At 42.1% G+C, this 144,179-nt stretch overlaps 1 protein-coding gene across 1 annotated transcript; it reads right to left on the reverse strand.

Annotated features, from left to right (window-relative positions):
• Window positions 1–2,547: 2,547 nt before the first annotated feature.
• CLIP1 (CAP-Gly domain containing linker protein 1) lies at window positions 2,548–119,566 on the reverse strand. Its single transcript, XM_070386248.1, is given in 26 exon segments — window positions 2,548–4,266; window positions 5,056–5,180; window positions 7,467–7,516; window positions 8,016–8,166; window positions 8,246–8,363; window positions 14,772–14,824; window positions 29,843–29,963; window positions 35,146–35,252; window positions 37,333–37,449; window positions 38,526–40,793; window positions 43,289–43,504; window positions 43,612–43,777; window positions 45,624–45,780; window positions 46,709–46,792; window positions 47,989–48,046; window positions 50,207–50,323; window positions 52,306–52,790; window positions 52,793–53,249; window positions 62,019–62,079; window positions 64,095–64,198; window positions 65,049–65,246; window positions 68,948–69,170; window positions 70,396–70,520; window positions 81,696–82,267; window positions 86,513–86,707; window positions 119,372–119,566. Coding segments are annotated over 25 exon segments (6,444 nt in total). The 5' UTR covers window positions 86,598–86,707; window positions 119,372–119,566; the 3' UTR covers window positions 2,548–4,040.
• Between the last annotated feature and the right edge of the window lie 24,613 nt (window positions 119,567–144,179).

Here is a 144,179-nt window from a genome sequence, read left to right on the forward strand (position 1 = left end):
TAAAATTCAACATTCAGAAAACTAAGATCATGGCATCTGGTCCCATCACTTCATGGCAAATAGATGGGAAAACAGTGGAAACAGTGACAGACTTTATTTTGGGGGGCTCTAAAACCCATCACTTCATAGGAAGTAGATTGGGAAACAGTGGAAACAGTGTCAGACTTTATTTTTCTGGGCTCCAAAATCACTATAGATGGTGATTGCAGCCATGAAATTAAAAGACGCTTACTCCTTGGAAGGAAAGTTATGACCAACCTAGATAGCATATTCAAAAGCAGAGACATTACTTTGCCAACAAAGGTCCGTCTAGTCAAGGCTATGGTTTTTCCAGTGGTCATGTATGGATGTGAGAGTTGGACTGTGAAGAAGGCTGAGTGCCGAAGAATTGATGCTTTTGAACTGTGGTGTTGGAGAAGACTCTTGAGAGTCCCTTGGACTGCAAGGAGATCCAACCAGTCCATTCTGAAGATCAGCCCTGGGATTTCTTTGGAAGAAGAAAGACACGACTGAGCGACTGATCTGATCTGATCTGAAAATCACTGCAGATGGTGATTGCAGCCATGAAATTAAAAGACACTTGCTCCTTGGAAGAAAAGTTATGAACAACCTAGACAGCATATTAAAAAGCAGAGACATTACCAACAAAGATCTGTCTAGTCAAAGATATTGCTTTTTCAGTAGTCATATATGGTTGTGAGAGTTAGACTATAAAGAAAGCTGAGCGCTGAAGAATTGATGCTTTTGAACTGTGGTGTTGGAGAAGACTCTTGAGAGTCCCTTGGACTGCAAGGAAATCCAGCCAATCCATCCTAAAGGAAATCAGTCCTGAATATATTCATTGGAAGGACTGATGCTGAAGCTGAAACTCCAATATTTTGGCCACCTGATGTGAAGAATTGACTCATTTGAAAAGACCCTGATGCTGGGAAAGATTGAAGGCTGGAGGAGAAGGGGACAACAGAGGATGAGATGGTTGGATGTCATCAGTGACTCAACGGACGTGAGTTTGAGTAAACTCTGGGAGTTGGTAATGGACAGGGAGGCTTGGTGTGCTGTAGTCCATGGGGTCACAGAGTCGGACAAAAGTGAGCGACTGAACTGAATGAGGCTTGAAGTTTTGGTCTTGCCTGGTTCCCTTCAATCCTCTATACACTGTTATGAAGAAAGGATGCACTAAGCAATTACCTTGGTGGTGCTAATGCTAAAGCATCCACTTGCTAATACAGGAGACTTAAGAGGTTTCAGTCCCTGGGTGGGGAAGATCCCCTGGAGAAGGGAATAGCAGCTATATACCCAGTCCATCCTAAAGGAAATCAGTCCTGAATAGTCACTGGAAGGACTGGAAGGATGCTGAAACTGAAACTCCCAATACTTTGGCCACCTGATGCAAAGAACTGACTCATTTGAAAAGACCTGATGCTGGGAATGATTGAAGGTAGGAGGAAAAGGGGACGACAGAGGATGAGATGGTTGGATGGCATCACCAACTCAATGGACATGAGTTTGAGTAAGCTTCGGGAGTTGGTGATGGACAGGGAAGCCTGGTGTACTGCTGTCCATGGGGTCACAAAGAGTTGGACACGACTGAGCGACTGATCTGCAATATGCTTGCCTAGAGAATCCCATGGACAAAGGCACCTGGTGGGCTACATTCCAGGCGTCACAAAGCGTCAACCACCACTGAGCGACTAACACTTTCACTTTTTTTTTTCACATATGAATAAGCAGAGTGGAATTTGGAGGTAATAATCAGTTCAACATATTTACATACTTCCACTCTCAACTTGACTCTATCAAAAATACTTGACTCTATCAAAAATTTTCAGACTCACAATGCATCATCAGGATCCAACCAGGGATGGAACCTGTGCCACCTGAATTGAAAGCACTGGGCCTCAACCACTGGGCAACCAGTGAAGTCCCAAACATATTTAATTTTAAAATAATTTGTTCAGTGTTAGAAACTTTTCTTTTTAAAATGTTATTTTTTATTGAGATATAATTGACATTTAACATTCATTTTGGGTGTACAACATGATTTGTTATGTGTGTGTAATATATATATAGAGAGAGAGAGAGAGAGAGAAATGATCTCAATAAGTGTAGATTAATAATTTGAGTCTTTTCATTAGTTCTGTCAATGCTAAGTCAAGGACTACTGTCAGGACACTTTTTTGGTCATGTTCAACTGGTACCTCTGCTTTGGAAATATCTACCTGCGGGGGGATCAGAGCTCATAAAACCAGACTGCTTGGTTCAGTCATCATTTTGGTAAATATCACAGCAGCTTTCACAGAGTTTCTTTCCAAACTTCATTCTTTAGTAGGTAGTTGGTACTGCACAGTGCCACTTACATTTCTGTGAGTAATACAGTGAGACAATGCAATGGATAACCACCTTGGGTATTTATTTTATGCTGAGTGGGTCACAGAATGCTTTGAGATCATTTCTTAAAAGCAGTTTCTCAACAGACTGCAGTAGAAATTGCTATTTGGACCTCTGGTGCTTGCTCATTTAAAGAAAAACCATTAGGACAAATAAACCTGAGAATAATACCAGTCTACTACACTGGCAAAAAAGAATAACCATTTATTAAAGTAGTTACAGAACACTTGTTTGCTTGGATTTTAATACTGCTTTACATTTTGTGTTTGTGAAACAGTTCCTATTATGATATGTTTGTTTATAATCCCAAATTTCAACTGATTACATATTTATTTTTCACTTGTCAAACACATAGTTGATAATCTGGAGGGGAAAATACATCAAAGGCATATGTACAATTATAGAAGTTTTTATTATACATGTCTCCTGGAAGATACATTTATTTATTACTTTTTACATATTCTAAAAGACATTCAAATAAAGATAAATAGATTCAAACTGGTTACTAAACTTGTGGTTGAGGTCCTTCATTTTATTTTTTGTGATAAGAAAATCCAAAACTATTAATGTTGAATTTCTCATAGTACATTCATCTAAAAACACAGTAAAAAAAAAAAAGTTGTAAAGATTGTAGATTGGTTCATTTAGGTGTTTTAGAGTGGCTTATTATCTAATTAACCGACTGCTGGGGATATTTGTTGGAGAAGAAAAACAAAACCTGGAGAAAATTCTCCCACTTATTCCTGATAAAGAAAGAAAATGAAAACAGAGAACACACAGCTGCGAAGCCACGTGATGCTGATCCTGGCCTAGTGCGTCACGTCCTGATGAACATTTTAAGTGTTTCCTTTTTCATTAAGATAAAAATCTGAAAAGAAAGACATACTGTATAGGTTTTTTCCCCAAAATATAGATTTTACAAAAATATATACATATAATATATAGAAGCTGAAATTATGCAAAACGGATAAACAAAACACCACAGTAGAGTACAGTGGGTGCAGCATCGAGATTATAATAAAACGTCCCCACAGCAGTTTGGGGGCTTCCCCCTCCCTTTACCTGTTTCATGATTTTATAATCACACCTAAAAGTATCATCAAGCCTGAAATAAAGGCACTACTGACATTGGGTAGTGCAAAGAACTCAGCTATTTCTTTGACTAAAAATAAACGAGTAGATGAAAATGCAAAGTGGCATACTTTTTTTTCAACTCATTCCAGTGTCAAAGCTTAACCCAAACATCTAAATATACAAATGCAGCCTGGAAATATTTTAGTGCAAATATGAAGAGGAACGGCATAATTTAAAGTTAACTTAAATAAGGTACTGAAAGGCTAGGAGTTGTTCTGTGAGGTCTCCCTCATAGGGACGATTCGTGTAATGGCATCTGGTGCAATGGAATACTTTTTAAAAATCAAGAAGACAAAAATCAGAGGTGAAAACCCCCCCTTATTTATTATTCTAACTTATAAACTTATACGGGGAGACTAAAAGGGTGATTTTGTGGAAGATCAAAATATTTTCTTAGATCTGTTGATGGGGGTCAAAAATAACGTGAGTTCTCCTGAAGTCTGCACGCATAATGCTGGTGGTCAGTTGCCTACACGCTAGTGCATCTGAGAGAGCCCAGTTCTGGGTGGAAGGCTTCATCAGAAGGTCTCGTCGTCATTGCAGTTGGTAGCCCAGTGCCCAAACATCTCACAGATGTCACAGTAGGGGCGTTCCTCGCTCCGACTGCCGTGGTGTGTGGAGTGGGGCGGGTCCTCGGACATCTGGGCCTGGGTGGGACAATCCTCTGTGTCGTGGAGATCGAAGCAGTCACATATGTCACAGAAGAGGCGGGGTTTCTTCTTGGACTGTTTCTCCTGGTCATCACTGCAAATGTTATCAATGTGTATGATCAGAAACTCATCTCCCTCAGAAGAAATTCAAGAGACAGTACCATTTGTAAGGAATAAAACACAAGCAAGGATTCTGCGAAACCTCAAGTACAAGTACTAGGGTACGCATTTAAAATCTTCAGATCAAACCATTTCTACTCTTGCCAGATTTGTGGAAGTCAGTTTATGGCCAAATAATCACAAAGCAATTGTTTCTCCAGTCCGGAGAACCTAACTTTTAAAAAAAATATTGAAGTACAGTTGATTTATAATGTTTCATCAATTTTCTACTGCATAGCAAAGTGACTCAGTTATATGTATATTTTCCCTTCTTTTTTAGTTTTGGATTATATTTGATTTACAGTGTTGTGAAACCTTCTGCTGTACAGCAAAGTGAACCAGCCATACACATACATAAAGCCCCCTTTTTATAGATTCTTTTCCCATATAGTTCACCACAGAGTACTGAGTAGAGTTCCCTGTGCTATAACAGTAGATCATTATTAGTTATCTATTTTATATACAGTAGTGTGTATATGGCAATCCCAGTCTCCCAATTTATCCCTCCTCCCCTTACTCCTTGGTGACCATAAGTCAGGACTGTTTTCTATATCTGTGACTCTATTTCTGTTTTGCAAATAAGTTCATTTGTATCACTTTTTTTTTTTTAGATTCCACATAGAAGCCATATTTGTCCTTTTCTGTCTGGAGAACCTAACTTTAAAAACACACACGTATTTAGATGGAACTAAGGTTCCACTCAGCATCGCTGAACTTGAAATACCTGTCGTAGTTGTTCAGGTCGTCCCCGTTCCCATTCAGGGCTGCTTCTGACATCATCTCCACCTTCATCTTGAGGTCCTGATTCTTCCTCTGAAGGTCCACTATTACTGAATTGAGGAAGTCAATCTAATTTGTTTGGGAGAAAAACGTGTAAAATGCCTGAAATATGTACCCTGGAGCATAAAGAAGTCAGCAATTATACTCAGGCTGTGGATGCAGAGTGTGCTGAAGTCACAGGGGCCAGCAATGGCCGTGACTCAACCCTTTTTAAACATGTTTATACACACACACACACAATTGTACAAAAAGCACAACTAGTTACTTGTTCAGCTAAACTGTAGAACCAATCCAGGACTTTCACGTTCTGTAGATTTGAATAAGCTTATGTAAATTCTCCTCAGACCACAATTTAACATTCACTTATTATGGTGGGATGGTAAGTGGGTCTTCAGAGAAAAAGGAAGGAGCTTTTTTGGAGTTTTTCTGTTTGGGGCCACACCCCATGGCATGTGGGATCTTAGTTCCCTGACCAGGGATTGAACTCATGCCTCCTGCAATGGAAGAGAGGAGTCTTAACCACTGGACTGCCCGGGAAGCCCCAAAAGAAGGATTTTAAAGAGAAGACTTAAGCTCCCTTTCAACTGATGCAGGCACACACCGAGAGGGCAGCGTTCAGGGGACCGGGGCCCAGACTCGGAGCAGTGGGGTAAGGAGGTGACTGACCACCAGGAGGAAACACTCCTGTTCGACGTTTCAAAGCAAGGGCACTTTAATTTAAAAATGGTTTCTCCTCTCTTCTACAAATAATGAAAAGGTCTCATTTCTCTAAATGTCCATCAGGAAAAAAAAATCCTACTTTACAATTTAAAAAAATATTGTGTGTGTGTGTGTGTGTGTGTGTACACTCATACATACATATTGGGTTGGCCAAAAAGTTCATTTGGGGCTTTTCTGTAAGATGAAAAATCTGAACAAACTTTTTGGCCCGTCCAGTATTTATTTTTCAAAGAAATATTTGGCCTTTTTCTCCCACTGGGGCAGTTACAAAACAAAGCTAGAAATCACTAGCTTTGTTATTCTCTGCAGAATATCCCTTCTGACATTGAAGGCAGACCCACTGACTCTTATCTCACTTCTCAAACTGTATTTTATAAGACTATATCCTGTGGGGAGCTACGTATCATATCAGGAAGGGAAAAAAAAGCCATAAAATGGGAAGTACAGTGGGAAGCCACACATATACACACACTCACATACATGCTCACAAATTAGGAAACATAAAACAAACCATTTGCTGATGGGAAGAAAAGTGTTGGCAGTGGCAGATGAAACAAACGGAAGCAGAAAGGAAGAGGGGGGAGAGAAAACATTGTTAATTTTGTGCTCATTAGACATATAAACTAAGCAGAGACAATGCTAGCCAGGGTTAAAGTCAGGCTGTTGGTTGAATTCTTACATGCCTTTCAAAGGAGATGTCATAACAAACAAATCACCAAGTCACTGAGTTCTCTTTTATTTAAAAGTGAAAGATGGCTTTTGTACCTTTGAATTTTGAATGGGATAAATATGTCCAAAATATTAATTAAAACTGAAAATACATGTTTATTACTTCTGGGTATCAGTTCAGATCAGTCGCTCAGTAGTGCCCAACTCTTTGCGACCCATGGACTACAGTACGCCAGGCCTCCCTGTCCATCACCAACTCCCGGAGTTTACTCAAACTCATGTCCATTGAGTCGGTGATGCCATCCATTTCCAAAAATAGAATAGTTTACCTCCATGTAATCCCACTTTTACAACTAAAGCTATTTTGATAATTTTGGCTTTAGGAGACAGTTTTCAAGAACTGTCTTTTTAAGGTAAAGATGAGGAAGGAACCTTTAACAGAGTAATTCTACTTCTAGGAATTAATCCTAAAGAAACATTATTATAGCTGTAATATGATAGATGTGCAAGACCGTACACTATAGCATTGTTTATAATGCACCTAAAAGATCAGAAACGTCCCAAAAGTCATGTCAACCAATAAGGACTGATTAAATTATGGTATATATATCTCTCTCTCCATATAATGGAATACTATACATGTGTAAAAAATAAGAGATCAGTTTCTATGCCATTTGTGTAACAAAAGAGGGGAAAGACTGTGTTAGTCTTGGTTTGTATACACATTTTTTAAAAATCTCCGAAAAAATTTAAAAAGACAGTAATAACCCTGATTATCTGTTTAGGGGGTTGGAAACTAAGCAGGAGAGGGATGGTGTTTGGAGGGAGAGTTTTTTTTTAAACAGTGTATATATTTTTAATACTGTTCAATGTTCAGACCATATGAATACATTATCTAGTCAAAACATTAAATGATTAAAAAAAAAAAAGAAAACAAGTAAGCAAAGCAAAAGGAAGGCATATTACCTGACTCTCCTGGGCTCTTTCATCCTCTTCTGCCTGAGTATCAGTATTACCTTATGTAAAAAAAAAAAAAAAAAAACAGTGGAGGGGGGATATTTTAAAAAATTGCCATTCCATCTTGTTTCCTTGTTCTTACAACGAAAGGGCCAGTGGGAGAAACTCATTCTGGTGTGGAATCCCCACAGGCGCCTCTGAGCACATCTGGAGTTCCAGTCCCGTATCTGGCCCCCTAAGGCACGGCGGCGCTCCCCTGGGCTGGCCCACTGCTGGTGGGTGGCCTATCATGTTCTCCTCCCGGCAGTGCACTTTCAGAACCCACGGTCGCCCCCGACATGGCAGCGTTATATAAATTTCTGCAGCTCAGGACCGCGGGAAGGTCCGGAAGTGCGGAGAGGCAGCCACTCCCCCTTTGAGTGGGGTCTCCCTGGATGAAAGCGCGGGAGAGCCCAGGCCAGGGGGGGCCCCCCTCGGAGGGCGGCGCAGGTGCCTCCTTCCAAGGGCAGCTCTACCCCGGGAAGAGCTCCTCTCCGGAGGCGGCGGTGGTCACGTTACCTGAGGAGCTGCTGAGCTGCCTCTTGTTTTCTTTGAGTTGAAGCTCCAAGTTCTTTACCTTGAGCTCAAGCTTCACCTTATCAGACTCTAGAGACTGAACAACTGAATGCAAGGACTTGGCGGACGCGTTCTCTCCCCTGAGCGCCGTGACCTGAAATACATGGGCTGGCTTAGGCTCGGGTTCCGGGCACGGACAGGCGCGGGAAGGCTCCCTGAGGAGGGTACCCTACCTCATTTCTCAGTTTTTCCAGCTCGGCATCCTTTTCTGTGAGTAAGGCACTAGTGATACTGATGGATTTCTGCAAGGAAGCTTTTTCTTCATCTGCGTCTTTTATTAACTTGGATTCTCTAAAAGACCAAAGAGTTCAAAAAAAATTCCAGAAATCAACCGAGAGGGTGGTCAGTGTACAAGGATGGGAGAAAAACACTCAATTAACTTTAGCTTAATGTAAGGGGAGAAAGTATCACAGGGAAGTTTTACAGGGGGTTTAAGGCTATTATGCTGGCGAAATTTTACTTGAAGTTTTACTTACTGTGAGGGGAGAAAAAGTTTACCTATGCAGAGATATACCAGAATCTGCATATCATTGTATCCGTTTGAATTTAAAGAAACAAGTTAATAACTTCGGAAGACGAATTAAAAAAACAAGACTGTTGCACCCCGCAAAGAATTATTAAAAACAAAAAAAATCTAACCCCCCTCCCAGATGAATTCTGCTATTTCTTACCAGGCAATAACAACAATTAAAATACACACATGCAAAGCGATTATACAGACATCATGCAGAGCAGTTTTATGCTGGAAGTATCGATTGGTTCTCACTAATTTCAGTAACTTTGAGCAAGTTCCCAGAGTGTGTTTTGGAGATCTTATGGGCCAAAACAGTAGTAGAGATTATGACCACTATTCAAACTGAAGGATCATTACTTTTCATCCATAAAGACTCTGAAGACGACTTTTGCTTGCTCATAGAAATGAAAGGTAAATTACAAAAAAAGGCTAGGACAGAAACGTGAAGATGGATTTCCAGCTGCAGAATGGAAGCTGGGGGGACACCTGGAGGGAGCAGGTCAGTGCTCGGGGAGTCTGTTCTCAGGCCGACCCAGCATCTGGTTGTCAGCACAGGGAGGGGCACCAGGCTTTCCAGGAGAGGAAGATGTTTCTTGGAGTCAGGGGAGTGAGAAAAGAAAGGGAGAGATGAAAGGAAGACAGGGAAGGAGGGACACAACAGAGACGACCCCAAAGGGCAGGAAGCTACTGTGTGATTATAAACATGTGTGCTTTTATTTACATTTTTGTGGTGAAAATTCAAAAGTGCCAGCGTCACGAAAGCCAAGGGAAGACTGAGAGGGTGTCACAGGTTGGAGGAGACTAAGGAGATGTGACAAGTAAAGGTGATGGGGTGTCCTAGACGGGCCCTGGGAGAGGAAAAAGGACATGGTGTGGAAAAACTGGGGGAGTCTTAACAACGTCTAGAGTTTGGCTAAGAGGTCTGGACCAGTGTTACTCTCTCGGTTTGGATCAAAGGACCAGGGGTGCTAAGATGGGCATGTGAGGGGAAGACGAGAGAAGGGAACGCAGGACTCTCTGTACTGTATTTGCGGCTCCTGGAAACCTCAAATTTTGAAATGTTTTTTTTTTTTTTTTTTTTTTTTTAATTACATGCAGTGTGAAACAGAGGAAAAAAGACCCCGTATCACAAAAATATTGGGGGAAAAACATTACTGGGGGAAAATTTCCTAGCTAGCCCTCGGGTCTTACAACCTAAGGCACTGCCTTCACGTGGATAATCATCATTGAGAGTTCACGGTGCAAAGAGAAAAATCGCTCCCGGTTCTGTTGGGAGGAGCTGGGTGAACATGGAGCGCGTAGTGGTTTGGTCTGTCTTAGAACTGACAGGAGGGATCAGAAACTGAGGCCCAGGTTAGAAATGGCAGAATGTATGTCTGGTTAGTGAGACCCAAGATATCCGGCACACGAATTACAGAATTCTCATGGTTTATGGTAAATTGAAGTTCTATACAAAGATGGAAAATATAAGTGTTGTATTTATCTCAGTGTGTGGCTTACACTTATACCCCAGAATAAGTAGTAAGAAAAGAATCTGAGACTTACAGAAAATGTCTTGAATTCAACACCCAAGTGTTATACGAACACTTGGTGATGTTAAATTACTAACTGCATGACACCTCACTAGGAAAGAGGATCGTGCTTACGTGAAACAAAAAACAAAAGAACCCCAAAGATTTAAATGAAAGAAATGTATAGGCATCTTTTTCTATCTGGAAAGTAAGTATCTATTTTTATCTGAAGATTCAATAAATCTTCTGCTCCTTATGTTTCTATTAAAGGATATTTGGTAGTTCATTCTATTGTAAAATCTATTTCAATTTCTTGCTATATACAGCACATTAGGTAAAGTTAATAAGGCCATTAAAAGTAAGAGCTTGTATTTCCATGATTTGGCCATTTTTACTTTCTGCTTCTTTGTAAAATAATAAAGGAATTATTTCAAAGCAAACAATTTCAAGAGATTCACTTGTAAATTCAACTCAAATTTGAACAATGTGATTTTAAATATTTTTACTGAGAAATACCAGGGTTGGGGTATTAGCAGATTTAGATTCTTCTAAATCTTTGTGTTAGGGAGGATAAGGACGCCATCAGCTGGCAGAAGAAAAAGGCACAGGTGTCTTTGCTTATCTCCACATACAAATGGCCTCTAAGTGAGGCTGCCTTCTAAGAAGACAGCAAACCGTTATTTCTTGGACAAAACTCATCAAAAGGTGGGTGGTTAAGAAAGGGATCTGACTTGTGATTTGTATACCAAATTCTGAAGGGACAAATAGACCTTGGCAGCTCCTCTTGGTGACAGGTCTTCACTGTCAGCATCTCAGGCAATTCCTGAGCCCAAACCAAGATGATGCAAACCAAGATGGTCTAAACTAGTTCTGCCAATATTACTGACACCTGAGTCACACATCACATTGACAAGAGGGCCTGTGTTACTTTAAGGCCACTCTGGCTCAAGTGACTTGGCCTTACTAAAAATATCAAGGAGGGAAGATAAACAACATGAAAGAAGGGCTTCAGGGGCCAGAAATCTTTCCCCCAAGAGAACGTATAACCCAGATTCTTTCCTTACCACTTACATAAGAAATAAATTCCGGTAATGAAGGAAATACCTTAAAGTGTTACGGGCAAGCTTTAAAAACGCAAGATAACAAGAACCAAATATTAGGAACATGAAGAGAACTGCAAATACAGCAAGGAGAACTAAATTTGCACTGAAGTTCTGTGCTGTATATAGAGAGATAAAAAAGATATGTGCGTGTGTGTGTATGTGTGTGTGTGTACTGCTGAGGATATTTTTCAAAACAAAAGCAAGACACAGAGGGACAAAGGCAGCCAAAAAATATATATGACAACTTGGTTTACTAAAAAATATATGAAATTTATTTATTATAACGTGGATAGACTTTCTTTAGTCTTACCATTAAAGACACACAGATAGAGCAAAGGAAGCAAGTGTAGGAAAGGGAAAAGAGAGGGGGTGAGATGAGCATTGGTAAGTAGCGCAAGCTCGAGACAGTCAGACACTTAGCAACCCACAGTGAGCTGAGCGAGCTGGAGGGGCAGTGACCTCTTCAGAACTGGCAGGCGGGCCGCCCGCCAGTCTTCCTTCCTGACGGAAATCTTGCGGGGGTCGCCCGCAGAATTAATCCCGACTCTATAGTCCGCATCTAAGATTTTGGCTCTGGGCTCCCTTCTCTGACATCAAAAAGCCTCCAGAAGGGAGGGAAGCCAAACTGGTTCCCGAATCTGCCACAGGCTTTCTGGCCAGAGGAACGTGTTTCTCTCCTTCTGTTAGGTAAAGCAAGTTGAGGTTAGCTCTGCTTCATCTACTGGAGGCCTTGGAAACTGCTTTGAAAGAGGTCTGCCTAACTCGGAGTCTGGTTTTCCAAAGAAACGATTACATTTTCAGGCTAAGAGAAAAAATTTCACTGCATGTTGCCTGCGATTCAACATTAGATAGCAAAAAGCCCATAGTTTTTTGGGTTAATAAGTCTTAACTTATTAAGTATGTCTTAATAAGTACTTTGTTTCACCCCATGTCAGGAGTAAGTACTGCACTTCAAAATAATGAACAATATAGTCTGAATGAAGCAATTATATTCTTTCTTGGCTATGTATGTTGACTAAGATCTCAGTTCTTGCTTGAACAACCGCATTTCAAATATCTTTTGTGATTTTTAAGTACTTTCCAGATTTTTTTTCCAGGTTTTTTTTTTTTTTTTTGATGTGGACCATATTTAAAGTCTTTATTGAGCTTTCTACAATATTGCTTTTTTTTTTTTTTGAATGTTTTGGTTTTTTGACCACAAGGCATATGAGTGGGATCTTAGCTCTCCAACAAGGGACAGAACGCCCACCCTCTACACTGGAAGACGAAGATCTAACCACAGGACTGCCAGAGAAGTCACTCCAGACTTTTAAATTAAGGAAGTATCCAAATTTTTTTTAGTACTCTATGCTACATGTACTTAACTGTTACACACTTAGATCTACATACAAATCCTTTACAAAACTGACTTTCAGAATGCATTCATGGTCCCCCCAAATTAGCTAAAATATATTTGCATCCCGACTTCTCAAATAGACCTAATTTTCCATAAGGGTTAATTAACAATTTGAACCCCTCCTCCACCAAAGCTCTAAATATAAGAAACCATGTTTAAAATTTTTTCACTCCCAGAAAAAATTATCTTTATCTGCATTTTTCAATTAAAAGAATAATTTTCAAGAGAGATTCTCTTAAACATACCCAGGACCTAACACGGGAGCAGAATGAAATAAGGAGAGAGGGACAGACAAGTATCCAAATTTGTTCTATCTTCTAAAGCCGGGAAAAAAAAGTCCCATGTCTAATCACACTTGGAGAGGCATGTGATTTAGTCAAAGTCACAAGGAAAAGAGTAACAAAGCCTCTCATCTTTCTTTTTAAAAAATATTAAAAAGTAAAAATAAACAAACATTAAATGTACAGTGAGAAAAGACCCCGTGTAAAAAGATTTGAAGTCCTGGGTCTTGTGCCTGCATCTGAGTTCTTAGCCAAGTTGCCCAAGTTTGGGGGTTTGGATTTCATCATTTTTAAGTGCAAGCCCCAATATACATTTCAATGGTTTGTTTAGAGGTATGAGAAATCTGTGAATTACAAGTGCTACATAAATGCAAAGGGATTAATTCCATCAGTACTCTCATCTGCTGATTTTTATACATTCCCTTACCAGAATGCCTCAGGAGTAAGTGCTATTACGTTTTCACATACCCTTGATAACTGCATATACAGGGTTCTTTTTAAAGAAACAAAGCCTTTTTCATATAAAATTAAATATCCCAAGGCCCCCATGGGCAGAGCCGTGCTTGTACCCAGGCCCCAGGGGGAGTCATAGCAGGCCAGTCACCACAGCTCACGAGGGGCACTTGGTGGACACCTGGCTGGACCAGGGGTGTGGCGGTCGTGGAACACACATGCCATCTGATGTGAAACTTTCAAGAAGGAAGAGTTTAAGGGTGTCTTAAAAAAAAAAGGAGGAAGGCACCCCTGGACTGAGGCCAAATTTCCTTTAGAATGTAGCTTATGGAACCCGAATATCTTTGTGGGCTAAATAAGGCCCTAGGTCCTGCAGCAACTGCCATGCTGGCAGGAGGAAGACTGTCAGTGTAAACACCTGTGTCAGCGGTCAGTAAGGGAAGCTTCCTCTGCCCTGACAATCGAGAATAAGGTGCTCTGCAAGACTGTGAAGGAATTTTTCTTCCCTATTTTATTTTCTTATGTTTTTTAAATTGAGGTATACAGGAATTCTTTTCAAAAAACTTATTTCTCTATTTTTGGCCGTGCTGCACAAGCACCACGTGGAATTCGAACTCGTGCCCCCTGCAGCGGAAGCGAGGAGTTGTAATCACTGGACTGTCAGGGAAGCCCCAGGAATTCTTGATTGTACTATTTCTAAAGGTTTATTTTTCTTTTCACATTTAATAAGACAGAAAAGCACATCACTTTTGTGATGTACTCTACAGCAAACCGCTGTACAGGCTGTGGGTCTTAGCAACAATGCACGCTAAACCTGCTTGGCATGCAGAGTAAAGCAGAGAGTTTCTCTAAACACAAACTGCACATTGTAAAAGAGCAGACAGAGACCATCAGAAAGCATAAGCATCAGGCTGATTATTCCTGGGGGACCATTTATCCTTACTCAAAAGTCCTGGCAACTTCCATTTGAATAGCATTTGATTATCATCAAAGAATAACAAATAACAAAGCTCTTTTTCAGAAAATAAATAGAAATGTTTAAAATGGTGCTTCCCATTATTGTGAAAAAATTAAACTTTTTATGTAACTGAAATCAGTACTTATATGCAGATCAATTACTCTAGGTAAAACGGCAGTATTTTTAGTTACTGAAACTAGGAGGTACAGCAGTATGTAATATGAGACAATCTGACTTTAGGATACTTCTGAATAAATGCAACTGAACATGACTTAAAATCAAAAATCTTCTGTTAGTAATTCATACTGAAACTTTCCAAATTTGTCAATTATAAGTACCAAACTAACACGATGCAATTTTCTGAGTATAAGAAGGTCGTATGTTTTCTACAAGTCACTTCACACAGCATGTTCCAACATTTTCCTTATTAAACATGCACGCGCACACACACACAAAATAATATACACAAAAAGAAAAGCCTACCTCTTTTTCATTTCTAACAACTGATTATTGAGCACCGATCTCTCTTCTTCCAGCTGGAAAAAAACACACACAGAAAAAAAAGTTCAGTTCATAACAAGCCCTCAGAGAGGCTGATTTCTCATCCTGCAGGTCACATTCCCACGCTCCAGTGAAGCTAAAGCAACTGGCTTTCCTGAGAGGCAGTGAGAAAAGACCAAGTGTACATCACCATATGGACTGAACCCGTCCCCCTTGCATTCGAAGGGTGGAGTCTCAACCACTGGGCCACCAGGGAAGTCCCACAGTTACTAATTTACAAATCACGTATGACCTCTTCCTCAGGCACCTGAGAGCTGAAGTATTAAACAACACCATGTACATGCCATATCTTAAACATTCAATAAATGTTTCCTTCACTTGTTAGATGCATGAGGGGAAGCTTCACTATTAGCATTCTGGTTCCTTTCCTGAAATAACAGAAGGCAAATGTCACCAACTTGGGTAGGGCTAAGAATCGGTAATTTATTCTACAAGGGCGTCATCTTAGGCCTCTTATATTCCACTCATTTCTTTCTCACCTATAAAATAAAGTTACAAAAGAATTTCCAGTGGCCCATTAGTTCTAACGTTTTGTTCTTCTATGAAGGATGAAAAAACAAAAGATTCAGCTAGTCAATCTTGTGAGGGAAGACACACCTCTACTCCCAAACTATACCACAGAGTTTAGCCAAATACAGTCACACTGTTAATAACACAAAAAGGTGAACAAACTCTTACAGTTAAAAAAATCATTTCTTTTTTGGCTGTACTGGGTCTTGTGGCCATGGGCTTACTTGCCCCACAGCATGTGGAATCTTCCCAGATCAGGGATTAAACCCAGGTCCCCTGCATTGCAGGGCAGATTCTTTACCACTGGGTCACCAGGGAAGTCCTTTTTTTTTGTTTGTTTTTTAATCAAAGGATAACAGCAAAGACTCTGTAATGGTTTTCATTTATTTAAGAATTTATGGATTCTAGAATTTAAGATTCTAGGTTCCTAGAATTTAAGCTGCTACTCACAGTAAGTAGTTGTGGTCTTATTTCTGATTACGTGTCAGTTATGTATGTGCTTTGCTATAAAGGTCTTTATACTTTAAAAATTCTTCAATAGAAACATATATGTTTTGAACATGAGTCTATCAAGAAATCTACAGAGGTTAACATACAGGTTTTTTTCCCACTATAGACGTTCCTTTCCTAGTCCATTAAGATAAATCCTTCTGCTGCATGAGTAATTCACTTCACGGAAATATTTAGAAATTTTTAAAGAGTAAAAGGAAGGAAAAAGAGTGGGAGGCAAACTTTAAAAAATGAAATGAGAGAGGGAGAAGAACATCTGGAGAGTGGGATATGGAGATAAGAGGGGCTCTCATTCTCTCTGCATCCTTGTATGTGGTTTGTATTTATTTTTAAAACAAGGAAGACTGTTTTATAGTTATAAAAACTGAAACACAAGAAAAAAATTAACAAATTAACAAAGCTGCACCAATCAGCTTGCAGGATTTTAGTTCCCCAGCCAGGGACTGAACAAAAAAAATTAACAAAAAATTAACAAATACATAAGTGACATGGCAGGTAATTCACAGCAGAGAAAATACAAGCAATCAATAAACACTTGGAAAATCATTCAACACTGCAAAGAACAGCATGCAGAGATTCTCCCTGTTTCTTGGAGGATGAAGTTCTTGTGCCTGAATTTCCATGAAACAGAAATTTAGGGTACTTATTGTACTGCCTGTTATTTATTTTTTGGCTGCGCTGGGTCATCGTTGCCATGTGGGCTTTCTCTAGTTGTGGCAGGTTGGCTGGCATTACTAAACTCAATGGCCATGAATTTGAGCAAACTCCAGGAGATAGTGAAGGCAGTGCTGGAGAAGACTCTTGAGAGTCCCTTGGACAGCAAGGAGATTAAACCAGTCAATCCTAAAGAAAATCACAATGGTTCTTATCGCAGTTCTTTGTCGTGGTATGTGGGTTTCTCACTGCAGTGGCTTCTCTAGGTTCAGAGGACGGGCTCTAGGGCTCGTGGGCTCAGTAGTTGTGGTGTACAGGCTTAGTTGCTCCTCGGCATGTGAGATCATCCCAGACCAGGGATCAAACCCCTGTTCCCTGTATTGGAGGGGGGGATTCTTAACCACTGGACCACGAGGGAAGTTCTGTACCAATTCTTCATCAGAAATGGTGGGTATTTTTTATTTTTTTCCTTCTTCTGGTCCAGGATCGAATCCAGGATAACAAGTTTCATTTAGTAATCATATTCCTTTAGTCCAGCTGGTTCCTCATTCTTTCCTTGTCTTTTGTGACCCTGACTTTTGTTTTTTGGCTGCACCAATCAGCTTGCAGGATTTTAGTTCCCCAACCAGGGACTGAACCGGGTTGATAACACAAATGAACTTCTTTGCCAACCCAAAAGAGAGGCAAAACTATAGCACCATAGAAGAGAGAAATGGTGTTTAGGAATTGGGAAGTGACTGACTATAAAAAGAATATGAAAGAACTTCTTGGGGAGAAGAAAATCTTGATTGTAAGGGTATATTATATGACTGTATATATATGTCAAACTCACTGAACCATGTATCTATGAAAGGTGAATTTGTATATTTTATCTTAATAAATATAACTTTGGGTGGGGGGAGGCAAACCTAGACAGTACATTAAAAATCAGAGACATTACTTTGCCGACAAAGGTCCATATAGTCAAAGCTATGGTTTTTCCAGCAGTCATGTATGGATGTGAGAGTTGGACCATAAAGAAGGCTGAGCCTGAAGAATTGATGCTTTCGAACTGTGGTGCTGGAGAAGACTCTTGAGAGTCCCTTGGACTGCAAGATCAAATCAGTCAATCCTAAAGGAAATCAACCCTGAATATTCATCAGTGGGAATGATGCTGAAGCTCCAATACTTTGGCCACCTGATGCAAAGAGCCGACTCACTGGAAAAGACCCTGATGCTGGGAAAGACTGAGGGCAGGAGGAGAAGGGGGCAACAGAGGATGAGATGATTGGATGGCATCACTGACTCAATGGCCATGAATTTGAGCAAACTCCAGGAGATAGAGGACAGGGAAGCCCGGTGTGCCATGGGGTCACAAAGAGGAGACGACTTAGCGACTGAACAAGAACAGGCAAATTTGAGTAATATATACAATATAGGTTTTGTGAAAAACAAAAACTATTATTATATAGAGAGAGACTGTTACACAAATGAAGAGCACTATGGAAAGAAACACTCAACCATTTATAATGTTGCCTCAATGAAACAACAATAGGAGGAATGGTAACTTTGAAATGGTATGTATTTGTATTGTTTCATGTTACAAACAGTTCAGTTCAGTAGCTCAGTGGTGTCTGACTCTTTGCGACCCCATGGACTGTAGCACGCCAGGCCTCCCTGTCCATCACCAACTCCTGGAGCTTGCTCAAACTCATGTCCAATTATTTCTAATTGTAAAATAACATTACAATTTAAAAGAAATGAATAATTTTATTTTTTAGAGGTATTAAGTTGTTCACAGATAAAATGATAGTATGTCTAGGATTTACTTCAAATTAATCCATGAAAGAGTAGAAGGTCAATGAGAGTAAAATTGAAACAAGAGTGACCAACAGGGACTTTCCTGGTGGTTCATTGGTTAAGACTTCACCTTCCAATGTAGGGGGCATCGGTTCTATCCCTGGTCAGGGAATTAAGATCCCACATGCCTCAAGACCAAAAAACCAAAACATAAAACAGACGCCAATATTGTAACGAAGATTCAATAAAGATTTTTTAAATTTCTTTAAATTTAAAAATCATAAAAAAAACTTTACCAAAAAAAGAATGACCAAGAGCTGATTGCCTTTGGAGTTGGATATCTGGGAGTATCACTGAACTTGTTTGTAATAAAAGGTTAAATAAAAGGAAGGGTTATTTTACAGAAAACTATTAAGAATACAATGTTGCAGGGAAAATAGTATACAAATGATCGCGATTGAAGGGAACACTGGATCAGAAAACCTCAAAGAGTTCATCTGTCCACAAAACTGTTCTATAATGTGATAAACATGGTGAGTAATTTGTTTTAAATGTTGTCATTTAAGAAAATACTAGCTTGTGTGACGTGAAGGATGTGCTGAAGTTCAGAATCAAGACACACACTTCTGCTTCTGCAGGTCCAGTCGAACTACTTTGTAATTTGCCTTATATGTAATTATTCTTTTCTTTTGAATTTCATTTCAAAATGTGTATTTTCTGATTAGTATCACAAGCTCTAAAACAAAGGATCAATATCTGAAATTCTCCCAAATAATAAATTTTCAGGATTCAAAAAACAAACAAACAAACAAAAAACCCAAAAAGCTACTTGAATAAAAATTTTCCTGGAGGGACTTCCCTGGTAGTCCAGTAGCTAAAACTCTGGGATCCCAATACAGGGGCCAGGGTTCAATCCATGGTCAGGGAACTAGATCTCACATGCCGCAACTAAGAGTTTGCATTCCTTAACTAAAGATTCTTCGTGCTGCAACTAAGACCCAGTGTAGCCAAATAAATAAACAAATGTTTTTTAAAAACCTTTAGATCAGATCAGATCAGATCAGTCGCTCAGTCGTGTCCAACTGACTCTATGCGACCCCATGAATCGCAGCACGCCAGGGCTCCCTGTCCATCACCAATTCCTGGAGTTCACTCAGACTCACGTCCATCGAGTCAGTGATGCCATCCAGCCATCTCATCCTCTGTCGTCCCCTTCTCCTCTTGCCCCCAATCCCTCCCAGCATCAGAGTCTTTTCCAATGAGTCAACTCTTCGCATGAGGTGGCCAAAGTACTGGAGTTTCAGCTTTAGCATCATTCCTTCCAAAGAACACCCAGGGCTGATCTCCTTTAGAATGGACTGGTTGGATCTCCTTGCAGTCCAAGGGACTCTCAAGAGTCTTCTCCAACACCACAGTTCAAAGGCATCAATTCTTCGGCGCTCAGCCTTCTTCACAGTCCAACTCTCACATCCATACATGACCACAGGGAAAACCACAGCCTCAAGGAGGAGAAGCAATGTTCTGTTTTGTTACTGGCAGGCATACAGTAGGCATTCAATAACTTCCCAGGTGGCGCAGTTGCTAAAGAATCCATCTCCCAGTCCAGGAAAGGTGGGTTAGATCCCTGGATTGGGAAGATTCCCCAGAGAAGCAAAGGGCAACCTACACCAGTACTCCTGCCTGAAGAAGTCCATGGACAGAGGAGCCTGGCGGGCTGCAGTCCATGGGGTCACAAAAGTCAGACACGACTGAGCACACACGCATGGGCACATGGTAGGCACTCGATAACTATGTGGCACGTGAACAACTGTGTCAGATAGTCAGTGAGCTGGTGCTGTGCTCGGGTGTGAGTGGCAGTGGCACTGAGGAGCCTGGGTCCCCTCAGAGGAACTCTGCTCAGCTAGTCCAAGGGAGCCAGCGCTCAGTAGCTGCGATTATCACTGAATTCCTCAGGGAAGTGGTTCATGCGTGGGCGACTTCAGCCTCTTCTCTAAGCTAGTGTTCTGAGGTCTAAAATAGCGGCTCTACCTTGACAGCGCAAGTCAGGGCCCCAGCCCCAGCGTCTGAAGAGTTCTAGTCTGGCCTCCCACACAGACAGACTCCTGCTCTCAGAAGTGGAGAAGGTTAAGGTGGTGGGGGAGCGCGGAAAGGAAGAGGAGGATCTGGCAATTTCTGGGAACAGCCCTTTCAGAGAAGAAACAATTAATATTAGCTGTCTTGCCACACACACACACACACACATTTCTCTTTGTATACAGAACAAGAAGGACAGAAAGGAGAGAAAAAAGCAAATTTAATTTTATATGAATTTAACAGAAGAAATAAAAAAGCAAGTAAATATAAAAAATGATTGAGGGCAGAAAAATGTCCTTTTTTAAAATAAAAAAAAGTTGTGGCTGCGACACATGGCACGTGGGGATCCTAGTTCCCAGACCAGGGATTGAACCCCACCCTCTGCACTGGGAGCTTGGAGTCTTTTAACCACTGGACCACCGTGGAAGTCCTAGAAAAATGTTCTTTACCACAAAGACATATTCGTTTCTAAGAACTCTTACTAGGTTTATACTATACATTTATTTTGTAAAATTTTAAAGTAGAATATATATTTTTTTAAAAAACCTAAGATGTTAATATCATTTTCTTACATTTAAGCAAATTTTAATTGAAAATAATATCAAACATCATCCTGATGTAAAAGATGAGGAAGTCTGCATACTTCCACTTGCTTTCAAGTGTATCACCTCAAATTTTGTTAGTCATATTCTCTGTATGTTTTTCTTATTTCTCCTTTGTCTTTGATCTTTTTTTCTTTTTGTCTTGAGAATATTTTGACGTTACCTCCACTAAATGATCAAAACTGACATCGCCAATAATGGGATAAAGCAATAATGGGTATCACTTATGCTATTTTTCTGCTAAAAATGAGTGATCCAAATATCATCATGAGGAAACACTTGAGAAAACCAAAATGAAAAATTTTATATGTACAGGCCTGTTTTTATTTAGTCATAAAAGACAAAGGCAGAGAATCATTGCAGATAAAGATGACTGAAGAGACCTGAGTCAACTGGATCCTGAATCAGGTAAAGAAAAAACCCACAAAAACTATAAAGGACACCACCACCAACTGCCGAAGCAGGAGTAGGGCCTGTACCTTAGATAACAGTGTTCCATTTCCTGAATTTGACAATCGCACTGTGGTTAGGTATTCTGTGTTTTATTTTCACAACTTTCCACAAAGCATAAAATGATTTCCAAATAAAAAGTTGGAATCACAACTCTATTCCCTCATCTGTAGTTCCCTAAACTGTCAGCTTAGCTGTCTATTTACCTGGATTTAGTACTCACCTCTAGTCCCTTTGCCCAGCTTCCCTCGATCTAGTAAGTCTTTGGTTTGTTTTTTTTTTCCCCTTTAATGTTTTGGCTGCATGACATGTGGGATCTTAGGTCCCCAACCAGGGATTGAACCCACATCCCCTGCATTGGAAAGTAGGTTAACCAGTGGACCACCTGGGAAGTCCCAAGTCCTGTATTTTAAATCATGTCTTGCTTGGCTAAATTTTATCAGCAAGTAGCTACTTTGCAGGACTCACAGATGCTGCAGCTTCCAAGTTCTTTCATGTTCAGAAAAATCTGTCTTCCTACCTGAATAATAACTGCCTGGATACAAGGCTCGTGATCATATTTTCTGTCCATTAGAACTTGGGAAACAATGTAGTACGTTGTTTTTCCTTTTTTCTGGCATTGAATGCAGCTGCAGTCGGCTGTTTTTTCTTTTTTAGGGAATCTGCTTTTTCTGCCTGGGGACCTGAAGAATTCTCTGTATATTTTCAGAAACACCTGTTAGGTCCCTGTCTATTTCTACATATTTAGCAGTTCTGATACTGTATGGCTTTGGTCCTCAGTTTGTTTCCTTAACTCTTCCTTATCTCCACTCAGCTTGTATTATTTCATCTTTGTCTCTTTAAACAGTTGTTTTATTTACATCACTAAAGTTTTTTTTAATATGTATTTATTTGGCTGCACCAGGTCTTAGTTGAAGCATGCAGGGTCTTTAGTGGTGGCATGCGAACACTTAGTTGTTGCATGTGGGAATCTAGTTCCCTGACCAGGGATCAAACCCTGGCCCCCTGCATGGGGAGTGCCCAGTCTTAGCCACTGGACCATCAGGGAAGTCCCTACATCATTTAAATTTTTATATAACACACAGCCATATTTTACTCTGGGTAATGCTTTCTCATGGCCTGAATTCCCCATCACTCTTTGGATTCCTAGGTTCCTTTCTTTACTTTTTTCCTCTTTTGGTACAGCATGTTTTCAGTTGCTCATCCTACCATGGGCAGCTCTGCTTAGACCTTCTATTTGCTCACATGTAATGTCAATGAATTGTCCTTTATGTCCTTCCTACTTTATCTGAGCCCTTTCATCTTCATGTTCAAGCTACAACTGAAAATTGGGTGCTGTGGGCTATACTTTCTGTAGTCAGAGGGCCCGGGGCAAGGATGGAGAGACTGCAATTCAAGTGATGAATAGAGTCTACTATAGGTCTCTCTCTGAGCTTTCTCCTCTAGATCCTGCATCTCACCCAGTGTGTCGGGATAGAGGTAACTCTATTACCTGGCAGGTATTACAAGTTGGAAGGACTGATGCTGAAGCTGAAGCTTCAATACTTTGGCCACCTGATGTGAAGAGCTGACTCATTGGAAAAGACCCTGATGCTGGGAAAGACTGAGGGCAGGAGGAAAAGGGGGCAATAGAGGATGAGATGGTTGGGTGGCATCACTGACTCAATGGACATGAGTTTGAGCAAGCTCTGGGAGAGGACAGGGAAGCCTGGTGGGCTATAGTCCAAGGGGTTGCAAACAGTCAGGCACAACTGAGCAACTGAGCAGCATCATAAGTTGGCTCTTTCAACATCTACTCTCATTTCCTCTGTGTTTCCTTCCCTTTCTGCAGGAATCCAGACTCATCTCTGCAACTGGTGACACTATTACAGAGATCTGGAGGGTCTCCAAATGAAGAGATAAATGCCGTGAAGAGGAGCCCTCTGCTTGGCCTTCCCCCTGCTTCCTTCCAGAAAGTTCTGCAAGGTCTGCATGTTTAAGTCATTGAGAAAAAAAAAAAAAGACTCATTGAGATTGAGAAGATGAAACCTCCATGCTTAAGGACAGCAGCAGAGCCAAGAGGGAGGGTAGGCTTCCCTGAGGAAGTTCTGGAGTGGCTGGACCCACTGGTACTACCTACCTGTGCATTTATCATCATTTGAAGTAGGGGTGGGGGGGAAACCCACCCATTCCCACCCATTCCCACCCAACCCTCATTTACTTAAGCCATTCTGTTGGCTGGACTAGCTGTGGAAAATGACAGCTAGCACTTTCTTCCAGGTCTGGTAGAATCCTGAGTGGTAGCAGAGGGCTCCTTAGCCTCAAAGCTCTTTCCTTGGCTGCCTACTTACTCCCTTTAGTCTAGTTTTCTCCAAACTGGGGGTGAGGGGAGTTAGAGTGAAATTCTGGGAATTTTGCTATCTGTTTTCCTTTCTCTTACCACCATGAACACAGAGTCAGGCCACTGTCAATTTCAGCGTTTACAATAGAAAACTGGTTGGCTTTGCTGGATTTTCCTGGAGCTCTTGTTATTTATTTATTCTTTATCATTTAAAAAAATTATTTAATTTGTTTGTTTACTTATGGCTGAGCTGGGTCTTTGCTGCTGCTTGTGGGCTTTCTCTGGCTGTGGAGCATGGGCTCTAGGCACTTACGGGCTTAGTCAGCCTGTCGCATGAGGGATCTTCTCAGACCAGGGATCAAACCCGTGTCCCTTGTATTGGCAAGTGACTTCTTAACCAGGGAAGCCCCTGGAGCCCCTTTTAATAGCTGAATAAGTGTGTGTCTTTCATTAGGTATTGAGGGAGAGAGATTCTGGGATCAACCTTCACTCGCCCCCTACTTGCCCATGAGCACCCCCACTTCAGCCCAGATTAAAATTTGATGGCTGATGATCACTACTTTTCCAAAATGAAACATGACAAGCTAAAAATAGTGCTTCCTTTCTAAACATTCAGGTCTGGGAATGCAGACTTATGTAAAAGGCAGGTGATTATTCATGGATCAATTGAGATGATAACTCCTAGTCTTTTGTTTACTGCATCTGTCATATCCTCTGGGAGGAGGAACTGTTGATGAAACACCGTGACTGAGTCATCTAATATCTGTCTCGTTTCCATAAGCCAACTGTGACCTCATTTTGCGAATAACCAGGGGGAAAAAAATCAGCACTGTTCCCATAGTGACAGTTCAGTGTCTCTGCAGCCCTCCCGGGGGAGAAAACACGTGCAGTTTGGGAATGATAAATCAGACATTCCGAAAGTGACTCCCTAAGGTGACTGCCTCTATAGAAGAACTCACATCACTCGGATTATTTTTAGTATTTTCTCTATGAAAAGAATAATGCACTGCATGGTTTTCTTAATCCTGAAACCACGTGACCCTGCCTGAATCCACTGTACGAATCTACCATCCACATGGGGCGCATGGCCCGCTTATGTTGCGGTTGGATTTTGGCAACCACGACCTCTCTGAAACAAAGTCAGGAGACTGGAAGTGAGTGGACTCATGTGAGAGAAGTGGAAGGGGCAAGTCTCACAGTCTCTGCATCGTATTCTGCAAAAAAGGACTGAAGGGCCTGGCTGAAAATGAGGAACTTATTTCATCACCCGTTCACTCCTTCATTCACTCAACCTGCATGTCTTGCTCTAGGAGTCCTACTGTCTCAGTGCCAGGTGGGGAGAGAGCCTGAGTTCCGAGTGTCACACACAGAGAGCCAAGAAGGAGATTGTGACCCAAACCAGGGAAGGCAGCGGCCACCTGGAGAGGAAAGATGACGACCAGCAGAGAGGCCAAGTGCACCGAGTGGGGGACGAGGAAGAAGACCTGGAAAAGCAGACACACAAATAGCAAGTGATGCGGTGTGGTGGGAGAGGCAAGAGAAACATGAGCAAACGGTGTGGAGGAAGCTGAAGGAGGAGAGTCAGAACGTCCACAGAGGGCGGAAGGAGCCACGCAAGTGTGCAGACACCACAGGGAAGCCATCCTTCACGCCAGAGTGCACTGGGAACGGCAGGAAGCAGACTGGAGGGGGCGGGGAAGCAGAGGGGGAGGTGAGAAACAGGGCACAAAGCAGACTATTCAAAGTTTGGAAGTAAAGATGAGGAGAAGATAGGGCTGCGAGTGTCAACAGTGTGGCTAGGCTGAGCACTGCTTTTAGGAAAACAAGGAGGCTTTCCCAACCCTCAGAAGACCCGAAGGGGCGATGAGAGGTAGCAGCTCCTGTCACGGATGGAGGCTTCAGGAGGGATGCGAGGCAGTCTGAACGGTGGAGGAGCCTAAGACACCTGAAGCAGACAAGCAAAATGCGGTCTATCCCTTCGGTAAAATACAACTCGGCCACGGAAAGAAATGAAATCCTGACACAGGCTACAGCATGGATGCGCCTCAATATGCTATGAAAACCCAGATGCAAATGGACACGTACTGTCTATTGCCACTTATGTGAAATGTAGAGAATAAGCAAATATGCAGGGATTAAAAATGGATTAGTGGTTGGCAGGGCTGGGAGGATGGAGGAATGGGGAGTGGCTGCTTACTGGAGTTTTCTTTGTGGGGGGCTGGTGATGATGTTCTAGATAGAGGTGATGGTCACACAGCGCTGTAAATGACCTAAGTGCAACTGAGTTGCACACTGTAAATTGGTTAAAACAGTACATTTATGCAGTGTGTATTTGAACACGTGCACACACCCAAAACCTGAAGCAGCACAAAACCAGTCGGCCATCAGGTGGGAAACAATGTGAGCGCAAACCGTCCACAGCAATTATAATGACAATCCTCAAAACCGTCCGTCATGAGAAAGGGTAAATTACGTTATCTAGTTGGTTGAGTCATATGAAATTGCAAAACAATAGCAATTCCATATGTCCAATCTAACATAGCCTCTTTGAAAAGAGGAGGCACTCTGTAACATTTTGTAAGGATTTCTGTTACAGGTGATGCCAGCTAACGCCAACACTTCCGCCTCTCACAACCCTAACTGATCTTGGTTATCACTCCCCTCCCCTCTTAAAATGAAAATCCTGCTTGAGAAAGGGGACTTAAGAGACCCATTTTTCACTGCAAGGGACAATATCTGATGGAGCAGACCACAAAGAATGCGCACGTGTGGGTTCAGCGTCTGGCTTGGTCAGCTGGGTTCTCGAGGGCTACGAGCCAGAGCAGGTGAGCCTGCCAACTGTTCCAACACTTCTTCCAGGGGAAACATGGCACCCACGTGTCAATCAAGGCAGATGTGGGTTCTAATGAAGCACAGAGTGGATCGTCTCTCTACCTTCCATCAGCCAGTCCTGCTCTCTGTTAGCCCTCGTTATTTCAGAGCTTCCTACATCAGCTTTTAAGACGATAAAAGGAGAGGACATTCTACAAAACCAGTCACAGGGACACAGGGATTCCTTTATTGCAACAAATCATCTCACTTGCAAATAACACACAGGAAATGAAATAGTTCTCTTCACAAAAGGCTTCTTGAGGAAATCAAAACCCTTGGCCAATATTCCCAGTGAGAGCCTTAAGATGTAGAACAGATTCTGGGATCCCTTGGGTTTTCTAAGCAAAGTAAGTATTTGAGGCAGAAAAAAAACGTAATGGTAGGATTGAAAGTGCATTTTTATAGTACTATTTGACCCCACCTACTCCATTCCTGGTTCAGAGGGTTTTTCTTTTTTTCTTTTAATCTTAACACTTAATGATGAAGTACAAAGAAATAAGTTTTATTCTCAGCAAAGGATAGTAGCAGGCCAACAGACTTACGAGTTAGTCAGGCATGAGTTCTGATCTTGGCTCCTCCGCTGCCTGGCTGTGTGTCCTTGGTGAAGTGCTTCATGTTTGAGCCTCAGCTTCCTTCCTATAATGTAACCTCACTATTGCAGGTATGATGATTCTATGAAACAACGGCAGAACAATCTGCTCAGCGACTGAAACACAGTCAGCGAACTTTTGCGCCGCTGAGCAAAGGGAACAGGAAGGAACTCAGGTCCAGGTCAGTGTTTATCTGTCCCACATTCAGTCTTTACTGTCTTCACTTTAGCATGAAACACTGGATATTTCTACAGCACTACAATTAAAATTCTTTTTTTTTTTTTAATTTATTTGGCTGCACTAGGTGTCAGTTGCCGCATGCAGGATCTAGTTCCCTGACCAGGGATTGAACCCAGGCCCCCTGCATTGGGAGCATGGAATCTTAACCACTGCCCACCAGGGAAGTCCCCCCTCCGCTTCAGCTCTTTTTCTGAAATAGGGTTTCTGCCCAACTCTGTAGTATATTTCTGAACAAAGCTTATGGATAGTTTGGCTCAACCATAGCAAGCAACAAAGTGGAAATTCGTGATTTTACACAAGTAAACGGCTTGTGTAGACTGCTTGGAGTCTAGATCTCTGGACTCTTGGAGATTATGTAGTAAGAGTAATAAGAGCCGATGAATGAATCAATCTTCTTTAGCCTAAGTTACTTTCAATGGGGAGATTCTCTCCACTCTTTTGAGACGTACGCACGTCAAGTGAAGCGTTATCTGCGGTCTTCCTTGGTGCTCACCATGGACATTCTCTCACGTCACAGCCTATCGTGGTTTGGTTCCCAGCCGCCTGCTTCTCTCTCCAGAGTAAAACTCAAAGGACAAAACCACCCCCTGTTTAAACGGAAGCCACTGCCCTAGCTGCTGCTTGCAGGTGCTGTTTCCTAACACTCTTCAAAGTCTCTGCGTTTCAAATTTCTAGTCACAAAACCTTTTCAAAAGGAAGGTAAATTTGAATCCCAAGGCAAAAGAGGAAGAGCTGGCAGATGGAGAGGAGCCCTGAAAACCCCTGCCTGAGGAACCGTGAGGCGTCACTCCTAAGTCTTGCCGGTTCTGAGTGACAGACAAGAGAAATGTAATCAACGGTCCAGTCAAGGTCACAACGTAAGACGAGAAGCTGACCTCTGTGTGTTCCTCCCACTGGTGGGATCCACGCTCTCCACCAAAGATGTTCCGTGAGATGAGATAAAAGGAGACAGACAGACTCAGCACTTGGCTGAGATCCTTCCCTTGCGAGTCCTTACAGACATGCTGATGTCAGAGGTGCCCAGTGTTTCACACACTGGTTTGAGCCAGGAAGAAAAGAACCTCGTCTGGTCCAAGGGCTTCTGTTTTTCATGAACCCCACTCTCTCACATACTGACCAAAGCAGAGTGCAGTGACCCCGTTTAAGTCAACCCACTCTGATTCTTTCCCTGACCCAAATCAGAATCTGACACGCGTCTCCGACACTACCGGCTGAGTGAGGCTGAGCACGTGACTACCTTCTGGTGCTTCCGCTTCCTCTTTAACACATGGAGTGATGACAGGGCCGGCTCACGGGAGGATGGCTGTCAGGTATTTGTGCCTGTCTCACAGTAAGGTAAGAGCCACTGAGCGTGAGCTATAGTCACCAAGAGCGTCGCTTGTCATCCTGGGGTCTGGAGAGATGGGCCATTTCTCCCACGAAGGAGGGTCATTGTGGAGAGCTCTAATGAAGACTTACAAGTCTGAAATCAATTCTCCAAAGAGTGCTTTCACCACAAACGACGCCACATTGATGGACAGTCAGTACAAATTACTCCAGAATACTCCATCCAAATGAGAAATAATGTTTGCAAAATATACTTGGGGAAAAAAAATTTCCCCTTGACATGCAAAGCAAAGAATAATGACCACGTGGTAAAATTCTCTTTAAAATGTCTTTTTTTTTTTTTGAGTTTCTGCTCTGAGGCCAGATGTGGCTAACAGTCTAGCATTTTGATTCAAGAATTAAAAAAAAAAGAATAGGGCATTCTTTAAAATCAGTTTTCCTTCACTGTTTAATGAGCTTATCAGAAACCTTTATAATTTAAATACGGAAACAAGTGGGTTGTGGTTAGCTTCTAGTTCATTCCAGGTATAACACACATTTCATAAACCAATGCATCAGTGCACAGGTATACACAGTTCCCTTAGGAGCTGTTTAAACATTGTTTTTTACTTAAAAGCAGAGTTCTATTTAAAAACAGCTTCCAACCTTCACACCAAATCTGTATTCTTGGAACCTTCTTCTTAAAATCAATTTTGATGAAAGAAAAAAAACATCTTAGAGAAAAAAAACAAAACTGAAACCAAGGCAGGAGGCAAAACATACTGTCCCTTTCCATTTATGCATTGCCATAAGATCATCTGATAAAAAATCTTATTTTCTCCTTGCTTGCAAGTTCCCGGTGTTTTTTTTTTTTTTTTAAAGGACTTGTCAGCTCACTCCTACCTAAGTGCTATAGCAGCATGCTTGAAAATGAGGGGACATAAAACACAGGTGACTTGAGATCCCACTGGAATGACCCAACCACATCAAGCACAGTCTCCGAGGAGCCTCCGCGAGCCCTGCCCAAGGCAGCAGCAGATGCTGGCCTGGCAGGGCCAGGGGTGCCCACCCCGAAGGACGCCCACTGACCTTTTGGTGACTGGTGACTTCGTCCCTGCTCCTCCCCAGCTCCTCGTTAAGTTTCACGTTCTCTTCTTGCAGCGCTGAGAGCTGCTGGGACTTCTGAGCTGCTGCCTGCTTTAGGGTTTCTCTGCAAGGACAGCGAGTGTGGGGTTACCATAGAAACAAGACAGGCAAGGAAACTGTGGGAGACAACCAACTCCACTGCACCGGGGAAAATATATCTGGGTCACGTGCCTGATAGGATCTGTAATAACAGGAGGCAGTATTGTCTACCTGCAGGAGGGGCCAAACGGCTTTAACCTCTCAGGGGGAGGACTGCTGCCTGCAATTATTACTTTTTTTTTTTTTCCCCCAAACCTAATCAACACTACATCTACTCTCTCACCACCCACACTTACCCCACTTCTAAATACTCCCCACACAAAAAAGCAATGTTACTCTCTAAAATACATGACAGATGAAATGGCCGGTATTCCCTTTGTTTCCCTTAGAAAATTAAATACACTACATTGATAGTGATTTCCATCATTGCCACAGTATTCTGCTCTAACTGTACAAATCTGTAATCTTTTTTTTTTAGGAAGAAATGTAAAGCTGATAGTTCCATTTGCTAGCATTTGTCAGAATCAAGTGTTGCCGTGAATCTGGGTATATTTTCAGGATGACTAAAGGTGAAATGCCCAAAGGAAATGCAGTTTTCTAATTACAGAACAAGTGTTTAATTTTGATTATATTCTTTCCATACTGTTGACTTGTAATTAAAAGAAGCAAATAAAAATACAGCTTGCTGACCATACATATTATGAATATCAGCATATAAAATGTGAGCAGGGTAAACACATGTATTAAACATCTTCCTATTATTAAGCTTGACTAAAATATATATATCCCAAATTATTCTTTACATGTGGATATTCAAAATAGTTTATTGGATTGTTGGATTTTAGTTTTAAACCATAGAAGGTGGTTTTGATGCAATTATGAATTTTAAGTCTGGGCTGGCCACACTCCATTTAGTGAGCTGTCATAACGTGGCTGAATTCTGAATCAAGTCATCTGGGTATGATTCCATCTGCTGATGCATGAACACGTCTATTTTTAACCTCAGTTGTCTAATGGGTGGCAGTATTTGGTACCTGCAGTTTTCTTGATTTTTAACTCTCCATGTACCTATAACATACCTATAGGGCTAACCTTGTGAAGATATAGGGGAATATGTCAACACGAAAATTCTCTTAGCATATTAAAATTGGCATTTGATAGAGATGTTTATTTAGCAAGTGAAGAAAAACTAAGAAGGAATTTTAGACTCAAAAGCTGGGAGGCTTGATTTCAATTATGGATCAACACACACATACATACACATACACACACTACAAGTAAAGTTTATCTTCTGGCTAAAGTCTATCAATTCTTGATAAATTAGAGGATTTTACTTATGATGAAATCATCATAAGCCAAACCTTTTATTCCCAAGTGATCACAACCTTCATTAGGAGCTATTTGGGCTCAGCATTTGTGTGGCCTGTCAGTGGTAAGTTCTTGATCCTGTTCTTTCTCTCTTACACATTTTCATCCTTAAAAAAATTTTAAAACCTTGGTTTCCATTAAGAGCCCCCAGTAAGGAAAATTAAAACAAGGAGTCAGGAAATATCAAGATGCCCTAAGATTTATACAAATGATATATGTTCAATGTTTTAAAATCTACAGTATGATTTCATGTACATTTTCTCATTTAATCCCCAAAGCCCAAGGAGGCTCATGTTGTTATTTATATTTTAAAGATGACAAAATTCAAGCTCAGGGAAGTGAAAAGATTTGCCCCAAGTAAGTTGTAGAATCAAGAGAGCTAGAGGTAGAACTGGCAGACAGACCTCAGTTGTGGTCTGAACATAGAAACATCTTTCAACTTTTCTTTAGACCAGAGGAGAGATATGTACATTTCATAGATAGAGGACGCTCCAACAGCCCAACTCCTGGACGTACTCTAAGGAATAATTCTGAAAATACCTACAAATATATTTCTCACAATTTTATAAGCTGCTTTTTCTTCCCTATGTATATAACGACATCTTGTAAAACAAAAGAAGACTCACGATTTTAAAACTGAGATGCAAAATAAACACTGCTGATATTGACTTGCAAACATTCTACTGAGGAATCTATCATAAATTTAATAATTACCGTGCTAAACATATTCTACTTTTAAAAAATACTTATTTATTTGGTTATACCAGGTCTTAGTTGTGGCATGTAGGATTTAGTTCCTTGACTAGGAATTGAACCTGGGCCCCATGCACTGAGGGCCTAGTCTTAGCCACTAGACCACCAGGGAAGTCCTAGTATATTCTAGTTTTACGACTGAGCCAGGTGAGTAATTAAAGGCAAAAATTAGATTGCTTATATCATTTTCCTTCAGAGTCAAAAACTACACACCAGAGATACACAATTTTGTTCTCTTTCCAACTAAAAATAGGACCTGGCTAGCCAAAATCAAGAGTTTTCCTAAAACCAGTTTAGGAAATGGCATAGAGGAAAAGGGACGTTTAGTTGCCAGGGCTGGCTGAGTTTCCAGGGCCAAGGGCAAGATTCCTACGGCTGGTTCCCATTAGAACTCCTGGGTTTGCAGAGGTGTCCCTTTTCCTCCAGGAACGCCAGTCCTGGCAGGCAATGAGAAACACCTGAAAAGCTCCAGCGCCCATGAAGATCCCGGGTATGTGGTAAACCACAAAACTCAAAGAGCTGCTCCTCCTCTAGCTCAGAGCACAGTAAAATGACTGCGGGTCTCTTTTTGAGCAGCACTGTTCTCATGACACAGTACATTTATATCAGCTGGTCCCTGAAATGTGGCCAAGGCTCAGGCAGGGAACAATGAGTCACTGGGGGTGTGTTTGGGGAGGGCGCTTTCAACCCACTCCTCACACCTCCCTCCCGCGGCTTCTCACAAACGTCACTGCTGTGTCTCCCGCTGCCCCTGTGTCCTGCTCTGAGTCTGGGCCATGCTGTGCCAAGCTACTGACACGGGGCAAGGTTCTTGTAGCCGTGGGGAGCCAGGAAAAACGGCAGACTGGCAGTAGCAGCTCCTCCTTGCATGAACTACTCCCCTCGGGGAAGGGAGATGTGGGAACCCAGCCCTGCGAGGAAGGCAGGCCCAGGTGAGGTGGGCGGCGGTATGGCTCATGGGTTTTTGCTCCCGTGGGCCTACAGGCGCGGCCTCAGCTTTTGTTATTCAACGGGGTCTTTCAGCAAGGGCACACAGAGTGAGCTTCTCTCTTGGCAGAAGTGAGACCACCCCATGCTGACTAGGGGTGGAGACAGAACAGAAAGACTTGAGTGAGGACGGGGACACATAAATCTAGACCAGTGTGACGACCCTTACAGGAGGCTCCTGCAGGGTGCTGCAGGACAGGGGATTTTATCTGACTCCCCGGGGCTGTGATACGTCCGCTCTGGCCCTGCCCCTCCATTACCTAGTACGGCCCAGGGAGCTCAGAGGTGGGATTATGGCACGGGGAGGTTGGTGAGGGAATCTTCTCCCGATGCTCAGATCCTCCCTCACCAGATGCCTGTGTGACACAGATGAACTGAAGTCAATGTAGTGCTCCAGACCCCCAGGCCGGCAGGGCTACTGTGTCACGGGGTCAGGGGAGATCCCTAACTGTAGCTGAACCTCCCCTCTCTGAACAGCTTCGAATTTTTTTCCCCATCATAGAAAAAGCAATGGCTGTTTCTATTTATGCTGTTTAGCCTTGGCAGACCAGGAGAGTCAAGCCTCTCCTGGAGGCCACCACCACAACTCTACACATATACATAGGTGTAAATGGAACTGTTGGGAGCTGTTTAAATACCGTCTAGAGCAATATCACTAAAACGAAGACTGACGAAAGGATCCATCGTCAGCGTTGTGAGCTGTCCATCCCAGGTAAGTAGCCCAGAGAAGACCTCTTCTAGGAGGATTTTAGGAACTCACAGAAGAACTACAGATAATATACTAATCTAACCCAAGCTTGATCAACAAGCAGTATTGAGGATGCCAACTTGGGAAGAGGAGTTTGGAATTGATGCTTTTGTTTCTGTTTGAATCTCATCTATTTGTTTGAGCAGAACTGGAAATAAATGCAAACCCTTGAAGGGCAGGGTCCACATACAATTCATTTTTGGATCCTTCCTAGCTCAACTGTACCTAGCAGAAGGGCCTTCCTCAAATGTTCACCAGATTAACTGGCTTTAAATGTTCGGTTCACACAGTTGATACCGAGTAGTTCTCAGAACAGATAAGCAAAATGAAATCTACTCTGTAACTACCACTTACAGTGCCAAATAAATAACCATCTGCAGCAGTTATAAGAACCAAACTCGAAAGGCGGTATTGACAAAGGAAACACAGGCAGCCTGTCTGCCTAAAATATAGGCAGCAGACTGATGAGTAAACTCGGATTAGAAAAAGGCTTTCAAAGTTCTGCTCATTTAATGTCCACACCAGAAGATTAGATTACTCTTAAAATCAAGACTATTTGATACTCTTCAAAGTGCATGCTTTCCCCACCCCCTATTGAAAGTATTTTAAGGGATTAATTAATAGAAGGTCTGATGTTTCCTAATGTTGAGATTAGCTACCACATAAGCATACTATTTTTTTTAAATGTTATTATTGGGGTATAGTTGCTTTATAATGTTGTATTAGTTTCTGCTGTACTACAACGTGAATCATATATATGATCTATACATATATCCCTTCCTTTTGAGCTTCCCTCCCGCCCCACCCCCATCGCACTCCCCTAGGCCATCACAGAGCACCAGGCTGAGCTCCCTGTGCTACACAGCAGCCTCCCACCAGCTGTCTGCTTTACACGTGGTGGTGAATATAAGTCAGTCCCAATGTCCCGATTTGTCCCACCTTCCCCTTCCTTCTGTGTCCATGTGTCCATTCTGTCTCTATTCCTGCCCTTGCAAATAGGTTCATCTACCATTTTTTTAGATTCCACATATATATAAACATACTACCCGAAAAAGTTCTAATTCCCCTTGTATTTGCAAAAGGTTTTATCAAGTCACATTTGAATTCCAAGTGTTATAACTCACTCACCATATTTCATTTTGACCCTGTAACTGAGCTATAGTTCCAACTTCACAGTGGTTATAGGGGTGAATTCTCAAGGTTTGCAATGGCATTTAGTGGGGGCAGGACGGAGACCATTACTTTGACTTTATATACACTTGTCAAGTACTTGAAAAACGTAACTAGCACTGTTTCTACTTTTGCAATTTTAAATAAGTTCCATAATTTCTTTCATAACAGGTAAACTTACATTTCTTTCTTGAATTCTTCTATTTTTTGGTTCTCTACCGTCAGAAGCTCCTTTGATTTGTTCAGCTCTTCCACGTTTTTCAAGTTGTTTTCTTTAAGTGTATCCAACTTAAAGACCAAGAGAAAAAAACTTAATGAAATTATTTCATTTTCCAGTCACATGAGTGGATAGACAAATCATTCACAAAAATGTGCTTTAGACAGGTAAAATTAAAATCCTTTGCAAAAAAACAAATAAAAAGATCATCTGGGTGAAGAGATTACAAATGATCAGGTCTATTATAAACTGCAGCCTCCCCCATAGGTTAAGTCAGACATTCCCTATACGCCTGGCCAAAAGGTCAAACTAAATTGCAACATAAAGCAAAAGGTCTCTTTCACTTTTATACAATTCCTAAAATTTATCACTGAGCTTGCTACTCATGTACGATGCATCTTAAAACATGCATTAGAAAATAAAAACATTAGAAATAAATTGCAAAGACATGACATGAAGGACTAATTTTTTGTAATGAAAACACATTCCTTCCCACAAGACTAGTAATTTAGGATATGATATTTTTCAATGTCAGTGCCAAATTTCAATTTATATAATCCTCATTATAAAAATTCCTGGGGTATTTGTAGATGGGAAAAATTTAATTATTCACCTGAACTTCAGTCTGAAAAGGGAAAGACCACATAGCGAGACTGAAAAGCACTTACTCACATTCAGTCCCATCACCTGCCCACGTGGGATGTGGCCAGCCTACGGCCTGGCCTCTGGTGGGAAAAGCAGACACATTACTGGAATCACTGGGGACATGACCAACCTCAGGCTCTGGCAGGTGGCTGGAGTTCTAGGTGCGCAGCCCCCAAGGACGGGGAGCTTGTCATGGGTGACCCATCATACAGTGTGCGCTCCTGGTGCCATGCTGGCTTTCTAGGACTCGTATCGTTATCTCCTTCAGCCAGAGGTCATTCTGTCCTACCACATGCTACCGGTCAGGAGCCCTGGAAGTCAGCAGCCCTGGAAAGTGTCCTGCAAATTTTAACACCACCATCTTCCTTTTAATGCTCCCTAACATTCCAGATTCACGGAATGTTCAGTGGGACCAGAAAGTGATTCATCCAGTCTGTATTCTGGCTGTAGCGAGACACCAAGGGGTAAGTTATGGAAACAAGGGATTCTCCCTGAATCTACTTTCAAAGGTTAGGGACATTCCTTAAAATCCTATTTACTTTAGCTTCCAATCGATTACCATCTAAAATTTTTAATGCTTTTATGTTTTCAGCTTAAGTCTTGTTCTCTTAGGACCGTCAATTCAATCATAAATGTACTCTTTTCTACGTCAAGCTTTATTTCCCGTCTAATTATTTCAAAATGTTTATGCCATTATGGATTTCATTCCTTGCTCTGCTTCCCATGAGGAGGCCTGATCTTTACGACAGCTATTCAGTGTGCCTGTCTGGATCTTCCCTGGCTTTAACTTCTTAACATCTCACCTGACTGTCACTTTAAAAAGCATCTGAAGTTCTATAGAACTTCACATAACTATTTCGGCGAAGCAATCTGCTTTGGATTTACGTAACAGCTTTCCAAAGAAAGAAAGGGCTGGTATGGGGTGTGGGGAGGAGGGCGGGCAGGAATCAAAAGAGAGGTGCAAGGATGAGAGATGCTACTTTTGGACAGAATCAAAATTACCCTGATGCCACAAATCTGTCTGAGACCCAGAAGTGACTGATTCAAAATGAGATATAAGGGGAGGCAGTACCAAAACAGGCCAAGAAAAAGGCCTATGTCAAACTCAGGGCTGAGGGATGGAATCCGGTGGCTCAAAGTTGGGAGGCAGTTGGGAGAAAAAAAAATGCATGTGATTTAAGATAAAAAACACAAAAGCTAGAGAATGCCAGTGGTACCTCCTCTCAGTAGTTGTATCAGTAAACAAACTATCGCAGAAACCCACACTACCAGGGTTTTCCCCTCCTTTTTTAAAGGTTGATCTTACTAAATAGGTAATGAAGTAATACACTTTATTTCATAGGATCATCATCCTGGTGTACATGTGACTCCACTAACATAGATCAAACCTGTGTAAGGCCACACTTCAAAAAAAATAAGTAAATAAACCATCCTGAGTTAGTCATCAAGAATTCCATGAAGTCGATAGGCTGTCCTTTGTACAAAAAGCCATTTAAATCTGATTACTTCATTCTGCAGTTTTTCATTTGTTTGCTTGGAATCTTCCAAGGAGGCCAGTGTTTCAGTCTTCTCTTTGGTCATCTGTTCCATTATCTGCATGGCATCTTCAGCGGTTTGAGCAGCCTAAGTGTGAGAAAGCAGTGTGAGAAATGAGAGCACCCCTTATCAACCTGGGAGGGGGTGACTAACGCTCAGGCCACGAGGCTCAGGATCTGTGTGGTGAAGGGAATCACACAGAGATGGTGAGCCGGTAACCAACCCCATGCCAAGACAGACAGACCAAGACGAACAAGCAGAACAAAGTTATAGACACTTTCTGTGCCATTTTTCAACAAGCCAAACTCAAATATGCAATTTATGTATCTTCAGATCCCTATAAACCTGCGCCTTCTAAGTTCTGAATTCTACTGACAATGGTGCTCATCACTCTGACTTCTGTTTGAGAGAAATGTTCACTGATAAGAAAGCCTTACATCCTTCTGTGGCCAAATTTTTTCTCTTAATCATAGTTGAGAGATTGAAATATGGAATCTCAGTTGGAACTTTTCAAACAAAAATGGAAATTATTTGGGCGGTTACAGTGTTTAAGGCTCAAGTGTTTAATGAGAAGCACTGAATGACCAAGTCTATGAGAAGCTGTAGGCAATGAATACAAGCATGGCTGTGAATAAAAAAGATAATATACACATGGAAACAAATCCTTAGTTGATACAGTATTGAAAATAAAATCACAGAAGTGAATTAAAATCTTTTAAGGCATTAGATCACAATTTCATGTGATCTAATCCAGCTTCTGAGAATTCTGCCTCTACACCTTCCCAGTAGCTGGAGGGAAGATTTATGAAACAATTAAAGCCACATAGAAGATGCTAAGTTTTAACATGTGACCATTTTATCATTGTTCTTAAGCCTTTAAGAACTATGGTTGCCTTTCTCAGAAAAAATCTCCCTAAATTAAAAAACATTTATCCTTTTTATTCACAGTTTGCAATCTTTTCTAATAGAGAGAAATGACAACAATTAGACATTTGGTGAACACTTGCCCTTTCAGGTGGTAACAAACAGCTTGAGATACCTGACCAAGTGGTTAAATGGGGTGCATTTCCTTCTTTGGAAATGAAGGCACGTTCCCTCAGCCACTACAGGGTTAGTGAACAGGGTGAAGGCCAGGGGCCCAATCCCTGAACCTCCCACTTTACCGTAAAGGACTGCAGGGTCTCGAGCTCTCTGATTTTTAGAGCGAGCTTGCTCTTGTCTTTCCTCAAAATACGGTTTTCGTTTTGAGACTCCAGGAGGTTGGCTGAGATGTGGCTGTTGGTTTTGGCCAGCTGGCTGATCTCTTTCTGGAGGAGGAAGTAGCTTTCGGCCAGCTTCTCCTTCTCCTTCAGGAGCTCGTCCTTTTTCAGCATCATCTCTCTTTTCTCGGCCAGGAGGTTCCTGTTGTCCTGCATCGCCTTGGCCTGCTCAGCCAGGGTCACCTCGTGGTTCAGCTGCAGGTCGTCCAGCATCTTGGTGAGGTAGCCATGCAGTTCCTGCAGTTCCAACTTGGACTTGGACAAGGCAGCAAAGTCACTCTTCAGAGTCTCTATGTTGGTGGCCAAACGCGCCGTCTCTGCACTCAGGAGTTCCTTCTCCTTGATGATGTCAGCCACTTTCTGCTCCGAGTTGGTCTTATCTTGGACAAGCGTGTAGTTTTCAGACTGGAGCTCCTGGGTGCAGGTTCTCAGCTTCTCCACCTCCTGTTCCAGGAGCGCCACCTTCCCATGGAGTTTGTTGCTCTCGTACAAGGACGACTCTTTGTCCTGCGTCCTGGCTTCTTTCTCCAGCACGAGGGACTGTTGCATTGTGTGAATCTTCTCGTTTAACTTCTGACATTCTTCTTGCAGATTCAACCCGTCCCTTAACAAGATGTTCTTTTCAGAACAGCAGGCCTTGAGTTCAGCATTTAAACTCTCCTTGGCTTGCAATACGTCAGTGTGTTCTTTTTCTAGCATCTTTTTGGCGTTTTGGGCCTCTTTTAGCATCAGAGAGAGATCACACTTGGTGGCTGTGAGCTCTTGGTTTTCCTTTTCTCTCTCTTGAAGCTCTTTCTTCAGAGCATCGAGATTGCTGAGCAGTTTCATCTTCTCGTGCACAACGATTCTTCTGTTGGCTGACTCTTGATCATATTTCTTTTTAAGGTCTTCCATGGCCTTCATGGAGTTCTCTCTTTCTACCAGTAAATCCCCATTCCGCATCTCCAGTACCGATTTTTCTTTCAAGAGGTTATCCTGCTGCTTTTTGAGCTTAGTGATTTTCTGACAAACCAGCTCCTTCTCAGAAGTGAGGTATGTGATCTTCTCATTCAGGTTCATCTCGATGTGGGCGGACTCTTCCGAGTATTTGCTGAGTTTTTCAGTGATGAGCCTATTTTCATTTAGCAGTTCTTCTTTCTCGGCCAAGAGCCTTCTCTCGGAAGAGGTTAAGGTCTCTTTTTCGTGCAGAAGCTGGATGCACTCGGAGTCTGTGATCTCCCGGCTGGTCTTAATTTCTTCCAGCAGGTTTGTGAGGCTTGTGTTCGTGGCCTGCAGTTGCAGAATCTCCAGCTCAGCCTTCCTCAGTGCCTTGCTGGCCTCCTCCAGCTGTGTGCGGAGCTCACCGGCTTCCGTGCTGAGCAGATGTTTGACCTGAAGGGCAGTCTCCAGACTGGTGTTCAGCTTTTCCTGATCTTGAAGCAGCATGTCCTTCTCGAACTGCAGGTCTTTGCTGCTCTGAAGAAGACGATCTCTTTCGACCTTTAGGGCTATACACATGTTGTCAAGACCTGATTGTTTCTCCAAAGTTGACTTTTTCTCTATTGTGAGATCCTCGATCTCCTGCACCAAGCTCTTCTGATCTTTGACCAGCTCCTCATAGGAGCTCTGAAGCTTCTGAATAATTTCATCTTTATCTTTAGCCAATGCGAGGTTTTCAGTGACCAGCTTCTTGATACGATTCTCCAGGCGATCTTTTTCTTCCTGATACTTCTGAGACTCGGCCATTAGAATATCTTTGCTGAACTGCAGTTCCTCTGCGAGTGCCTGCAAGCTTGCTTCAGAAGCCTGCAAAGACTCGTTTTCCGTATTTATCTTTAAGAGTTCCTCCTGCGCGATATTGATCTCTTTTAGTAATTTCTCTCTCTCCACAGCCAAAGCTGCTCTATCGAGTTGTTCTTGCTGATAAAGCTTTTCAGCGTCTTGCTTTTCTTCCCAGACTTTCTCCTTTTCTAAATTAAGGGTTTCATTTACTGACCAGAGCTTCTGTTGGTCCTCCTGAAGTAAAGTTATTTTGGCCTCCAACTCTACAAGTTTGGACAGAAGTGAACCTTTTTCTAACTTTAAAGCATTCCCCTCCTGGGCAAGAAGCTGCTTCTCTGATTTCAGACCCCTCAGCTCTTCTGACATTAGTTCAATTTCTCTTTTGGCTGATGTTAATAAGTAAGTTAGCGACTACAGAGACAAAAGATGGAAAGAATGGAAACAAAATGAAATCAAGCAGACAAATGCAAGCCCGAGTAACTTAACATAACCTAAGTCATAGAAGTTAAAAAAAAAAGTTTATAATAAATGTCATAGAAACTATCTGGATAACAGGGGAAAGAAACTAGATGAACAGAGCCCATAAAAGGATAATGCAAAGCAACTGTAGCTTTGCAAAACACTGATAACTCTATTGGTTCATCTTTGAAACAACCTCTGAAGTACTCCTGACAGTTAACTAGAAGATACAAACAGTAGTTTGACATCAGGGCATGGGATTCTTTTCCTGCCGTTCCCAATTATCCAGTAATTTCTATTGTAGGAGAGATTCATAGAAGAATTTTTAAAAACACAATCCAAAGAACTACAAAAAGTATATTTTAACCAAAAAAGGGAAGAGGGAGGAGGTGTTATAAACTGTTGCCTTTCAAACTAACAGACCCTTACTAAAGAACCTGGTCTGAAACTGATTTAGTCCCAATGATACATGTAACTAAAATGCAGACTAATTTGCTAGGCTTTGATGACCAAAATAAATGGGCTTTTAAAAAAAGTACTGGTTTATAAAATAAACTGACCACAGTGTCTACCAGTGCTGTCCAGAACTTTCTGCCATGATGTAAAAGGATTTGATCTGCACTGTCCATTGTGGTAGCCACTAGCCACATGAGTGGCACGTGCGACTGAGAAGGGGAATTTATAACTTGAACTAGTTAAAATTTAAATGGCCACATGCGTCCAGGGCCTACTGTACTGGATGGCATGGCATAGTTTGGCAATTAAATTAGGGAACATGGGAGCATCGTGGGCTCCATGAACTTCCTGAGATTTCACCCAAAACGGCTTGAGTGTGTATATCAATTTTCCTGGGGAAAACATCTGAAGGATTCATCAGCTCTCAAAAGTGTTTGCTGAGCCCTTGCTGCTGACAAACACCGAGGTTCACAGAAATCAGATATTCAGACTACTTTGGAAGGGAAACAATTCTGGCATTTTAACCAAATGATCCTGACGAAAACAACAACAAACAAAATTAATGGGGCTTTACACAAACCTCTAGAATGCTGTGGTTTGGTCAGGCTACAGCATTTTAAGGGAAACATTAGAAAACTGGTGTCTACCAAGATAAAGGGAGCCTCAAAGTCCAAAATTCCGGAAATTATATCCAGTGTTAAATGTTTCATAAAACTGGAGATATTTCACAGGGGAAAGAGAAAGCCTTGATGGGCAGCATATAGCTTCCCTGGTAGCTGAGCTGGTAAAGAATCTGCCTGCAATGCAGGAGACCTGGGTTCGATCTCTGGGTTGGGAAGATCCCCTGGAGAAGGGAAAGGCTACCCACTCTAGTATTCTGGCCTGGAGAATTCCATGGACTGTATAGTCCATGGGGTTGCAAAGAATCGGACATGAATGAGCATCTTTCACTTTCACACATGACGTATATTATGATGTGTTCCATTTAATTTAAAAGGGATCTGTTTTGCTGTTGTTCAGTCGCTGAGTCATGTCTGACTCTTGGTGACCCCATGAACTGTAGCACGCCAGGCTTCCCTGTCCTTCACTATCTCCTGGAGCTTGCTCAAACTCATGTCCATTGAGTTGGTGATGCCATCCAATCATCTCATCCTCTGTCACCCCCTTTTCCTTCTGCCCACAGTCATTCCCAGTATCAGGGATCTGTTTTAAGTCCTACATGTATTCTTCTGTATTTTATTCTACTCAACTCCTACATGTATATAAACATTTCTCTGATACATTAAAAACAATTAAAGACAATAATTTACTTTTCTTTGAGCAATTTAAATAGCAGTAAGAGGGTCAGAAAACATATTGGGACACTGACACGATCCTGATACCATAGAATAACATTCAATGTATCGAGTTCTACTCTACTCAGTAGTAGGATATTTTCTCACAGCCCTTCAGTCCAACCTCCTTGTTAATAAGCTTTCAGTGCTTTCCTGGGGACATACGAAAGCCGTCTCCAGAGGTCTCCCTTCTGATTTTTTCCTCTGTTCTTCCAACCGGGCTCCATTCCCTGCCCACCTGCCTCATGCATGGCCTCTGTCTCTTGCTTTTCTGCACGATGTCTCTCCTAACCCTGGTGCAAGGTGGCAGCAAGATGGCCAAGACTAGAGGGACATGCTTTTCTGCGACAGAGAGTCTATTACGAGCAGACGGACAGAGCTCAGGCAACAGAAGGCTCTTTGTGAAGCAGCGTAGGGGGTGATGGCTACACAGTGCATTCAGGGTGGAAAGACCTGTAGCCACCACCAACCCTGAGAAGGAAGAGCGCCTGGTACAAAACACTTGAAGCCACAGGAGACGTCATTCACCCTCCTGCCATGCGCTCTGAAGGCCACTGAACCCATTCCATGCGCTGCTGCTTTCTAAGCACCCTTACAACCTTGACACGGGATGCAGAGCTCACTATACTGGGGCACACAGTCCTCCCCACCACATACTCTGGCTCTGTCGGCTTGCTTCCCCAGCTCCTCCAGCTTCTGCAGCAGCTCGCGGTTCTCCTCCTGTGCGGCCTTCAGCCGCTCCTCTGTGTCCCGTAGCAGCTTGTGGAGGTTCTGCAGGACTTCTTCGTGCTTGGCTCTGCTCTCGGAACTGGCTTCCTCGTACCTGGCTTTCAGATCTTGACACTCGTTCCGGCTCATTTCCATCTTCTTTTCCTGCAGATACCCCATGTCAGGAGGAATTCACCTGGCCACAGCTGTCCTGCCAGCCACCCACTCTGCCCCTGCTGGCCACCAGTCCCACTGACTCTCTCTCTCCTTACCAGGTCTGACAGTTTTCTCAGCAGTTCTTTCTTTTCTTCCTCATGCTTTTTAGCTGCTTCTTTCTGACTCTGTTCAGCTTTGAGAGTTACTTCCCCAATACTTTTCTGCAGAAGGCTTGCGTTTTCATTAGCCTTGGTTAGTTTCAGCTGTAATTCTTCTACATTTCTAGAAGGAATTTCAAAACGAAGCGTCAGATTTTTCCAAGAGTACTTTAAATCCTGAGTTATACTTTAAAAGATAATATTGATAATAATTGGCTTAATGATGATAAATGTTATGAGCAATAACATCTAGAATAAAAAAAAAAAAAAAAAAAACCTTGACTTGTCCAGAAGCATACTTTTTAACGACTGTGATGGTTATAAATACCTTAGAGTAACAACTACTCTTAGTGTGAACGTTTATTATTTTATGTCCAGCTCAGACGGTAACGAATCTGCCTCTAATGGAGGAGACCTGGGTTCGATCCCTGGGTCGAGAAGATCCTCTGGAGGAGGGCACGGCAACCCACTCCAGTATTCTTGTCTAGAGAATCCCATGGACAGAGGAGCCTGGCGGGCTACAGTCCATAGGGTCGCAAAGAGTCAAACACGACTGAGCACAGCACAGCACATAGATCAATGCAGAGAGATGAGCGAAAAGGAAACGTATTAAGTACTTAGAGGTTTCCAAATTTTAGCAGACTAGAATATTCAAGACTCATTTGGGTGCCGCTTCAGAATGCAGATATGAAAATAACAATAAATAATTTGAAGTTCTAGCTTAAAGATAACCTTGTGGTCCACTGAAGATGTATGAGGGCCATCAGCTGTCTCATAGATCAGAGGAGGGAAACTTGGATGGAAACCCTGGATAAAACACCGACAGAAACGGAACTTCTCCAAGGCTCTGCGCCACAACCCCCTGGCAGCTGTGACTGCCTCGCGGCAAGTCTGACCAGAGCCAGGCAACCCAGGTCCAGTGCCCGTCACCCCCCACCGCTGAGCCGGGTGGGAGTGCTCGGCCGAATGCTTTTGTTGTTATTTTTTGGCCACACCTCACGCCATGTGGGATCTTAGGTCCTGGACCAGGGATCGAGCCTGTGCCCCCTGCGATGGAAGCGCATTAATGGAACAGTCTTAACCATTGGACCACCAGGGAAGCCCTCGCATGGCTGGATGTAAACATAACTGCCAGGTGTTACCACTTTCAGAATCAGAAGTCTAATGGTGCTAACATGTCTTCTAAAAAATGTGCCTTATAAAATAAACATTTGATTTTTATACAGCAGCCATTAACACAAATCAAAGCAACAAGACCCTCAGAATAAAGACAAGAACAGAGAGTTAGATGAAAGAAGCTTTAGCCCTGAAGAAGTACGGTGTAGTGATCAAGGGCAGCAAGGGCGCTGGGACCAGAACTTGCCTAGACTTGAAACCTCAGGGAAGTTGCCTAACCTCATTATGCCTCGATTTCTTTTTCTTTAATATGGGAACAATAATACACTCAGCTCGTGGGATTATCAGAAAAATATACTCTATACAAAGTGGTCAGCATACCATGTGGCATACGGTCAGCCCTTCATAATTGTTATCTATCGTTACACTGCAATAAGTTAAAAATATTTTAAACTGCCTGTAAAAGATGTTACTGCCTGGGACTTCCCTGGTGGTCCTGGTGTGAGCTAAGACTCCACGCTCACAATGCAGGGGGTCTGGGTTCGATCCTTGGTCAGGGAACTAGATCCCACAAGCTACAACTAAGAGTCCACACGTCGCAATTAAGACCCAGCACAGCCAAATTAATAAATTAAAAAAAATTTTTTTTTTAAAGATGTTATTGCCATTGGTAAACTACTACCTTCCCCTTAGAAGGTTAAATAATTGATTCAAGGATACACTGAGACAATAAAGGATGAGAGACAGGCAACTTTTAAAACATAACTATCCTGAAGAGTTTGGCTCTCCTCCCATCTAGACCTTCCTTGAGAGCCTAACCTAAAGCAGGCGCTCTTATTAATACTCATACATACCTTTCTTTCAGACGTAGTTCGTCATTCATTTTTGTCAGCTGAGAAGAATTGTCTCCAGACATTTTCATTATTGCTGCAATGTCATTTTCCAGTTTTTCTTTCGCCTTTATCAGCTGCTCTTCCCTTTCATCTCTCTCTCTAAATTTTGCCTCCATATCTGAATATATATATATATATAGAAAAAAAATAGAGCTGTTGTGTTATAATCAACAACAACATATTAACTACATTCTGTATGCCAAAACTTGCTCTGGGAATATCTGTACATAGCAATCCCTGCTCTCATGAAAATTATATTCTAGCAAAGAAGAGAGACAATGAACAAGAAAGAGAACAAATCATATATTAGAGAGTGGTAAGTGCTAAGAGGGGGAAAAGAATACAAGCAGAGACAGGAGCCAGGAAGGAAGCTGGGGAGTGTGAAATCTTAGAAAGAGCCTCTCTGAGATAGTGACATTTAAGTAAAACCCTAGGGGAAATGAGGGAAGAGAAATGCAGACAGAAGAAAAGCAGGTGCAAAGGCCCTGACGCAGGAACATGCTTCACAATCGAGTATCACCAAGGAGGCAGATACGGCTGCAGTGGAAGGAACCTGGGGAAAAACAGCACAGGAGGAAATCAGAAAGGCAACAGGACCTGACGGGAGCTGAGGACCACAGCCTTTACTCTGAGCGAGATGGGTGCCACTGGGCCACCTTGAGCAGAGATGTGACATGAGCTGACTTAAAGTTGAAAGCATCTCTTTGGCTGCTATGCTAAGAGAAGACTGAAGGGGGCAAGAGCAGAAGTGGGCAGCCCAGGTGGCCAGCTGTTACTACAGCTCAGATTAAAGATGCTGGCTAGCTGGGATGAAGGGCAGCACTGGGAGTGGTGAGGTGTGGTGGATTCTGACTTGTTTGAAAGCAAGGCAGAGAGGATTTGCTGCGGTTTACAGACCTCCAACAAGATTTCATCGCAAGAGAACACAATGAGCAAAGACTTTATGCTTGAACAGTAGATACATTGTAACCACACACTAAAACAATCTCAAATCCTAGGAAGCCTACTATATTTAACGTTTATAATAACCAGAGATGTGTTCTTACCTGTTAAATTTTCTCTCAACTTCTCCAGTTCGGAAGACAGTGCGTTAAACTGTTCCTCTTTTTGATGTAATTTATTTACAGTTTCTATTTGGGATTAAGTTAAAAGTTTAATACATCTCAGAGTTAATAGGCCACCTAAAGCTTGATTGTCTTATAATCAAATCAAATCAAAAGTTTGAGATTTGGGGTCACGGGAATACTTAAGAATCCCATTAGAAACCAAACCACTATATAAAAGAAGCAAGCAAGCAAGCAATTTTCTGTCTCCCCAGATCTGAAGATTAGGTAGGCACTGAACATCCATTCTCCAGGGATCTCTTGCCTCCTTCCACTTAAAACTCAATAGAGCTGCCAATGACTGAAGCTTAAGTAAGATGATACTTTACCCAAGTACATCTACATTTTAACATGCATCAAGCTTTAGGTCAAAAAGAAGAAAGAATTAATGGGAGTCAACCTGACCACCCAGAGTTCATTACTAGAAATATCGTGGACATGATCCATTCAAACATCTGTGTTGGGGGTTAGTGCTGAATATATGTGCATATAGTTCTGTATGAGCTTTCCTGGTGGTGCTAGTCATAAAGAATCTACCTGCCAAGGGGATGTAATTAATGAAAGTTCAACCCCTGAGTCAGGAAGATCCCGTGGAGTAGGAAATGGCACCCATAGGTTTGTATAAATGGAACCATGGAGTATATACTATTGTGTAACCTCCTGTTCTTACTCAATGTGTCTTGGGTATATTTGACAGGGGTGAGTTTTTTAATACAACTGGACTGTATATTTCTAGAAGGCAGGATAGATTCCAGGTGAAATGATTAGGCTGCAGAAGTGACAGCAGTTTGGGAAGGTAAGCTGTGTCTGGATGGTGATGTTGGCTCTTTCCAGTACTAAGAACATGTTGGGACTTCAGGATGGTGAGGAAAGGAGGCTGAAGGCATGGACTGAAGGCTGACACAGCTTGGTTGACTTGGTGATAGTATAAGAGAAGTGATGATGCCTTTCAATTTTTTTTTTATGTGGAAATATTTTAATGTGTTAGACATATTGGCATCTAATAGTAGGTATAATGTAGAAGGGGATAAACTGAAAATAAACCCGTATACATTTCATACTGCTCACAAAAAAATAAAACGAATTAATTGGAATTTGAGGCTTTAAGAAGCCAAGGGAATGTAGTGTTACTATGCACTGCAGGAACTTTATTTGAGCTGAAGACTGGCTCCCGCTTGAAGACATGACCTCCTCTAAAGTGCTCTTATGTTAGTGAGACGTACCTTGCATACTTCTCTGAAAAGAGACTGCCTCCTCTGAAGCATCAGCAAACTTTTCTTTCTAAAGAAAAACAATCAGACGTTCAGAATAGACAGATCTCAAATTATAAAAAGTTTCAATAACTGTAACATTATTTTTTGTTGCTAGTTTTGTTTCATTAAAGCTAACTTATGCTTAAAACATGTAGGTGTCAATTACTACCATATGCGTACCATGCATGTGTGCACACGAGTGAACGAGGTTTGTGTCTGTGTGCCTGCCTGGGCATGCACATATGTCTGTATATGTGTATGGATATGCACACTTATGTCAGTACATGCACGTGTGCGTATGTACATGTGGTGCCACGCGTATACTTTTTCTGCATGTTGCTACCCTCAAGTAGCAGAACTTCTCCAGAAATCTGCCTGAGACAGCAAACAGGGTTCAGAATTTTTTTTTAATATATTTTTTTGGAAGTTTAGTTGATTTATAATGCTATGTTAGTTTCAGGTGTACAGAAAAGTTATTCTGTTATATACACACAACTATCTATTCTTTTTCAAACTCTTTTATAGGTTATTACAAAACATTGAGTATAGCTCCCTGTGCTATACTAGGTCCTTGTTGGTTATCTATTTTTTATATAGTCATGTGTATACGACAATGATAAGCTCCTAACTTATCTCTTTCTCCCACCTTTCCACTTTGGTAACCGTAAGTTTGTTTTCTACGTCTGGGGATCTGAGTTCTTGCATGTTTTACATCTAAGAAAAATTAGAACCTAGTATCTGGAAACTAGATCTGTGTCAACTACTTTACATTAAAAAGTCCATCGCTCACTCACTATCTTTTCTAAATATGACAGGAGGGCAGGATAAAACCCCTCTCCTGATTCTCCTGAGATGAATTCTGAGCTAGAGACACCAAGTGAATTTTTAAATGAATATTTGATTTAAAAAATGGGCTCACAAACCACAAGCCCATCAAAGCCCACAGGTTGTCCACCTGCGTTATTCCCAAGGCCAGACTTCAGGAGGCATGTTTTCTCTTCAGAGGACACAGAGAAATACTCTAACTTGAAAAACAAACAGTAAGACATCCTGAAAGTTTGGGGAGGAGGGCAGAGAAATGGCACGACACCCCAAATGCATTTTCTTAAAGGACACTATATTAAAAAATGGTAATCTCCAGGCCAACTTTTCTCAAAATGTACCTGAAATACTATGCATCAAAACTGGGGGTTCGTCAGAACTCTCTACAATGATAGTGTTGGTCAGTTGGCAGCCACTGGCCACGTGGAGTTATCAAGCCCTTAAAATGTGACTGGCACAATGGAGGAACTGAATTTTCTGTATTTTTAAAAATATTTATTTGGCTGCACCAGGTCTTAGTCGCAGCATGCAAACTCTTAGTTGGAACACATGGGATCTAGTTCCCTGATCAGGGATCAAACCTGGGCCCTCTGCATTAGGAATGTGGAGTCTTAGCCACTGGACCACGAGGAAAGTCTCGAATTTTATATTTTATTAAATTTTAATTAATTCAAATTTATAGAGCCAAGTGGATGGTAGCTATCATAATGAATAGTGCAGTTAACTACATATTAACATTTTAAAAAGTAGAAATATGTAATACTGGCATTTAAATCAAAAAAATATCAAAACACCTTTATCCCACCACTGCTATTAGCACAGAGGTATAAAAAGTGGAAAGCAAGAAGGCACATGAAGACCTCCCATTCCAGCATTCTTGCCTAGAGCATCCCATGGACAGAGGAGCCTGGTGGGCTACGGTCCATGGGGTCACAGAGAGTCGGACACGACCGAGCACACACAAACATCACTGCCTTGCTAACGGAGGATGCCTGTGACCCAGGGAGCTTGCCGGCTTTGCTGTCTCAGGGCAGGGAGGACAAGGCACAGGGCAAGAGCTACACATGAAACCTAACATAACTTGGAAGGCCCCCGTGTTTAGTGAAACTAAGTGGTCAGCAACATGTCAAAACGTCAATGCATTACCAGAGGCAAAGGACAGATTTTAAAAAAAGCAATACTTACCTTTATTGCTAGTTTGGGTTTGATCCAATTCCCCTGATTATCAGCCAATCAATACTTTGCAAAAGAAAGGAAATAGGTGCCATACTTCTTTCTTTATAGAAATTTTCGTGTGTTTTTTTAAAACAGGAATGATTCAAATTGGCCAGAAACCCTGAGATTCAGATTCCTGACAGGTACTTACCAAAGTCTGCAGTTCTTTTTCCAAAGCCTCTTTCACTCGACTGACTTCACTCAAGTTTTCCTGAAGGTTATTAAGCATTAGCTCTTTTCCCTGCAGCTCTTTGGTGATGCTACTAGCCTACCAGACAGAGTTACATGGTACAGAAGCCAATGGACCAAAGGAAACAAAAAGGAATGAGAAAGAAAACATAAGACAAATATGAAAAAAATGTATGAGAAACAAACACAACCAAACAAAACTGAAAGGAATAAAGGCATGGGTAAAAGTCATTTTAGTGTTGTTGCTTTTAGTTCTAAGAAGCCAATGACTTGTCACACAACCAGAGCTAGATAAGACTGTCCACGGCTATTTTTAAATAATCAAAATACAGTATTTTTCTATACCTAAATCTGGACTATCAGCACGATCTAAAACAGAAAATATAGATGTTTACTGTATTTTTTTTTTCTTTTTTGTGGCACACAGGCCTAGCTGCCCCGGAACATTTCGGATTCAAGTACCCAGATCAGGGATCGAACTCGTGTCTCCTGCATTGGCAGGTAGATTCTTAACCACTGGACCACCCAGGAAGTCCCAGCAGCTTACTTTCTAAATGAGACGGTTGAGCAGTTTCACTTTCTGGATTTTTAAAGACCGTAAGATAGGAATGGTAGTAGATTCATGTGACTGTATTTCATTTTCTGTATTTTGTACATGCTTGAAGTTTTTCAACACGTAAAACAAAACTTTAAACATGTACTAGACAACAGCCATCAGAAAAATTGGCTTTCACTGAATCTTCATGTAAAAAAGTAGACCAACCATTAGCTACATATTCTTTATTAATTTAATTTCTGTGTTTGGATTGGTAGTTTAAAACCAAATGAGGAGACTGGAGAAAAATTTTCTGGGCTTGTCATCCTTGGCTAAGGTTACTTAGCAATCTTTGCCATTCGTCTGTCCTCACCTCTCCCCATTTAACCATCACAACCCTTCCTTCTTTGCCAATAGAGCAGCTTCTCCCACAAAAAGCTCAGAACATTCAGCATCAGTGCCAGTGCCTGAGCTAGTGGCAGGAGGACTGGGAAAGAGGATTCCTTCCTTGAACAACAGTTAAAAATGACTATGACATTTAACAAGGCTAGTTAGTAAGAAATGTAGCTGGCAAAGGTTTCTTATCATTTCCTATGCCTTGGTCAAAAGCACACTTGTCCAGTGTATCCTCCAAAGAGCAAGGAATAGACCTTGCTCTCACTGGGACGTAGGAAAAAACCCCAATGAGAATAAGTAGCAATGTGGAGGGATCCGGGCTCTTAACCTTCATTTTGCTGTGACTCTTATTGATCATAGCATGTTAATTTACAAGAGTCAAGTGCACTCAGAGTTCACATTCTGTTTTACCTGTGACTCTTGTTATTTAGTCACTAAGTCAGGTCTGACTCTTTTGCGACCCCATGGACTATAGCCCACCAGGCTCCTCTGTCCATGGGATTTTCCAGGCAAGAATAAGGGGGTGGGTTGCCATTTCCTTCCACAGGGGATCTACCTGACCCAAGGACTGAACCCATGTCTCTTGTGTTGGGAGATGCATTCTTTACCACTGAGCCACCTGGGAAGCCTCCACATGACTCAACAGACAGGCAATGGGTAAGGATGAGATTATCTTTTAAGCTTCTTATATATTCAATTCATTTACCTCAACACCATCATTTTGGGGAGTTCTCTATTTTCAAAAGAGTTTATAGACTGGAATCAAGCTGAAACAAGAGATCACAGCAAGTCCAGAGATAAAGTATCAGGTTGGTCAAAAAGTTAGTTCAAGTTTTTCCGTAAGATGTTAATGGAAAGACAAGAATGAACTGTTTGGCCAACCCAATAATAAAGTATTCTGATACGAGGAAACCAGAATCTATCCCTGAGTCATTATTTTCTCTAATCTCCTCAGATGAAACCATACTCAAGATGCTCAGAAGATACTCCACTCATATGGGAAATTAGGTCAGCACCAGTTTTAACTAAGTCAGGAGTTTGAAGGATGAATGACCTCAACTGAAAAATAAGGTACAACGCAAGATAAGAAATGGAGGGAAAAAAAAAAGACAGAGGATGTTGCTACAAACCTTGCTGCTTTCAGCATCCTTTTCAATCTCTAAGTTTTTAATCTGTTTCTCAGCTGCCTCAAGCTGCTGTCTGAGGTTCTCGATTTCCAATTTACCTTCGGAGCTGGCTTTCTGAAGCGCATCAAGGTCTGAGAGCTTTTCTTCGGCAGCCTTGAGCTGTGATGTAAAATGATCAATAACCTTGGTTTGCTCATTGCATTTGGCTTGTAGCACCTCTAGCTCCTTTACCTTTAGCTCGGCTTCCTGCAGTTTGTTTAAGGTGTCCTCCATTTCTACTAGGTGCTGCTCTTCCGCTTTGTCCAACTTCGACTGGATGGCTTCCAGACTGTTCTCCTTCTCTTTAATGACCTGCATCAGCTTAGCCCTTAGGGCTTCGAGCTCTTTCATGTGAGCAGACCTTTCTGAGTCTTGCTTGTTCTGCAGATTTTCTATTTCCTGCTGGTAGTCCAGTCTCATTTTCTCTATCTGCGTTTTTAACTCGGCGATTCGGCTGTCTCGGTGCCGACCCCCTTGCTGAAGGACACCTTCAGCTCCTCCATGGCCTGCTGGTGGGACGCGATGGCTGTCTCCAGCTTAGACTTCCACAGGGCGATCACGTCTGAATTCTCCTTGTTGGCATGGTCGAGTTTGCTTTTCAGGGACTCATTCTCTTTGGAAAGCTTCTCTGTGGCGGCCTGCAGAACCTTTAACTCCTTCTGATGCATTTCTTCCCGGGCTCCAAAATGCTCCTTCAGAGAAGCGACTTCTTTCTGGTGGTCACTATGGGTGGCTTCTAACTTCTCCTGCAAAGCGCTGATCTCTTGCAAGAGGGACAGTGACATGTCCACATCCCCAGCTGGCTTATTGGACTCCAGCCGCCTCCGCAGCTCAGCTACCTCCTGCACTCGCAATGCGAGGTCTTTTTCGAGTTCCATGATGCGGGACTTTTCTGACACCGTGGCCACCTAGTTAGCAGCAGTCAAGGAGAAAGAAGAGACCATTTAAAGGATGAATCACTGATGATTTTCTCTAACCTTGGAGATCTTTAGGGACTACCCCATCTCAGGCACCAGTCAAGCCACCGAGAATGTCTATGTGTCAATCCAGGCCTGACTGTGGCTTAAGCCTGGTTCTAGACACTCCAATTCAAAATATAGTCCAATTACAGTCTTTGGCAAACTTTTCACCATTTTGAGATGCTAAAGGAAAATAAAACTGAATTTTATTGAGCTTAACTCACCCCCCAAATAACTCTTTTCCCTCTAAAGAACCTTAAATCAAGAAGAGTACCCATTAACTATAGTTAGTTAATATAAACAGCACCTTTCAAAGTTCTTATATATTTGCCTTCTGGAAGAAGAATCTTTGTTTTGCCTACTCTACCCAAGGGGTATAAACGCTTCTCTATCTGTTGGCAGTGACTTTACGGAAGTGTGCTGTCCAGTTAGTGGCCATAAGCCACATACAGCTACTCAGCACTTGAAACGAGGCTGTGAGAGTCACATATACATCAAATAATGACTTGGGGAAAAACAGAACATATCTTGTTAACAATTTCTTATGCTGATTATATGATGAAATGATAATAGTTTGGATATATTGGTTTAAATAAAATGTTATTAATTTCACCTGTTCCTTTTAACCTACGCATGTTAATGTGGGTACCAGAAATTTTTAAATTATAAAACATCTGTGGCTCATGTCATAATTCTATTGGGTAGCACTGGCATAAAATTACCTAGGAAATGTTTCAGTGAATACCACAACAACTGGAGAAAAAAAGCCTCAAGTGGATAAAGAAGAACAAATTGACTAGACTTTTTTTTAAGAAAGGACAAGGAAAAAATGGTTACTTACCTGCAATGATACGTAAGAATCTTACACAGAATCCCTCCCCCTTTTAGAGTTTGTAATCGTTCACCGTCTTGCGTACATGTGTCGCTGCCCTAACCCAGTGGTTCTCTGACCTTAGTGTGTGCACGAGTCACCAGGGATATGCGTTCGCAGGCCCACACACGCTGATTCTACCTGAGCTTGGGGACAGAACCTAGGAATCTACTGTTATTTAAACTTGTACCCCAGGATGAGGAAAACCATCTTCCTAACCTGCGTCCTTTTATTCTTAGGAAGCTATTTCTCTCTGTTGTCTGATAGACAATCAGTTCGGTGCACAAAAAATGTGGGAAATGGTAGCTTCGGGCATAAAAAATATTTATTGGGCTAACCTGGGAAATAGAAGGGGATCTTGAATGATTTCAAGACATCAGTGAGTCCCAAATTCCACAGATCAAATGTCCTGCAGGGTGAAGGCTCGTTCCCTCACTGCCTTTAACAGGACAGGAGGCAATGGATGTATGCGTCCTTCAGCCCCTTGGCCCAAACACAGGCTGTGAGGTGGATAAAGACTAAAGGGTTGACCATGAACAAGAAAATAAAGCACTTGGGACTCCCAAGACTGCATGATCAAGTCACTGGACATTTCAGAGCTGGCTGTAATTGTGTTTCAGGATTGTAGGTATTTGAAAGATGGTAATTCATTGACTTAGCTTTTCCTGGGGTGGAGGTGGGGAGGTGAGGACTCGGAGAGCTTGTTACCACAAAATAAGGTACATTATTAAACTCCATTGCTACGATGTCTATAATACAAATAAATTGAACCCAACAGGGCACTAATTCTTAATCAGTCACAACAAAACAGTCAAACTAAGGAAATGCCAAGTAAAAAATGAGGGAAAATAATAATTTGATTGTGGAGCATTTTCACAGCACTTCTATTTTTTATTTCCCCAAATCTGCCCCGGGGCGAAACTATCTGTGTCTGCCTTTCCCACCATAAAAGTCAGGTTACTGTTTCTTATTCTTGCTAATGTCTCTACAGCACCAAGCACACTGTTTATAAACTGGGCTTACTGGCTTAGAGAAATTTTATAGCACTTCCCAAAAAGGAATGTGGGTGATGGGAAATTTATATGGGTCAGTAGTTAGTTCCATACTTGGCAGACCGAGAGTGAGGATCAACAGGACTGTTACAGAAAGGCAACAGTTTGAATCTGAAATACTTGAATAAATCGTGCTGTGAATGGATGCTTTCTTATCCACAGAAAATTAAAAAAAAAAATTGTTTGCTGACAAAGCTGTATAGGAGAGCACTTCAGAAGTTAAAAAAAAAAAAACAACAAACCCTTGCTTCAGTAGCCAGCCACACCACAGGGGCTCAGTCTCCCTATCAGTCCCTTGTATTTCCCAGATCAAGTCTGACTCTCAGGTAACAAATGCCTGGCACCAAATTACCAGGATTTTTTTCCTTACCAAATACACAGAAGACATCTTTAGTTTTGAGGCCAACTAAGAACATTTTCTTTCTTCTTAAAAAATAAAAAACTTATGACTTAGAGAAGAAAAATGACTTGATTTTCTAGATTTTTTTAGATTAATGATTTCTTGAGAAGAGACTTTTTTACAAACACTAATAATTCAAAAGAAAAAAATCAGGATACCAAATTTGATTAGAGACAATAATTTTTGAAATTTTAAAATTAAGGATCTTGGTGATTTAGCTACTGACAGTCAAATTCAGGATTTAAAAGGTATACATACATACATGTTTTCTTATATGTGACTCAGATTAGTTCTTAAATCTTTTAGCACAAAACGACTTCTGTAATAGACAGACTCCATCCTGTAGTGGTTAAGAGCACAGACTTTGGGGTCAAATGGCCCAAATGCAAATCCTGGCCCCACTATCTCTATTAGCTGTGTGAGCTGGGAATATTAGTTAACCTCTCCGTGCCTCAGTGTCACTCATCTGTAAAATGGGGACAATGCTACTACCTCCCTCGTGGGACTGTGGTGAGACTAAGTTAACATTTGTAAAGTGCTGGGAATAGTGTATATATAAAGAAATGTCACTTTTTCATTTTTCAGTGAACACATGACTAATGCACTGCCTCCTAGGGCCAAACACTGTGAGCTGGGGGTTGGCAGAAGTCATTCTGTTCCCAACACACTTTTCCCTCCTGACCACTGAGAATTTAACCTACTGGGTAACAGAAATACAAAGAGATCAGGTGCCAAGGGAAAAAAAAAATTGGGGTGAAAATCTTTAACTCTCTTTAAAAGGAGCCAATGTTTTCCATTCTCTTCACCCAAGAGGTCAGGGAAGAAGGCAGAAAAAGAGAGCTAAAGTAAAACAATAACAAAAAAATTACTTAGAAAACCCACTAGGAATATGAGAACAAGAGGACAATTGACTGCTGGTGGCAAACAGGAGAAAGGTTATTTCCTGGTATTCATACAAAGACCCGCAAATGCAGCTGTAGCTGTCCACGCAGTCTGCATAGCTGCAGACTTTAGATGATGATTTTGGCCAAATTAACCAAAGGAATGAATCTTCACCTTGGACAAAAGGTTCGACGTAAAGCACCTGGGCCCACCCATCAGCCTACACCCATGAGGACCTGGGCGGTACCAGGACCAGCAGACTCAAGTCGAACCACTGGGTCAGGGCTGTAGGCCAACTGCAGGGCCCGTCACCCGCGGGGTCCATCGTTCACAAACATGGATCGGCTTCGTTAAATAGTGAAAACCATTACCCTAGTGTCTTCTAACTCCCTCTGGAGTTTGTCAGCTTTGGTCTTTTCAAAGAGCAGGCTCTGTTCAAGCTCCTTAATGCGGGCATGCTCCAGTTTGGTCTGCGTCTGTTAGTAAAAAGGAAGAGGAAGAAACACAACGGTGCCACCGTGACATGCCAGCACAGGAGGAGAAGGGCGCGGCATGCAGGCTGAGCCACCAGTACCTTCCGCCAAAGGGTGAACAGAAAGGGTGATGGAGAAGGGTGAGGGTGGGCTGAGATGGAGAGGCGGGGGGTGACGATGAACACTATGGACGAGAGGATGAGGTGGGCAGGGGGCATGAGCTAGTCTACTGAGAAAGAAAACATGGAAAACACCTGAGGCAAGATGAAAAGTGTCAGATGCATGCAGCCAAATATAAGTTATATTGATAAGTGAAGTTTATCAGCACAAATTAGAATAGTTAATATTCCTCTAATCTATCATTTTCCCTCCTCCCCGCAACAGCTACTTGACATTAATGTGTATGTAACTGACTCAGTGACTTAAAAAAGTAGATTGGCCCTCAAACTGGACATCCATCACCCAAATATGGACAAGATTAATGTCATGAGTCTACATCTGGTTGGTAAGTTCCTAGCACAGATCTCTGTACTTCTGCATACAATTTGATGTGAGCAAGGGTCAAGTATTAAACCTAACGAAGGAAGTCTAGGAACTGGAGCTAAGGAAACCACACCACTGGTGCTGGCTGAGATGAATGAGAAGGATCTGGGATTCTTAGCAACATTCCCATACATGACAGGTGAGGAGCCATTAAAGTGGGCTTTCCAAAGAGCGTCACAAGGGAAAAAAGAGGAAGGGGATTAGATTTAAAGGAGAAAATTCAGTGACAGTTATGCTTGAGAGCCTCCATCCCTGGAGCTCAAAGCAGGAGAAAAGTTTAGCTGGAACTGGGAAGGGGCTCATACTCTTAATCCTAAAACAATCATTTTGCCTCAGCTCAGACCTAAGAAACATGGTGACTCAACAGAAAGGCAAGAGTTTCAACTCCATGCAAAAAGAGCCAGTAAGATCCTCACATGTTTTAAAACCTCAGATTTTGATGGAACCTGATGCAGAACCCAGAGGGCCATCTCTTTCTAACAGTCTTAAGTGTGGCAGAATCTTAATCAACTTGAAATCATCTAGATCAGTCTGAATGGACCTCTTTTCCCACTCACCTCTCCAACTGAAGAGGTTAGCAATGTAATCAACTGATAAAACCTGTCGACAGACCTTCCCCCGGCAGTTTCTGGTTATTCTGTGGTTTTAACTAGTTGGATAGCTCTGTCTGGACAATATAAGGGAAAAGACAACAAACCCTAAAGTGACAGAAAGCAGGGCAAAGCTTAAGCAGAAAGTAGAATCTTTTATGCTATAAATATCTTTACTCACTCCAGGGGTACTCTAGGGATTTCAATGCATTCAAGGGGTCAGTTTGCTTATGAACCAGGTATAAAAAACCATCATAGAATATTTTCAAAGTAAACAAAAAAATTTCTGTAAAAATTCTTTGCTTCTTTCAGTCTATACACTCAACAAAATAATGAAATAAAAATAAGAAACTTAATTGTTTGGAGAGTCCCCTTCATCTATATGTGCCTTGTGTGTGTATGCTCAGTTGCTGAGTCACGTTCCAATGTTTGTGACCCTATGAATGTGTAGCCCACCAGGCTCCTCTGTCCATGGTATTTTCCAGGCAAGAATACTGGAGTGGGTTGCCACTGCCTCCTCCAGAGGATCTCCCCGATCCAGGGATCGAACCCGCATCTCCTGCATTGGCAGGTGGATTCTTTACCACTGTGCCACCTGGGAAGCCCCAGATGTGCCTTAGACAGAGGCTGTTCAATTTACCTGCTTTCACAAAAAAAGAATCTCATCTAGATCTACATTTTAATAATTGGGGTCACAGTTGCAAGAACAGAAGTGCAAAATTAACAGGAAGAAGCAAAGGCAACAGTACCTTTCTTCTCTTGACACAGAGTTCAGTGTCCTCTGGGTAAAAGGTCACTTCCCACCAGGGAAGCCCCAAGAACACCAGAGTGGGTACACGTTCCCTTCTCCAGGGGATCGTCCCGACTCAGGGATCGAACCCAGGTCTCCCGCATTGCAGGCAGGTTCTTTACTGTCTGAGCCACCAGGGGAGCCCAAAAAGTCGCTACTACTTCCAGATAAAAAGCAAATACCCACTGAACGTGATCTTCTCCCCATTCCAAGATCCTCTGGGTGTCTCCCGACTGGTGAGAGAGTGCCCACGGACGATCTGGGCTCTGCACTGCACTTGGCCAGCCATCAGCAAAAGGAACTAGCAAGCTGCCTCCCTGTCCTTCCCTGTATGTCACAGAAATGCTTGGCTGGATAGGCCCACCCTGCTTTTAGGATTATTACTTTCTTAGACCAGGATACAGTATCCCAAGAGGAGCGTCCTGGGGCCATGGAGGGTGGGGGAGTTGAGAGGGAAAGCCAAAGCTCTGCGAGAAGCGCACAGGAGAGGCAGGAGGGAGGCCTCATGCAGACTGACTCTGGATGCAGCAGAAGGAGCCTACTTTGGGAGCAGAGAAGAGACCCAGATCACTGAAGTAGCTGCACAAAAAGGAACCCTTTGGAACGGAGGCTTTAAAAAAAAATTCAGTCTTGAGTTGTCTATTTCAGCTGCTGGGAAGAAAAATCCTTTGTTTTAATCTCTTTCTCTTGTGGTGGTCAATCAGAAGAGGAAGAAGCTTTCAGGTTTTTTTCAATTGGCATCTTGGCCGGCAGGGTGCGCCATGAGGCCATGCTTTTAAGTACTCTGGTAAGATCGCTTCTGAGCCACTCTGTCTGGTAAGACCTGAATTGGGTGTTTGATAATAAAGAGAGGGAGGAAGAAAAAAAAAACAAAAATATCTCCATACCTTGTGGCACTGCTACTAGAAAAAAATCTCACTTCAAGAATAATAAATTTAGAGGGACGGGATATATGTACACTTACAGCTGATTCACTTTGTTGTACAGCAGAAACCAGCACAACATTGTGAAGCAATTATCCTCCAATTACACATTTAAGAATAATAAATTTAAAACACAGTGTCCTCACTGAAGAATGCTTGCCTCCAGCTTCACCAACTAGGGGAAACACTGACCCAACAAACTGGAAGTCGAATTTCTTGTCAGCCGCACTGGCAGCCATTGGCCAGCAGCAGGCGCTCACACAAAAGGCAATCAGTCTGGGACTCGTGTTCCTTTATTCTAATGGGAATAAATGAAACTTGGGGAAATTTTACCCCAGAATTTCTGTAACAACTTCATCTAATATGTTTTATGTTTCGGTCAGCTATCATATATTTTGGAAGAATTCTATTAAAACTAGAGGCCTTATGAATTAAATGAAGTAGGTTGGGCCCCCAGACATAATTCTTGTCTTTTTGCCAAAATTCTTTATAGAACAAACATGTGCCTGTGTGTTAGACAAATGGGTTTACAGAACTTAGTCATTACATACAATTTCTTCAGGATTCAAATGTAACTGCTTTGAAAGCCACATGCACAGAAATATTAAGAACAATATCTCAAGGTCAGATTATGCAGTTAGTATTTGAGTGTATCAATAAGCATTTTAATCTGTAATCAATCTGTGTTAACAAGGAAAGTATCCATACAGTTAAGTGCCCTCTTACATTCTCAGGATCTTCAGAAATCTGGCTCTTTTGCTATCAGTAAAAAAATAAAAAAATTAACAACAAAAGAGACATTCAACTAGAGTTTCAATATGTGTTAGGGTTTCAGCATAACTTTGATTAATTACATGTTTACCGGACATACTAGCCTATCTAGTGCTGACGTCAATATTTTAACTCGCTCCTCCTCAAAACATTGTAGGCTGTATTTGACATGAATTAGATGATGATATGAAACTTCTAATGAGATTTTGGGGTGTTTTTAAATGGATGAGAACAACACAGAAGTCAACTAAAGGAGTGTGACTCTATATGAAATGAGTGAGGAAGATAGCTGTCAAAATTACTCATAATCCATTACATTCTGGGCCTTATAACAGCAGACCTCAGAAAATGTTTCCCTTACTCTTTGTTGATTGTAAAGATACATTTACTTCAAAAGAAATCAGCCTTCTTATTTGGAAGGGCTTTGAAATTCAAGCATGGGGTGGGCATTCAGTAGACTCTAAAATCGCAATGGTAGCAAAAATGTGTATTCTGAGAACTGCACAGACAAGAAACTTCTATTAAGATATTACAGATTAAAGTACCAAAAATCTGCTAAATTTGAAATTTTTTAAATTTGCATTTGTCATACATCTAGCAGTGGTTTGAAAGCATCAAAGCCATTTAATTCTGGGGTCTTATTAAAAAATTCATATGAATCACTGTCGTCGTTTAGTCACAAAGTCATGTCTGACTCTTCGAGACCCCATGGACTGCAGCCCACCAGGCCCCTCTGTCCACGGGATTTCCCAGGCAAGGACACTGGAGTGGGTTCCCATGTCCTTCTCCAGGGGATCTTCCCGACTCAGGGATCGAACCCGGGTCTCCTGCACTGCAGGTGTGTTCCTTACTACTGGGCCTCCTGGGAAGTCCTGAATAACTGTTAAGAGATGAGAAAAGTTGATGCTAAAGGAAAATCTCTGAATTTAAAGTATGCCATGAAATAAAAATTGCTTTTTCTTTTCTGGTAATTACTAATACTTTAAAAAATCAGTTACCATAACATATATTTATTTTCTATAGGGTTATAAAGGATTTATCCTGCTCAATAGAAAAGGAAAGCTGAGAGTGTTCTGAACCATCATGATAAAATAAAAAATGCTCTTTAAAATGCCATTCTGATCAAGGGAAGAATAAGTAGAGTCTCACTTAGGACACACTGCCAGATTTATGACTTGATTGACTACAATGCAAGGTTTTAAATTTGGAAGCATGAGAAAAGGGTAGTGAAAATTTTACCCGGCTACCAGAGTTGAGATGCATAGTGACAGGCTGGAGGGCAGGCAGCCCCTCAGCCATAGCCCACAGCCCAGAGGTGGGGATTCCTGCCACCCTCTCTGCTGCCTGTTCTGGCCACAGTGGTTTTATCCAAATTTCTGAATACCGCACCCGCAGAAGCTTTAGATGGCTGGTGGGGTTTTACCTCAAGATCGCCCTTAGTAATCGATTCTTCTTCAACCCGGAACTGAAGGTCCTCAACCTTCCTGTGGAATAAAATCAAAACGAAATACTTAAGAAACTAACTAAGGAACACCTCTGCCTTATTCCCCAAATTATATATGTAAAATCAATGTCCTGATGAATTTAGCAGATGACGATGGAAAGAAATGCCTTAGAGATGTAGAAAATGAAGAAATGCATTTTAAAGCCTCTGGTTTATAAATCCACAAAGTGGAGAAGAGCTCTTCTCCATTTAGGAAATGCCAAAGTTTTAACCAGGTATGGATCCCAGAAAGGGAAGAGTTGAGAAAATCAACTGGTTCCCCAGGTCACAACCACCAGAAATGGATCTAATCAAGACAAGATCAACCTGGAAGGAAAAGGTCTGATCACCATAGAGACAGGTATGAGAAGGGAAGTCTATAATTTCTGCCTTCCAGTAACAGAACGTAGCGGGGAAAGTAGCACAAAAAACAAGTCTGTCTTTATACCACCCACATCAGATATTCCAGGGTGAGGTCAGCAGGCTCCCTATGCAAAGATTCCCAGGACAACATGAATACCTGTTCCAAGGCTGGGAGAAAAAGGCTGGGAATAATTTGGGAGAGAGGCGATCAAGGATTCTATTTCTTGCTTCTAAAAATGCAAGCTTTTTCCCCCCAACCATATCATAAAAATCTCTGATAAGGGCTGTGGGTTTTGATCAATGCCATCACAAAGTCAATGAAATATGATATTAGGAAGATTTACAAGACCTGGGTAACACCCACACTATGAATCTTTACAAAATTGGGTATACGAGAAGGAAGAAAAGGAGGACAAAGTCCATCATCACGCTAAGTCGCTTCAGTCATGTCCAACTCTTTGCAACCCTATGGATTGTGAAAAGAAGGACAAAGTCCATAAGCTACGTGCAAAAATAAATAAATAAAATTCACTAGCATTTCTAACAAAGTTTAGAATAAAAAAATTCTACTCAGTAGAATTTTGAGGTTGATGCCCTCAAGTTTACTGAAGAGCTGAGGGAACATTTCTACTGTCCAGAAGTCAGCTCAGCAAGAGCTGGTTTAAAAACCCAAGCAAAAAATAAATAAATAAATAAATAAATAATAAAATTAAAAATTTAAATAAAAAATAAAAACCCAAGCAAGTGGTACAGGGGCCTTGGCCTTCAGAGGGGCCTGGAAGGGTCTGTCAGTGTGTCCTGTCCACTTGTAGCCGTTTTTATGAATGAGATTCAAGGAGAACTTCCTCCCCAGTGGCTAGTCATCTCTTCAGTGAAGCACTGAATGTATGACCCCCCCATCTCATACCTCCCACCACAGCCAGCGCTTGTGATCTTCCTGAGCACTTGGTCATCCTAGAGACCCCTGAGTTACATCACTGTGATCAGAAATGACAGCAGATGGCATTAAGTGCAACTGAGGACAAATGTCCCATAACCCAGAGACAAGTCAATCGATTTCACGCAGACACCTTTCCCAGAGAGCTTGTTCGCTCATGGCCTCAAAAGTCCTTCTATGAAAAGCAAGCTTGCTCTCTTTGTCTCACACAGTTGAGCACTGGATTTCATCCTGCCCTGGATAGTTCTCTAACTGAGAGTTGTGTTTTCCTCTAAAGGCAGTGAGTTTCTCGAGGTCAAGACCCCTCTGTCACTACCCTGCTCCCCAACACACATAATTTCATCAGATACGTGGACAATGTTTCATAAATACCAGGTAACTGGGTCCAGAAAAAAAAAAAAAAAATCCCCTCTCGAGGAATGGCTGAGGTGGGCCCCAGGGTTGAATGTACTGGCTCGGGCCATCCCCTAGAGGATGTCTGGTGCACAGTTGGTACTCAATACACAGCTGCTCAGTTCATCAGGGCACATCTATCTGGTTCCAAACTTCTCAAGAAAGCCAAGTCAAAGCAAACCCTCCTCACACAGCATGGGGAATCCCATCTCCACTGAACACACAGTCAGTCCTCTGGTTCCAAGGGTTTGACCCCAACAAGGCTGTGGATGGGAAAGCGCTCCCTAAGGTGGTTTAAAAAGGAGAGCAGGTTTTGGGATCACCTTTTCTCCTCTTCAAGTTGGTTGAGAAGTTCCACCTTCTCCCTGTCGGCAGCTTCCACCATCGTTCGCAGCTGGTCCATCTTGGCCTCCAATTCCAGGACGTGCTGGGAAAGGCAAGGGTGTCAGTGAGTGGCCTCCTCCTGACCCAGATGCTGGCCCAGACGTGCCTCCAAAGAGCTACAGCTAAGTGGTACAACTGTGGGTTGGCGTTAGTCAAAAACCTTGTCACGTTAAAGTGCTTTCTATGATCTCTTATAACAGGTTATTCTTGGCAGCACTTCTGGGAGCCGGATGATGAAAAACCACACCATTAAAGCAAAAGGGGGTAATGTTAAAACAACTCTCATCTCTTTTTAAAAGATTTTTTAAGGTGGACCATTTTTAAAGTCTTTATTGAATTTGTTAAAATACTAGTGTTATTGGTTTTATACTTTGGTGTTTTTTGGTTGTGTTTTTTTTTTTTTTGGTCACAAGTAGGATCTCAGCTCCCCAACAAAAGATAGAACCTGTACCCCCAGCATTGGAAGGCAAGGTCTTAACCACTGGGCCACCAGGGAAGTCTCCACTCTCATCTTTTTTGAAGCTGAAACTCATACAAAGCATAATCTACAAAACAGGAGTTGTAACCACTGCTAAGGTCCTGGTATATAAGCTCATCTGACAACAGACAGGCCAAGAGACCTGGATGTAAAGACCAAAGAGCGCAGCAAACTCAAGAAGAACAGAACTTCATCTTTATGATGATACAAACTGGGACCCAGGGCACAGCTTTCAAACAAGCCCAGCAAAGACATCTATGCTCACTTCAGCACACTCGAGATCAGCTCCCCGGCTCCGAGCACCAGGTATGCTGCCCAGCCTCCTCCCTCAATTTAGAAACCGTCACCGACGTCGCGACAAGATCAGCCTAGAACCCGTCACCATCTCCACCACAAGGTCAGGGCCAGACTTCACCTGGTCGTGTCCGTCCCGGGCCAGGGCGAGCTCCTGCTCTATCTCCCCCACGTGGCTCGTGGCCTTGGCCACCTCCGCCCTCTCTAGATCCCGTTCGGCCAGCAGCTGCTCAATGTGCTGCTGCTTCTCCTTCAGGGCCTCCTGGAGGGCGGTGGTGCCGGAGATCTTCCTGGCGTAACGGGAGGAGGTTTCGGTCAACTGCAAAGGAAAGTTAAAGACGTGAAGGGCAGCGATGCTATGAGGGATGTAGGGAGAGGGTGGTGCATGCAGGGCGGGCGTCTCCTCCGCAGAGTAAAAGCGCTGCCCTGGCTCGCAGGCTTGCCCAGGCTTAGGAAAGGTTTTCCATCGTGGAAACAAGATGGCGCATGCCTCGAGCCTGTCAATGTCACAAAGAACCCACCGATGTAAAGAGGCCACAGAAAAACCAGGAAGGTGTTCGTGGCTCAAAATCAAAGGTGCCCTGAGCTGGGCTGAGGGGGCCGGGTGGAAAAATCCCGCAGGACCCAGGTCACAAGCTTCTCAAGACTCCATTTCCACCTGGACTTCATGAATAGTTATCTTCTCATGAAGACAGTGTGGCCAATCTTCTGTTCCTTAGACTTCAGGATGAGACTTTTTCAACTTCTTGAGCTTCTACACACCATTAAGTGACCATGATGTCACCCACGGAATCACAGACCTCCTTCAACTGATTACATAGTTTACACACTTGGAACTTTGTCAGATTTTCTTCACCTTTCTTCTAGAATGAAAGGCATAGGTGATTTCACCCAGGGATCCAGCTGTGAGGACCTGATTGCCAGTCCCCAGAAAGATTTACAAGGATAAGATGAAAAGGAAACTCATGTTGTGCTTTCAAAGCATGTGTGAATGGGTGAGTGTGCAAGTACACACATAAGAGAAAGGAAGAAAAAGGGCACGGGGGTGGGGGGGAGAAAAGGGGGAAAGGAGAAGTTCATGGAGAAAGAGAAGTAGGGGGAAGAAGGAGAGAGAAAAAGAGTGGATGAGAGGGGGAGAGGGGAGAAGAGCAGGAGTTAAGGGAGAGACAGCGGCAGGGGGAGGCGTGGAGAAAACCTGTTTCTGCTCTCATCTCTGCTGTTTCACACAGCAGACACCTCCTCAAGGTGCCTGTCATGTGAAAACACAGAGAACAGAACCTTCTGTTAAAGAGTTCAGAGGTCATTTGGACAAGCTGAATAACAATCTTGCAGGCTGGACTCTGGGGGGCTGGGAGGGGCTCCAGAAGAAGCTGCAAACCTTTGGCCAGCGTTTGTCCGAGGCCATTTACCAAGCGATCATTGGCATGAGGAGAATGCCACTGTTTCTACTGAGAGAAATTTCTTGAATTACTTAAACATATGAGGGGGAGGGGGATTTCCTGTTCTCTCTTTTAACCACCTGACCTTGACTTTCCAGTTTCACTATGTGGTTATACTTTCTCGTACTAATATTTCCTCCCTTTAACAAAAAAGAATTATTTATTTGGCCGTGTCAGGTCTACATTGCGGCATGCAGGATCTTCATTTGTTTCAGCACGTGGAATCTTTAGCGTGGCATTTCAACCCTCAGTTGTGGCATATGGGATCTAGTTCCCCAACCAGGGGTAGAACCCCGGGCCCCTTGCATTGGGAGCGTGGAGTCTTAGCCAACATTTCTTCCTGAATACGCGAAATCTGAGCTTCTCAAACCCTGCAGGGAGACACACCCCAGGGTGCTGCAGATAACTCGCAGGGTAACAGTGACACCTGTTGGACATTATGCAAACTACTAGCTTGGAGGCAATTCAGCTTCAACCTTGGATTGTATTTACAATGACACTACATTCCTTGTCACATCTCTCCAAAGCTGGGTTTTGGCCACTGCCAGGACAAAAAGCCCAAATCAATGCAGCACAGAAAATGAGGGTGGCAGTGTTCACTACAAGTCCAAGGTCTGATAGGATGTGCAATGCCCATGAGGAGCAACCTAATAGTAACTCACTGTGGTTATTTAAGAATGAATTACAAATACTATTTTTGCTTTCCGCTAATGAGTATCATTTTTTTTTTTGAACAGTTACTAAACCGTGAGGACATAAATATTAAGTTTTTTGGACTGAAATACTTAATAAACATAACTGTTAGCTATTTTTTTGGCCTACAGGCACTGTGAAAAAATAACAGAGACTCTAAAGGTTCTGTGGAACCGTGATAAATACTGTCAGAAGATCATTTTGCATTCAAGAATCTTTCAGCTTTTTTTACATATGTACAATGGATCATATTGCTGAGCTGTATTTTTAGGAAATCATGCATTTGATTATTCTATGTTTTCCACATATTCATTTATGGTGATTTCTGGTTTAGAAACTATAACCACTCAATATAAAAAGATATAAAAATAAGCTGCTTTAAAAGGCAAGGCAATGAGACTCATTTCTCTTTTGCTAGTTTTCTTCAAAGAGGAATCAGAACTGGTCTAAAAATTAAGAGGAGAGGTTGGGGGGACAGAAAGGGCTTGGGGAATCTCCAAAGAAATGGACACAATTATAACATAATAAAAATGTCTCATTAAAAAAAAAACACACTCAAGAAAGAATTTCGATTCTAGAGTAGACATGTCCACAGAATTGCTCCTGGATTAGTCCTGAAAATGTAAACTCATGTCCTGAAACATAAACTCGATGTCCACATTACAGCTGGCTGACTAACTCTCAACAAGGCTTCATCCAAAGAGAGGGTTTTCTTCACCTTCATTTCGCTCAGACTTTCTAAGAGTTCTTGTCAAGCTTTTCTTATCAAGTTCACTTGTAATTTTCATGTTCAAGATGCAGGCTTTTATATGCAGAATGACATAGTCCAAGCAGGTACCTGTATCACCTGACCGTAAGGGGAAGAAGTCCAATGGCTGAAGAGGAGGGTGGCCCTGCTATAAAGAAAGATGCCCCCAAAGGTCCCATCCCTGCTCAGTGTCAACGGAAAGAAAGCCAAGCGAGATCAGGGGCCAATAGCCTTACTCCCCAATCGCGCCACTTCACATTCTAATTCCTGTCTGCAGTTCATTGTCATGAACCAGAGACCCAGAATCCAGTCTGGAGTGTAATCTCACACAGTCATGTCAAATTTGAACAGTACCTACCTCACTTCAAGCGAATAAACTAAAGGGCAGGGGGTGGAGGTGGGGAAGCAAAGCCAAAAAGTCATTGCTTTGGCCCTAAGAAAGCATGACATTAACAAACAGAACAAGATGCTGCCTATTTTGATTCTGATGATTTTATCTTACTGATCAAAGCAGGAAAAGGGGAGAAAGGGAGAGAGAGTGGGAAGGGGAGATGGAGAAAGGAGGCAACACAGGGCCTTTCAGGCATCTTTTCCAGTTGTCTAAGTTCTTCTCTGCATCCTTGGGCCTGAGGCAGGAACACTCCACACCCATTGAACTGCTTTCAGTGGGTGAGACTGCATGAACACAACATGAAAATTCTAAGAACATGCCTTTTCTCAAAATACTTTTAGCTCCTAGTCTGACAGCAAAGAGAAAGAGACCCAGGTCCTTGGGGAAAGGGATCCCTCCAATTTTCCTGTCTTCCTGATGCAAAAATAATATCAGAATGATCAACCATCCCATATGTTAGACTAGGGAGTCGTTACTATGGATTCACCAAACACTGTGGTATCTCCCAGTCTTAGAAGTCTGAAAGGAGCTGTTAAAAATTCTTTATTTCAAACTTGTAGTGGTGCTAGAGGTTTGGGTTCTCTTTTGTTGCAAAATGTGTAAGGACGTTCACAAGCCACAGTGAAGGAACAATTCATACAAGGACAAGGGGAGGTGTAACCTTTCCTAAAGCAAAGCAGGCGTGCTGATGGGGGTGGGGAGCATCTGATGTGCCTGGAATGCAGAGACACACAGACGGGGAGGCTCACCAGTCCTGTCCGGCTGGGCTTGCTGCTCACAGAGGAGGCCACGGAGCTCATGGAGCTGAGAGAGGAGGCAGACGGGCTGCGCTTCATGCTGGCGGGCGTGGTCGCCATCACTCGCCTCACCGCAGCCGCCTTGGCTTTGGCTGGCGTGGTGGAGGGGAAGCCAATCTTGGTGACTTTGTGGACCGGAGCAAACAGGCCATATTTGGGTTGACACTGAAAATACCTTGAGGGGACAACAATTAAGGACAGTAACAAAAAGCGGCTTAATGACAAGAAAGAAAAACTTATAACCAAAAGGCTCTCCTGACTCTTGTGACTGGCTTGCTGTGAATTCTACCAACTGGCTGAGGTGGTACACCCAGCCTGCAGCGTTCACTGGGTGTGCAGGCTGATAAATAACTTCAGTAATGTCTTCAAAGACACACGAGGAAACAACAATGTGATACGCAGAGACGGAATCACTTGTCTGTTGCTAAGATTCTATGTAAAAAGGAAGTCATTTCTACTATCTGATAAACACACAGCAGAAGAGTTCAGCAACCCAGTGATCCCACCTAATAAAACCTTGCTAAACAAAGGGAAAAAGAAATCAAACAAGCACCTAGTTGGCAAAGTCACTCAAGTAAAGGTGGAGAAGTATCAGGTGGTTAGTCAGTTATCAGACTGACACTTGGAGATGTTACGACTCTAGCAAATTTTAACATCTTAATATCAAGAATATGAACGCTATAGCTTCATAATCATCGCAGCACTAAGAGATTTTTGAAAATCTCAAGGCATTATTACTGTATTTGGTGCATAGCACCTATATACTTATAATCATCAGCTGTAATAAATACATCCCTCTGGATACTGACAATGGGGGGAGGCCTGTGCACGAGGTGGGGCAGGAGGTCGAGAAGGGCTATCTGCATCTTCCTCTCAATTCTTCTGTGAACTGAAAACTGCTCTAAAACAAAAATAAAATCTTAAAAATAAATAGATACATAAACCCAATGCTTGCTCAGAATCTACTCAGATGCACTGCACATATCACTAAAAGAGAGTCAGGGGACTTCCCCAGTGGTCCAACGGTTAAGACTCCGCCTTCCAATAGAGGGAGTGCGGATTTGATCCCTGGTCAAGGAATTAAGATCCCACATGCCACAGATCCCATGTGCTGCAGGGTGCAGCCAAAATTTTAAAAAATAAGTAATTTTCTTAAAAAGCTGACACACACACACAAAATTTTTTTAAAATAGAACAAGGGAAAAAAAAAAAAAAGACAGAGAAACCATCTAAGAGAGAACAACTAATCCTAGTGGAAGGGAAAATCAGTAGATGAGTCTTAGGAAATACAAGTGCAGCTCTTCAAAATGCTCATGTCCATTTTATTACACACACTGGGTGGGGCTGGCTTGAGCATCTTTACATGCAGGAGGGAGACGAAATTCCAACAGCAGACGCACCTTGTTCCAGCAACAGCCCCGTCGTTCTTCCCAAGAGGCTCATCCAACTCCACGCCACACCACTCCCCCTTGGCGAAGTCTGTCTCCCCAAGAAACCGGACTACACCGGCCTTCGTGCCACCAACCTGGAAGCAGAGAATAGTAAAAGGAAGAGGTGAACAAAATTCCACAGCTTAATCCTTTGCAGTTAGAGCCAATCATTAATACTTTGTTCCATCATTTCTGTAGGCAGCTCTTCTCTTAACCCCCTCTCCAACTGTTTAAAGACTTCTCTTCAAAGGTCAGCAAAGGTCACCTGGGTTCTGTTGCTAGAGTGATCTGATACCTGCTGCTGCTGCTAAGTGTCCGACTCTGTGTAACCCCATAGATGGCTGATACCCGGTACAGTCCAATAATGAATTCTTTAGAAAAAGGGAATAATTACTATTATTACTATTACTTCATGCCAATAGTAATAATTACTGTTACTCCAGAGGGAGTTTCCTGCTTCAAAATAAATATCAGCTAAAAAAAATACAACCCCTACATTACTAAAAGAAAAACAAAATTTGTGTATAATCCACTGTAACAATGGCTGTGTTCATTTTCTCAAACTTCCTTTACATCATTACCCATGTAAAGCAATAACATATACATATTAAGGACAAATATTCATACATCCACATATATGAAATATTAATTCTTCAAAATATTTAAAATATTGATATTTTCTACAGTGAGGCTCTTCATTGCTTCACAACTATTAAAACGACAGTTCTTCACATTTTATTTCACATGAACTGGTCAAAGCTTTGAATCTTTTTAAATGTCTCTTTGTCCCAGCTGCTGGCGATGTAACATGCAAACATTATTTCCAAAATTATCCCATCACCATTTACTAATCCTTCCTTTGCCACTATTTTTGTTTCAGGTACTCATTTTTATCATATTCTCTCTCATGTGCACAGAAAGAGAACAGATCTGAGTCTTTTTACAGTTTCAGAAATTCAGTATCTGTGCTACTACCATTACATTGTAATTACTGCTACTTTGCAACCTGTATCGTATTTGCTAGTGCTGGTTTTCCTTACTACTCTTCTTCAGAATATTGATCTTTCTTACTTTTAATTAAGCTTCTTTTTTTCTTCTTAAATTTTTTGGCTGAGCCTCGTGGCTTGCAGGATCTTAATTCCCCAACTAGGGATGGAACCTGGGCACCTTTTTCTCAATTAAAAAAAAAAAAATTCCCCAATTATAAAGGTGGTAAGTCACTGTAGGCCACTGAGAACATCACAAACAGAAAATACATGTTATTTGTGTATTCTCAACAGCCAGGGACAGTTGCTGTTGACATTTTGACATTTCACTTTCCCTGCCATATTATGGTAGCTGTTTAGTATCCATAATACAGATGTATCACAATACGGACTTCACTCAGTTTTTGTTTGGGATGTTCCCTTTTTTCTTATTGATTAAAAAAGTAACTCTTTATAATAAATTAATTCTTGAATAGACGATGCATTGTCACAGTTGAAAAGCTTTCAAATGTTAAGTATACATCAGGACTTCCCTGGAGCTCCAGTGGTTAAGACTGCCTTCCAATGCAGGGGGCGCAGGTTCAATCCCTGGTCAGGGAAATACGGTCCCACATGTTCAGGGCGCAGCCAAAAATAATTTTTTAAAAAGCATGTATCTAGAGAAGAGCCTCTCTTCCTAGACTTCTGTCCCTACCTGCCCCCTCTCCCCACCACAGGTAACCTCTGCTATTGATGTACAGTATTTCTTTCATGCCAGCATTTCTTCATGATCTAAAGGCAAATGTTAAATCGCATTTTCACTCCTCCCTTTCATTTTTACACTAAGGCCAGTGCACTACACGTGCTGTCCCGCACCTTGCTTTATTCCACATAAAGACACAGAACGTCCTGCTTGTGTTTACATTCGCATGTTGTTCCACTGCATGGATTCACTCCAGTTTATTAAATCAGCCCTTACTGGGAGACATTTAGGTTATGTAGGTTTATTTATTCAATAAATTTAAAAGTCATTTTAGTTAATTAAAAAAGAGTCCAGTGGGACTGTGTTAAATGTAGATTACCTTGGGAAGATAACTTATTTAATCAACCTTCACAAGGAACTGGCTTTTCAGTTTTTCCTTTTTGTTTTTAATGTTCTCTAGTTTATTTAATTCATTCTTTATCTCACTACTTCCTTTTTGTTACTTCCTTGGGGTTTATTACTCTCCCCTTCCTAATGTCTTAAGATCAATACTAATTTGCTTTTTTTTTAAAAAAATTAATTTTCTTTGGCTGTACTCCATGACTTGTGGGATCTCAGTTCCCCGACCAGGAGGATCAAACCCTTGGCAGTGAAAGTGCAGTGTCCTAACCACTGGACCACCAGAGAACTCCCTAATTTGCTTTTTAATACCAAAGTTATTTGTTTCCAGTTTTTCTCCAAACACAGCTTCCTGAGGGTTTGGGATGACACGTGTTTTTTTTCCAGCTCTATTTAACCTTTGTTGAGGATAGAAAATATTAAAGCCTCAAAGCTACTGTGTATACTTTTTCTCTGAAAACGAAATTCTTTGTGAGTCTGATTTGAGGACCCAAAGCAGTTATGGTTGAAGGTACGAAGGCAGGCAGGGAGTGTGAGGGTGACAGCGTGCAGGTGGCCGCTCAGAAACGCCCTGGGGTCGCGACAGGCGCCCCGAGGAAAGACAGAATTGGAGGCTGGAGAAGACTCCTCGCAGGAGCCGCTGTGTCCTGCGCTGCCACCCATGGCGCGCAGCAGAGTGGAGGAGCACCTGGCAAACGCCTGCTGAGGAGATGAAAGCAGACTTCTCCGTAGGGAACTTACAGCAAAGGCCACTTCCCCGCGTAAACCAATGAAAGGAAAAAGGTATGCAGTGGCTTGAGGTTGAATTTGATGGCTCAGAAGCGAGCAGAGGATGAGCTATGCTAACACAGGTTAAGTAAGCATGGGCTCCGAGTTGGACAGATTCACATGCCGGCTCCGTAGGGCTTCCCTGGTGGCTCAGAGGTTAAAGCGTCTGCCTGCAATGCGGGAGACCTGGGTTCAATCCCTGGGTCGGGAAGATCCCCTGCAGAAGGAAACAGCAACCCACTCCAGTATTCTTGCCTGGAGAATCCCATGGACGGAGGAGCTTGATGGGCTACGGCCCACAGGGTAGCAAAGAGTCAGACATGACTGAGCGACTTCACTTTCACTTTCTGTCTATGGATGAGACAAGTCGCTTAATTTCTAAATCTTAAGTTTCCTCATATGTAAAATGGAATAATTATAGGGCTGTTGTCAGGATTAAATAAAATAACCCACATAAAATTGCTTCGTGCAATGTCTGACATATATTAGCAGCAAGCGTGTCCATGCCTAAGAGAGTACTAGTTCCAGATCTGGCAAATCGGACTTTTTAACACACTTCTTGGTAACCATGGAACGTATGAATAGCAACCTGCATAGAACTGGCCTCTGTTTCATCCGTCCTCTGATTCCACACCTTCCTAAGCAGCAGACTAACCAACATCACATGAGCAGAACATAGCACATTAGTCAAAGATGAGGCAATCTCTCCAGATAATCTGCTGGATTCTTTGGGGGTGAGTCTAAGTTACTATCATGACCACTGTTTTTCCAAGAGGCGTCGGACAGGCTGTGGGCTTGTTAAACAAACCAGCAAACTCTCCAGACAAACCATGGCTTCACTCAGTTCAGAAGCTTTATAGCAAATTACCACAAACAATAGATCAGCAATGTTTCCTCTAAATGCAGGTAACAGACTATATGTCTACCCTGAATGCCACAAAGTTTGTTTCAAATGGATGATTACTGGTTCCTGCTGCTGCTGCTGCTAAGTCGCTTCAGTCGTGTCTGACTCTGTGCGACCCCATAGAATGCAGCCCACTAGGCTCCTCCGTCCCTGGGATTCTCCAGGCAAGAATACTGGAGTGGGTTGTCATTTCCTTCTCCAATGCAGGAAAGTGAAAAGTGAAAGTCAAGTCGCTCAGTCGTGTCCGACTCCTAGTGACCCCATGGACTGCAGCCTACCAGGCTCCTACGTCCATGGGATTTTCCAGGCAAGAGTACTGGCGTGGGGTGCCATTGCCTTCTCCTAGAATGAACAGTTTTCATATCCTTTTCCCTCTCCCCTAATCTGGAATTCTTGACTCATATAACAGATGAAATGCTTTCCTTTCCCCTATAAAAGATCCTCAGTGATTATTCAAAATATCCTCAACAGAGACAGAAAGTCACATGAAGTCCTAAATCACTTACTTTTCTACTTAATCATTTTACAATGTCTTTTCTAAGCATCTAAATATGATTTTCTAAAGCTAAGTTTTATTTCTTATGTATTGAAGAGAACTCAGAGTATTATAGTATGTGCATTTACATTAAGTATAAGCCACAATTTTCAAATCTATGTTTCAGGGGTAGATAACAAGATTATTAAAAAAAATTTTTTTTTAGAACATTGAAACGAAAAAATGGGCAAACACAAATAATTACCATTCATTCTCTTTATTTTTGGAATATATATATATATATGTGTGTGTGTGTCAGGAGTCATATATATATATATATTCACACACACACAGACACATGTTAAGAGTCATATATATTGCATGTACACACATATATGACTCCTAACACTGTGGTCAACCTAAGTCAAAATTAGAGGTCACCACTGGAGACCTCTAATTAGTTCAAACTATACCTCTTAACTCAAACTAGAAACTTGGCTAAAGGAAAAGCTACCTGTGCTCATGCTTTAGCAAATGTCAGATTTTTAAATTCTCATTCATTCATTCAACATGTATTTCTTGCATGCTTGGGCCCTTGGATACAAAATAAACCAAAAGAAGTGTTGACCCTGATAGAGAGAAATCCAAACAATTCCAGCAAAAAGCGATAAGCACTTGAAGTTTCTAAAAAATGCTGTGGGACCAGAGACAGACAACCTCCTTGTAAACTCTTAGGAAAAATAAGAACTCTGATAAATTCTGCAGGGCTAATGAATGGGTCCAATAACAGGAAATGGGAAACCTTTAATCCTCTCTCAACCCTCCCATCTATTCATCATCATGTCCCAAACAAGCCATTTAACCTCACTGTGCCTCAGTTTATAAAGCTATAAAATGTCCAATGAGTGGCCACGAAGGACTGTTCCACAGGGCTCTCTGAGCAACAGAATTCTGTGAGGTGGCTGCTTAGCTGCCACGTGGTTAAGTTAAGCAGCTTAATTTAAAAAGGTAAACATGGCTAACCGGTATTTACCAATACAAATTTAGCCCTGACTTCACACTTAATCACCTGTGAGACGACCTGTCAGTAGTTTACGCCACCTCAGCTAGAGAACAGTCCAGCTCTGGGCAGCTCTACTGTGACAAACCCCTGCCAGAAAGGTAAGGTCCGCCTGGCCCAGTGTTCATCCGAGGGTCCTAACTGCATCTCCCATCATACTTCAGTGTTACTCCTGCCCTTTAAGGGTATCATGTGACAACAGTATTTAAAACACTCTTTTTTTCTTTTCTATTTTTTGGCCACATATGGGATCTTAGTTCCCCGGATCTAAGGATCAAACCCAGGGATCAAACCCATGCCCCTAGCAGTGGGAGTATGGAGTCCTAAGCACTGGACTGCCAGGGAAGTCCCAACCCTCTGATTCTTTTGACAACATTTTATGAGTACCTACTGCGTGCCAGGCATTGTTCTAAGTGCTGGGCAGAAAGCAGTGAATGAGACAGAGAGTTTCCAGACTTTCACGAAGCCTAAATCCTGGTCTGGGGAACTAGACAATGAACAAATAAATTAAATGATGTCATTTTCAGTACATAGAGGGCTGTAAAAAGCACACAGCCAGGTGAGGTGATAGTGCTGTGAAGGGTCTTTAGTTGGGGTGACAGGGAAAGGCTCCTTAAGGAAGTGACATCTGAGTCAAGGCTCAAGGACTTTGAGACACCGGTCATGCAAAGACCTGGGGGCAGAACATTCCAAGCAGAAGAAAGGGCAAATCCTAAGGAGAGAATGAATCTGGGTGCTGAAGTGACTGCAAGGAGGCCAGTGTAGCTGGAGTGCAGTGAAAAAGGAGCCAAGCAGAGAGAGCCGAGCTTGGAAGTGTGGGCAGGGTCCACAGCATCAGACTCTGCGGGTCCCTGGAAGGAACGGAGATGTTTATTTTAATGCAGTGGGACATCCATTAGGGAACACTGGGCTGGTTTTGGTCACTGCCAAGTCTCCAGCACCTAGAACGCTGCCTGGCACACACACAGCAGACACTCGGTGTAATCACTGGATGAACTGCAGGGTGGTAAACACAGCTGTTGAGCCATCTTTTCTCTAGACCAAATAAACAGAACCTTTCTTTCACTATTCCCTTTTCATCATTTTGAGTCTCCCTATCTACAAAATTTGATGGTAAGTAAGTTCTCTTAAAAAACTAAAAGAGCAGATGACGGACATTCTCTTATACTTTAATTCTCCCTAGAACAAACAGGTAAACAAAAATGACATAATGAGGAAGACGCCACTTAGAAGTTATGCTTGACTTGCACTTCTATCTCTAGAAATTAATCTTTCCTTCTGAAAAACATATTAACTCCTTCAGGATTCAGGACCCCAAAAATATCAAGAAACAGGAAAAAAAAAAAGTTCAGGGGAAGAAGATTAACTTGTTACCACGGAGAGTGAGCATAAAACTGCTTTACAATATAAGATTATAAGCACCAAAAACGTGACATTTTAAACCATAAGCAAGAATGCGTTTAAGGGTATAGACAAATCTATTTGCAGGGCAGAAATAGATTCACAAACACAGAAAAAAGACTTGTGGACACAAAGGGGTTAGGGGAGGCAAGGGTGAACTGGGAGATTAGGACCGACACGTACACACTAACACGCGTGAGAGAGACAGCTCAGGAAACGGCAGCCCACTCCAGTGTTCTTGCCTGGAGAATCCCAGGGACGGGGGAGCCTGGTGGGCTGCCGCCTACGGGGTTGCAGAGTCGGACACGACTGAAGTGACTTAGCAGCAGCAGTGGGAAGCTGCTGTAGAGCACAGGGAGCTCAGCTGGGTGATGTGATGACCTAGAGGGGAGGGACAGGGGACGGGAGGGAGGCTCAAGAGGGAGGGGATGTATGTATACACATGGCTGAGTCACGCTGTTGTACAGCAGGAGCTAACATTACACTGGAAAGCAATTATACTCCAATAAAATTTTTTAATTAATTAAAACTAAATAACTAGGTGAGGAGATAAATAAGACGTGGTATAACCCTAAAATGGAGTATCATCAGTCATAAAAAGCAATGAACTACATGATGAACCGCAAACACTCTGCTGAGTAAAAGGAACCAGACATTACAAAACTATGGAAGATTTGGGGGCGTTTATAGGAAATATAGGCTTCTCTGGTAGCTCAGCTGGTAAAGAATCCACCTACAATCCAAGAGACCCTGGTTGGATGGGAAGATCCATTGGAGAAGGGATAGGTTACCCACTCCAGTATTCTTGGGCTTTTCTGGTGGCTTAGCTGGTAAAGAATCCGCCTGCAATGTGGGAGACCTGGGTTCGAACCCTGGGTTCGGAAGATCCCATGGAGAAGGGAACAGCTACCCACTTCAGTATTTTTGGCCTGGAGAATTCCATGGACTGTATAGTGCCAGAGAATTGATGCTTCTGAACTGTGGTGTTGAAGAAGACACTTGAGAGTCCCTTGGACTGCAAGGAGATCAAACCAGTCAATCCTAAAAGAAATCAATCCTGAATATTCATTAGAAGGACTGATGCTGAAGCTCCAATACTTTGGTCACCTGATGCCAAGAGCCGACTCATTAGAAAAGACCCTAATGCTGGGAAAGATAGAAGGCAGAAGGAAAAGGGGATGACAGGGGATGAGATGGTTGGATGGCATCACCGACTCAATGGACACTGAGTTTGAGCATGCTCCAGGAGATGGTGAAGGACAGGGAAGCCTGGCATGCTGCAGTCTGTGGGGGTCGCGAAGAGTTGGACACAATTGACTGACTGAACACCAAAAATAGGAAATATCTGTGAAAGGCCAATGTGCAGAGACAGAAAATGGATCATTGATTGTGCCTGGGGCTGGAGGTGCTGGTGGAGAATGACTTGCAGACTGGCAGGAGGAACTTTCCAGGGGATGCAAATATTCTAAAACTGGATTATAGTGACTGCATAACTGTGTACATTTATTAAAAATTATGGAATGTTTGGATGCATAAATTACACCTTCATACAGCTGCTTAAGGAACAAAACAGATACAAGTTAAATAAAAGGAAGGATTAGCTTAAAATTAAGATGGAGGTGATGGATACATGTTAGAGCAGCGAGAATGGGAGGGACTCCCCGAGGGGCTGACAATGCAGAAAACTGAAACACCATCTGGGTGTCCCACAGCATTTATTTATTTACTTTTTAAAACAAAAGACAGGGACTTCCCTGATGGTCCAGTGACTAGGACTCCACACTCCCAATCCAGGGGGCCCAGGTTTGATCCCTGGCCAGGGAACGAGATGCCACATGCCACAATTAAGACTTGGTGTGTTGGTGCAGCTAAATGAATAAATGCTTTTTTAAAAAAAAATAAAATCTATTTGTAACTGTTTAAACATTTAATAGGAACCGAAAAAAAAAAAAGAAGAAGAATCTGAGACTGATAAAAGTACAGAATATTTAATTGTAAGAGTCACTTTACATCTTTAGAGCACTAAGATCAAAAAAGTTTAGCAAAGACTCTGGTCTTGGGAGCAGACTCATCTTACTCATGACTATTTCTGAGACAGACTCCTTGACCAACTGCCCCAACTCTCATTTGCCCATGGGCTCAGCACATAACTAAAATTAAAAACATACAGATCGTGGCGCTCCACTCTTTTGAGCAGGGGAATTTGGGAAACTCGGAGCCAAATCCTCTTTTGCTAACAGCAGAGGGAGAACCCAGGGCTTCCCCGGTGGCTCAGATGGTAAAGAGTTCGCCTGCAATGCAGGAGACCTGGGTTTGATCCCTGAGTTGGGAAGATCCCCAGGAGAAGGAAACCGCAACCCACTCCAATATTCTTGCCTGGAAAAGTTTCATGGACAGAGCAGCCTGGTGAGCTACAGTTCATGGGGTCGCAGAGAGTTGGACACACTGATCAACTAAACACAAAAGCATCAAAAAACCTCCAGTGCAACAAAACTGCAGCTGGGACAGATTCAAAGTTGGTATAGAAGTGAACTGTAATTGTATTAGTCACTCAGTTGTGTCTGATTGTTTGTGACCCCATCCAGGCTCCTCTGTCCATAGGATTCTCCAGGCAAGCATACTGGAATGGGTTATCATGCCCTCCTCCAGGGGATCTTACAGACCCAGGGATCGAATCTGGGCCTCCTGTTTCACAGGCAGATTCTTCACCATCTGAGCCATCAGGGAGGCCCCCAAGAAGTGAGTACATGCCAGACAAACAAGTTACAGATTGAGCCTTGGTAAGCACTGATGTGCTGAAATGATGCTCTAAATTCTGAAACATCAACTGCTAAAACTCATGACTTTCATAACTGGAAGAAGGAACCACTAACCTTGAAACTAACAGATCCAGAAGGAACTCCTTGAAGGTAACAGGTATAAAGGGCCGCCACAAGTATGAGGGGACTCGTGAATTCACAGGCTGCTACTCATGGATGCTACAGGACCGGAAAGCAGAAGTCCTGAATTCTAAATCTAAAACCTGCCTTCAACACACTGTATGTCCTTGTCTGTAGGACAATATAATCACAAAAACTGCCTACTTCAGAATTACGCTACCGGTCATCAACTCTACATAACAGGTTCTACAGTAAAAACACCTAAACTTGAATTGCAGAAACATCACTCTTAAGGTTGTACAAACTTGGGCAAGTGACTATACTTCTTAAAGCCTATTTTCTCGTCAGTTCTGTGGTACTACTCCATTCACTGCTGATACAGAGTTCCCTGGTGGTCCAGTGGTTACGACTCCTCACCTGCTGAGGGTCCAGGTTCGATCCCTGGTCAGGGAACTAAGATCCCACAGGTTGTGCAGCCCAGCCAAAAATGAAAATTTTTAATTAAAAAAAAAAAAATAAAGGATCCACTGCTAAAACATTAAATGAAATGCATGGGATACTCCAAAGACTAACAGCCATATTTCTTTTCCTTTTTTTTTTTTTTAAAGCAGTTGTACAGATATAAAGGATATTGAAAGAGCACAGGGTCAAAGACTTCAGACAAACGTTATGCCTTGAACTTAACAAAAGTGTTGAAAAAGTAAAAGAGTAAAGCTTTAAATTTTCAGTGAGAAAAAGAGCTACCATTTATTGAGTGTTGACTGCTAAGAATGATATATGCATCATCTAGTGATGAGATGTTTGGACAGCATCTCTGACTCAATGGACATGAACTTGGGCAAACACTGGGAAATAATCCGGGACTGGGAGGCCTGGCATGCTGCAGTCCACGGGGTCACCAAGAATCAGACATGATTTAGCAACTGAAGAACACCGACAACATCTACTTTAACCCTCACAACAATGCTAGAGGTGAGCACTATTACTCCACCTTGTTTTCACAGACAAGAAAACTAAGCAGTTAAATAACTTGCTCAGGCCATAACGGCAGTTAGACTCACCTTATGTTTTTAGCACTGCTATACTGCCTCTTATGTAAAACAAACAAAAGAAGAATAAACCAATCTTCATGTCAAATTCGGGGATTCGTGAATGTACAGCATATAGACCTTCAACACTGTTTCCTGCCTTTTTAGCACAACAGGACCTAGTGTACATTTCCTTCCTTTTCCTAGACCTAAAGCTGATAGTTTAAAAGGCACAGAAGTTCTGAAATAACATCCTGTGATGTCTGAGTTTTCCAAGACACTCAAGGAGACAGGATCTCGTATTTATCCACATACTATCCGAAAGCAAAAATTAAAAACCAGAGAGGGGAAAAAAAAACCCTTTGTTAAAAAACATCTCAGTCTACCTCTCAGGTTGTTTTGTCAAATAAAGCTATCTTAGTATTTACAAGCTAAAAATTCAATATTCTTTTAGCTAAACTGGAAGACAAAACTAGGTTGATCACTGCAAACCTATGCTTAAACTATGTACAAACTACATAGCCAGTTTCTAATCTGTTGGATATTCACACAAACCAGAAAACCTGATTAATTTCTCTAGAAATGAGTGAACAGAACAGATTCTGAGCCCACACGTGTGTATTTCATCCCCTCGCCAGTGATTATCTCTCAAGTCAACACGACGACCTCGGAAGGTTTCTGCACTAACCAGTACTCGGTCTCCGATTTTGAGTTCTCTCTCTCCTTTCTTGATTGAGCCGGCCTCTGAAAGGTTGGAGATAGATTCGCTGGCGGTTTTCGTAAGGTTGCTGATCTGAGACGTAGCTGAAGGTTCCTTTGCGGTTGGTTGGGATGATTTGTGGGGAATATTTGAGGGGGTGGCTGGAGACGAGGACGCCATGCTGATTCCCGAAGTGGACAGAGACGAAGTCGCCCTGGAAGCGTGAGGCGTCTGCGGGCCATCAGCTTCATCCTCTGCCTGCACCTTCCTCGTCAACTTTGAAGGTCGGGTAAATATCCCCTTTAGAAGCTCACACTGGAAGTACCGAACTCCTGCTACTGAGCCATCATTCTTGCCTATGGGCTCATCCAAAACGATCCCGGCCCACTGGCCTGGTGCAAACTGTGTTTCTCCCAGGAACTGGATAAATCCAGGCTTATTCCCATTCACCCAAACTCGCTCCCCAACTCGAAAGTCATCCACAAACTCCTCTTGTGTCTCAGAGGACAGAGTGCTTGATGCTTTTTCACTGGATATTGTTTTTTCTATTGGAGCAGCAACTGCAAACAGAAGAAAGGATCAGAAAAGATTCAGTTTTATATTTAAGCAGACAACTCCTAAGTTAAGGAAAATAAACTGAGAAGAAGAGTCAAAAGCAACAGAAGTAGCCACAATACTTCAAGAGATACTCTGTTTATCTTTCTTCTTTTTTTTTTAGCAAGGAGGTAAAAAGACTCTTGAGAGTCCCTTGGACTGCAAGAAGATCCAACCAGTCCATTCTAAAGGAGATCAGCCCTGGGTGTTCTTTGGAAGGAATGATGCTAAAGCTGAAACTCCAGTACTTTGGCCACCTCATGCAAAGAGTTGACTCATTGTAAAAGACTCTGATGCTGGGAGGGACTGGGGGCAGGAGGAGAAGGGGACGACAGAGGATGAGATGGCTGGATGGCATCACCAACTCGATGGACGTGAGTTTGAGTGAACTCCGGGAGATGGTGATGGACAGGGAGGCCTGGCGTGCTGCCATTCATGGGGTCACAAAGAGTCGGACATGACTGAGCAACTGAACTGAACTGAACTGAACTGAAAAAGTATTAATACTTGATTCATTACTACTGTTTTCAATGCTATCAAAACTCAGTGAGCTGATAAGACTTAATCTTTATTTGAAATTTAGATTGCTGCTAAGTCACTTCAGTCATGTCCAACTCTGTGCGACCCCATAGACGGCAGCCCACCAGGCTCCCCCGTCCCTGGGATTCTCCAGGCAAGAACACTGGAGTGGGTTGCCATTTCCTTCTCCAATGCATGAAAGCGAAAAGTGAAAGTGAAGTTGCTCAGTTGTATCCGACTCTTAGCGACCCCATGGACTGCAGCCTACCAGGCTCCTCCGTCCATGGGATTTTCCAGGCTCAAGAGTACTGGAGAGGGGTGCCATTGCCTTCTCCTGAAATTTAGATTGGAAGAAGTCAAAAACAAGGGGGAAAAATGTAGTCCTTTTCCCAGAATTTATAACATAGGTCTGATTTTATTGTTTCCCCATATTCTGTACAACATGAGTGAACTCAGACCCATTGAAATGGACTCTATTCCCCCATTTGAAAGGTCACCTAAAATTGACAGGACTAGGCCAATAGTCACAACAGAGATTCTCAATTAACTTGACACAGGAGGAGATTTAGTGCTGGAGTCCCCACCGTCACTGTTTCAAGACCATTCTTTTGCTAGCAGAGGTGGAAGTCCCAGGAAGCAAGAAAAGAGAGCCAGACTCCCTGTGAAAGCAAGATGACTTTGCAAACTCTGCTGCTGCTAAGTCGCTTCAGTCATGTCCGACTCTGTGCGACCCCATAAACGGCAGCCCACCAGGCTCCCCCGTCCCTGGGATTCTCCAGGTAAGAACACTGGAGTGGGTTGCCATTTCCTTGAAAACTCTACCCAGTGGTAAAGACAGGGTTAAGATTTTGCCAGAAATGTGGTATTTCCACTAGGAATACATTCATGCATCCACCCAGCAACCACTGATTAAATATTTAGCGTGAACTGGCAAACAGAGCCTGAATTCTTAATGTCTGCCATTTACCGGGCATATCCTGATCTTAGGACGTTACATGACCCAAGTTTTTTTTAATCTGTAAAGGGGGAAAGTAGTGATATCTGTCTTGATGGTTTTTTTTTTTAACCCAAAATGAGAATTACATGGAATAATGTATTTATCCATGTTATACATCTTTTTTTAGTTCCAACCACTCCAGAACTAGTCCCAGGCACTGTTCTTCACTGGGAGACAAAGCAAAACAGTATAGTCCGTGCTTTCATAGAGCTCAGAGTCTAGAGGTAGAGAAGCAGACAGTTAAGAGACACACCAAGCCATTTCAGGTGGTCTAAGTGCTGTGGAAGAGATAACGCCTTTGGGTAGAACAGTCAGGGAAGGCCTCCTGGAGGAGGTGACATCTAGTCTGAGGTCTGATCAGCAGGAATGAATCACACAAAGCCTGGGGAGCAGAGTGGCCTGGCTGGCTGAGAGTGGGTACTGAGCATCTGAGCATCTCTTTACCCTACATAGAAAGGGAGACTGGAGTTTCCATTTGTGGAGGGTTTTTATTGTTGTTTTTTTTAGAAGACAGTGGGTGCTCTCAGATAGAACAGATAATAATCTGCCAAAGACAGGGGCTAGTTTATTTTTTTTTTAAGAGTTAGTGCTAGCTTTGTACATCAACGTGTCCATGGAGCCTGGTACGCTAGAGTCCATGGGGTGCCAAAGTGTCGGACACAACTGAGCGACTTCACTTTGACTTTCACTTTGTACATCAACAATCATTCTTCAGAGTGTGGCAAGCATGAATTTCTGAAAAACCATCTTCATAAAAGTGTCTTGAATTCCTTGGCAATGACTTCCTTTCAAGCATATAAGTTTTAGTCTTAATAAGCTACTTTAATCTCATGTGTGCCAAGGAAGGCTGGGGAAACCAAGTTGAATTACATATGATCTGTGGACTCAAGGACTCTATATGCTAAAAGGTGTGCACAAAAAATATTAAAAGTGAAAAAGACAATTCTAACAGGGGTTAAGTATAACAGTGGATGGCTTCATAGAAGGTTTGGCATTTGAAGGGGTCTTAAAAGAGGAAAGATTTTGGGGAGAAGAAGGGGATGCCAAAATTAGAACTGATTTCCACAAGGCTAAATAGCCCTGAAATAAGTCCATTTCTTCATAATCCTTTGCCTTATTAGTAAAGCTTTCTTTTTATGGCCTCTCTGAAAAGAACCAGGTTTTATCCTGATACATACAATGTAAAGAACTCACCATCTCTAATTAGTCAATACTTACTGAGCTCCTGTTACATGCCAGGAAATTTTCTAGGTGTGTAGATGGAATACAGCAGTGGGGGGAAAAAAAAACAAACACAAAGATTCCTTTCCTCAAGGAAGCCCAATGAATGTCTTTATGAAAGAATTTGAAAAAACAATGTTGGACTTAATAGATTATGGTGGGCACCTGTCTAGAATGGCTGAAAACCTAAGATTTAGATTTAATAGTACATAAATCACATAAAAAGATGACAAAAGCAAGCATCAGATGTCCTCTCCTCCTGCCTCTCTGATCATTATGGGATATAAGTGGAAATGGTAGAGGAGGAGATGGAGAACAGATGAGAAACAGGTTTCTGCTGCTGCTAAGTCACTTCAGTCGTGTCCAACTCTGTGTGATCCCATAGATGGCAGCCCACCAGGCTTCCCTGTCCCTGGGATTCTCCAGGCAAGAACACTGGAGTGGGTTGCCATTTCCTTCTCCAATGCATGGAAGTGAAAAGTGAAAGTGAAGTCGCTCAGTTGTGTCTGACTCCTAGCGACCCCATGGACTGCAGCCTACCAGGCTCCTCCGTCCATGGGATTTGCCAGGCAAGAGTACTGGCATGGGGTGCCATTGCCTTCTCCAGGTTGCTAAAGATAATCAAAGGCGCAGGTTCATCTATAAACTGGCACAGGCCTCCCTCATGAGCCAGACTTGAGCCACTGTAGTACCTGCTCCCTGATGACAATGGCCAATTTCGGGTCAATGACTGTCATCGTATCTTTTAAGTCTGACTAGTCTTTGCTTTCTCTACATATCCCTAAACCCCGAGGAGAAAGGTCCTGATGGGCTCAGGAAGATACATGGGGAAGAAAACTGAAGAAATACTTTAACACTGTCAGGATCAAATACTGAAGTTAGCTTGACAATTATTTCAGCACTGGTGTACCAGGGGTCCCTAACCTCTGGGCCCAAACGAGTGCCTCCTGTCAGATCAGCAGCAGCGTTAGATTAGGAATAAAGTGCACAATAAACATAATGCACTTGAATCATCCCCAAACCCACCCCCTCCACAAGTGTGTGAAAAAACTGTCTTCCATGAAATCAGTCTCTGGTGCCAAAAAGGTTGGGACCGCTGCCTTACACTGAAGAAATGAAATTAAGATAGACTCTTCATTGAATAAGACTTCTAGAGAGAAAGTTTGGAACTTCCCTGGTGCTCCAGTGGTTAAGACTCCATGCTCCCAATGCAGGGGCCAGGGTTCAATTCCTGGTCAGGGAACTAGATTCCACATGCCACAACTAAGACCCAGTACAACTAAACAATATATTTTTTAGAAGACTTCTAGATACAAAATTCTATGTCTTTTAACTGAAACTTTTTCAAGTATTTTCAAGAATACGAAGTTCTATAAAGACTGTCTTCTTACATTTTTCAAATCAAGACTTTCAATAGAAGTCTTCATATCGGATTAAAATGCACTTGCTGTTAAAGAGAAACATAAAGTATTACCAGCAGCAGGCGTCTTCAAGGCTGTGCTTCCAGGCTTCAGAATCTTGGTGGGGGCCTTAAGCCCGCTTGGTTTTAGCATACTCATTGTCTTCTGTGTGTCAGAGCTGCTTCTCCTCTGCCTGTTGCCACTATCTTTCCCCAGTCATGGATACAACTGTGGGTGATTCTATAGTGATGTCAGTCTCTGGGTTAAATCTGCAAAGAGATAAACAGAAAAAGAAGTTTAGAATCTAGAGAAAGAAAATAGAAACAATTATGGAAAGCAGCTTTCACAACCTAAACTCTCCCTTATGTCTCCACAATGAACGTAAGAACCTAGAAAACTCTAGATATCAAAAAGATTGAAGATGCTGGAACTTCCTGGTGGTCCAGTGGCTGAGACTCCACACCCTCAATGCAGAGGTTGGCGTGGGTTCAATCCTTGGTCAGGGAACTAGATCCCACATGTTGAAACTAGGAGTTCACAATCTACAACTAAAGATCCCTAAGCAAACAAAAATAAATATTTTTTAAAAGTCTTTTAGAAAAATGAAGATGCTGTTGAAATAGGTTTAAAAGCAATTTACTATCCTAAAGACAGGAAGCTAAGGCTGGCAATATGCTCACTTTTCTTTATAGCATCTAATAATACCAGTTCAGTACACTGCCCAAAATCCACATAACCCATAAAGAGGTTCAGAAAAATGCCCACCAGACTCAACAGAGTTAGCTTTCAGTTTTCACTTCATTCATTTCTATGTTGCTTAAGATTTATGATCACAAGCCTATATTAACTATATATATAGATTAATCCACAGAAATATATAATAACTCAATATAAAACCATATATATGTTAAATGAGAGAGAGGGTTCAACAGCAAACTCTGTAAGAAGAAAGCCGTATCTAGAAAGTACTAAAGGAAAATTATCTTTATTCTGTTTATAGAAACACAATCATCTGATTTAGTCAAGACCAAGTACGAATCTACAACTTTTGGGCTCATGCAAAACTGTAATTTGCTCTTTAAGAGTGAAGGAAGACCTTTGGATTTTGGAATAGGGAAAAATATTTCTAGACATAATACCTAAGAAAACAGAATTCAAAGAGAAAAATGCTATTTACTAACACTCTCTCAAATGTTTGCATTCCGTGCTTTTTTATTTTTTTTTCCTGCTAGTCGAGTTTGGGTGACGAAGCACAGACCTCACTCTCTCTTTTACAAGCAATTCGGAGCATCAGTAAACAACATGGCCAGGGCTGACAGAGGTGCTGCTCTGGCCCCTTCGTCCCTGTGGTGGGTTGAATGGCAGCCTCCCCAAAAGATATATCCATCTGGGAATTCCCTGGTGGTTCAGTGGCACAAGCCTATATTAACTATAGGCTAACATTAACTATATTAGCCTATATTAATGGTGGGACTCCATGCTCTCACTGCCGAGGGCCCGGGTTTGATCCCTGGTTGGGGAACTAAGATCCCACAAGCCATGAGGCTAAAAAAAAGGAAAGGAAAATCTGTTGATCAAAAGAGATATCCATCTGGAATCTGTGAACAGACCTTGAGGTGAGTGCCTCCTGGATGACCTGCATGCCCTAAACCTGAGGACCAGTGTCCTAATTAGAAGAGAAGAGCACAGAGGAGACAGCCAGGTGAAGATGGAGGCAGGGATTACAGCCGAGTGTCTACAAGCCAAGGGTGGCCAGCAGCCACAGAAAGCTAAGAGAAAAGCCTGAGATGGATTCCCTGAGATGGATTCTCCCTCAGAGCTCCAGAAGGAACCTACCCTGGCGACACCATGGTTTCAGACATTTGGCCTCCAGAGCTGTGACAGAACAGATTTAAGCCACCAGGTTGGTGGTTGCTTGCTATGGCAGACGGAAACTAATACAGCCATGTATGTTTTTCTGTTCAAAGCTAATCAGACTGAATGGAAATCAAGCCAAGACAGCAGCGTCATTAGGTTCACTCTGCAGATTTCCCATGGTTCTCAAGAGGGTTCAAAATGTCACAAAAGTGGCTTTTTTTTTTTAAAGTCAAAGGTAAATTGTGTGGTTTGGGAGAAGATTGTGATTAACAGATACAGAACTGCTGTGAATCTGAAGACAGTGATTGCCTATTCTGACTATTAATACAGAATTCCCAGGTTCCTTACTATCACCACCACCACCACCGCTGCCAGGACCATGGCAGTGGGCTGGGAGTCTCTGCACCAGGTCGGGTGGTTCTGACTCAGATTTGAAACCATGTGCTTTACTGCTAGATCCTCACCACCCACAGTCGGTCAGATGCAAGCAGAAGTACCTGCTCCTGCTCCTGCCTTAGACAGATGGAAGGGTTTGGCCGAGTCTCCTCTAGACCAGGGGTCTCCAACCCACCAGGACACAGACTGGTTCCTCTGAGGAACCAGGCTGCACAGGAGGTGAGCAGCGGGTGAGCAAGTGAAGCTTCATCTGTATTAACAGCCGCTCCCCGTTGCTCATATTACCTCCTGAGCTTAGGAAAACAAACTCAGGGTTCCCACTGATTCTGCATTATGGTGACTTAATTATTCAATTATATATCACAACGTCATAATAAGAAAGTGCACAATAAATGGAATGCACTTGAATCATCCTGAAACTATCTCCCACCCCAACCCGCTCCCTGGAAAAATTCTTCCATGATACTGGTCCCTGGTGCCAAAAAGCTTGTTTGCACGTGCAAAAATGTTTGAGGAGGATGGGGATAAGCTAAGTGCAGAGAGTACCAAGGGGTCTGCGTCTTGCCAACTCTTCACCCTGGTCCAACATCATAAAGTGATGACGATCAGGTAGGGAAGGACAGAACAGATGGAGGAGGCACAAAAGTCCTGGAAAAGCTATTATAGTGTTAAGAAGAGAGGATGAAGTACTCCTTAAAATATTTCACTCAGGCGCAACAGTGAATTCTTGAGCTCACATCAAGCGCTCCTCCCTAAAGAGAAATTCTGAAAACCGCCACAGTAAGTGACTAGGTCAACCTCAGCCAGTTTCAAACCTTGCAGCTCAACACTCTAAGCTCACAAAACGCTGCCCCCTAAAAGCCTTGGCCCAAGAAACAGAGGCGTGTTTTTATCAGGAACCTAAGAATGGTCATAAACTCGGGTCTTTTAGTCTTCTGTTGTCTGATCTTTGTGCCTCTGGCTCTCAGTCCATCTGAGCCACTTGAATCCCAAAGCAGGGGAACTGTGACCAAGATTTAATGAAGGAGAAAAATCTATGTCTCAATAAGAGAATTAGGAGGAACATCACCAATGTTGGCTTTTAAATCTTCCAATTTAGGTTTCTTTTTCATGCATTATTAATGAATGCCATGTCAGGCTTGCTTTTGGGGAAAAAAAATCAATTCACTGAGAAAGAAAAGATCAAAGTTCTTGGTCATGGTACCCACAAAATGTAATGACCCAGAAACAATTGCTCTGCACAATGTTTCAAGGTCAGTCAATGTCATACTGAAATGAATCAATTCCAAAACACATGCAAAAAGAAGAGAGATGTACTTGCCTCACTAATACATTGAGAATATTTGAAATTCTGATGCTTATGGTCACTTAATCAAGAAATTTGGATCTAAGGTAAGACCCCCTCTACCCTCCCAACATGTGAAGACCACAACACCAGAATATTATCATTTAGCAATAAATGTTATCCTTATTATTGCAGTTGAGCCTTATAATACTATGACGTGTGTGTATGCGTGCTCAGTCATGTTCCACTCTTTTGAGACCCCATGGACGGCAAGCCCACGAGGCTCCTCTGTACACGGGATTTTCCAGGCATGAGTACTGGAGCAGGTTGCCATTTCCTACTCCAGGGGATCTTCCCGAACCAACAATGAAACCCTTGTCTCCTATATTGCCTGCATTGGCAGGAGGATCCCTTATTGCTGAGGCACCTGGGAAGCCCAGTTATTTTCTTTTTTTTTAAATTTATTTATTTTGGCTGCGCTGGGTCTTAGTTGCAGCTCGAGGGATCTTTGTTGCAGCACATGGGATCTAGTTCCCCAACTGGGAACTATGGTTACTCAGACTTTGTATCCTGCAGCTATTTCCTTAAAAATGAATCATGTGAGCCTGTCACTTCAAGGAAAACAACTATTTGTTGACAAATAAAATTCAAGTTATTCACACATCCTCTGTGAACCTGAGAGTGTCTCAATACTACAGGTTTTTCTCATGAGATAGACAATACTAACAAATATAATTATATTGTATAAATGAAATGTGCCAATATTTGCAAGATCTCATAACTCAGTGAGTCAATTTTTTTCCAACCAACAATGTATAATATTACAAAATCACATTCATTCAAAGCACAAATTAGACCAGTGGATTTTTATGTAATGATAGAAGTTCATTCATACAGTTTGAGATTTCACCTTTAAGAAACTACAACCTATCAAGTTTTTGGAGAAGTATTAAAAGAAAAAAATCCATACGTATCTGAAAATGCTTTGCCTTTCCTATAAATCTGGGTAAGGCCAATTTTCTTCATAGACTTCAACCAAAATAACGTTATCACTACAGTTCAAATGCAGGAGTTGTCTTTTACTAAGTTTGTCTTCTGTTAAAGCCAGTCATTTAGAGATTGGCAAGAATGTGAAACAATGCCATCTTGTCATTCATTCTTTTTTTACTTTAGAAAATAGTTATTTTTCATTAAAGACATATAACATGTTAGTGGGCTTATTATTATTATTTCTGCTGCTGCTGCTAAGTTGCTTCAGTCGTGTCCGACTCTGTGCGACCCCATTGACAGAAGCCCACCAGGCTCCCCCATCCCTGGGATTCTCCAGGCAAGAACACTGGAGTGGGTTGCCACTTCCTTCTCCAATTATTTCTAATGATTAATAAATATTAATAAATATTTATTTAAAATATTTTCAGTTTTAATTTCTAATATGGGAAATATCAAAAGATAAAACCAATATAAATGAAAACTCTTTGGAGACCTCAATTATTTTTAAGGATGTACAGGGGTCCTGAGGAAAAAAACATTTGAGAACTGCTACTGTAAGCATTTTTGCTTTACATTTTGAGCCACAGAGGGCTTCCCAGTTCCAAAGGGCTTCCAGAAGCATGTGCTTCTCCTTCAGATCATTTTTAGATCTGGAAGTCAAGTTAACAAGTACAGGGTTTACTACTGTATTACCTGCATTATTACAGCACTGTGCTAGGGGCTGAGTGATGGAAGAAGCCTGAACCTGCAATCTATACAAGACCAGATGTAGGTACGGAAAGCAACGTGAACACAATGAAACGCTGACATTGGGGTATCTGTATACATAAGACGGACATTTCTCTAAGGCAGACATCAGATGGAATGGAGCTATCAGCACTTTTCAAAATGTGCAGCGGCAGCAGCATCTCCTGGGAACTTGCTAGAAATGCAAATTATTTGGGATCTTCCCCAAACCTACTGAAACGAACTCTAGGGGTGGGGCCGGCTATCTGCATTCCAAGCCTTTCAGATAGTTCTGAGGCTAACGTCTGAGAAACACTGCTGAACAACTGATAAGATCAGAGGTTCATTTTCTCAATTACACACACATGAATCACCCACGTGACCGATTTGGCAACTATCCCTACAGAAGTCTTGGTGCTTTCACTCTATGCTTTTGTTTCAGCTTTTTCACTCAGTCTTGAAAGCACTTTCCAAGCCTGGTGGTTTGGTGGTTCAGTTGCTAGGTGGTGTCCAACTCTGCAACAACCCCTTGGACTGTAGCCCACTAGGCTGCTCTGTCCATGGATTTCCCAGGCAAGAACACTGGAGAGGGCTGCCACTTCTTTCTCTATTTCCAAGCCTACTTATTTTCATCTGCTGAAACCCTACGCAAGGGCCAGTTAGGGATGCAGCTGCCCCACAAAACCTTTCACCAATGAAAATGTGTTCATCCTTCAGTCTCCCATAGAACTAAGTCTGTATCTCTTTCCTATCACCTGGCACACCGAGCTGGGTCTATATGACCATAGAGTCTGTGTGTGTATGTGTTTAGACATTAGACTCTCTGAGACCCCATGGACTACAGCCCGCCAGACTCTGTCCATAGAATTTTCTAGGCAAGAATACTGGAGCAGGTTGCCATTTCCTACTCCAGGGGATCTTTCCGACCAGGCAATGAACTTGTATCCCCAGCGTTTCCTTCACTGGCAGGCAGATGCTTTACCACTGAGCCACCTATGAAGCCCCCTAGAGATTCTACCAGATTAAACACACCCTGGGGGGGATGAAACCGTATTTTAGTCATCTTTATATCCCTAGTTGTACTTTATAAACAAAGCTGACTATACAAAAATGAGAAAAATACTCTGAATTGTTTAAATGAGTTAACAAACCAGTTGGGACGTACCCAATATTTTAAAAAGTTATTTTTGGTGCTTGCTACAGGTGACAGAACAACATAGAACACAGGCCTAAGCTCAAGAATTTATGATGCAGTTGGAGAGAAAAGACCCACAAATATATAATAATTAAAAATAAAATGCCACTCATGAGAAATACCAAACTATGGGATGTGATGGTCCTGAAAGTGTCTTAGAAGATGCAAAGGTGGAGTGGACTGAGGCAGAGAGAAAAGACTTCAGGGACAAGGCAGAATTTGAGGGGTGGCGGTCAGCAACAGTGTTGGACAGGTGTTGGCCGTCAGGATTTTTTTTTTTAAGGCAGAGAGAAAAAATTTCAGAAAAGAAACGAGGGAGGAAGAAAGGTATGGAGCGTGTGAATAAGATGCTCAGTATGGCAAACCTTAGAAGATTCTTGTAAGAAATCAATTTAGAGAGTTAAATAGGAAAGAGACTTGAAAGAGTTTTAGAGGAAATTCCTTGGTGATCCAGTGGTTAGGACTCAGATTTCACTGCTGTGGCCTGGGTTCAGTCCCTGGTTGGGGAACTAAGATCCCACGAGTCATGCAGTGTGGCGGGGTAGGGCAGGGGGATTCTCTTTTTTTAATCTACTGGTCCAAAGATTAAAGATCTTTGGGAAAGACTAGAGATCTCTTCAAGAAAATTAGAGATACCAAGGGAACATTTTATGCAAAGATGGGCTCGATAAAGGACAAAAATGGTATGGACCTAACAGAAGCAGAAGATATTAAGAAGAGGTGGCAAGAATACACAGAAGAACTGTACAAAAAAGAGCTTCACGACCCAGGTAATCACGATGGTGTGATCACTCACCTAGAGCCAGACATCCTGGAATGTGAAGTCAAGTGGGCCTTAGAAAGCATCACTACGAACAAAGCTAGTGGAGGTGATGGAATTCCAGTGGAGCTATTTCAAATCCTGAAAGATGATGCTGTGAAAGTGCTGCACTCAATATGCCAGCAAATTTGGAAAACTCAGCAGTGGCCACAGGACTGGAAAAGGTCCGTTTTCATTCCAATCCCAAAGAAAGGCAAAGCCAAAGAATGCTCAAACTACCACACAATTGCACTCATCTCACACACTAGTAAAGTAATGCTCAAAATTCTCCAAGCCAGGCTTCAGCAATACATGAACCGTGAACTTCCAGATGTTCAAGCTGGTTTTAGAAAAGGCAGAGGAACCAGAGATCAAATTGCCAACATCCGCTGGATCATCGAAAAAGAAAGAGAGTTCCAAAAAAACATCTGTTTCTGCTTTATTGACTATGCCAAAGCCTTTGACTGTGTGGATCACAATAAACTGTGGAAAATTCTTCAAGAGATGGGAATACCAGACCACCTGACCTGCCTCTTGAGAAATCTGTATGCAGGTCAGGAAGCAACAGTTAGAAGTGGACATGAAACAACAGACTGGTTCCAAATAGGAAAAGGAGTACATCAAGGTTGTATATTGTCACCCTGTTTATTTAACTTATGCAGAGTACATCATGAGAAACGTTGGGCTGGAAGAAGCACAAGCTGGAATCAAGATTGCCAGGAGAAATATCAATAACCTGAGATATGCAGATCATACCACCCTTATGGCAGAAAGTGAAGAGGAACTAAAAAGCCTCTTGATGAAAGTGAAAGAGGAGAGTGAAAAAGTTGGCTTAAAGCTCAACATTCAGAAAACTAAGATCATGGCATCTGGTCCCATCACTTCATGGGAAATAGACGGGGAAACAGTGGAAACAGTGTCAGACTTTATTTTGGGGGGCTCCAAAATCACTACAGATGGTGATTGCAGCCATGAAATTAAAAGACGCTTACTCCTTGGAAGGAAAGTTATGACCAACCTAGACAGCATATTAAAAAGCAGAGATATTACTTTGCCAACAAAGGTCCATCTAGTCAAGGCTATGGTTTTTCCAGTGGTCATGTATGGATGTTAGAGTTGGACTGTGAAGAAAGCTGAGTGCCGAAGAATTGATGCTTTTGAACTGTGGTGTTGGAGAAGACTCTTGAGAGTCCCTTGGACTGCAAGGAGATCCAACCAGTCCATCCTAAAGGAGATCAGTCCTGGGTGTTCATTGGAAGGACTGATGCTGAAGCTGAAACTGCAATACTTTGGCCACTTCATGCGAAGAGTTGACTCATTGGCCCTGATGCTGGGAGGGATTGGGGGCAGGAGGAGAAGGGGATAACAGAGGATGAGATGGCTGGATGGCATCACCGACTCGATGGACATGAGTTTGAGTGAACTCTGGGAGTTGGTGATGGACAGGCCTGGCGTGCTGCGATTCATGGGGTCGCAAAGAGTCGGACACTACTGAGCGACTGAACTGAAGTGAACTGACTGAACTGGTCCAAAACGAAAAGATGTCTACAGTTTCCCTTCAGGCCTTACATTTATTTCGTTTGTTCCTTTCATTATCTTAACCTAACCACCATTACCAAGCAAAGATTTTGACTGATAGTTGGCAACCTCTTTTCCAGGGACATGTCGAATTTTCATTCATTCCAGCCATGGGTGCTGGTAACAGATCGGGGCTGGCTGCTGAGACAGGTCTTAATTAGCAGGGAAGAACCATGAGCATCAAAAGACAATGATTAAACTGCAAACATAAAGAAAGCTTCTCATCTAAAACCCTTCGGATAATACCTTAGCCAGGATAAACTTGGGAGAGGCTATAAAGATTAGCATCACTGAATACAAATGACAAATTCCAGACTTTACTACTCTACACACTGCAGGAGGGGAGGGGGATCAGATATTTCACAAGCTACTGTGGCTTGAAAACTTTTGGTTTCTTACCATAAGCTGCTCACCCTAGTTTATAAGTCTAGCAGGAAGCTAAATGTTCTAGGTCTGTACTCTCCAATACAGTAGCCACTAGCCACCTGCACTGTTTAAATTCTTTTAAAATGAAATCAAGTTAAAAATTCAGTTCCTCCGTCACACCAGCCACATTTCAAGTGCTCGACAGCCTCAATGCAACATGCAGAATAATTTCCAGCGCCATTAAGTTCTATCGGCCCTGCTGTAGAACCACCTCCATCCAAGAACCATCTATGTGCCAAATAGTGTCCTTCAAAGTAACCACCTGAGGAAACACTAAGTTTATTTGAATAATACTGCTTTGGTCAAAAATATTTTTAACTCTTCATTTAGAAATAACTTTAGAGACAGTTTTTAAGTTGCACCTTAATAGTGACCCAAGGCAATAGCGACCAACCATCTCAATGGCTCAATACTCTTCGTTGGACTTGGCTCTTAAAATTACGACTAGCTGTTTCCAAAACTTGAACCCAAAAACCTCAAAAATACAATGATGTGCAATTACTGAACAGAGCAAAAATGTATCCAAGGCACATGGGCCAATTCCAAGAGTTCCAAAAAGGGTTTCTGAACGGCTTATCACTATAATTAGTGAACAATGCCTCCCTAGATGAAACAACTGAAGTTCTGGTGTATTTTTTTCATTTATTTTTAAGTCTGTCACATTATTTTATTATCCCACTTTCCAAACTATAATATTGCAACAGATACCACACACCAACCCCCAGAACCTTTTATTTATACCACTGAATGATGCCATGGTTCTAATATTTTTTCAAGCTAAAAACCATTTGTAAAATGTTTGTCTCTAGAACTTAACAGCTCACTTCTGAACAGTTAACAATAGCTACTATTTTGCTTGTATGCTTCTCAAACTCCAGACAGAGAAGAGAGATCTACTTCTGAGAACCAACTATGCAGCGGGGAGAAGGGCCCCAGGACACAGGCGGCTCAGCTGCAGAGTCCCTTGTGCCTCCCTCCTCACCGAAAGGTTTACATTTCCACCTAAAAACAGGAATCACTGTCGTCAAACATCAACACCAGAAGAACAGTTTTGTTTTGTTTCTGTGTAACCTACAGGTTTATTTTAAGAAGACAAAAAAGCCAGGCCTGAAATACACAAAAATTTTGAACTAGGTTAATAACCTGTGTTTGTGATTAACTCCAAGATCTGATCTAGATAATAAATACAAAAGGACAAGATATTTATTTCAGGGAAGCAAATAACCTTACAAGACCTAGCCTCTTTGGAATTTCTACAAAAGAATTGTAGTATTGTATTTCTTGAGAATGTCAGCTTTACCTAAAGGTGGGATTTCAGAAAGAAGGGCTATTCTTCCACCCAACAAAAAAGAAATGTCTTCTACCCTCTATGAAGTCAAGGATTCCTATCCATTTGTCTAGTGTGTTAGATACTGGAAAATATCAGCAACTGGGGAAGTTTCACGAGATGAAAACAATGCCAGGACATAGAAAGCATCTCAAATACCAGCTATTACTATTTCTAAGAATCCAAGCACCCCACTTTCCTCTCAAATAGAACCTCTCTCACTGCACATTACTGGACAGGAAATTACATACAAATCAGTCTCCCATTCTAAACAAGCAAGTTTTCAGAGGTTAAAGATACAGTTCAAGCTATAGCCTTCTCCAAACACAGAAAGAATTGCTGTAGTTCTTCCTTTTAGTAAGCAATTTAATAAGCAATCACCTATCACCTGCCTCGTAAATGTAAGAATATTGAAAACATCCAGATAAAAAAAATTTTTTTTACTATAGTAAGGACAGTGGGTTAGTTATCAGGACTTTGAAAGGAAAAAAAAAAAAAAGACCCAGTAATGAAGCCCAAGTTTAAAGGTGACTCTACTGCCATCTAATACTTTATACAAGACACAGAGAGCTGGTACTGCTCCAACCGCCCCAGCAAACTGCCACAGTGCCATTTCAAGATGCCTCTGGGGACTTCTCTGGTGGCTCAGTGGTACAGAATCCACCTGTCAAGGCAGGGGACATGGGTTCGATCCCTGGTTTGGGAAGATCCCACATGTAGTGGGACAGCTGGGTCCATGCACCACAACTGCTGAGTCCACATGCCCCAGCTACCAAAGCCCATGTGCCTAGAGTCCATGCTCTGCAACAAGAGAAGCCACGGCAATGAGAAGCCCGCACACCAACGAGAGTAGCTCCTGCTTTCTGCAACTGGAGGAGGCCTGCACACAGAAATGAAGACCCAGCACAGCCATAAGTAAGTAAAAGTAAATAAATAAATCTTTTTAAAAAAGACCCTCTGGGATCACCCCCCTGTACCCATCTGCAAACACCCACTACCATTCGGACTCCATCCCGGTTAACCCTTCCACGAAAGAGGTCTTGCAAAGCAAACAAAAATTCAAAAGTTAAAGATTCAGTTCTCCCTACGTTAGAATACATGCTGAAAGCACAGAAATGTTTACAACCGTGAACAGTGACCTAAAGCAGTTAAACAGGGGTTCCATATTGTACCCATAGATAAAACTGACTTCAAACTGGTGATTTCGGGGGTCTACAACCTACATGTACAGGACGACTCATTTCAAAAAGTTGTCTTGGGACTTCCCTGGTGGTCCAGTGGTTGAGACTCTGTGTTTCCAATGCAGAAGGGCGGGGTTCGATCCCTGATTAGGGAACTAGATCCCACGTGCCACAACTAAGATTCAGCAGTCAAATAATTAAAAATAAAAAGTTGTGTTAAAGACATCCCAGTCCAAGAGACTCATCCAGCACATTTGGAAGGGAACACACCAAGTGAAGCTAAGAAAGGGCTCCTAGTCTCAAAGAATAAGTGTTTTGAGACTCTAGGTCGTATGTGTTTAGGAAAATAGGGCCATGTGACCGTTACAGAGGGGAAAAAATAGAGAACACAGAGAACAATGCTTTAAAAAGAGGTCTAATCCAGAAACTGGGATGTTGAGTCTCTCGGATACTGACATGCTTTGCAGGGAGAAAAATGACAACAGCAACAGAATTTTGGCCACGTGATCTTTCAATTCAAACTCACGGAACCAAACTTAGAGAAAGGGTCCAATATCTACTTAAATAAAAAATAGCTGGGGGAGGGGCTTCCTTGGAGGTCCAGTGATTAAGACTCTGAGCTCCCACTGTAGAGGGCACAGGTTCGATTTCTGGGATGCAACAACAACAAAAAAAGACAATTTAAAAAAAATAGGAGGGGTTAATTTATCAAGTGCTTAACACCCAACACACAGGAACACAGTTTCCTGAAGTTTTTGTCTGTTTAAAGAAAGACATTCTTTAGAAAATTCTATTATGTATTAACCCTCAGAGACTAGATTTCTGGGTATCTATGTGGACCAACACCTTTTCTTCCAACTCCAACTAAAACATGTTCAAAGAGCAAAGCGATACATTCAAAACCAAATGATGACAACTTCTCGATGGTGATATATCAGAATTCAGGCCTCCGGGTCATAAATAATTCATACCACTAACAAACAAGTCTAATCATTTCAAACTATTACTTGGCTGGTGCTATAGATATATTTCCACAGAACAAAAATTGTTATGTTTATTTGCAGGGAATGGGAAAACAGACAGCAAATTTCATAGCAAACAGAGCCACTGGTGAACCACATACCCATCCACACAGTTAAAATATTTCTGCTCTTCTTTTGTGTTTTGTTTTCATATGTCCTGCCAGAAGTGCTTTTAAAACGGTGATCTTCTTAAACATTATACACTCTTTTTCAATAAAATAGAGAGGGCCCAATGTCAACGTCTTTACTTTTTAATCTACTGAAGTTGCAAAAAGTCAACACAAATCCAACAAAAAGAGACAAACCGATACCTCATGATGTCTGTAGAATCGGGCCAGGCCTCAGCTCATATCCTGGCAGGAGCTGGGCAAATATTTTGAGCAATCCTGGCTGTGAGGTCATGATGCTGACATCACAAACAGGAACTCTGACGCTGGTCAGCCTCTAGGATGCCACCTCACCACGTTAAAGGAAAACCAGAAGGTTCTGTAGCCCTGAATCTGGAGCTGATAATTCAAAAAAACCTAACTTCTCCCAAGAAATTATCATCCTGTGAAAATTAAGCAACTCGTTCTCCACTACAGACCAGCACAGGCAATGCAGGTGAGCAGAGAACAGCACATCCCCCTAAGTTAAGGATTTAGCTCACTACCAGGCACATATTTTTATATACTTCAAGTTTGCAAGTTGTTATTTTGGTTCAGTTTCAAACACTTTCTCTTATTATTCTCTCCTGGGAAATTAAGCTATGTTTAAGAATTCTGAAAACCGAGGAGGAAGTAAATCATGAACTTAAAATGTCATCTTGGTCTCGCCACTCCACTACATCACTAACTTCACCAAGTCCAATATTTATTTATACTGATGGAGGCTTCTGATGTGTAAGCTAGAGGTTGATTTCACCAGGGCTTCCCTGGTGGTGCAGTGAATAAGAATCCGCTTGTCAGTGCAGGGTGCATGGGTTTGATCCCTGGTCCAGGAAGATTCCATATGTCAAGATTCCACATGTCAATCCACATGTCAACTGAGCCCACATGCCACGACAACCAAGCCAGCGCACTAGAGCCTGCGCTCCGCAACAAGAGAAGCCACCACAGTAAGAAGCCCGTGAACCGCAAGGAAGGGTGGCTCACGCCTGCCGCAACTAGAGAAAGCTTGTAGGCAGCAGTGAAGACCCAGCTTAGCCAAAAATTTCTAAACAAATAAAATTATTTTAAAAAATAATTTCCCTAGGGTATTTTCCTGACCCAGGATTCGAACCCGGGTCTCCCACATTGCAGGCAGATTCTTTACCATCTGAGCCACCAGGGAAGCCCTTAATATAAACAAGACTTAAAAAAAAAAAAAGAAAAGAAAATGCCAGAAATACAAAGCCTCACCACAGTTCTGCACAGTGTCTCTTTGCTAAAAAAAGCCAAAATTGCCAGATTGTTGTCATTGTTGTGGTTCCCCACCACCCCAGGAGTTCTGGAATTTGCAACCCAGAACAAAGAAAGAACTAGTGACATTTTATTGTTATTTCTAAGTGGTTAAAGATTCTTAAATTGGAGGGAAATGTAACAAAGGATTAATAATCGTTATCTCCAGGTGATGGGATTACTGGTAGTTTTAATACCTTCTTTGTATTTTCTTGGGTTTCTCAAATTTTTATTTAATGAACAAATATAATTTTTTATACCTCCTTTGGATTTTCTTGGATTTCTCAAATTTTATTTAATGAACAGATATAATTACTTAAGCAGGAAAAACAATATTTTTTTGTTTTTTTGGCCAAGACACACAGCAAGTGGGATCTTAGTTCCTCAAACAGAGATTGAACCCACACCCTCTGCACTGGAAGTGCGGAGTCTTAACCACTGGACCACCAGGGAAGTTCCAGGAAAAAGATTTTTAACGACTTTTTTTGAGTCACAGTAAAATGGGCTGCTTTCTAAGGCCCACTTCCTAAGGCCCGCCTTGAAAGAAAAGTTATAACCAACCTAGACAGCATATTAAAAAGCACACACTACTTTGCCAACAAAGGTCCGTCTAGTCAAAGCTGTGGTTTTTCCAGTAGTCATGTATGAATGTGATAGCTGGACTATAAAGAAAGCTGAGCACTGAAGAACTGATGCTTTTGAACTATGCTGTTGGAGAAGACTCTTGAGAGTCCCTTGGACAGCAAGGAGATCCAACCAGTCCATCCTAAAGGAAATCAGTCCTGAATATTCATTGGAAGGACTGATGCTGAAGCTGAAACTCCAGTACTTTGGCCACCTGATTCGAAGAGCTGACTCATTGGGAAAGACCCTGATGCTGGGAAAGATTGAAGGCGGGAGGAGAAGGGGATGACAGAGGATAAAATGGTTGGATGGCATCACCACCTCAACGGACATGAGGTTGAATAAACTCTGGGAATTGGTGATAGACAGGGAAGCCTGGCGTGCTACAGTCCAAGGGGTCGCAAAGAGTCGGACACGATTGAGCAACTCAACTGAGCTGAAAATGGGTTGCAGCCAGGGAGTGAGGAAGCACACTCTAGTGTGCTGTGTGCACAGGAAAAAGAAATCAGCACAACAGGCCAGTGTAAGCAATACGAAGTGGGTACCCAGGCAGACAGGCTAGGTGTTTACCAAGCCTACTTCCTTCTCTTCCTGGAGTCACAGACCACATTTCCCAGCTCCCTCTGCAGCTCAGTGTGACCGCTGAGTCCCAGCCAATGCAAGGAGAGCAGGGCCTGCAACGTGTATACTTTTAGGCCTTCCCCATAAAATCTTCCCACTCTTGGCCCTTCCAGTGGCTTGATGGAGATGAGCAGGGTGACTTCAAAAGCATCGATGGAGGACACCGAAGAAGCCTGAATCCCTGCATCACTTTTCTTCATTCCCCAGCCATGAAATACCTACCCCACTCTTTTATAACTGAAAATAAACTCCCATCCATTTAAGTCATTAAAATTAGTGGAGTATGTTACAGCAGCTAGCTTTTCTTACCAAGTGACAAAGAGATCAAAACTCTGCTGAGACCTTGGAAAACATCTCAGTAAGTAAACTCAAAATATATTTGAGGATAAGCTCCTGAGACAGAAATGCTTCACACTATAAAAAGCATGATTACATGAAAGACAAGTTAAAGTACTGTGTTTTTTTAAAAGCAAAAAGACATTTTACTGGCAAGAGCAGAAATATGTTTAAAGAACACAAGTGTGATTGTATGTAAGATAAGACTGATGGTGAGTTGATGAATGTTCAAGAGTTAGGTGGTGATGGGACTACTTGTCTACATATGTGAATGAAACTGTCCACAATAAAAAGTTTTTATTATAGAAGATATTTTAGTAAAATCCAAACTCCACATTCTTCTTCACCCCTTCATAACCTAAAGAAAAAAGCTTAAGCACTTTACAGAAACGAGAAGTTCCTCAAAACAAGCAGTCCCCCACAACAAGTGTAATGTAAATTATAAGTCCAAGTGAAAAGGAATAATCATCTTCATAATTCTTATCTGATTTCCTAAGGTCTTGTTTCCTCTTTTGCTGTTGCTTTGTGGGTTTTGTTTTTGTTTACTGTTATTCTTTTTTCAATGTGAAAAAAAAAATGTGGCTCTAAAAAAAGAAAAGTATGAGAAGAGGGTTAGATTGGGAAATGAGACAGCTGGATTCTGTCCCAGCTGGATGACCTTCAGCTAGCACTTAACCCCTTCCTGGAACTCAGCATCCTGAGGATAACTCATTAAATAATATCATTTTCTAAGTCTGTCCTTTTGTAGTTCTACTGTTTTGGATTCAAATACAAACTCCCTAAGTGAAAGGGCAAGGATTCAAAAGTGAAAGGAAAGCTACCGTGACTTCAATTTTGCCAGAGTTCAGAGTGCCCTGCCGTCGGGAAGAAAGAACCACACCTGATAAGATCAGCCTCCAAAAAGCACTGCCTCTCCTCTCGCTCTCCAGCATCCTCCGAGGCAAATCACATCTCCTGCACTTCCCTTCAGCCCCTTCACAGCCCATCAGCAAAGCAAAAATACTATATTTATGAAATTTGGAAATTCTACTGGGAGGCCAAGGAAGAGTTGAAGAATTTGCAATGAATTTAACCTGCCAGGAGAGGGAGTTTAAAGGGAGGTTTTGAGCCTCCAAAAACAAGGCACCCACAACAGCAGAGTGGGCACCTGGACACTTGGATTTCTGCTCAGTCCTGCTGGTGCCAGGGAAGAGATGGAGCATCAGGCAGGTTAAGTGTCTTAGCTGCAGGCAGCTGCCCGCTGAGACTTCTGAGCGCCCGTCTAATTCTAAAATGTTAAATGTCTATACACTTAGAAGGGAAGGGGAAAAGAAGTTCTGAGAATAAGGCAAAGTCTAGTCGAGAGAAAAGATGTTTCTGAAGCTGGTTTTCAAGTCAAGCTAGAGACAAAAACTCACAGGGCTGCATTCTAATATCCTGTTCCGGAGACTGGGAGCTTCATTCACAGCCTAATCCTGTCCCCTGAAGTCACGGTTATGTAAGTGTCTGCTGCCTGCTGTGTCACTTGCTGTCCCCCACCCCCCACCATGGGAGACGCTGTGTAACCTGAGCTCCCCTGCTTCACCCACTGAAAACACTTACACAACACTCTGGTCACTTTCCAAATTGACTCGTATTTATACCAAGGAAAGGCAAGTTACTCAATTTTTTTCATCTTTCAGTTTCATTCACACTGATATATCTGTACATACATAAAACACAATTACAGCTGAAGTTCATTTATATATTTTCTTCAATTTCTGAGTAAAACAAGGAAAGTCAAGTGTTTTCAACTTCACAGAAGGATATCAAAACCCAATCAGTAAGCTGATGGGCTTTGCCTGGGCCAAGTGAAACAGTTCTCATCTCCCAGCTGAAATGAGGTGAAAGTCCTCATATGGCAAATGCAGAGTCATGCCTGTTTATGCACCCAAGGCCCATATTCCACTGCTCCGCACGGCACATCCCCTCATGCCAGGACTTCCGGGGGACACAGGAAATGACTCTAGAAGAATAAAAGCAGACGCATCATCTCCTCTCGAGGTCTCTTCTGACTGTGAGGCCTGCCCTCTCTCCTTCTCTGGACTGCCCGAGCCACCGAGCAGTCTTCTATAACTGAATGATGAATCAGTTTGGTTTGTACACTGTGCGATGACTAAGATTCTCCTGGTCAGGGATGAAACTGGTCTCTGCATCCAAAGAGCCTAAAAAAGTCCTTGATACACAGTCAGAGTTTTTAAAAGTCCTGAACTGACTCAATGAAAGAAGAACCCCTGCTGCTGCTGCTGCTAAGTCGCTTCAGTCGTGTCCGACTCTGTGCGACCCCACAGACAGCAGCCGGCCAGGCTCCCCCGTCCCTGGGATTCTCTAGGCAAGAACACTGGAGTGGGCTGCCATTTCCTTCTCCAGTGCGTGAAAGTGAAAAGTGAAAGTGAAGTCGCTCAGTCGTGTCCGACTCTTAGTGACCCCATGGACTGCAGCCTACCAGGTTCCTCTGTCCATGGGATTTTCCAGGCAAGAGTACTGGAGTGGGGCGCCATTGCCTTCTCTGGAAGAACCCCTAAAATGATGCAATACTGACATTTTCAACCTGAAGCAACCTGTATCTCACCTTCTAAGCATTTGATGAAGACAACATTAGAGGGTTTCCCAACCCTGGGATCTCCTTCAAAAAGTAGGCCAGTGAGGCTTTGGGCAAACGATTCAATTACCACCCCCAGTGAATGCTGTGTAAGAGCTAGAAGTCTTAAAAAAAAAAAAAAAGAGCTAGAAGTCTTGAATTAGATTTCCTTTGTGGACACAGAGATACTCGCTCTTTGCAACGGAAATAAAATGTGAGGCAAATGTGTAACTTTGAACTTTCTAATCATTGTATTTAAAAATTTTAAATACCAGGTGAAATCATAACCTATTTTTGTTAACCAAATATATGCAAAGTATGACTTCAAATGTAATCAACATAAAACTTTTAATCAGTTATTTTACATTCTTTTTATATTAGGCCAAAATCCAATTGTGTTATTTTAAAATTTTATTATTGGAGGACAATTGCTTTACACTGAATCAGCTATATGCACACATATGTCCCCTCTCTGTCGAGCCTCCCTCCCCCTCCCACCCCAGCCCTCTAGGTCATCACAGGGCACCGAGCTGAGCTCCCTGTGCTGGACAGCGGCCTCCCACTAGCTGCCTACTTTACATGTTGTAATGTATATGTGTCAATGCCACTTTTCCAATTTGTCCCACCCTCCCCTTCCCCTCTGTGTCCACAAGTTCATTCTTATGTCTCTGTCTCTATTCCTGCCCTGCAAACAGGTTCATCTGTACCAGTTTTCTAGATTCCATATATACGTGATAATATACAGTATTTTTTTTTCTTTCTGACTTATTATGAAGACTCTCGGTCCATCCACATCTCTACAAATGACAATTTTTTCCCTTTTTACAGCTGAGTAATATTCCATGGTCGAATTATGTATTTTTCTACTCAGATCTCAACTTGGACTTGCAACAGCCATACATGGCTTATGGCTACTGTACTGGGCAGTGAGGCTCTAGAACTATGTGTAAGGCAGACTATAAGGACACTCTCCCCTTGACATAGATAATGAACTTGCCAATCAGACATCCGAGTGCCCCTGGGTGTGCAGCATTCATCTTTCCTACCACATTACAGGCTTCCCTGGTAGATCACACAGTAAAGAGCCTGCCTGCAATATAGGAGACCTGGCTTCGATCCCTGGGTCCAGAAGATCCCCTGGAGAAGGGACTGGCAACCCACTCCAGTATTCTTGCCTGGAGAATCCCATGAATATAGGAGCCTGGCTACAGTCCATGGAGTCGCAAAGAGTCAGACACCACTAAGCAACTAACACAAAACAGCAACAACAATCACATTACAACACACTGTGAAAGGAAAAATGGATAAGCTCTTGAATGTAAAGCTGTGAATAATTTAGTTGTTCTTAAGATAAAGATGAAAAAAAAATAACATTTCCAGTAAGAGCACCTTTAAAATATCTATTTGACAGGGATACATGATGCATGAAGAAGCCCTGCTTACAGCACAAGGCACTGCCCAGTAAAATTGATGGCTCAACACAGTTTGAAAACACACCCACGCAATACTCAAAGCAAAGAACAGAGACTGAGTTACAGATGAAAATTTAATAAGTGTGTCTCAGGATACAAGAAGGGAACCTAAGAGGTAGCGCCTGGCAGATTTAAGGGCGACGGAGCAGGAGGCAGCGTTTCAAGTACAAAGAGGCGAGTGAACGCATCTTTCTACTGAGGCGGCTCCACGCTCAGCTGCTTCTGGCATTCTGACTGCAGGAAGCCGACACAGACTCGGGGAAGTGTGGAGTGAGAACACGCGGAAAGCAGGACCAGAGACTGGAGGGGAAAACTAATAGGAGAGAAAGAGGGACGAAGGATGAGACCTCACTGTTATTTCCTACTCATCTGTTGTTTCTTCCCCCGTGAACTTTAGTAAAGTTGGCTTTGATTTAGAGATAGTCCAGTGGCTAAAACGTAAGACTCAGAGAGGAAAAAGCACTGTCCCAAGTATCAACACTGGGGAAATGTGTCAGTCTACTGAATGAAGACACAGAACACATCTTGTGGGATGAAGAGAGGCGCATCTCCTCTGGGACAGAGTATCAGGCAAGTGTTCAATGTGCTGGAACAGTGATGAGTGACATGGAGCCACCTGCGGTCATCCTAAGGTTCAGGCCTCCTGGAAGCTTGCCCCGTGAACACAGAGAAAATGTGTGTGATGTCACCAGACACAGTTTAGGGCACAGGCCACCAAAGAGCCACTGCTTCACATCACTGCAATACCAAGTGAGATAAACTAGAATAAAGAGTGAGCAGGGAACTGGAGGCATCTGGTTTTAGCAGCAGCTAAGTGGTTGGCTTAGAGGGTAAAGCAAGAGGTAAGTCTGCTAAGGCTGGGTGATGACAGAGGCGGAGATCCAGATGGCCCCTCTGTTTCTTATTCCACCACCTCCAGCAGAGCATTCCAACCCTAGGGACTAGTGGGGAAGATCAGCCAGGGGAAAAGTCACACAACCCTCCCCAAAATAAACATACACAAGACATGAAAGATTGCCACTTTCCCTTGTAGAATGAGAGAAAACGAGAGAATCCATCTTCCAGAGAGCCGACTGTCCTGCCGTGCAACATGCCTAAAGGTGGGGGCAGTGGGGGTGGGGAGGCAGCGTCTGGTATTTGCTCAGGAGGCCAGAGCAGCTGGAAACACCTTAGAGAATTCCATGAAGGGACTTCCATGGTGGTCCAGTGGTTAAGACTCTGTGCTCCCGATGCAGGGGGCCCAGGTTTGATTTCTGGTCAAGGAACTAGATCCCACATGCCGCAACTAAGAGTTCGCAGGCCACAGCTGAAGATCCCGCCTGCCACAACAAAGATCAAAGATCCCAAATGCTGTAACTAAGACCCAGCATGGCCAAATAAATAATAAACAAAATAAGTATTAAAAGAAAGAGAATACCATGAAATACTGAGACACGGGACAGAGTCTGAAACATCTTAAGACATCCATAGCAGCAAGAGACCTAAGACTTAAACTAAGAAGCCCTATACAAGGTAAAAATTGAAATTGAGAAAACTACTATTCAGTATTTAATTTTTCATATAAATTAGAAAAAGCAGCATCTCAGTCTAGCCTGAAGATTACGAGCATTCTCCAAAGATCACCTGGCTAAAGACACAGAACCTTCTAAGGACTGAAAGTTGCCTGATGCCTTTCTCACAGTTCATCCAAGTTACTTTAGTACTGCTTTTGATAAGTTTATGGTTAATCCACAAGCTGAAGGTGGAGCTGGTAATAATTTATATTCATGGAGTGCTAAATTTATACTTTTCAGAAATCATTATAAAGCATGACACAAAACAATAATGCAAGTTAAAGGCAGAGAAAAGGAGACATGGGAGACAGGAGTGAAGTTAAAATGTAAAAAATACCAACTTAACTGTAATGCCGCTTTTCAGTACTTCCACTCAGTCCCACATCTCCCAACTTAACCACCTTGTTTTTATAGGGTTGACTTATACCAACTCCCAGGAGACATGTAACTGAGTAAATGCACTAGCAGCTATTCCTCAAAAACACGGTCCTCACAGGACTTCCCTGGCAACCCACGTTCCCACTGCAGGGGGCATGGGTTAGATCCCTGGTCAGAGGACTAAGATCCCACATGGGACGGGGAGGGGGTTTGTCAAAAAAAAAAAAAAACCATGATCCTCACTGTCTTCACTTACTGACTTCAGATCAATGTGCCTTTCACACGGTAGATTATTTAACAAATATTTATCCGGTATTAAAGACATGTCTTTTTTTTTAATTCCACTGTCAAAAGAATTATTCATAAACACCAGTATTTCCTCAAAGATTTCCAACCCCTGAGTAACCCTTGCTACCCAGAGTGACGACAGCTACAGGACCACCCAGATGTCAAAGAACTCTTGATGGGTTACTCTGGGGTGGAAATCCTTGAGGAAATACTGGTGTTTATGAAGAGTCCAGGAGGCATAATTCTGGGTCTTCTTTAGCCTTTTACCACCTTATTGTACTGGACGACCACAAAGATTCATTTTCACTGAAACTTATCTAGGTAAGTATTTATATACATATTTCACACACAATATATAACTTTTTAAACAGGCCAGACTCCAACAGCCTTAACATTAACACAAAGATTAAAAACACAAACTACACATCTCTAGCCAAGGATAAAGTACAGAAGATGAAAATAGTGTAGTAACTGTTTGCCTAAAAGGATCAATGTGAAAAACCCATTTAGACATTCAAGGGCAGACACAAGCAGGGAAGGATCAGAAAATTAATTGGCCTCTTAATTCAAATGGTGCTACAAGGAAGTTGTAATTTCAATTTCTAACTGGCAGAGCCCTTATCGAGCAATTTATAAAGTCAGTCTACCAATCTTAAGTGTTGGTTTGAGAATATCACACAGTAGGATGCTGAAGATAAACAGAAAGTTTTACATATTTCCATCAAAGTCAGAAGTAGAATGTTAAATGATTCAACACTCAGTTAAGGATGCTTGCCAAAAAAAGTCAGAAAAGGATGTCAATACAGAGACATAACCCCTTGAAAAATTATTCTGTGCTCGAAAATTACATGTTTTTAAATTTTGAAGCATATATGACATAGTACCAAATACAAGTTGTACCCAGAGTTTCAAAGTCTACAGCTGTTTTTGAAAGGAGGGGGAGGGTGCCAAAACCCAAGCAAAGCAAACAGAGCTGGAACATTCGATGACTTCTCTAAGACGGAACGCTGAGCCATGACGTGTCGGCCTGCAATTAGGAGTGTCTCTGCACGGCTCAGTTTGAACAAAGATTCATTTTCTGTTCCTGTTACTTAGATAAGCAGAAAATAAGCAGTCTCCCGAAGTTCCTCCATCTGCAAAGGACTTTTTTTTTTTCAAAGAGCTGAATAATTAGAGCTATTCTGCTCATTTATACAAGCTTTCACAAAATTCCTACAATTCTGTAACTCTAATACCGCCAGCTTAGAGACAGATCTTAAATAAGGAACTGAAATGACTAGGCCTGGTTAGTATCTCCCAGAAGAACTTACTTAATAGGTCGGCAGCAATTATACTAACGTGTAAAAAGGAGCAAATGTGCTTAATATAGCATCATAAAATTTTAGAATTAGAAGAGACCTGCAATCTAGTTCAACTTCCTCATTTTACCACGGAGAAAACTAATTCTAAAAAATGAAACCACTTGTCAAGGTCACAGTTACTTAAAGGTCCAGGACTTAAACCCCAGTCTCCAGTTTAAAGACTCCTGACCTTCATCTATGCAGATGAATAAAAGTTTTCTGGTCTGTTATAAACAGCAATGAGATGAGTAAGTCAATCTCAAGGCAGGTTAAAACTCATTTCCTTTTCCAGCCTTCACAAAGGAATCAAAATTGGCACACTTTTCATTTGCCCTTCAACAGTCACACGTGGCCCATTCCAAACGCAAACGCTCACCAACTGCTTGTTCTGAACAGGAAAAGGGCACACAGACAACAGAAGAATCAATGACTTCCTCACTGGTTTTTTTCCCCCCCCTCTTTATAAAAACCTTCTTGCTTTTACTTTCCAAATGAGCAACTTTAACAGTTGCAGGCTGGGAATTCCCAGGCGGTTCAGTGGTTACGAGTCAACGCTTTCCACTCATGGGGGCCCGGCTTCACTCCCTGGCCAGGGAACTAAGATCCTGCAAGCCAAAGGAAAAAAAAAAAATAGTTGTAGGTCTTTAGAGGGAATGGAGAAAATAACCAAATTTCAGTTTGCACAATCCTGAAGGATACTCGGCTATTTCAAATTTATTCAGATGTCCCTAAGACGGTTTTCCCGTACAACCACCGCTGATATTGTCAATAAAAACTAGGAATTGGTTTCATTTGGATCTTAATAACCTAACTTCATTGTTGGTTATTTTTTACCTTTGTAGGTAATCTTTCACACAGACACAGGCAAGTTCTATCAGATCTTACAAAGAAACTCCTTTGGAGTTAAACAGTGGGAAATCAAACTGACAAACATACAAAAGGGCCTGAGGTTTGGCAAGGCACAAGTTCTGACATGAGAAGCACGAGTTCCTACCCCATGCGAAATACTTAGCTCCTCATAAATTAAAGTTCATCAGTGCAAGCTGTTGTCTAAAAGTGTGCCCTTAGACAGTGGCAAGGCACTCCGACTCAAAGTAATTTTCTATACATGGCAGGAAATAAGGTTTTCATTTCCCAGACCAGTAGAAGTGGGTTTTCCCCCATTCAAGTTACATGAGAGAAGAAAACTGAGGTGCTGAACCCCGACTTCCTTTAGGAATGGGCATGCGGGAAGACACAAGGGATCAAAGGGGAGAGAAGAGTTCGGATACTGTTTTACAGATATTCATTTAATCGTCATGACGACTATCTGAAATTCCTTTGATCCCCAGTTCAGAGATGAGAAAATTAAGTTCTAGAGGTTATCAGTTTGAACCAGATCTTCCAGAAAGTATTAACATAAAGTGAATAAAGTAGCAAAGTAATAACAGAGTTGGGATTGGCTGCTGGAGAAGACTCCTGAGAGTCCCTAGGACTGAAAGGAGATCAAACCAGTCAATCCTAAGGGAAATCAACTCTGAATATTCATTGGGAGGACTGACGCAAAAGCCAAAACTCCAATACTTTGGCCACCTGATGGGAAGAATTGACATTGGAAAAGACCCTGATGCTGGGAAAGACTGAAGGCAGGAGAAGGGGATGATAGAGGATGAGATGGTTGGATGGCATCACAACTCAATGGACATGAGTTTGAGCAAGCTCCAGGAGTTGGTAAAGGACAGGGAAGCCTGGAGTGCTGCAGTTCATGGAGTCACAGAGTCAGACATGACTGAGTGACTGAACAACAACAAATAACCAGAAGTTTGCCTATTTACCACCTATAACCAGATAAGTTTTGAGCAATCATCATAAGAAAGACTTGCAAAAAAAAAAAACAAAACTGAAATGTTACAAAAATGCTGCTATGTTGTGCTCAGTCCTGTTTGCCTCATTTGGACCCCATGGACCTACAGACCAGTAAAAGGGACTCCTGCTCAGTGCAGGGAAGCCTCTCCTTGATGCAGACCCAAATGTCTTAGTTTTATTTCCTATTACCTGCCCTCAAAGTACAGAGCAGTAGATCTGCTACGATCTCAGCAGGCTACCCTTTATGCCTTTGCTCAATCCAGTCCAGCCTAGAAAGTCTTCTCTAACCCATCCCTGCCTAGAGACCCTCCATCTCCATCAACACCAAACGCAAGAGCTACTTCCCACTTCGTTGTTACTGTTCAGTCGTTCAGTCGTGTCTGACTCTTTGCAACCCCACGGACTGCAGCATGCCAGGCTTCCCTGTCCTCACTATCTCCCAGAGTTTGCTCAAACTCATGTCCATTGAGTCAGAGAAGCCATCTCAACCTGTTGCCCCCTTCTCCTCCTACCCTCAATATTTCCCAGCATCAGGGTCTCTTCCAATGAGTAAGTTCTTCACAGCAGGTGGTCAAAGTATTGGAGCTTCAGCATCAGTCCTTCCAATGAATATTCAGGGTTGATTTCCTCAAGGACTGACTGGTTGGAAGCTTCCTTAATCCTCTCTCACACACACACAGAAAAATCCTATGGACAGAGGAGCCTGGCAGGCTACAGTTCATGGAGTCACAAAAGAGTTGGACATGATTTAGGGACCAAACAACAACAAGCCGTGTGAAACGGACTGTCTTCCAGGGCCCCAGCACGCCTCCACTTTAGCCTCTAACTGGCTCACTGTTAGCTGCCTCACCTGGTGAGACAGCTGCTTAGACCCAGCACAGAGTCCTCACAGCTCTCAAGAGATTTTTGATAAATCAGTATTTCTGGGGTTTTCTCCTACCCCATAGGACACTTTTGATTGGTCACATTCATCTGAAAAGCTTTACTGTAATAAATCTGCTGCTGTTGCTGCTAAGTCACTTCAGTTGTGTCCGACTCTGTGCGACCCCAGAAATGGCAGCCTACCAGGCTCCCCTGTCCCTGGGATTCTCCAGGCAAGAACACTGGAGTGGGTTGCCATTTCCTTCTCCAGCCATTTGCAAAATATGCCAGGTGACTCACAGTCAATCAGTGGTACAGGACTGGTCTTTCCTCTGTCTTCCTGGGCCTCTTTGGTATTTGAAAGGGCCAGTGACTCCCTTAGCACTATCATCATGACCAAATCCCCACATTAAGACAGCAACCCCATCAGGTGAACAGGCAGGTGTTACCCCCACTTTACAGAATGAGAGACTAGAAGTCAAGCAACCGTCCAACTTCACAAGATTCACGGAGCTGGGGCTGAAACAAATTCAGGACCGCAAACTTTTTTTTTTTCCCCTTAAATCTTTATTCCCAAGGTTCAAACTTCACTGGAGAAAGCAAGTGCTTCACACCAATAAAAAAGCATGCATATAGCTAAGTAATTTAGCATTATGAGGCCTGTGGGATTTTAGTTCCCCAAACAGGGCCAGAATCCTCATCCCTTGCATTGGAAGGTGGATTCTTAACCACTGGACCACCAGGGACGTTCCTCAAACTTAAAAGTAGTCCTGATTCCCCTCATGTTGGTGCGCTGAGAATATTTCCTGTGACAATATTAGACTTTTAATTATGTCAAAACAGAAATACAAGGCTTCCCTGGTGGTTCAGTGGTAAAGAATCTGCCTGTCAATGCAGGAGACACGAGTTCAATCCCTGATCCAGGAAGATCCCACGTGCAGAGGAGCAATTAAGCCCCTGTGTCACAACTAACAAGCCTGTGCTCTAGAGCCCGGGGAGCTGCAACCACTGAGCCCACGGACCCTAGAGCCTGTGCTCCGCAACAAGAGAAGCCGCCAAAATGAGACGCCTGTGCACCGCAACTACAGAATAGCCCGCACAGCAACAAAGACCCAGCACAGCCAAAACTAAATACATAAAATATTAAAATCTATATAAAAATACAGATCCAGCCATAAAGACTTTTTTTTTTTTATACTAAGCAGGCCCGACCCTGCTTAGCTTCCGAGATCAGACGAGATCGGGCGCCTTCAGGCTGATATGGCCGGGGCCCATAAAGACATTTTTTAAGTATAAAGAAAAAGATTAGAAGGATATACTCTAAAACACTGAAATAATTTTCTCTGGGCAGTAGAATTATGGATAATTTGCTTTTTTCTCTGTCTTTTAATATGTGTGTTTATATCTTATACACTGAAATCACATATTATAGGATGGCTAGTATATGTTATTAAAATGCAAAGGTCCTTGTAAAACTGGTATGCAAGGCGAAAATAAACCCGAGAACCTCAAAAAAGTAATCACTTCACTAGAAAACGTTTTTTAAAAATCTAAATTTGACTGATTCTAGAATCTCAATGTTGAAACTCAAGCAAGCCACATATGCCTTACAATAGAAATTAGCAATACACTTTTTTCCAGTCACCCATGTGTGTGAAAAAACACTTAGTGATAAAAAGTTTTCTTTCACTTAAGCTGTAAAAAATATAAAATAAAATCACCCTGCCTATAAAGTTTATTTTTCTATAGTCTGGAAAAGTAGAGTCTATGTATCTTCCTTCCTGCCTTAAGTTACTAGAATGTAATATCTCCAGTAAGAAATCATTCTATGGGGGAAACCAGATAAACAAAGAAGGCAGGAGATCAAAAGATTTGATTGAAATATTTTAAAGAAAATTTCCCTAATATCTCATCTTTCCTAAAAAGACAGGGAAAAAAAGTATGCCAAATATTTTAGTGTTCTACTTGACTAGGGATCTGTAGAACCAGGGAGGGGGGAGAAATCTATTAAAGTTGCCTTCTGTTTTACATCAAACCCAAATTTTGGATGATCTGCACGTCCTGAACATCTGGATCTTCAGGCCTTTAACTTCAGAAAAGATACAGTAAAACAAGCACTTGGCAATTTTAAGTGTAAAAAATGGGCAGAGTTAAAACTGGGATCTAATCCAAGCTATACTTAGACATAAGTAAGCAAAAGAGAATACAAATACCAAAACACTTAATTCAAGTCAGAAGTATATTAGACCTTATGCTTATATAAAACATTAGGGCAGCGAAATGCCTGTCTGTAGTCTCATTAGGATTCCTAAGAAGAGGCAGATGAGAGTATACTTCCCCAGGGAAAGAGATATAGGAAAGGGTTCCCAATAGGGATTCTGTAATAGGACTACTACTTTTCTAAGATTTTGCAAAGACTACTTTTAAGATTGTGTTGCTGAACCCCCATAAGACAGACAATCAAAAAAACAGACCCACCCATTGAGTTAGCGCTCGTGGAATCTGTCTTTCTGTAAGTGCCAGATGGAGATCTGAAAAAAAAAAAGCTCTTTACTAAATGTGGCCAAGATTCCTTGGTACTTGGTGCCAGGGCCAGGATATTAACCCAGATGTCCTAGCCAAATTCAAGGTTGGTTAATTACAGTCTGCCAACCCACCGGGAAAAAAAAAAAAGGCTCTTCTGTTCCCGATTTGAAATCTGAAGAGGTCACTCTTGAAATTCTTACACAGTACCATCAGTCAATATGTTTTCCCTTAAAAGTGCATTGTAACTCAAGTGCTGATTTAAAGCATATGGATTCCTTGAGTTCCATTTACATGGGAAACATACATTATGTATATTAAAATACATATATAAGATGCTATATTAGTTTAGAACCTCCCTAAACAGTCATCTAAAAAATTCATATTGAGACTAATACCATCACTGCCTTCCAATTAAGATTGAAGACACTTAAAGGCTTATATCAAACACAGATTTTGAATCATGAATCTTTTAAGACTAAAAAGGAAGGCTTTGCTGCCAGGAGCATAATTCCAGGAAAACGCAATATATGCAAATGTCAGTTACAGGGTCTCCCAGGACTGAGCAAAAATCCTGCATACAAACAGGAAAGTATATTCTTAACAGCAAGTCTGAACATCAAGTACTGGTCTGGCCTTTCTGCCAGCCACTTACTTAAGGTTTCATTGCCAATATAGTCTGTGCATTGCTTAAAATAATATAAACTAAGGTTCAATTTCTAGCTCTCTATTCACTGGCTGTGTGGCCTTTAAGGCAAGTTAGTGAAATTCTTTAAGCTTTACTTCCCCCACATCTTCAACTTTTTCTTCAACAAAATCGCTAGTATCATGGCACAAAATTCTTTATCTTTCACTATTTTAAAATATTTTAGGGACTTCCTGAGTGGTCCAGTGGCTAAGACTCCAAAGCTTCCAATGGAGAGCAGGGGCCTGGTTCAATCCCTGGTCAACGAACTAGATCCCACATTCCATAACAAAGACCTAGCACAGACAAATATGTACATAAACAAAGATAAATATTAAAAATAAATTAATATTTTAATACATATGTATTTAATACATATTTAAGGACTACAACCTTAAATTATCTAGCCCCTCCCAAGCTCCTGCCTCGGGACCCTTGCAACTGATTCCCTGGTATGATCTTCCCTCGGGGATCAACATTCCCTCACTTCACCTAGATCTCTATTTAAAAGCCATTTTCTCAGCAAGGTCTCCTCTCATCACCCTATCTAGAATTTCCGTTACCCTACCTCTTGTCTCCAAAACTTGTAGTATTTAGTCTTAATATGTATCACTTTCCAACATACAATAAATTGTATTAACATGGTTACTGTCTGCCTCCCCTACCTGAAGGGAGTTCCAACAACAGGGCTTTCCCTTTTATTTACTGCTGTATCACCAGCACCCAGAACAGCAACCAGCACACAGTAGGTGCTCAATAAACACCTGCTGAGTGAATTCCAAATGAGACCTCAGTACAGCCCACATACAGGTGCACCACAGCCCCACGAACTCCCTCTGGGGAGACTACCACACACTACAAAAAAATGCTGAAAAAGAGAACTTACTGGTTTGCAGTGATTACAACAGTGTCCATTCTTTATATTAGAGAAAACAATCGACTTCCCACGTCATTTGTACAAGGAAGAGGAGAGAGAAGCTGATAATTCAGATAAAGTGGAAAAATAAACGAGGTGAAAGGCTCGTTTTAGTTAACATTGCATAAAGTTTTCTTTTAATGTTAACACGTAGTAAGCCATCTTCCTATGACTTTACTACACTACCTTCAGTTTTGTTTTGTTTTGCCTTTTTCTATAAAACCAGTCCTGGGACTTCCCTGGTGGTCCAGTGGCTAAAATTCTGTGCTCCCAATGGAGGGGACCCAGGTTCGACCCCTGGTCAGGGAACCAGATCACACATGCTGCAACTAAGACCTGGTACAGCCAAATAAATAAATATTAAAAAAATAAAAAACAATCCTCAAATTTATGCACCTCATATTTTCAATTAACTGAATAATAAATATTGACTGAACACACAGCACTCTGCAGAATTCTGTAGAGGGTACTATAAAGTGAAAGTCAAGGTCCTTGAAATATACATATAGATATGTATCATATACATATGTATACATACACACATACACACAAATAGCTTGAGATAGATACACACAAACTCTGGGAAGAACAGAAATACATCTGTAATAAATAATGAAGAACAGGCAGCCAATATATGACCAATTCAAAAGTGCCTACCTTTTGTGGAGCACAGGAGGACCAAGCCCCCTCTTACACACCATGATTTGGGTTTGGAATGCCAACAGAGACAGAACTTAAAAGCAAGAGTCAAACATTACTTGCTTAAGTTCATATGCATTCACGGATCACAAGGGATGGGGCAGACTCAATGTTTGACAATAGGTTAAAAAAATTTTTTTAAGGTCAATGAGAAAAGCACCAAATTCCAAACTTATAAAGAACAGAAACCAGATCTGCCTATGTCTCTCTCACTGAAGCACAAGTAAGTGCTTAAGCAATTGTTAGGGGAAAAAAAAGAGGGATGGGCGATCTTTATCTTTAGACAGAATACCTTCACAGGGTCCACCCAGTTTGTTGTTCACCCTTTTGAACTAGGCCTAGTGAGAAGCCTAAGCTGTACCTTACCACTTTCTCTGAACCTCAGAAACTCAGGACCAGCCCTTGGCCAAGTAATCACCCACTGTCTTTGCTTTAAGGAGGGCAGACTTGCTCCTTGCAGGAGAGTCACTATACCAATTACCAAGCACCAGGAGTCAGAATACCAGAGCTTAAATCCTGACACTACCACTTATCAGCTATGTGACCCTGAGCAAGGTTCCTGACCTTTCTATGCCTCTTCTGTAAAATGGGATAATAGCACTGAATAGCACCATCACTGGGCTAGGTTAATTGAGACAAAACACATAAAAGACCTGCCCAGAGCTTGACCACAGGAAGCCCTCAATAAATGTTAATATTTCCAGAGAAAAATGCCCCAAAACTGAGGAGCAACATAGACCTGAGGATTCTTGCAAAAGGTTATTATTACACCCCAAATCCTAACAGACCTGGTCTCTGGACTTGTACATATTATAGGTAACAGTAGTAATCAATGGGAAAAGAAAAAAACACCAGCCAGGACCACAACCATAAAAGCAGCAGCAGTAACACTAGTCCTGAGCTCTTACCGGCCAGGAACTGTCCTAACCTGAAACAGGAAGAAGGCAAGACTGCTGAATCCAACAACAACCAAAAAAGGCAGCATATATTTTCCTCCACCCTCCTTTTTAAACACGTTAATTGGCGCCCAGGTTTTGCTAAAAACAGGTAACTAAAGATTACAGACTTAACGTGTAATTTCTTCATACCAAAGAGGTGGGGCTGAGAAGGGAGGAAGGGGGTGGTGCTCGGTCCCTGCCAGATGGAAAAGCCACATGAAGTGGAGCAACAGCGGAGTTGAGGGTTTCTCCGCGGATCAAAAACCACAATTTCTGAAGCACAGGACCTCCAAAGGAGGGGAATCAGGAGGCTCTGCTTTGAAAATAACCTCTGAACAAGTGTCATCTGTCTCCGGAGCCAATCCCCTGACGAAGCAGAAGGTTCGGGTTACGGGGCAGCGGTGTTATTTCGGAAATCCCTGTCAATCTTGTCATCCACCTTCTCCAAGAATCACAGTCCCATTCGTGGGGGGTGGGGTGGGGGACAAAAGCCACGGCCGGCCGGGCCCCGGGCCAGCGAGGCCAGCCCGCCGGCCGGCGCCCGCCTCGGAGGCCACGGCCAGGGTGCCCTCCATGCCGGCTCGCGGGCACCGCTGCCGCGGGCCCGAGAAAGGCTAAGGTGACCGCCGGGGCAACAGGTCCAGCTGGGCCTCGGCACCCCGGGGGTCCGGCCCGCCGCCCCAGGACTGAGGGGAGCGAAGAGGGGCGCCAGGGAGGGAGCGGCGCCTGGGGCGGCGCAGGGGCAAGGAGTCCAAGCTCCATCTTGAGGCGGGCGGAGGAAGGGAAGGCCGGGCTCGGCGCTCACAGGGCCGGCCACTTTCCGGCTCCGGGGAGAGCACCCCCAGGGACCCCTGGCCTCCAGGGCCATCTCTCCAGGGCCGCCCGCGGCCCCACGGGGATGGCCCGGTGCGCGGGACTCGGTCCTCCCTCTTGGATGCCGGGCCCGGTCCCGCCGGCCCCGATCCGGGCGGGCAGGAGCCGGTCGGGCAGGGAGAGAAGGGAAAGGTGAGGAGGGGATGGGGAAGGGGAGAGGGCCCGCGCCGCGCCCCACTCACCGCCGCCTAGGTCGCCGCCAGTGGCCACCACCTGCCCCACTGCAGCAGCAGCAGCCGCGCGGCCGCCGCCTCCCGCCTCCCGGCTCGTCGGCTCCGGGCGGGGGAGAGCGTGACGCGCCGCCGCGGGGCCGGGAGGGCGCGCGCCGCCTGCAGAAGACGCCGCGGCAGCTCCTCCCAGCGCGCTCCGCCGCCGCGCCCACCGCGGCCAGCCCCGCGCCCCGAACCTCGCGGCAGGCACCCGGCAACCCGCGTCGGGCCCAAACTCCCCCCCCCCCCCGCCACACACACCGCCTCCTCTTTGTCTGCACCCGCCGCGGCTGGAGGCGAACCCCCAAACTCCCGGCGCGCCCGCCGTCCCGCCCTCAGATCCCAAAAAGGACCGGGTCAGGGAGGAAGGTACCGGGGAAACCCATGAGGCCTGTGCCAAGGGGCTTCTCATCATCTCGCTTCACTCCCCATTTTCTGAAAGTGTGCCCAGAATTTGCAAGCCACACCCGATAGATCCATTCAGCCTGATCACACAGCCGGTTGGTTTAGAGCTGATTTTTTTCCCCCTCCTAGACCCCCAGGGTGAGAAACCCTTTGAAACAAGCTAGGAGGATCGGCCAACAGCTGGCTAAGTTTCAGGAGCACCCTCTTCTGCCCTCCTTGCCCTCCCGGGAAGACTCGGGATGAGGAATCCCTGGGGAAAACGCTGAAAGGCGCTGCCTACAGCAGGTGAAGCTTGGGAAGGACCGTCTCTACTCTCCCTTTCCCTCCAGGGAAAGACGGAAGCCCGACACTTGCTCCATTACTTTGAGAAAAGCCTTTTATTCGCCCTAGCCGTTTGCACTGAAGCCCTGGTTAAGGTCCTGGTCCTCCCCCCCCCCCCCCCCCCTCGAGGATCTCCTTTAAAAGCTTTTGAAAGGAACTGGAGGAAAGCATCAGCAGCCTGCTCCGGGCTGGTGCAGCGGAGGGCGGCCAGCATTTCGCTCCCATGGACCATGGCAACCCCAGAAGCTTGGCAGCTCCTGGGAGAGGAATTTGCAGCTGTCAGTGGAAGCCCAGGATTTTGCAGCGACTCAGTGGTGGACAGGGGGCCGGGGGCTTCCTCCTCCTCTCTGCTAGAAGGGAATAATCAGGAGGGTGACCCCTTTGCTGACCCTTATTCAAAGCACCGGTGCTGCCTGGACCAACAGGCCTGCACAGAGCAGGGGCAGGAAACTACATTGAAAATGCATGGAGTTCTGAACAAACAAGAAAATTCATCTGCTGGCCCCTCCCCTCCAGTCACCTTTAAAGACACAAAAATTCTGTCTCTTAATTCAACATGGCATTAGTTTGCAAGTCTTGAAGCCAAACTGTGGTAGCACCTTGATAGTATGCAGTGGCTTCCGTGGTGGCTCAGATGATAAAGAATCTGCCTGCAATGCAGGAGACCTGGATTTGATCCCTGGGTTGGGAAGATCCCCCGGAGACGATAATGGCAACCCACTCCAGTGCTGTTGCCTGGAAAATTCCATGGACAAAGGAGCCTGATGGGCTACAGTCCATGCGGTCACAAAGAATCACAACTGAATGACTAACACACACACACACACACATTCCTAATCTGGAAGGCACACCTTCCTCTCTCATCTGAACATTTTTCAGCTCTAATACACAACCTATGTAATCAGAGATGCTATAGAAAGAGGCACAGACCACCGTTAATTGTGGGGTACAAATATAAACATTTTGGGGGACTTCCCTGGCCATCCAGTGGTTAAGACTGCACTCCCTTTTCAGGGGGTGCAGGTTCAAACCCTGGTCAGGAAACTAGATCCCACATGCCGCATGGCACAGTGAAAGCAAAAAACAAAACATGTTTTTCTCTTTTTTCCTCTACTCATTCTCCTAAGCCTATCTTTATTTCTAAATGCCTTTATTTTCTTCATTCTGGACTGTTTTTTTTTTTTTTTACATTAATTTTTTGTTTTTAAAGTATTATATCAAAATAGTAACTGTCTTGACTACTGAGTTTTTGGTGCCCCCTTAAATTTTGTGACCAAGGCCTAGTCCCAGCCCTGCAACCTAGGCATTGACTATGTTCAATCCCATGATTTGGCTGGTGTTAGGATAAAAGAAGTTTCTCAGTTCTGTTTCATAAAAAGCATTCACATTCCACTTTCAGAGATTTCAGAGCTTAGCCACTGAGTTTTATTTAATATATGTCTGCTGTAAAATTATTACAACTCAGTTGACTCTTGTCAATTGTTTGGAAGATGGAGGGAAATGGCAGAAGTTGAAAGCCAGTAGGAGCTCCCAGATCTTCATTTTACCAAGTGGGGAAATCATTAAATACTTTTTGGGGGTAAAAAAAATAAATAAAGTTTAACTCATAACATTAGGGCTTCCCTGGTGGCTCAGACAGTAAAGAATCCACCTCCTATGCTGGAGACCTGGGTTCAATTCCTGGGTTGGGAAGATCCCCTGGAGGAGGACATGGCAACCCACTCCAGTATTCCTGCCTGGAGACTCCCCATGGACAGAGGAGCCTGGCGGGCTACCATCCATGGCGTCAAAAAGAGTAGGACATGACTGAGTGACTAAGCACGTATCATTAAATTATCCCATAAGAATAACCACAAATAGTGGTAGACCTGTGTGAAGGGAAAGAGGTAGTAGCACTTTAGTCATATCACAAAGTCAATAGATAATGTCTATAGATGCTAAATAGATAGCAATAGAAGTATACTTTTACATACATGGAAGTTACTGCCTGAAGAACTGAGGACAAAAAAATTAATGGTGTCTGTGGAACAGGGTTGGGGGGGATTCGCAGAACAATGTTACCTTTCATTAAAAACTCTGATGTCCTTTATTTTTTAAAATGTGCATGCTGTACTTTCAGTTCACTTCAGTTCAGTCACTCTGTCATGTCTGACTCTGCGACCCCATAAACCGCAGCATGCCAGGCCTCCCTGTCCATCACCAACTCCTGGAGTCCACCCAAACCCATGTCCACTGAGTCGGTGATACCATCCAACCATCTCATCCTCTGTCGTCCCCTTCTCCTCCTGCCCTCAATCTTTCCCAGCATCAGGGTCTTTTCAAATGAGTCAGCTCTTCGCATCAGGTGGCCAAAGTATTGGAGTTTCAGCTTCAACATCAGACCTACTAATGAATACCCAGGACTGATCTCCTTTAGGATGCACTGGTTGGATCTCCTTGCAGTCCAAGGGACTCTCAAGAGTCTTCTCCAACACCACAGTTCAAAAGCATCAATTAATTCTTAGGCGCTCAGCTTTCTTTATAGTCCAACTCTCACATCCATACATGACCACTGGAAAAACCATAGCCTTGACTAGATGGACCTTTGCTGACAAAGTAATGTCTCTGCTTTTTAATATGCAGTCTAGGTTGGTCATAACTTTCCTTCCAAGGAGTAAGCGTCTTTTAATTTCATGGCTGCAATCACCATCTGCAGTGATTTTGGAGCCCAGAAAAATAAAGTCAGCCACGGTTTCCACTGTTTCCCCATCTATTTGCCACAAAGTGATGGGACCAGATGCCATGATCTTCATTTTCTGAATGTTGAGCTTTAAGCCAACTTTTTCACTCTCCTCTTTCATTTTCATCAAGAGGCTCTTTAGTTCTTCTTCACTTTCTGCCATAAGAGTGGTGTCATCTGTATATCTGAGGTTATTGATATTTCTCCCGGCAATCTTGATTCCAGCTCAAAAATGACAGAATGATCTCTGTTCGTTTCCAAGGCAAACCATTCAATATCACGGTAATCCAGGTCTATGCCCCAACCAGTAACACTGAGGAAGCTGAAGTTGAACAGTTCTATGAAGACCTACAAGACCTAGAACTAACACCCAAAAAAGATGTCCTTTTCATTATAGGGGACTGGAATGCAAAAGTAGGAAATCAAGAAACACCTGGAGTAACAGGCAAATTTGGCCTTGGAGTACGGAATGAAGCAGGGCAAAGGCTAATAGAGTTCTGCCAAGAGAATGCACTGGTCATAGCAAACACTCTCTTCCAACAACACAAGAGAAGACTCTACACATGGACATCACCAGATGGTCGACACTGAAATTAGATTGATTATATTCTCTACAGCCAAAGGTGGAGAAGCTCTATACAGTCAGCAAAAACAAGACTGGGAGCTGACTGTAGCTCAGATCATGAACTCCTTATTGCCAAATTCAAACTGAAACTGAAGAAAGTAGGGAAAACCACTAGACCATTCAGGTATGACCTAAATCAAATCCCTTATGACTATACAGTGGAAGTGAGAAATAGATTTAAGGGATTAGATCTGATAGACAGAGTGCCTGATGAACTATGGACGGAGGTTTGTGACATTGTGCAGGAGACAGGGATCAAGACCATCCCCAAGAAAAAGAAATGCAAAAAAGCAAAAATGGCTGTCTGAGGAGGCCTTACAAATAGCTGTGAAAAGAAGGGAAGCAAAAAGCAAAGGAGAAAAGGAAAGGTATACCCATTTGATGCAGAGTTCCAAATAATAGCAAGGAGAGATAAGAAAGCCTTCCTCAGCGATCAAGGCAAATAAATAGAGGAAAACAATAGAATGGGGAACACTAGAGATCTCTTCAAGAAAATTAGAGATACCAAGGGAACATTTCATGCAAAGATGGGCTCAATAAAGGACAGAAATGGTAGGGACCTAACAGAAGCAGAAGATATTAAGAAGAGGTGGCAAGGATACACAGAAGAACTGTACAAAAAGATCTTCACGACCCAGATAATCACGATGGTGTGATCACTCATACTCACCTAGAGCTGGACATCCTGGAATGTGAAGTCAGGTGGGCCTTAGGAAGCATCACTATGAACAAAGCTAGTGGAGGTGATGGAATTCCAGTTGAGCTATTTCAAATCCTGAAAGATGCTGCTGTGAAAGTGCTGCACTCGATATGTCAGCAAATTTGGAAAACTCAGCAGTGGCCACAGGACTGGAAAAGGTCAGTTTTCATTACATTTCCAAAGAAAGATAATGCCAAAGAATGCTCAAACTACCACACAATTGCACTCATCTCACACACTAGTAAAGTAATACTCAAAATTCTCCAAGCCAGGCTTCAGCAATACGTGAACCGTAAACTTCCAGATGTTCAAGCTGGTTTTAGAAAAGGCAGAGGAACCAGAGATCAAATTGCCAACATCCGCTGGATCATCGAAAAAGCAAGAAAGTTCCAGAAAAACATCTATTTCTGCTTTATTGACTATGCCAAAGCCTTTGACTGTGTGGATCACAATAAACTGTGGAAAATTCTGAAAGAGATGGGAATACCAGACCACCTGACCTGCCTCTTGAGAAACCTGTATGCAGGTCAGGAAGCAACAGTTAGAACTGGACATGGAACAACAGACTGGTTCCAAATAGGAAAAGAAGTATTCAAGGCTGTATATTGTCACCCTGCTTATTTAACTTATATGCAGAGTACATCATGAGAAACGCTGGGCTGGATGAAGCACAAGCTGGAATCAAGATTGCCGGGAGAAATATCAATAACCTTAGATATGCATTACTTTAATTTTTTTTTTTTAAGTATTTAAGGTCCTCAAACAAATGAATTTAAGAGTGTAAGGTCTTCAAACAAATGAATAGAGAATATTCTCTGCAAAGTGATGCGTGTCAATAGTTTCTTTCTATACAGCTCTTTAGATTCACTCTTTCTCTGACAGCTTTCTGTTATTACCTGTTCTACTCCACCCCTCCTAGCATGTAACTTTCAAGAGAGCAAGGATGATTGGTTCATTGCTCTTAGCTGCATCCCCAGAATATACTTGGTTCATAGTAGTTTGGTTTCCTAAAGGATTTAGTGTAAGACTTCAAGTGCTACATAACTAGGGACATTTTTCCAGTATTTTGTCTTCATTTTTTAAAGAACAATAGGTGTTCATTATTTAAATTAAAACAAGCAAAATGAAGAAAACAAAACAATTATAATCCCATATATCCAGAGAAAATTACTATAAACAATGGTTCTAAATTCATTCATTACTGTTTATTTTGAATATTTCACTAAGGCACAAATAGTCCTTATCGCCATTCAGAAACAATACTCAATATAAAATAGTGGTTGAAGAGTAGTTTGTAAATTTCTGAAAGATGTGAGGATTTATATAGCTTTTAAAATGGAAAATGAAACAAAAGCTGTCAAAACAAGAATACTCTTTTGATTAAAAGTAAATTTTTTTCTTTCTTTTTTTTCTTTTTTTAAGTTCCTGAACTGTAACACATATCAATTAAAAATGTAGATTCTTCAGTTACAAAATAAATTAGTCATGAGGATATAACATACAATATGGTGACGACAGTTAGTAATACTATACTGCATATTTAGAAGTTGCTGAGAGAGTAAATCTTGAAAGTCTTCATCACAAGGAAAAAAAGCGTTTTTTGCAGCTGTGTCTGATGACAGATGTTAACTAGCCTTCTTATGGTGATCATTTCATAATATATACAAATATTGAATCATTTTTATACTTGAAATTAATATTATGTCACTTATACCTCAATAAAAATTTATAAGTGTAACTCCTAAGAGATAGTCCATAATTAAAACAATATTTATAAAGAAGACACAGGAATTCATTTTTACTATGCTATTTTTTAAATCACATCTATTTTTATTAGCATTGTTTCAAAAACCAGAGTCAAATTAATTTCATTCACTCATCCATCAAATATTTACTGACCTCCTAGTGTGTCCAGGCACTGTTCCAGGTATTAGGGGAGCACAGCAGTGAAGATTAAGTCCCTACCCTTCAACCTTGACTTTTACTGCTCTGTGGTTTGCTAAATCAAGGTGGGATAATCACTGTTCCATGAATTTCACTGGTTTTATGTTCAGAGTGGATATAATGCACCAGACCATACTCCCTGTCACTTTCATTCAATTGCTAAAAATGTAAAGATTTACAATGTCGTATACAAAAAAAATGTTTAACCTTGGTGTTTAAAGAAATATTAATATTTCCTTGCAAAAGTATTACGTGCTAAGTAGCTTCAGTCGTGTTCAATTCTTTGCGACCCTATGGACTGTAGCCCTCCAGGCTCCTCTGTCCATGGGATTGTCCAGGCAAAAATACTGGAGTGGGTTGCCATTCCCTCCCCCAGGGGATCTTCCCGACCCAAGGATCAAACCTGCGGATCTTACCTCTCCTGCGTTGGCAGGTGGGCTCTTTATCACTAGCACCGCCTGGGAAGCCCCAGGGTGAAAGTCATTCACTTATGAACTACTCTTTGCGACCCCATTGACTGTGGCCCACCAGGCTCCTCTGTCCACGGAGTTCTCCAGGCAAGAATATTGAAGTGGGTAGCCATTCTCTTCTCCAGTGGATCTTCCTGACGTAAGGATTGATCCCAGGTCTCCTGAATTGCAGACAGATTCTTTACCATCTGAACCACCACAATTGCAGGCGGATTCTTTACCATCTGAGCCACCATGGAAGCCCAAGGTACTGGTTCATTTAATCAAAAAATAACTAATCCAGCATCTTCCTTGACTGTCCAGTGGTCAAGACGTCCCCTTTCAAGGCAGCCAAGTTCAATCCTTGGTTGGGGAGCTAAGATCCCACATGCCTTGTAGTCAGAAAACCAAAACATAAAACAGAAGTAATATTGTAACAAATTCAATAAAAACTTTAAAAATAGTTCATGTCAAAAAAAGAGAAAAAAGTCTTAAAAAAATAAAAACGACTAATCCAGAGCAAGACAGTGTCTTAAACCTCAAAGAAAAGAAACCAAAAAATAAATCTCACAACACAACGAAGCATTTGGACTATTTTGGACTGAAAATTAATTTTATCACTGAAACCAATTAAGACTGTCTGCCATATCTACTTTATACACAAAATGCTGATGATGGTGGTTTTTTGGAGTATTTTGTAAAGAAAAACAACGAAAGAATGACAAACCGCTAAATTTAAATTCAGAGATCACTTCTCAAGGAGAACCATCTGTGACTACAAAAGCCGTATTGTACCCATTCAGTTAACAAAGAACAATATCAGTAGGGCACCACGCATCATGATGTAAACTGTATTTAGGGCCTTCTAAATAGACTACTGCTTTGAGAGCATGTACTTTCATGATGAGGGGGTTGAAAAGATGACTTATAAAGTTCCTATCACAAACATTTTAAAAATTCTGTGACTTCTATCCAGTGAAGCAAAACATTTGTGAAATCAGTGGTTAATGCAGCAGTTTTAATCTAATGCAACAAATATTTGTTGAGTACATGAAAAGTTGATTCTGTCTGCAGCCAAAAAAAAAAAAAAATCAAGTAGACTCAGACAAATACATGTACACATAGGTTCACAGAAACACTATTAACAATAGCCAACAGGTGGAAGCAAGTCAAATGTCCATCAGTAGATGAAAGGATAAACAAATTGTGGTACATATGTACAATGCAGTATTACTCAGTCAAAAAAAAAATGAAGTACTGATGCATGCTACATGAAAGATGGAAGGCAAAAGGAGACCAGGGCAGCTGAGGATGAGATGGTTGGACAGCGTCACCAACTCAATGGACATGATCTTGGACAAACTCTGGGAGATAGTGAGAGATAGGGAAGCCAGGTGTGTACAAAGAGTCGGACATGGCTTAGCAACTGCATAACACGCTACAAGCTGGGTGAACATCGAAAACATTATGCTGGGAGAAAGAAGCCAGACACAAGACGTCACATATTGTCTGACTCCATTTATATGATATATGCAGAAAGGATATTTATATGAGATAGCCAGAAATATCTAAGGCCATAGAGACAGAAAATAGATTAGTGGGGATTAGTGGGGGAGAGGCAAGTTGGAATCAACTGTTTAATGGGTTTATGTCTCCTTTTGGGGTGAAAAAAAATGTCTGGGACTAGATAGAAGCAGTTGTGGCATACTAAATGCTACTGAATTTTATACTTTAAAATGATTAATTTGGGGGACTTTCCTGGTGGTCCAGGGGCTGAGACTCTGAGCTCCTAATGCAGGGGGTCTGGGTTCAATCCCTAGTCAGGGAACTAGATCTCACATGCTGAACTAAGACCCAGTGCAGCCAAATACGTAAATATTTTTAATGATTAATTTTATCTTATGTGAATAGTATCTCAATAAAAATACACATATAAATAAATGAAACTAATAAAGATTTAAAAAAAAGACAAATGGAGAATATATGAAAACCAGGTAGGTGAGAGATTTTAGAAAAGAGATTTTTTAATTGGAAGGATTAAAGTCCTTCCCCGGAGAAGGCAATGGCACCCCACTCCAGTACTCTTGCCTGAAAAATTCTATGGACGGAGGAGCCTGGAAGGCTGCAGTCCATGGGGTTGCTGAGGTTGGACACAACTGAGCGACTTCACTTTCACTTTTCACTTTCATGCACTGGAGAAGGAAATGGCAACCCACTCCATTACTCTTGCCTGGAGAATCCCAGGGATGGGGGAGCCTGGTGAGCTGCCATCTATGGGGTCGCACAGAGTCAGACATGACTGAAGTGACTTAGCAGCAGCAGCAGCCAGGGCTTGTATTCCAATAAAATGACTAAATCTCATTTAGATACCTTGTAGAAGGAAAGACTCAAACCAAACAGCCAGATTTGGGCTTCCCTAGTGGTCCAGTGGTTGGGAATCTGCCTACCAATGCAGGGGACACGGGTTTGATCCCTGGTCCAGGAAGATTCCACATCCCTTGGAGCAACCAAGCCTGTGTGCCAGAACTAGTGAGCCTGTGTTCTAGAGTCCGTGCTGCCCGACAAGAGAAGCCACTCTAACTACAAAAAGCCCTCTCACAGCAACGAAGACCCAGTACAGCTAAAATTAAATAAATAAATAAATAGGCAGATTTAGTATGCTCCTCATTCTTACATCCCAGAAATACTAGTTTTTAATTGATTTCAAACAAAAAATACTAGATTAACTAGTTTATTTAACTCATGAGTACTAAATTAACTGATTTCTTGCCTCACCATCTGTGTGGGTATGTGTGTCTGAGTATTATTTTTATTACATGTGAAGAGATCAGGAAGAAAGAGAATATGGTATCAAAGAAATAGAGAATGCTATACTTCCATGCTTGGGAGTTGATGGGGGAAAAGATCAGGAGAACAGGTGAGGAGGCAGATCCACAGGCTGAGACCTGGAGGAGGGAGGTGGGGAGTGGCCTCCAGAACAAGGCTGTTTGTCTCTACTCCGCATTTGAGAGTCTGGAAGAAAACCCTCAGGCAAGGTGGTAGCTCTATGCCAACGTTGTTAAGAAGATGGGCAGCAGGGTCAGGCATAGCCAAGATCCAGTTTGCACTGCTGGGCCTCCCTTAGGCATGAATGGCTGGTTGGGAGCTTTCTGTGCCTGTTCTAGGACCCACTGTGGCAGAGACTCAGAGGTGCTAGTTGTGCCAGTAACAGGAGGGGTCTGCTGAGTCATCAGGAGAAGGTGCCGAGTCCTGACCGAGCCAAGAAAGAGCATATGTTAGGAACAGACTCTAAGCAAACACTCGGACACAGAGCTAGGACTGCTTCCCTCAAAGAGCTCAGCTGTGGCTGACGTCATTGATTGCCCGCCGGAGATCCTCTCCCCTCCTGTGACTTGACAAACCCCAGTCATATCTGACATGGCAACATGCCCAACAATTAATGTTCAGTTACACTTTTCCTAGCAAATTAGGCTAGAGGTGCTTCTGGGAAAGCTTTTGCTTCTCCAATAGATGGAGACAGACACAGATGTGCTATCTGGAGCCAAAGCAGCTATGTTGCCATCCTGAGGTAGTGAACATGGACAAAAGCCAGCAGGCCAAAGTGTCGGAGCAGAAAGATTAAAAGGACAGAATTCCTCTCCTAGAAAGAGCACTGTTTATCTGGGGCAAATATTTGAGAAGAACAAAAGTAGAGCTGCTTAGAACGAGAAAATAAATATTTGAGGGCTAACGGACTTGTTCGAAAACGAACTTTGTGAAGAAAACAGAAGTGGCTGGTGGGGATTTTTATTGTTACTATATGTTGTGTTTAACTGTGTTTTACTCCAATTTTTTAAGAAAATGTATATTTTTATGAATTTGAATTGGCTTTAAAGGGAAAGCCCTGTAGTCCTGAATCTGGCTGCAGTGTAGACATGGGCTGAGGGGAAACCAAAAGTTGATTATAGGAGTTTTTCCTTAGTGAAGAGTCCTCAGATGACACTTGCATGCTCTGTAATGTATAGTCCATATATAAATAATGTATGTAATCCACATGAATAATGTGTGTAATCCACATGAGTAATGTATGAATCCATGCGAGTAATGTACGTAATCCATATAAGTAATGTATGTTCCATATATGAATACAAGCACAAGTAGAATTTTCACATACAAGTCATCTCATTGTTCTGGACTTTGCCAGATAAGGTAGTTTATCATATTTTTATTTAACTTTTTGCATACCTAGAACGATCTCAGGCTGAACACTAATGCCAAGCATATAAATTATTCATTTTTTAAAAATTTATTTATTTTTTAATTGAAGGATAATTGCTTTATAGAGTTTTGTTGTTTTCTATCAAACTTCAACATGAATCAGCCAAAAATTATTCATTTTTAAAATAATTTTTTCTTTTTATACAATTTTAAAGGTTGCTTTCTATTTAAAGTTATTATAAAATATTGACTATATTCCCTGTAAGCCTGTTACATTCAATAGTTTGTACCTCCCACTCCCCCACCCCTAGATTGCCCTATGCCCCCCAAAGTATCCGCTTCATAATCACTCAGAATCTAGCCCCCCCCGTTTCCCCAAATTGGAATGTCATTTGGATCCTAGGCAGCAAGAAGTAATAAACGTCCACTTCTCCTTCTAGGACTTAAGCGTTCCAGTTCAAAGCTATCGTAAGAGCAACTGTTGTATTTGAATAATCATCTCACCAGTCAAAATGGTTAGAGTATTTCATCAACCTTCCCAAAATGTTAAGGATGATAATTGCATGGCGGTGATTCTCATGTTGTTATCTTCCAGAAAAGATTCCATAATTCAACAAGCTTATTAAAAACCTCTTTTCATTTCTTAAATTATTATTGTGTGCTAAATTGCTTCAGTCATGTCCAACTCTTTGTGACCCCATAGACTGTATAATGTTCTAGGCTCCTCTGTCCACGGGATTTCCCAGGCAATAATATTGGAGTGGGTTGCCATTTCCTTCTCCAGGGGATCTTCCCAACCCAGGGACCAAACCTGTGTCTCTTCTGTCTTCTGTAATGACAGATGGGTTCTTTACATGAGCACCATCTGGGAAGCTTGGGCTAAATTATCATTACTCTCTCAAAAACCATAAGCTGGTGTTACAGCTTATCACCTCGCATCCATTTCCCCCGTATGTCCACCAAGCCCTAAGCCTTATAGAATCTTTTTGGCGTCTGAAGTTAGTTTCCTATGCGTTGTACCACAGTGTGTTTTCACTTTGTAACTATGCGAAAACCATAAAAGCAAAAGTTGGCGTCTTTGGTGAGAAAGTTAATTTTAGTTTAGAATGTTCCTTTTGTCATTATGGAGCAAGGCTTCAAGCTGCTAATGTTAATTCTCCTCCCTGTGTTTATTTCAAGGAACTTAAGTGGGAAAGAAAATTAGTTTGTTTTTTTTCCCATTATATAATCTATATACAGTGCTTCTGGTCTGGCAGTAAAATTACAAACATTAGCAGCAGTAACAACAACAAAACACACAAAAGCGCGCATGCACGCGCACACACACACACACACACACACAGGCTTTAAACTTAAATGCACAGAGTCATAAGGCCGATTTTATCTAAGTGAATTTATTCACATATGATATCGCCTTCAGAAAACAGAGCCAAAAAAAAGAAAGAAAGAAAGAAAGAAAACAGAGCAAATGAAGATGTTCAAGTTGTATTGCTCAAGAGGAAAAGGTACAATCTCTTCCCAACAGACACCTTTTACTTTCCAGCTACTCATGCCTGTAAAAAGCTGCATTAGAAGGATTCCCTGGCAGTCCTGTGGTTAAGACATTACCTACCAATGCAGGGGGTGTGGGCTGGGTCCCTAGTTGGGGAACTAAGATCCCACATTCCTCCAGACCAAAAAATCCAAAACATAAACCAGAAATGATTTGTAACAAATTCAATAAAGACTTTAAAAATGGTCCACATCCCAAAAAAAAAAAAAATCTTAAAAAAAAGCTGCATTAGAAAACTACCTCCCAAGAAAACCAGCCTGTTATATTTTCCATGTCTTCCAGCTATAAATACAACCAGCATAAAAACAAACAATAATGCCCTGCTTTAGATCTCTGCTTCTGAATAGCACAGGCTAATTACTTGCTATAATACTGTGTCCTTGTGAGAACAGGAGGTAGAGTATTATTATCCCCATTTCACAGATTAAAGAACCGAGACCATGTAAGTTAAAAGCTCAAGGCTACTGGAGTAACTGAAGGCTGAAACTCAAAGAGTTCATAGGCCTTCCTCTAAAATTGATGACTGTGCTTTTCAGCAGACTCTCGGCAACTGTCAGGTTGAACCAGGTGAAATTGCTGGCAATCTTTTCCTATGTGTTAGTAGCTTAGTCGTATCCGACTCTTTGCAACCCCACGACCTGCCAGACTCTGTCCATGGAATTCTCCAGGCAAGAATACTGGAATGGATTGCCATTCCTTCTCCAAATCTTTTCCTGTAGCCATTCAATGTATCTTCCTGTGTGGATTACTGCTTTATGTCTGTTACCATTATTCCATTGGATTGTCTTTAATTTTTTAATTTGATTACAGAGGTTCTTTATATATTCTGGAAATATATGTTTGTATATATGTATATATATACTCTTTACCCAATCTGTGGTCTATTTTTTCACTTTTTGAAAATGCTGCTTTTCTTTTTTTTTTTTAATATTTATTTATTTATATTAGTTACAGCATGAGGGTTCTTATTAAGTTGATAAAAAAGTAATTGCAGTTTCAGACCATAATTTTTAAATCATTATAACTAGGCTCAAACACATTTTTATTAATCAAAATAGGAACCATTACAATCAACATATTTTTGCCAACAAGAAATAAGTTTGTTTTTTTCTGTGGCATAAAAATCCATGCTTCAGGATTCGATGAACTCTTGGAAAGCTGCTTTCCAAGACCAAATTTCTGCATCCTGCTGGTTGTGGAAGTTATTTCCCCTGCTAAAAGTTGTCAAGATGCTTGAAGAAGTGGTAGTGTGTTGGGGAGAGGTCCGCTGAGTATGGCAAATGAGGCAAAAGTTGTAGCACAGTTTGTTCAACTGTTGAAGTGTTGGTTGCAGTTCAACACTCCACCAACAGTTGTGGAGAAAAATTGGCCTTATTCTGTTGCCCAGTGCTGGTTGCAGGTATTGCAGTTGTTGGTGAGCGCACTGATTTGCTGAGCACACTTCTCAGATGTAATGGTTTTGCCGGGATTCAGAACGCTGTAGTGGATCAAACAGGCAGGAGACCACCAAGCAGGGATTGTGACCTTTTTTTGGTGCAAGTTTGGCTTTGGGAAGTGCTTTGGAGCTTCTTCTCGGTCCAGCCACTGAGCTGGTCATTGCTGGCTTTCATATAAAATCCACTTTTCATCACACATCACAATTCAATCAAGAAATGGTTCATTGTTTCATAGAATAAGAGAAGATGACACTTCAAAGTGATGATTTTTTTGATTTGCAGTCAGCTCATGAGGCACCCACTTATCAAGACTTTTCACCTTCCCAATTTGCTTCAAATGCCACGTGACCCTACATAGAATGGTCAATGTTGAGTTATTTTTTTCTCATGTAGTTGTAAGAGGATCAACTTTGAAGATTGCTCTCAAATGGTTGTTGTCAACTTCCAGTGGCTGGCCACTACCCTCCTCGTCTTCAAGGCTCTCGTCTCCTTTGCAAAACTTCTTAAACCACCACTGCACTGTTCATTCATTAGCAGTTCCTGGTCCAAATGCGTTGTTAATGTTGCAAGTTGTCTCCACTGCTTTATGACCCATTTTGAACTCAAAAAAATTGCTCAAATTTGCTTTTTGTCTAACATCATTTATATAGTCTAAAATAAATATGAAATAAACCATAAGTAATAAGTGATTAGCAAAAAAATAAAGTGAGAAATGCACATTAAAATGATATATAACATAGCCACATTTATTTAAGAATGTATTCCAATATCAAAGTTCAAGAATGTAAAACCGCAATTACTTTTGCACCAACCTAACCACTGGAGCATGTGAAATCTAGTTTCCTGATCAGGGATAGAACCTGGGACCCCTACTTTGGGAGCATGGAGTCTTAGCCACGGGACCACCAGGGAAGTCCCTGAAAACGCTGCTTTTCAATGAACAAATGTTTTTAAGACTCTTGTTCACAAAGTATTTTGCCATGCTCATGCTTAGTCACTCAGTCGTGTCCTACTCTTTGCAACCCCATGGACTGTAGCCTGTCATCTCCAGGGAATCTTCCGAACCCAGGGATTGAACCTGGGTATCCTGCATTGCAGGTGGATTCTCTATTGTCTGAACCAGAAAGCTATATTTTCTTATAAAAAAAAATTTAAGGGCTTCCCTGATGGTTCAGTGGTAGAGAATCTGCTTGCCAGTGCAGGAGACATGGGTTTGATCCCTGACCCAGGAGAATCCCCCATACTTTGGAGCAACTAAGCCTGTGTGCCGCAGCCACAGAGCCCGTGCTCTAGAGCCTGGGAGCCACAAACACCAAGGCCATGTGCCCCAACTACTGAGCCCCCTAGGGCCTGTGCTCTGCAACGAGAGGCCACTGCGGTGAGAAGCCCTTGCCCCAGAACTAGAGAGTAGCCCCCACGCACCGCAACTAGAGAAAAAAATTTGCACAGCAACTAAGACCCCGTACAGCCAAAAATAAATAAATGAATTTAAGTTTTGCTTTTCACACTAAGACTTTATTCTCCTGGGATAGATTTTTAGGTATGATGTGAGGCAGGAAATCAAAATTGTTTAATCTAATTAACAATATAAAATTATATACATAAAAGTTAGTTAATGTTTATGGGTACTATATAAAAGTTAACATATATTACATAATACATGTTATATATATTAACTTACATATAAATACATATTAACATGCATATAGATTCACACATACTATTTAGCTAACACATATATTTGGGAGATAACTCTCTTTCCATGTCAGAAGATGCAGAATTCCTCATTTTTTTCAATTATTACAGGATCATGAGTGCGCTATGATTTAATGAGACTCCTATCAATAGATGTTTAGGTTATTTTTAGTATTAGCTACTATATTCGCTGCTTCATTAAACAATCTTGAACATTGTATATTTGGTATTATGGACATATATTTGCAGGATTAATTCTTAGATTATAACTATTTAATCTAAAGTATGTACATTTAAATTTCATTTTTAGTTTGCCCTCCAAAAAAGGATGGATCAATTTACAGCTCCACCAGCAATGTCTGAGAATGTCTGTGCTCCCATACTTGAACCTTTTCTGAATGCAAAATCAATATTACTCCATCAAAGACAGGCCATCAAAACTACCTGGAAATCACTGTGCATAGCTTCCTGTCAGATAAAGCTATTTGAGTCCCTGGTGAAATTCCCAAAGCTAAAAGAAGATAAGAGCACTTAAATCTGTAGTGGCCAGTCAGATGCAGAGGTTCCTATTCTGTTCAAAACTCTTACATTGTAACAGCGTTGATTTCAGCACCTAGTCTAACTCAACCTAGCTCAAACAATAATGAAATCCGTTTGCAAAATAGGAATTGTGGAGCAGGGTTGAATTTCAGGTCTGGTTGATTCAGCAACTCAACTTTTTCAAGAACCCACAAACTTTTCTTTTTCCCTGCCCTTGGCAGAAAGAGTCTCTTCCTAAGGCTGGTGGTAAGATGGTTACCAGAGCAATGGATAATACATATTTCCTTATTCATGTTTTCATGTGGCTTTCTAAGAACACACACACACACACACATATCCTCTGACTTGCATCTCCTTGCCTCTAATTTGGCCCAGACTAACATACATCTGTCCATTCTGAACATGCCATAATCAGGGTAAATTGAGTATTGCATTCATCACAGGTACTGCTTTGGTTTTCTAAGGCTATGCTGGAGACTATTAGATGCCTGCCCCCGCCAACTGGAAAAAAAAAAACAAACTTCTTTTTTTCTGCACCTGAATTTTCCAGCACATGGACATACAGAATGAAGGCTGTTTCTAAATGTGGCCCTGAGAGTAAGTCTGGCCAAGCTAAAGTAACATGTGCAACATCTGGGAAGTGTCCTTAAAGGTAGAAGGCAAACCCTTCCCTTTCTTTTTTCCTTCCTGCTAACTGGAATACAGATGTGATGGCTGGAGCTGGCATTGTTATGTTGACACCAAGGGGGAAAACCACTTGTTGTAACTGACACAGCACCAGGAAAAGAGTGTCTTGTGTCCCTGATAATGGAGGTACAGAAGCATGCTAATTAGCATTATGAATCTCATGAATTGAGATTATGAATCTTAAGAAAGTACTAGGAACTGAATGGCTTAAACAACTGTCATTGTCTCACATTTCTGGAGGAGGAAGTCAGCGAGGTTACTTCTTTCTGGGCACTCCAAAGGAAAACCTGTCACATGCCTCTCTCCTGCTTCTGGTATTTGCTGGCATTACTTGGCTTGTAGATTCATCATTCCAGTCTCTACCTCCATCTTCACCTAGAAGATGTGTCTCTTTGTGTCCAAATTTTCCTCTTTAAGGACATCAGTCATATTGTATGAAAGGCTCACCCTTCTCCAGAATGACCTCATCTTAACTAAATATAACTGCAACAACCCTATTTCCAGATAAGGTCACCTTCTGAGCTCCTGGATCACATTCAACTAGGTAATGCCAGTGGTAACATCTTCAAATATAAGCTAAACTGGCTCTAATTCTGGTACTAGCTGTGCGTCTTCCCCAGGAACATAGCCCAGCACCTCTAAGCTGTTATCTAAGAACCAAGTCTAATCATTAAAGTCATTAATTTCAATAAGCATCCCTTTCACTGTATTATAGATTCAAGAAATATAATCTTTTCTTGAAGTTACTCTTGGATTTCTCATCTCTATTTGACTAAAGTCTAATGCATTCTGATTAAATGGCAACCTTCTCGGCCACTCTGAACTTTCAGTCATACTTCATGGTCATCATCTGATTTTATCATGTTCTGCCGCATTGAGTAGTTAATCATGTGCTTTCTCTTTTCTCCCAGGACTAGAGGCCTTATTCCCCTCTGCATAAAGATGTCTCAGAAGGGACTACCCTGGTGGTCCAGAGGTTAAGACTTTGCCTTCCAATGCAGGGGATGTGGGTCTGACCTCTGGTTAGGGAGCTTACATCCCACATGCCTTCAGCCAAAACATAAAACAGAAGCAATATTGTAACAAATTCAATAAAGATTTTTAAAATGTTTCACATCAACAAAATATTTTTAAAAATGGAAAAAGAAGTCTCAGAAAAGTAGAATGCATAGGGTAGGTGCCACACAAATATTTATGCCATATACTATCTTTTTCATTTGAATAGGATTCAATTTGTGTCAACTTGAAATTTTATCAAACTAATGTCTCATATCAATCATGTGACACAAAATATATGAGTTTAAACTTGGATGTGGTATTTTGGGCCAATCATAAGACAAACAATTCCTTGAGTAATCTATTTTTGCTAGCCAAATGGATAAGGGTAGAGTGTTTTCAAAATTTAGTGTACTAAAATTAGGGTGGCTTGTTAGTATTACCATTTGACATTGTTATCCCAGTGGTTTCTGATTTTAAACACTATCTTATTCCACTTAATTTTTTTCCTATTCTGGAAGTTACTTGTTTTTAATCTCAATTTCCAAAATAGATGAGTTTCAAAACCATTTTAAAGCATATTATCATTCATACTTTCTAGACTGAACAGATTGCACTAAGTGTTAACGTGATACATGAGAATCCTCAGTTAAAGAACTGAAGTAACTTACAATACTTTGTTTGAAATATATATGGTAGTAGATTTTTAAAAATAGCCACAATGTTTTATGGATCATCTCCTCAAGAGGTGGATTTTTTTTACCTTTTAAAAATATTTTGGCCACATAGCATGTGGAATCTTAGTTCCTAGATTAGGGATTGAACCCACAACCACTGCAGTGGAAGTGCAGAGTCTTAACCACTGGACCACCATGGAAGTCCTAAGAGGTGGGGTCTTTTTTCCTATCCTTGAATCTGAGCTGGTCTTTTCAACTTGCAATAGAATTTGGTAAAAGTGACATTGTGTGACATCACAGTGTGGGCTCAAGAGACCTTGCCGCATCTGCCTCTGCCTTCCTGGAATGCTTCTGCTGTAAGTAAATTAACTTATTCCAGACAACTGAATGGAAAGAGGGGTCTAGCTGACAACAAATACCAAGTGCTCAGCAATGGGAGTGAAGTATCTCAGGCCCTCTGTCTCCAGTCAAGCCACCAACTGAACGCAGGACCTGAATGAACTTCATTGAAATGAGCCGAACCACCCACTCAACCTACAGAATCAGGAGGAATAATGAAATGCTGATGTTTTAAGTCACTCAGTTTTGAGATCATATTACACAGCAATAGGTCGCTTCAGTCGTGTCCAGCTCTGTGCGACCCCATAGACGGCAGCCCACGAGACTCCCCCATCCCTGGGATTCTCCAGGCAAGAACACTGGAGTGGGTTGCCATTCCCTTCTCCAAGGTAACTGGTACACAATCTTTAATATAATATTACTAAATTATTAGCCAAGTCTCAGTTTTACATATCAACAAAAGTCAGAGTTAGATGTAAAATGCCCAGAAAGCAGATGCTGGAGATAAAATCAGCAAAAGTTAAAGAATGTGTTGTTTGTTTATTATTAATTAATTAATTTATTTATTTTTGGCTGCACTGCATGGCTGTGGGATCTTAGTTCCCCAATCAGGGATTGAACCTGGGCCACCACAGTGAAATCACTAAGTCCTAACCATTGGACTGCCAGAGAACTCCTGAAAGTTAAGAATTTAAATTCAACTAAATTGGATAATAATTACATAACATTTATAAATAAATTTTATTTTGGGGGGCTTCAAAATCACTTCAGATGGTGACTGCAGCCATGAAATCAAAAGATGCTTGCTCCTTGGAAGAAAAGTTATGAACAATCTAGAGAACATATTAAAAAGCAGAGACATTACTTTGCCAACAAAAGTCTGTATAGTCAAAGCTATGGTTTTTCCAGTAGCTATGTATGGATGTGAGAGTTGGACTATAAAGAAAGCTGAGCACCGAAGAACTAATGCTTTTGAACTGTGGTGTTGGAGAAGACTCTTGAGAGTCCCTTGGACAGCAAGGAGATCCAACCAGTCCATCCTAAAGGAAGTCAGTCCTGAATATTCATTGGAAGGACTGATGCTGAAGCTGAAAAACCAATACTTTGGCCACCTGATTTGAAGAACTGACTCATTGGAAAAGACCCTGATGCTGGGAAAGATTGAAGGCAGGAGGAGAAGGGGATGACAGAGGATGAAATAGTTGGATGGCATCACCAACTTAATGGACATGAGCTTGAGTAAACTCAGGGAGTTGGTGATGGACAGGCGTGCTGCAGTCCATGGGGTTGCAAAGAGTTGGACATGACTGAGCAACTGAACTGAACTGAACTGACTGAGGTGCCCTTTGGCACATGTATATGAGGTCATAGAATGGAATATATCATTGCCCTTAAGGTTTATAATGAGATAACTTTCTCAATAACTGTTCAATAATAATAATGAATAACTTCCTTAATAGCTCATAAGAATGAAAGATGAAAGATTTTTTAAAAATAATTGCTCAAGGATGCAAGTTCTTAGACAATTGGATTACTATCCACAGACTCATTTATCTTCATTGCATTTTAAAAATCAATACAACAAAAAGAAAGTTACACACCAATATTTTTAATAAATATAGATGTAAAATTCTCAACAAAACACTAGCAAATTGAATCCACCAATATATAAAAAGGATTATACATTATGTTCAAGTGGGATTTATCCCAACAATGTAAAGTTGGCTTAACATCTGAAAATCAGTTAATGGGATACACTGTATCAATAGTGAAAGCCACTCAGTCATGTATGACTCTTTGTGGCCCCATGAACTATACAGTCCATGGAATTCTCTAGGCCAGAACACTGGAGTGGGTAGCCTTTCCCTTCTCCAGGGGATCTTCCCAACCCAGGGAGTGAACCCAGATCTCCCGCACTGCAGGCAGATTCTTTACCAGCTGAGCCACAAGGGAAGCCCTGTATCAATAGAATGAAGAACAAAAACCACATGATAGGGGCTTGCATGATGATGCTCAGTGGTGAAAAATTCTCCTGCCAACGCAGGAGACACAGATTCGATCCTTGGTCCGGGAAGATCCCACATGCCTCAGAGCAAATGAGCCCACGCACCACGACTGCTGAGCCTGTGCTCCAGAGCCCAGGAGCTGCAACTACTGAAGTCCGCATGCCCTAGAGCCTGTGCTCCACAAGCGAAACCACCACAACGGCAAGCTGGTGCACCGCAACTAGACAGTAGCCCCCGCTCGCAGCAACTAGAGAAAAGGCTGCACAGCAACGAAGACCTATGAAAGGTTGTTGTTGAATCACACGAAGACACCGGGATTCTTGGCCCCCGGAAGAGAAGAATTCAGTCCGGGGCCAGAGACGAGGCTTGATCGCTCAGAGCTTTTGTGTAATAAAGTTTTATTAAAGTATAAAGGAGATAGAGAAAGCTTCTGACTTAGGCATCAGAAGGGGGCAGAAAGAGTACCCACTTGCTAGTGTTAACAATGAAGTTATATACTCTCCAACGAATCCACAGAATGTCTGGAGGTTGTAAAGACCTCCCCAGACCTACTCCCATAATTTACATTTTAAGATAACAGAATTAGCCAGAAAGTTTAATCCAGAGACTGTCCTCAGGCAGGATACATCCTTGTAAAGACCAGGTCTACTCCCATAATTTACATTTTAAGATAACAGAATGTTTAATCCAGAGACTGTCCTTAATCCAGAGACTGTCCTCAGGCAGGATACATTATTGTTATATAATCCTAAGGAATGTAGAGAAGGAAAAAAAAGATTTGTCCTTTCTTCCTCCTTGAGAATTCCAGATCCCTCTCTCCTTGGGGACCCCTAGACTCCTTATCAACCTGCCTAGGAAATGACTCTCTCCCCTAGCACAGACAAAAAATTAAATAATAAATACAATTTTTAAAAAGAAAGTTTTTTTAAAAAAAAACAACACATGATAATCTCCATGCAGATAAGGTATTTGACAAACTTCAATACTGCTTCACGAGAAAAGGCTAAATGAACTAGGAAATCAACATGACCTATCCCATTGTAACTGAGGACTGTTCAATAGATCATGTTCTGTGTCTCCAGTTTTTCACTTTTGTGAAATACACTTGGCTACAACTTCTCCTTGAGAGCACAATATGATCTGTCTTTGCCTACACACCCTACATACACCCAAGAGTGAATCATTCACACAAAGCATATTAAACATGAGGGCAATTTTGCTCAGAATAAAGAATGAGCTTAGGAAATGGCTTTGGTTCTTCAAAAATGAAATCCGGTTCATGGTGAAGGAAGCCTAAGTGAGGACAAAACCCAGAAATACATTAAATTGGGAGGGATCTTAGAGATCACAGAGTTTACACTCTTTCCTTGTGCATGAATACACTTCTCTGCCAAGATGCCAGCCCATCTTTAAAAGGTAATACACTAGTAGGATATTCCAACTTCTAATCTAGTCACTTAACCAACAAGGATTTATTGAGCATTTACTAATGCGCCAGGCACTGTTCTAGGTGCTTGGGATATATCACTGGACAAAAAAATTTCTGAGTCTGTGGAACTCAAATTCTGGTAGGGGACAAAAGTCAATAAGCAATAACCCAACTAATTCGATAATATGTTAGAGAGTGAAAAATCCTTACAGAGAAGAGTAAATCAATATTGGAAGTAATTGGGTGTGTGGAGGTTTATTTTTTTTTTTTTAGTATTTATTTGGCTGTGCTGGGTCTTAGTTGTGGCACGTGGGAATCTTCATTGCAGCATGCAGAATCTTTCAGCTGTGGCATATGAACTCTTAGTTGCAGTATGTGGGATCTAGTTCCCTGACCAGGGATCAAACCTGAGCCCCTTGCATTGAGATTGCAGTGTCTTAGCCACTGGACTGCCAGGGAAGTTCCGAGTGTGTGGACTTTGGGCTGGTCTCAGTGAGATGAAATTTAAGCAGAGTTGAAGGAGCTGAGGGACTTAGCCAACTGGATTTCAGGGAAAAAGCAGTCATGGAAGAGGAGACAGTCAGAACAAAAGTCCTAAGGCAGGCCCTAGACAGCCCCTCCTCTCTGATTGCTCTAATGTGAGGTTCTTAACTGTGAGTCACCACAACTGCAGGATAGAATTCAGGGAAAACTCTTTCTTTCAATTATGAATGCTAGCAACCCTTTCTGCTCCTACCAATGCCTGCTGACTGTCCTAATCTTTGATTCTCTAAATTATGAAACCACATTATGTCATGAAAATTCATTGTTTCAACCACTCTAACACAGTAGAGCCTCAGGATTCCTCTGTATATTCTCATATAAAAGCATTAAAGCAGGATAAATAACAAGGTCCTACTGTATAGCACAGGTTTCCCAAGTGGCTCAGCTGTTAAGAATCCGCCTGCCAATGCAGGAGACTCGGGTTCGATTCCTGGGTCGGGAAGATCCCCCGGAGAAGGAAATGACAACCCACTCTAGTATTCTTGCCTTGGGAATCCCACAAAGGAACCTGCTGGGGTACAAGTCCAAGGGGTCACGAAGAGTGAGACACAACTTAGCAACTAAACAACAACAATACTGTATAGCACAGGGGAACTATATGCCATATCCTGTGATAAACCATAATGGAAAAGAATGTGAAAAAGAGTTATATATGTACAACTGAGTCACCTTGTTGTATAACAGCAATTAAACACAACACTGTCAATCAACTATGCTTCATTAATATTTTTTAAAAAATCAACAAAAACACCCACATGGAGATGTTGCTTATTAAATAATTGAAAAAATATCCTAGAATTCAAGAGGATTTTAGCAGCTAGTCATGTAGATTTGAAAATCATTTGTACCTAGTTGGTATTGAAAGCCATGGGGTTGAATGAGATCACAGAGGTTTGCAACAAGCAACTGTGCGAACCCTTTCTTTTGTTCATTGGATGTTACTGCCTGTCATTAATTAAATTCAATCCAATGTTAAAAAACATCAACAGAAAATTCAAAAGTCCATAACCAAAGCGAAAAACAAAACCAAAAAAAACCCCCAAATTTCCACTACCACCAATACCAAACATTAAAGTAAACTGGACCAATACAAGAAGCAGAACTGTAACTGGTCTAGAGTCAAAGATCAGGACAGGCATGGAAAGCACGAGGTAGGAACAGAAGGACACTTGTTGGAAGGCCGTGAGAAATCTGCCCCAGGTCTAATCCCACAACCTGTCCTAATCTTGTTTCATTTGTCATTCTTGCTGATGACTCATGAACTAGCTTCTGGCATGATGTCACCCCTCTGGAGGAGCAATCTAGCTGTCTACTGTGACAGAAAGCTGAGTCAGGGTTAGACTCTTGCTTTTTCAGTAATTCTTCATATTACAAAAATCCCAAATGTGGCCAGATTGTTGAATTTTATTTTATTTTAAAAAGTGCATTTCCAGGAAATTCCCTGGTGGTCCAGTGGTTAAAAGCTCACCTTGAAATGCAGGGGACATGGGTTTGACCCCTGGTTGGGGACATAAGATCCCA

This window comes from Bos mutus, chromosome 17, assembly GCF_027580195.1.
Source record: "Bos mutus isolate GX-2022 chromosome 17, NWIPB_WYAK_1.1, whole genome shotgun sequence".
Taxonomy (NCBI): domain Eukaryota; kingdom Metazoa; phylum Chordata; class Mammalia; order Artiodactyla; family Bovidae; genus Bos; species Bos mutus.